The sequence below is a fragment of the Engystomops pustulosus genome, chromosome 1, assembly GCF_040894005.1.
Source record: "Engystomops pustulosus chromosome 1, aEngPut4.maternal, whole genome shotgun sequence".
Lineage (NCBI taxonomy): Eukaryota > Metazoa > Chordata > Amphibia > Anura > Leptodactylidae > Engystomops > Engystomops pustulosus.
Window position 1 is genome coordinate 103,234,518 of NC_092411.1, and position 130,398 is coordinate 103,364,915.

At 39.9% G+C, this 130,398-nt stretch overlaps 3 protein-coding genes across 6 annotated transcripts; 2 read left to right on the forward strand and 1 right to left on the reverse strand.

Annotated features, from left to right (window-relative positions):
- The first annotated feature begins 6,189 nt into the window (after window positions 1-6,189).
- Window positions 6,190-71,340, forward strand: LOC140118565 (uncharacterized). Its single transcript, XM_072136689.1, has 76 exons — window positions 6,190-6,289; window positions 6,386-6,593; window positions 6,704-6,847; window positions 7,271-7,427; window positions 9,029-9,056; window positions 9,288-9,396; window positions 10,395-10,487; window positions 10,827-10,890; window positions 13,068-13,166; window positions 13,715-13,818; window positions 17,616-17,754; window positions 18,417-18,535; window positions 18,647-18,796; window positions 20,157-20,327; window positions 22,065-22,374; window positions 22,729-22,799; window positions 25,843-25,930; window positions 26,159-26,276; window positions 26,359-26,482; window positions 26,554-26,690; window positions 28,628-28,883; window positions 29,159-29,401; window positions 29,480-29,656; window positions 30,317-30,462; window positions 31,154-31,244; window positions 31,326-31,715; window positions 32,138-32,264; window positions 32,701-32,819; window positions 33,599-33,795; window positions 33,891-34,074; window positions 34,158-34,323; window positions 34,727-34,851; window positions 35,257-35,565; window positions 36,190-36,393; window positions 36,655-36,780; window positions 37,257-37,532; window positions 37,755-37,850; window positions 38,489-38,623; window positions 40,906-40,966; window positions 56,724-56,932; window positions 57,053-57,196; window positions 57,341-57,497; window positions 57,661-57,688; window positions 57,770-57,875; window positions 58,082-58,174; window positions 58,383-58,446; window positions 58,861-58,959; window positions 59,081-59,184; window positions 59,398-59,536; window positions 59,738-59,856; window positions 59,938-60,087; window positions 61,912-62,082; window positions 62,227-62,536; window positions 62,620-62,690; window positions 62,841-62,928; window positions 63,161-63,278; window positions 63,359-63,482; window positions 63,597-63,733; window positions 63,854-64,109; window positions 64,202-64,444; window positions 64,532-64,708; window positions 64,801-64,946; window positions 65,044-65,134; window positions 65,351-65,740; window positions 66,010-66,255; window positions 66,396-66,592; window positions 67,057-67,240; window positions 67,317-67,482; window positions 67,919-68,043; window positions 68,150-68,458; window positions 68,556-68,759; window positions 68,898-69,023; window positions 69,135-69,410; window positions 69,524-69,619; window positions 69,705-69,839; window positions 71,228-71,340. The coding sequence occupies exons 2-76, from the start codon at window positions 6,393-6,395 to the stop codon at window positions 71,249-71,251; spliced, it is 11,676 nt and encodes a 3,891-aa protein (XP_071992790.1). The 5' UTR covers window positions 6,190-6,289; window positions 6,386-6,392; the 3' UTR covers window positions 71,252-71,340.
- Window positions 71,341-78,816: 7,476 nt separating this feature from the next.
- Window positions 78,817-93,707, reverse strand: CMTM5 (CKLF like MARVEL transmembrane domain containing 5). Of its 2 annotated transcripts, none has more exons than XR_011849910.1 (5): window positions 93,110-93,707; window positions 86,734-86,886; window positions 86,242-86,340; window positions 80,266-80,381; window positions 78,817-79,371 (listed from the first exon to the last, which is right to left on the reverse strand). XR_011849910.1 is itself a non-coding variant. In XM_072126140.1 (5 exons), exons 1-5 carry the CDS (start codon window positions 93,203-93,205, stop codon window positions 79,355-79,357), a joined length of 459 nt encoding a protein of 152 aa, XP_071982241.1. In that variant the 5' UTR covers window positions 93,206-93,640; the 3' UTR covers window positions 78,817-79,354. The 2 variants fall into 2 exon arrangements, 1 of the variants encoding a protein (XP_071982241.1); XM_072126140.1 differs by having other exon boundaries at window positions 80,266-80,359; window positions 93,110-93,640.
- An 11,497-nt stretch (window positions 93,708-105,204) lies between these two features.
- EFS (embryonal Fyn-associated substrate) lies at window positions 105,205-117,831 on the forward strand. 3 transcript variants are annotated; one of them, XM_072150704.1, is made up of 7 exons: window positions 105,205-105,360; window positions 105,535-105,609; window positions 109,630-109,944; window positions 110,028-110,138; window positions 112,817-113,797; window positions 113,943-114,020; window positions 117,290-117,831. In XM_072150704.1, the coding sequence occupies exons 2-7, from the start codon at window positions 105,604-105,606 to the stop codon at window positions 117,707-117,709; spliced, it is 1,911 nt and encodes a 636-aa protein (XP_072006805.1). In that variant the 5' UTR covers window positions 105,205-105,360; window positions 105,535-105,603; the 3' UTR covers window positions 117,710-117,831. The 3 variants fall into 3 exon arrangements, with proteins under 3 accessions (XP_072006805.1, XP_072006806.1, XP_072006802.1); XM_072150705.1 differs by having other exon boundaries at window positions 105,216-105,457; XM_072150701.1 differs by lacking the exons at window positions 105,205-105,360; window positions 105,535-105,609 and adding an exon at window positions 107,736-108,037.
- The last annotated feature ends 12,567 nt before the right edge of the window (window positions 117,832-130,398 follow it).

Below are 130,398 nucleotides of genomic sequence, written 5' to 3' on the forward strand. Positions count from 1 at the left end.
TAACGCTAACAGACACTGCTGCGCTGTGCAATAGAAATTGTATTCATGAGGGGGTGGGGCTAGGGGCGGTGCCCCATGATGCTCAGCAGTCACCGCCAGCCTATGGAGTGACAGAAGCAGCGCCTCGGACCGCCCCCTCATGAATACAATTTCTATTGTATATCATTATGTCTGTGTTATCAGAGGTTTCCAATAACGCTAGCAGTGTAAAACTGCTGGGTCTGTTGAAGCAGCTCCTTGTGCCGTTTTTACAGGTGACAGGTCCTCTTTAAATGTAACACCTATGAGGAGAAATAAATCCATTGGCAATAAATAATGTACAGGATATTAGCAATAATTTGCCCTAACCATACAATTGTCATTTCATGGCAAATGTTGTAGTCTTGTTGTAGTTGTGCACCTGCCCCTTAGCCAGCAGTCAGGCTGTTGAATAGTAGAGATGCTTCTACTAAACCTCAGTATCTCCAGAGCTGAGCCAGGGATTATACACTGTCCTGGAAAACAGCAGCTGCTAAGGACACAAATACTTTCTTTTTATTTTTATCTCATTCTTCTGTCCTTATTTTGTCTAGTGATCCTTCACATATATTGGATTTTAGACTATTACTTTGTCCTTGTTATTTCTTTGTAATGTTTTTACTCCACTTTATTTCCATGGTTGTAACTCTGATCATGCGATAATGTGTATAGACCTTTCTCCAGTATCTGATCACTTAAGTTATTTCTAGCTAGGCTTTTCCTCATAAGGTATAATGTGTCTGTGACATCCACATATAGAAACTCATTCCTGTAGTCTTCATCACTATGTTAGATGTTACTCATCTAGGAATGTTACTAATTTTGTCCGCTCCATCTGAAGAGTACACGCCTTTACCAGTACAGACTATGTATATTCATTTCCTGATTCAACTGGCTCTCAGGAAATCCCTTACTTTGTCGGAATAAGTTGAGATATAATCGTTATTCATCCTCTGTCTCCAGAGAGCAGTGATTTGCCTTTTTTACTGTGCCTGGATAGAAGAGGTTGTAATCACAGTGATTATAATAAAGCAAGCTCGTAGACCCAAAGTCTGATCGGCATTTCATGCCAGTCATGGTGCCAGCTGCTGACAGCTTTGTTGTGTGTATGTTGCTTTATGCAGGTGATTAGACTTTATAAACTAGCTAATGCCCATTTATCCTGTATGCTTTCCTAGGCGGCTTCACGCCATGCTACAGAATGAGCACTCAGCCTAGGGCAATAAGGGTCTGTTTACCATCTACAATAGCTTCCTTTCAAACTTTTTCAAGTTGTTAGTTAATATAAATGGTACTTTTATGATTTCAAGCTTCTTATATATTGTGATGGTTTTCATACTTGAGTAAGCAAGGCTTCACTTCATGTGGTGAATAGAAAGTGGTGACCATGGAAATATTTTTGGATTTGCTGCCTATAGGATATTTGCTTTCCTACTAAGTACTGTCTTACATACAAACAAATATTTTGTCAATTACAGAAAAAGATACCTTCAAGAGATCTTCAGAGTTACTGGTATCTAATAAACCAGACATCATACATTCAGATTAATTGTATGTCCACTTTATATTGACCAATAATATGGTACCAAAGCTACACAGTTAATGCCATATGCCTCCAGATTCAGGTTTTATGTCAGGATCATGGACTAAGTTTGGGAAGGAAGTTTTCTGGGTCACACTGGACCGTCCTCTGACAGCTCTCCACTCTCCAGAACCTAATCGTCATATAAGATTGATGAGACGCTTTGCATTAGACTATGCCTAAATGCACTATAACACTCACTAGTAACGTCTCTTCTGAGTTCATGGAATTGTTAGAACACAAGAAGGCTCTTATTAAATTGAAGGTTTAATATGGAAAAGGACAGTGCTTACAAATAAATGGTTATCATACAAAAGGGTGACATAATAAAACAGACATATACATACAATGCAAACATAAATGGTTCATTAAAATAAAAGGGGTAAAAACAGAACTTAATACATTACATGACATTATAAGTGTGGTGCCTGAGGAAGCATAGATAAGCTATCAATCTATGAAATAGGGAAAATGACAATTTTATATGGGGAAACTTCCACCTAATAAAAATTCCAAAAACCACCTTCTAAACTCTAGGGCTGTGCTAATGATTCAGCCTACCATGCTTGGCTTTCTGCAGATAGGTTCTGGTTTTGCAGGGGTTAACTCACTCTCAATGTCAGCCTGGCCCTTTTCTAGTGATGAGAAGTCCAGCTTTTTATAGTCAGCTCGATAATTAGGTTCTGCTCACTATAAAGATCCAGCTCTTCTGGCTCTTGAATGGCCCTTTATGTAATTACATAGGGAATTATTTCCATGCAGCCAGCCACTTATTCCAACTCCACTTTTGACCCAAATTTTTTGGGTTAAAGGGGGGCATGTTCACATAATAGGGCTGCAGCTATCTGAATTAAGTGAACTGTCAGTTCTCAGGGAAGAGCCACCTGAAAGTGCCGACTCGTCCACAAACGACCCATCACTACCAGTGGCGGATTAAGTGTCCATGGGCCCAGAGCTGTTTACATGACCAGGGCCCCCAGTGTCCACACCAACCAATATGTGCCCAGATGTTAGGACTTGAGTACTACTCTATATACTCTATATCCTTAATTTTATACTGTTCATAAACGTAATTAAATGATGAACTACAATCATGCTCTTATAACCCATCTATCTAGGAAAGACAATCCCTAACTGCATGAAACCCTCAACCCTACCACCGTCCAGAACAGATCTCACAGACAGTGTAGGAGATGTTTTAATGCTACCGCTGACAGGCCCAGCCTCTGTGCATCCTGCAGCTGACCCCCCCCCCCCCCATACTGTACTTGTGTATATGCCGAGGCTCCTAATGTTACCACAAAAAAACTCTGAAAAGATATTGACTTGAGTAGAAGCTCACGTGTTAAAAATGCTTTAACACATCCGTTAACATAGCGTTTACTATGCTTTTTTAACCCAAGTGTTAACAATAATGTAATTAGGCAAATCACCTCTCCTCAGCTGTTCTAACGCGCTTCAAAACTAAATGAAAACGCAAACAAAACGCACCATGTGAATGCGCCCTTAGGCAGACTTATCATCATGTACATTTTTGACTCTCATTTTCATACCCAGCATTGCCTTGTTAAAACACTGGAACTACTTGTTTTTAAAAGGAGAAAACAGAAGGACAAACTGATAAGTTGTTTTTTGTCCTCTCCGCTAGATATACAGCTGTCTCTGAATTACAATTTAAGGCAGCAATTAACACAGGACATCACAACTACAAATTTAGGACCTGCTCACGAGAGACAGAAGCCAATTGATAAACTGCAGTTCAAGCAGTACTGTAATTCTTACAGTTGGCGAATGGATTAAAAGGGTTGTCCACTTTACCTCATGTTTTTTTGTAATGTGTGGGTAAGTGTTTGGGGGCAGGATATTAGGTAATTTACCAATATACATCTATTAATAGTTCTGCTCCGCTTTCTTGATATGTGAAGTGAAGCCTCCTGTCTTTTAACTCATACAATGGCCACAGTTGGAGGGTCACGTGATCTCTAACAGGCGATTGTTCATGGACAGTTAGAGATCACATGTCCCTCCATCTGCAGCCATTGAATGGATAGGAATGTCTGGCTGATGAGGTAAAAGACAGGAGGCTTCACTTCACATATCAAAAAAGTGGTGCAGAACTTTTAATAGATGTATATTGGTAAGTTACCTAATATCCTGCCCCCACCACTTACCCACACATTACAAAAAACATAAGGTAAAGTGGCTAAACCTTTTAATGAACCCCCATGTCCCCCTTGCTTACCTCACACACAGCTGGTGCCTCCAAGTTGTTCCCTTTCCACAACCTTTTCTGACAGTATACCCCCATTTCCCCCTCCTACTCACACAGCCTGTGACCTATGTCTCTTTTTCACAGCTTACACATCCATTTCCAACTTTTTCTACTGCCTGCACCCCATGACCCCCTATTCTCAAAGCCTGCATTCTATGTCTCTTTTCCCAGCCTATTACCCCATGTTCCCAGCCTGCACTAGTAAATTGCATCTACATATAGATGCTATTTTTCCATATGCTGAGGGACCTTTGATGATGCATAAGTCCTTCAGTTACAGGTATTGCAGATAGGACCCCCAAATGACCGTGAAATGCGGTGACAATATAAATGGATCTTGAAAAAAACTTGGCACTCCTGTGATACTTGATTTGCATATTTTATTATAGTGAATCGGCAATCCAAAATTAATGCAACGTTTCGGTCTTATAACATCAGACCTTCTTCAGGCACGGATTGCTGGGCTTGCGGTGGTGTGAATACGGTTCTATGACCGTTGTGGCGCTTGGGGAGCTGTGGAGCGCGGGAGACCCCGCTGTAGGCGAAGTATAATTAAGTATTGTCATTTATTTCCGTTGTTGCATCTTTTATGTTTTTTGATTATATAACTTACAGGTTTTGTCATTATAGAGCTCAGAATGTGTAAGAGAACAGAGAAGAGAGAACGTCTCTTTAAAAGAGACAGTCCATAGGGGATAAGCATAGCTGGCCAAAATCCAGACAATACTCCCCTCCCTCTTCTTCTACATATCTTGTCTAGAGAAGCAGGGCAGCTGACAACAATTGTTGGATAATAAAGTAGAGGTGACCTCTGCAAACCCACACTGCCTTATAAAGATGTGATATGATGATAAAGGATACTGATACCTCGATATTTATAGAGACCCTCGGCCATCTATTAACCTTTTCACCCACTCTGTCTGATGTACTACCGCAATCTGGCACATGATGACAGCTGTCATTCAACACTTCTGACATACTGCTGGTAATTATACACATCAACAATATCTTACATGGTGAATGCAATGTTGTAAATTATATAGTTCAATTGGCACCCTAAAGCTTGTCTGGAAAAATTTAATTAATCACTTGCGTGGAATACGTTTTTGTGCAGTGGGAATAAGAAGCTTTATCATCTTAGACATCTACAGCATATCAACATAAAGACCTCATCTCCAGGACCACCACTTATTGATAACACTTTATACCCAAACAGGACCTAAGTCTCCATAACCCTAGGAATGCAACCTCATTTAATGGATGGTGCCATAAACTAATTTCCTGTTCATCCTAAAGTATCAATTTCTTTGACCCGAATTTAGGTTTGACATACTTATTGGTCACCATGAGAAGCATGGGGTGAAATGGAAGCATTGGACATGTAGCAGTGTTAAAGTGGTGGGTCACTTTAAATAAGTTGTGGTCTGGGGCTTTGGGGCAGGAAAACAAATAATATTGCAACGTACCTTCCGATGGTACTCTCCACTGTTGTCCTGATCCTCCTGTGAGATCTTGTTGTCTTCTTCATCTTCTGTCTTCTTGTCTTGACACTGAAAAGATGGCACCTGCCAATCCTGCAGATAATTTCTAATTTTTATTGAAGGTGGCCAACCCGTAGTTCAGAGAAATCAACCATTATGTATACCTGGCCCCAAGTGCAGTGCTAAACTAAGACTGAATTTCCTACACATGCCTAACCATCTGATCACGGTTGCATAAATGATTGCGAAAAGAAGGTAACACAAGTAATTAAAGGATCAAAGGTGATTATCTTTCTTACATTGCAGCAATTTTTTTAGGTGTTAAATACAAAACGATTAAAATACTGCATCCTACGTATTAAAATATAATTATGCAATGATGACAGAGTACCTTTGAGTGTGGGATTCTGTTTAGATAGTTAGGAGATGCATATGGATATATCACTAGCAGACCATTAACATGCTAAATAATTTGATCTAATGAATAAACTCTCATTGGTACTACAGGTACCATAGTAGTGGTTACATCGGCATCATGAAGACATTACCCTACAATGTTTCACAAACTAATTCATAATGGATTTTAAACAGACAAGGGTCAATTGTTGCTTAAAAAGAATGTGGTAGGGCATGGGTTAATCGAGTTTTTCTGTCCCCCTGAGATCGGGAAGACACTCTCTGGTATGTACTGCACTGTCTCACATGTCCACCGCTGTTCCCCACCACAATTCCTAAAGTATGACGTGAGACCCTCAATTGTTCTTCCACTATGTGTGAAGGGGCGTGACTCTTAGACAATAGAGGCCAAATCTGGGTTGGAGGCAGGAAAATGGACAGGTGTGCATATATAAATATGACATGTGCATTTGTAAAAACAGAGGTATAATCAGAACTTACTCCAAAATCTGCATCTACTGTCTGCCTGCCTTCTCCTAGGTAAGTACCAGAGCATATTTATATTGCCAAAAAGTGCTACTCCACCAGATGTTTATGCTTTAAAGTGTTTTTTTAATGTTTTTCCATCTCATACAGTGTAGCCATGGGTGACGCTGAAATGGCAGAATTTGGGGCTGCTGCTCCGTTTTTGCGAAAGTCAGACAAGGAACGATTGGAGGCCCAAACCCGTCCCTTCGATATGAAAAAAGATATTTTTGTTCCTGATGATAAAGAGGAATATGTGAAAGCTAAAGTGACCAGCCGTGATGGAGATAAAATAACAGCAGACACTGAAAGTGGTAAGGTAGGTGACCCTTAACCTGCTTACTTCATGCTGACATGCTACAGGTGAGGTCCAATGGGCTGATTTTCAATTTTATGTTTCCTGCATTTACAAATGTGTTTGAATTTCAGACAGTCACAGTGAAGGACAGCCAGGTTATGCAACAAAACCCTCCAAAGTTCGATAAAATTGAGGACATGGCGATGCTGACCTTCTTGAATGAACCTGCCGTGCTCTACAACCTCAAAGAGCGTTATGCAGCCTGGATGATCTATGTGAGTGTTTGTCCTTATACTACTTGAGACTGCAGTTTTACCAGTACTTACTTGAGTTAATTCCACTTGAGCTAACGTCCATTGTTACAATTGCTAATACAATTGGCATCTTTGTTATTAAGGGAGTATTCTGGGTTACTGATATTGATTACTATCCTTACTGTAGCCAATCAACATCAAATTGTTGGGTGTCCGACCACTGAGACTTCATTTGATTAGTTGATTGCAGCCACAACTTCAGATATAGGAGAGTGTACGGAGCCCGAAGGATATATCTGCATATCCTGTGCAGTGGCTGAGCCAGGTTTAGGCTTCTGCATATGAATGAATCAGAAATTGGGTAATGATAGCAATGCCATATATGTACACACAAAATATATAATATTGTGATATATTACTATATTTTATTTTCTGTCCTCCTAGACATACTCTGGACTGTTCTGTGTGACAGTGAACCCCTACAAGTGGCTTCCTGTGTACAATGCAGAGGTTGTCGCTGCTTATCGCGGGAAGAAGAGGAGTGAAGCTCCACCTCACATCTTCTCCATCTCTGACAATGCCTACCAGTACATGCTGACAGGTCAGGTTCTGTTGGACCTTATTTGTTACATATCTCTCAATATGTAGTACTTACACATAGAAATTATCATTTTAACCATCTATATTAGCATTTATGAGCATTGCTATTTTATTTCACTAAGCTTAAGATTCTGGAAATAGAGTAAAAGGGTTAAGTAAATCTTAGACTGCGTTGATCACGTGATGTCGAATGCATTGTGACGTCCATATCCAAGAGATCTCTTTGTAGATGCAGTGTTTAGACCTATAATAGTTTTCTGTTATAGTCTCTGCCGACTCTCAAGCAGAGACCATAGCAAATCCGGTGGCCCGAGTGTACACACCCCTGCCTTGCTGCACGACATGCCCAAAGAGGCGTGGGGGGGGGGGGGCGGAAAAAGCTGAAAACTAGCCAGTTTTGTCTGCCAGTTTTCTGAGAGACAAGGCTTGTAAAAACCAGCATTTCCAATACATTTTCAGGGTTTCCGGCCCTCGTGAACATGAATGTCAGAGACTACTGCTGAAATCTCTAAACTGGTCGCACCTGGCTGGAATTCATTCGGGCCTAAGCCTTTCATTAAACCCAGTGTGCACTACACCGGTGGGGGGGATATTAAGACAGAGAAATTTAACAGAAGTGTCTGAGGTAAAACTATTTTAATTTCCTATTGAATCCAAGCAAAGCTCAGCTTTAATTATTTAAAAAGCTGTGGCAAAATGAAAGCTGAGCTCTGATTGGTTGACATGGGCAACTAGAATAGTTCTGCTCACAGGCACTTCTGATAAATATCCCCTCGGGTGTTTAAAATGCCAGTACAGGTGGTCCCCTACTTAAGGACACCCGACTTACAGACAACCCATAGTTACAGACAGACCCCTCTGACCTCTGGTGAAGCTTTCTGAGTGCTTTACTATAGTCCCAGACTGCAATGGTCAGCTGTAAGGTGTCTGTAATAAAGCTTTATTGATAATCCTTGGTCCCATTACAGCAAAATATGTTTAAACTACAATTGTCACTGGGGCCAAAATTTTTTTGTCTGGATCTACAATTATAAAATATACAGTTTCGACTTGCATACAAATTCAACTTAAGAACAAACCTCCGGACCTTATCTCGTACGTAACCCGGGGACTGCCTGTATTACTAAATTCCCCCAGTGTTCTTTTAAAGAGAAGAATCTTCCCTTTAATATAACGCAAGGATTGTGTTTTCAGTCAGTGTTTGACATTTAGTAAAATAAAAAAAGGGGAGGAAATAATAACAATATTAAACATTTTGGTAAAAAATTACTACCAAGTAATAGAGGGACAAAGACAAATTGTTAAACATTTAGTCAGTGGTACAATTTATTTGTTACAAGATCTTTCAAGGTCTTCTGGCTGAGAATGGCTGAGAATTCTAGTGGTTAATAACTTTAAAGGCAAATACTATTATTCATATACTGTCACAACAATCTACGTGTGCTTTTCTCATGACTCCTGACTGCTTGATTTATGTAACATATTGCAGACATTTTAAGGTCAATTTGTTACATCTCGGAAACTCTGTTATTGTACAAGTTGTCTTTTTTAGTTATTTGCTGTATGTACTGTACAAGGTTGTTAATTTTTCTTTCGTTTCAGATCGGGAGAATCAGTCTATTCTTATCACGTATGTAATTTTAACCATTTAGTATCTAAGTTGATTGGCATTCTAGTTATTAACATAATAACCTAATTCTCTAATGTTATGTTGAATCAATTTTATTGAACATTGTAAAACGAAAACTCACAATACATTAGAAAAATCTTACATTAGTCAACACATAACATACAATGTATGGTAAACATATATCCAGGACATAACCTTCAGTGAGGCCCTAAATTAATTATCTAATTTTAGTGGTGAATCTGGTGCAGGGAAGACTGTAAACACCAAACGTGTCATCCAGTACTTTGCTGTCATTGCTGCAATTGGAGACCGCAAAAAGGATACTGGTCCTACAGGCAAGGTAGGACCAAAATTATACTTGAACCTTTAATGCTTTCATTGAGTGTTTTAAGTTACTAGATGTGACTAGAAATGTATTGTTTTCATAACAATTTGAAAAAAAAAAATCCTCCCTTACTGTTACCTGCTTTAGTTATGGAGGAGTATTCTTTCACATTGTATAGCACTAAGCATCTATTTCTGTATTACTGAGGATTACAATATCAACAAAGGATTAGAGTACTAATGAAAAATCAATAGTGCTATAATTGAAGAATTATCATAGAGATTAGAGAAAAGATTACATTGGTGAAGTCCTTGATCTTGGACTACTACTGATGTACCGTACATTAGGATGGCATTTGGTAAGATTCAAGCATACTGTGAAGATTTTACAAAAACTAGCACAACAATCTTTATCTACTGTGCAATGCAAAACACATGCTTCTTAATAAATTAGGATATCTACATAATGTTAAAGCTATTGTAGGGTTCAGCTACAATATGTCCCTGTTTGTATTTGTCCCTGTTTGTGGCATAACTTTGTCAGGCCAAGAAAAAGTCCTGATGCATTTGGAACATCAGGCAACTCTGTAATCACTTTTTCTACAACATTATAACAACATGTGTGATTTTAGTGGAAAGTTAAATAAATAGTTGGATTTCCTTGTTTATTGGTTTTTGTCCATGGTCAGATCTGACTATTTGATATCTCATAATAACTTGGATATTCCAAGAATATAGAGATATCTTCTTTTATTCCTCATCCTTATAATTGTACTGTCATATACCATAATACTTATATACATTCCATCAAGGATTTTCATACTGAATACCTAGCTGTTGGTGCAGGGTGGAAACTTTTTGTTTTGAAATCATTAGTGGTATTCAAATATTTATAACATATATATTCGTTATGTTATTACAGAACATTAACACAGATTTAGCATTCTCCCCATGACTGTGTGTGTTGAAGGATTTTTTCACGCATTTAACCATTCTCCTTTTCCTAATCCTTAGGGAACTCTGGAGGATCAAATCATCCAAGCCAATCCTGCCTTGGAAGCCTTTGGCAATGCCAAGACTCTACGAAATGACAACTCCTCCAGATTTGTAAGCTACTTCTTTAGGATAGTGATTTTAGTCCTATTTAATGGTCAATAGAAGCCTTTTTAAAGGATTAAAGCCAAACCAGTATATCTATTCCAGAAGGAACAGATGCCCTTACCTCCCTTATGTGGTTTATTGAAAACATATTTGTATATTTACCAGAAACCCCCGGTGGAGCATCAATGGCTATATGTTTCCACACATGTGCAAGACGGCATTAATTGGCAACGTTTCCATAAGGAGAACTTTTACTCTGGCTATTATTAGATATAACAGGGAAATTGCAATCAATGCTTGTGGAAAAGATAAAAATACCATCTTTTTAATTTTTTTCTGCCTTAGGGTAAATTCATCCGGATCCATTTTGGAGCAACTGGGAAATTGGCATCTGCTGACATAGAGACCTGTGAGAATGACAATATTTCCATATCCTATCTTGTATTAACATAGTAGATCATGTACTATACTAGAATATAGTGTTGTTGCCATTTATTACTAGATATGTGATGGCTGCAATTTATCACATATTACTTGTGTAGAGTGGCCACTGTTCCCGTATTGGTAGTGCATTTCCCTGCATATCAGCATGTTATACTTGTTTGGGTACTGGACATGGGAGCTACAAACCAAGACCTGTGAATTTCTATTCCAGAAAGTGTAGATATATGGATGATATATTAGTAAGGAATAGGAATGGCACTCACTATTCTTTACTAATATATTATCACATACTACACAGTTTTTCAACTTTTTTTCCAATGTGACAAACCTGACACTACTTCCATTTTCATTGTTAGTTGATAAAGAAAGCTATAAATACTTGTGCAGATGTAAATATAATTTATCTTGGCTAAGCACATGTGATAACTACTGAATGAGCACTCATGTGGCCACCTATCAGTGTTATTACATCTGACTATACTATATCTGAGCATGCTTCTTCAATGTGAAAAGTGCAATACGCCCCCTTTGACAATTCTGACAAAAGTATATTTCTTTTTTATTCACAAAAAAACAAAGGAGTTCAAGAACTATTAAAAATCAGAAAATTTAATTGCTTCTTTTGTTAATAAAAATACTTCAAAACTCACATCTAGTAAATACAAATTGAGAGTCCCATAATTAAGCCAATTAGGAACTGTAACTAATAATATGGGTGCAGTACAGCATTAGCACAAGGGTAATTGTAAGTATTAAAGAATAATATAAATAGCCCCACTTCAACCCGTACAGGGTCAAATGTATATTGGTATCCCAAACCGATGCACAAGATGAATAACTATAAATAGGTCATAAATAAAAAACAATGTTAGTGCTCTAACTCCTCAATAAAACGTTAGGATTGAGACTTCTACAGAACGGTCTCACCCAGTTCCTTATAGATTGAAGTTTGAAGAAATTCCTCGGTAATTCCTCCTGTCACGATGTTCACCTCTCTATACTGGATCTTGTGAGAGACCACACTACACTCTTGTGCACGCGATCACAGCACCGGTCCTGTATCAGGAAAAAGTGTGGACAGATGGCGCAGATCACCAAGGATAAGACTAAAAATAATTTTATTCTCACAAACAAAATATTAAAAGCGCGCACATCAAAATGGTTAAAAATGCCAGAGGACCTCATGCCCGACCTAGGTTTCGCCCTTTTGGCTTCATAGATCATGCCCGGACTGAAAGAGCTTACCTAAAGTAGTGTGGAGATCACTGGCTCTCACTGTGCATTTCATAATATTATTCTTTCTCACCTCCTTTGTGGAAACAAAGACCAAAAAGGACCTGAAATCAGGGGGTGTGGTCAACATTTATCTAATGTCCTTTGACTTCCATTCATACTGTATTATAACATAATCCATCAGGATGTTGATGTTTTCATAGGGGACAACCACAGTTATCATTTCTCAAATCTAGGTTTTGTAAAAAACAGACAGAATAGGGAGCCTGCCATCAGGAAGGTCATTTTTATGGAATGACAGGTTCCAAAAGCCTCTGGCATGTTGATTTCATAAATTCCTTTGTTATGCATTTGAATAACTAGCTTGATTTAGAATTGTTTCCTAAACATTACCTGTTTCTCTTTGAGCAGTGTGTGGTGAGTACTGGGGCGTCTTGGCAGTTTAATTAGCAAAGGTAATATTCTACTTAATGCTTCCTCCCTCCCCCTCACTAATCGCCCCCCAAGCTTTTCTTCTGCTACCTCCCCCCACTTATGTCAGTTCACCACCGCAATCAATTCTCATTACAACACCCCCACGGTCTCACCACAAACTTCTGGCAGGGAGACAGGTAATGTTATAGCATAGATGCTATAGATGCATAACAAAGGCATTTTTTATATCAACATGTCATAGGCTATTGGAACCTGTCATCAAGTAAAATGACATTCCTGATGACATGTTCTCTTTAAGAAGAAATGAGTGATAATACCTGCATATGTTTATTGAACCTCTACTATGTGTCTTCCTTCTGTTTGTCTACCAATGTTTTTTCAACACTTTAAATCCTTGTTATTTCTATGTTCCCTTTTTCATCTTCAACAAATTTCCACTGTAGTTACCTGCTTCATGCATCTTGTTTTTTCTAGATCTTCTAGAAAAGTCTCGTGTTATCTTCCAGTTAAAGGCTGAGAGGGACTACCACATCTTCTATCAGATCTTGTCCAACAAAAAACCAGAGCTTCTGGGTAAGGGATATTTCTCAATATTAAACATTCTGCTATTACCCTGCAATGTAAGTATGCATGGTGGCTTGGTGGTTAGCATTACAGCCTTGTAGCTCTGGGGACCTGGGTTCCAGTCCCAGGTCAACATCTGAAAAGAGTTTGTATGTTCTCTCCGTGTTTGCGTGGATTTCCTCTGGGTATTACATTACTCATTTGTGAGGCCTTGTGCCCATGAATATTTATTTTGACTGTGAGCTAGCCGTTGTTTTTGCTGGCCACATTGGGCTCTTTTGGGCATGTTTACTTGACCAGGCAGACTGCCTGAGCCACTCATTATAGAGAAGCCCCTATTCCTGCTCAACCACCGATGTCAGACAGCGGAAAACAGGGGACCACATTACTTGCTTGTGGGAAACAAATTGCACAGGGTCGTATGCATGTAGCCTATGTAAGTGCTTTTCCAAGAGTGTTTTACAGAAACCAGTGGAAGAATACAACTTAGACAAAAAATATGTAAATTAAAACAAACCTTTACCTTTTTTGATATTTATTCTTCTTATTGCTTGCAGATATGTTACTAGTAACCAATAACCCATATGACTATGCATATATCTCTCAAGGAGAAACCACTGTTGCTTCTATTGATGATACAGAGGAGCTATTAGCTACTGATGTAAGTAATATATATATCTATTATATCTTTTCCTTATGCTTCCAGAATATGTGATATATACACTCACCGGCCACTTTATTAGGTACACCTGTCCAACTGCTCGTTAACACTTCATTTCTAATCAGCCAATCACATGGCGGCAACTCAGTGCATTTAGGCATGTAGACATGGTCAAGACAATCTCCTGCAGTTCAAACCGAGCATCAGTATGGGGAAGAAAGGTGATTTGAGTGCCTTTGAACGTGGCATGGTTGTTGGTGCCAGAAGGGCTGGTCTGAGTATTTCAGAAACTGCTGATCTACTGGGATTTTCACGCACAACCATCTCTAGGGTTTACAGAGAATGGTCCGAAAAAGAAAAAACATCCAGTGAGCGGCAGTTCTGTGGGCGGAAATGCCTTGTTGATGCCAGAGGTCAGAGGAGAATGGGCAGCCGACAAATCTGCGGCAACTGTGTGATGCCATCATGTCAATATGGACCAAAATCTCTGAGGAATGCTTCCAGCACCTTGTTGAATCTATGGCACGAAGAATTGAGGCAGTTCAGAAGGCAAAAGGGAGTCCAACCCGTTACTAGCATGGTGTACCTAATAAAGTGGCCGGTGAGTGTATACTTGGGTTTTTCATTGATTCTTCATTTCTGAAAAAAAAAAAGAAAAATAAGAGCTACGTTAACCATGGTCATACTCTTGCTATATGGGTTACACAACAGAAAGTTTTTTAAAAAAAATATGAGCAAGTATCTAGGGTAATGACAAACATAATGGCTGTGTTCTATGTGGCTATGAATGCTGTCACTGTTTTCTATTAGACTGTTGAAAATGAATTGTTTATGGCTTGTTCTTTATTAATAGCCAAGCAGTTTTGCTGAATTATACACAGTGTAATAAAGAACAGCAGATGCACTCATGCTATGTACTGTATGTTCTTACCCTTAGCTAAGTCATGATCCTATGGAGAAAGTTTGTTATTTTTACTTAAAACAAAATATTTGCAGTTTATTCCCACATCTCTATATGAGGAACATGCTTTCCATGTTCAACAGATACAACGCGATCTTCCAGTGTCCTTCTAGTGGTTTGTTCATCTGCAATGCCTTTTCACATCTTAATTGCCAAGCCAGTTTAGCAATGTGTGTATGGATCCTTGGCTCTCTCCCCCTCACTAGCCGCTGCAAGTATGGACTCAATAATGATGCTGCAGCTTTAAAGGACATCTACCACCAGGATGAAGGATTGTAAACCATGGACACTTACATGCTGGCATGTACCACCCCTCACAGGATGGTTCCTATGCCCTTGGTTTTTTTTGGAAAAAAAGGTTTAAAATGTATGAAAATAAGCCCGAGGGGCTCCAGGCTACATTAACACCTATGGAGCACAGAGCACCTCAGGCTCATTGGCATAATTTTAAAAGCACTTTTATGCAAAACCCGGGCATATAGAAGATAAAAGAAGAGTAGATCCTGACAGAGGGGGCATACACCAGCATGTAAATGTGCTTGGTTTGCAATCCTTCATCCTGGTGGTAGATGTCCTTTAACTACTGTAGTTTCACTATTTCAGCTATTGCAGTTGAACATCGCTGCTCTCCCCTCCCGCTTACTGGGAGTATTAGCCTTGCGCTCCTTCAAATTCTGCAGATAGCGGGAGGGGTAGGGACAGAAAGAGCAGGGACGTGGGGGAGAGGTGCTACAGGGGCATTAAATAGCCACAAATGCCCCCACCCCGGACCATTTGTGATTCATAATTTTTTTTTTAATAATCAGGAGCAGAGCTAATAATAAACATATATTTCTATTCACACTGCTGGGAGCTACAAAGCAGCATTGAGGGTTAATCTACCACAAACTAAGTGTTAGATTTTCATTAATAAAAGTTAATTAATAAGATATATGGCTTGATAAATGGAAAAAATGGCTTTGTCATTAGGATCCAGACACTTACTAAGGGATAAAATACATTTCTATACTTTCTCTGGTGTATCACAATAGAATCATCACGGAATTTAAATGCAGTCATTGGGCTACACAATTGATAAAAATGGAGCATGCGCATGTGTTTTTATATATGAATGTATAAATCACAAGAATGGATACTCATGCTGGCTGTATCAAAGGTATAGAGCAAATATCTGTAATCTACAGATGTGTGAATAAGCTGCTAGAGTAGAATATACTCAATATAATGAGCCAGCCACTATTGTGGCTATAAATAAAGACTGAAGTGGCATTGAAAGCTTAGGAGAATTTTTTTTATTATATGTGAAAACAGATTTAAAAGAGAATCTGTCACCACTGCAAACCCTCATTACTACTTTATAATAGAAAATAAAATGGCAATCCCCAATGCTCATGAGTGCATTACAATGTGTGCATCAGTACAGTGTTGTCTGCTGGGGCTAAGCTTGTTAGGACCTGCACTGCCCTCTAAAACTGAGAAGTAATGACTGGTCTGGCAGCATCAGAAGCTAGATGAAAGCTAGTTACAACACCCTGTCTAATCTCCCCTCACTGGTATTGACTTGCTACACTTCTAAATATTATCTGATCTTTTATTCGGTTGAGAATTATGGACTCACAATTTTCCTCCATAAATCCATTGTTGCTATATATTGTGAGGAAAATAATTTACTACTACAAGCTTTGCATTTTTTGGACCATGTATATTTTTATATCAATAACATTTCAAAAAATAATAAAATATAATAATTGAAGCAATTGGTCTTGATTAAACATATTTACAGTTTACAGCTTCTATGCAGCCATATACGATGGTTACAAACTACAAAAATTGTGACCTTTCAATAATATATTCATCTGAAATTCTGTCAATTAGTGCAGGACAAAGGAGAGAAAGAAGCATGACTATAAAGTTATGCTACACAGGGACTTTAAGTAACTTGTCATCATGGAGGCACATAGGTCTGTAAAAGAGTAGTAAACCGCTAAAATCTAAGATAGTTTTAAAAGCATTTGCTGCTTACTTTCTGATTGCTGCGGGTCCAACCACAAACAGTTGCTGCAATTACAAAAAAGTGTCTCTAGGTACCCCATGTGCCTTAAGCATTAATACATATAGTTGACCACCCCTCCATTGACTTCTATGGGACCTGTAGTAAATAAAACTCCATCAATTCCATAAAGGTGGAAAGAGAAGCGACCAAAGCACTGAAATAATGGCAATTGCGATTATTCTAACGATTACGCCGCTTACACAACCTTCTGGGCATGATGGGGGTGCGGCCGGGTTGTATGTGCCCCCTGCTTGCGCACTTGTTAAAGCCTGCGAACATTCACCGCACACTAAGCAACAACTACGATATATGTCCCCCATTGTCTATTTTGTAAATAAAAAAAAGGGATTAGTCGATAAACCCCTTCATTTATTTTATTATAATTTTTTTTTGCTTTCCCCATCTAACAGCAAGTACATTCTATAAACATTCTTACTTATTTGTAGGAGGCAGGTGGAGCTTGGGAGAATGTGCTGGGGTCTATATAGGGTAAACCTGTTTATAAAGATGTATTATTATCAGCATTCCTCATGAAAATTGTGTTGGTTTATTTTCTTCTTGCTTTTATTATTATTCGTCATCATTCAAACATTTTTAAACTGCATAATATTTTTAAATGCAACATGTGAATTAGCACAAAATTATCGTGTGTGAAACAAGAGGTTTTTACAATTTAATGAAATAACATGAAAATAACTGCAAATTAAACAAGTATTAATCCAGTATCAGGTAACCCAGAAAGTGTAATTTATTTATAAACATTACTGCTGTTTCTTTCTATAGAATGCATTTGATGTGCTGGGGTTCTCTCAAGATGAGAAAAACTCCATTTACAAGCTCACTGGAGCCATCATGCATTTTGGCAATATGAAATTCAAGCAGAAACAAAGAGAAGAGCAGGCAGAGCCAGATGGAACAGAAGGTAAATGTACTACAAGTGACACTTTCCAAATAGGGATAGCTTTTCCTGGTTTGGTTTATATCCTTACTCATGTTCAGTGGTTGAGTATTGACTGTTTGAGAAGGTATACCACTAGGTGGCGCTAGAGATATTGTTATTCTTCATTCTTGAAAAGTGTTACTTTGCATCCAGTTGTAAAGGTATCAAAATGCCTGATTTTATTATGCTGCACCTCTATGATATTTTCAGTATCATCTAATCATTAATAGGTATGATGAATATATACATAATGACATGTACTAGCATTTTCCCTGATAAATTACCATTCCTAAAAATTTTACATAAAAATAGTGACACTACCATTTATCTCTATGATCAACATGTCTAGCATATCGGAAAATATTTGCAGTATTTCCTACTAAGACAGGCAGAAGTGAGGTGTTAGATTATATAAAAGCTCTATGCAGAGAGGATGGGGAAGGAGTGAGCCACTGCATCAACAATTCTCTCAGCAACATATCTTGTCATCCCCATGATAACAGTTCTTACTAGGGAGCACTGCCTCACTTCTTCATTGTTTCCTGCTACAAAACATAAGCTGTGACAGGTTGCTTGTATAGGAGATGTTCATGTCTCATGGTTTATGCACTTAAAGACTTTCTATATAAATTGTGTATTTCCAGAGGCTGATAAGGCTGCCTATCTAATGGGCCTAAACTCTGCTGACCTCCTGAAGGGCTTGTGTCACCCTAGGGTCAAGGTGGGAAATGAATATGTCACCAAAGGACAAAATGTCCAACAGGTCAGTTCTATCTACATGATCATTAAATACATAGGATAATTATTGAGCATAGGAATATTATATTGTTTTACAATAATGGTACTTGTATTATAACGTTTTAATTTCTTTAAGGTGTATTATTCCACTGGTGCTCTGGCAAAGTCAGTGTATGAGAAGATGTTCTTGTGGATGGTGGTAAGAATTAACACCACTCTGGAGACCAAGCAGCCTAGACAATACTTCATTGGTGTGCTGGACATTGCTGGATTTGAGATTTTTGATGTAAGTTACCATAGAAAACATGACATTTTTGAAATACGAAAAGTTAAAGAAACTGCAAAATGCTGAAGATACCTTGTTCACACTAGCAACATATTATGTTCCTGTTTCATATCATAAACTCCTGGGCAGTTTTCTGAACATAAACATTATAAATTGATTGGATTCCTAAGATCTGCTTTCATAAATCCTTTAAACCAGAATGTATAACTGGTAACCTGAATAGAACCTAACATTTTCCATGTAGAGGGATGAGAATTTCCATGAAATTATGAGCATAGTGTTTTGTATAGGTTGCTTTCTGCTTGCTCCTTTGATAGCAGTGATAACATGAGACTGTGGATTGATGTGACAGTGATTACATTATACTGACGACTGAATGGTCGCTGGCCTAACTGGTGGCAGTGATAATACTAGACTGAAGACTGACTGGTGGTAGTGATAATACTAGACTGATGACTGACTGGTGGCAATGATAATACTAGACTGAGGACTGACTGGTGGCAGTGATAATACTAGACTGAGGACTGACTGGTGGCGGTGATAATACTAGAATGAGGACTGACTGGTGGGAGTGATGATACTAGACTGAGGACTGACTGGTGGCAGTGATAATACTAGACTGAGGACTGACTGGTGGCAGTGATAATACTAGACTGAGGACTGACTGGTGGCAGTGATAATACTAGACTGAGGACTGACTGATGGCAGTGATAATACTAGACAGAGGACTGACTGGTGGCAGTGATAATACTAGTTGAGGACTGACTGGTGGCAGTGATAATACTAGTTGAGGACTGACTGGTGGCAGTGATAATACTAGTTGAGGACTGACTGGTGGCAGTGATTATACTAGCTAGACTGAGGACTAACTGGTGGCATTGATTATACAAGACTGATGACTGACTGGTAGAAGGGATTAGACTACACTGAGGAATGACTGGTGGCAGTGATCAATGAGCACTGTGTATACGCTGCTGGACATAGTGGTAACAAATGTCCCCTGTTACTGTAGAGGTGCACAATGTTTAAAACACATTGTAGAGAACAAACAATTACTAAATTAGAGGAAATATTTTTTAAAATGTCATCATATGTTTATATATGTACTTTGCGATCTATGAAACCCTGCAGAAAATGATGGCACTATATAAAAAAATATTAATTATTATTTATTATTAAATTGATTGTACCCAATAACTTTTAAAGTTAAAATGCCCAAGGCAGGTACTTTCTGATAACTCTCACATAAGCCCTGGCTGGACCCAATATCTAGAGAGCTTAGTAGACTTGAAAACTTGCAATATAAATAACTTACATGATTCTACTCTACATCTTATCCTCCATGTGTTTCTATCTGTAGTTTAACAGCTTTGAGCAGCTCTGCATTAACTTCACGAATGAGAAGTTACAGCAGTTCTTCAACCACCACATGTTCGTGCTGGAGCAGGAGGAGTACAAAAAGGAGGGCATTGAATGGGAGTTTATAGACTTTGGAATGGACCTACAAGCCTGCATTGATCTCATAGAGAAGGTGAGTATTGTAACCATGGATTCATGAAGGTCAAAAGGAACCTATAACCAGTATTCCTAACGGTAAACTAATAGTACCCTATTGTAAGGTATGAAAAATCCTTTTTAGCATACTCTTTTTTATGTTAAAAATTGTCCCATTACCTACAAAATTTTCAGCTAAATAAAATTTGAAAAAAGTTACATTTTACATAAAAATAAGTCACTGCGAGAGGTCTTTTTAACTTCTGCCTCTTGATGTTTCGGGCTGCCAGCGGCGCAGTGTTTAACCTACGCCAGGCAGGGCATGGCGTAGAAAAAACCGCAGCCGGCGACTTTTCACGCTCGGCCGGCCGCGCCCCCCCTTCATGCCCCTTCACGCCCCACTGGCGTGAAGGTGGCGGATTGGGGAAAATAATCGCAAAAGCTAGCAATAAGCTAGCATTTGCGATTGTTTCAGGGCCTCTGCGCCACTGGCGGTGCGCAGAGGTCCTGATAAATATGCCCCACAGTTTCTAATGCAAGCAACAGATAAATGTCCTGTCCTAATTCATGAATAGCTGATATCTCTCATCCTACATCACTGAGAACTGTGTATTTATATCTGAAATTGCCATCTTTAAAATGACACCAAAAGCTGGATGCAAGGTGCTATTATATTGAAGAAAGCAGCTTATGAAGCTTATGAAGCAGCTAACCTCCGAGCCTGACACTTCTCAGTAAGAATGTGACTATTCACATCAATGCTATATAACTTTGAAGGTGATTTATTTGTAAGAAAATTGGTGATTTTTAGTTTACTGTATATACTCGAGTATAAGACGTGGTCCCTAATTACACTTATTGACTCAAAAATAAGCCTGGGGTGGAAAATGCATTGTTCACAGTCTCCCCCAGTAATGTAATGCCCCATCCTGCAGTCTCCCCCAGTAGTGTAATGCCCCATCCTGCAGCCTCCCCCAGTAATGTAATGCCCCATCCTGCAGCCTCCCCCAGTAATGTAATACCCTGTGTTGCAGCCTCCTCCTCTCTAATGAAATGCCCCGTGCTGCAGCCTCCGCCCTGATGAAATGACCTTTGCTGCAACCTCCTCCTCTCTAATGAAATGCCCTGTGCTGCAGCCTCCGCCCTAATGAAATGCCCTGTGCTGCAGCCTCCTCCCTAATGAAATGCTCCCTGCTGCAGTCTCCTCCCTAATGAAATGCCCTGTGCTGCAGTCTCCTCCCTAATGAAATGCTCCCTGCTGCAGCCTCCTCCCTAATGAAATGCCCTGTGCTTCAGCCTCCGCCCTAATGAAATGCCCTGTGCTTCAGCCTCCGCCCTAATGAAATGCCCTGTGCTGCAGCCTCCTCCCTAATGAAATGCTCCGTGCTGCAGCCTCCTCCCTAATGACATGCACTGTGCTGCAGCCTCCTCCCTGATGAAATGCCCCGTGCTGCAGACTCCTCCCTAATAAAATGCCCAGTGCTGCAGCCTCCCGCATTTTTTGGTAAATACAATAAAAGAGAGACCACTGAAAAGGTTATTGCTTACACTACCCGAGGATGTTGTTAAAATGCTGATATATTACCTGTAATATACCTTTATCTTCTTATAAAGATAAAAAATAGTTTTTTTGTCCATTATATTATTCTCAGTTCTATATTAATTAGATTATATTGAAGTCAGTGTAATAAATATACATGTGGCATCTATAAATTGGTTGCATTAAACATCTTTCTTTCTTACTTATTATACTTCATTATCTACTTCTCCACAGCCTATGGGTATCATGTCCATCCTTGAAGAGGAGTGCATGTTTCCCAAAGCCACTGACATGACCTTTAAAGCAAAACTGTATGACAACCACTTGGGAAAATCCAACAACTTCCAGAAACCAAGGAACATCAAGGGGAAACCTGAGGCTCACTTTGCTCTGGTCCACTACGCTGGTACTGTGGACTATAACATTTTAGGCTGGTTGGTGAAGAACAAGGACCCTCTGAATGAGACTGTGGTGGGGCTCTATCAGAAGTCATCTCTCAAGCTGCTGGCACATTTATTTGCCAACTATGCTGGTGCCGAGTCAGGTACAAACATGTTATGCTACAATACTAATAGGGTTATTATTTTTTTTATTATCGGCAACATAGAAGGAACAATTAAAAAAAAATTAAAGTGTACTCACCGCTCCCTATTGTAGTATTCAGTGCCAGCCTTGATCAGCATTGCAGCAATTCTGAGGTCACCACTGAAGCCTTTGATCGGCTGCAATGACCGTCTCTGATCAGGAAAGCAAATAGAGAAGGAGTAGAGGTCAGTGCTGAATATACTGTAACAGAAGAACACACTAGAGAATCTCCTTAATCATCCCATAAAGATCTGACATGTGATGCCAAGTGTAATTGTTTAGCTTGTTGTCCAACTGCTTGTTGTTTTATTAGATCAAGCTACAAAAGGCAAAGGCAGTAAGAAGAAAGGTTCATCCTTCCAGACAGTGTCAGCCCTACACCGGGTATGTGATTGGTTCTTATCTTTGTATAATATGTTCTTTAAATAATACACTCATAACATGGTGTACACCCATAACAATTTCAAAATAAATTCATTTTGGGACATATACATCATGCCTTGCACTAAATGGAAAATGTGACTTTGAAGAGAACAGAGTGGGGGACAAGGCGTACAAGGGTGGGTAAGCTTGGCCCACCAGAGTGATTTAATCTATACTAGGAAACTGCTACACTGGTGATGCACCAGAATTTTTAGGGAGTTTCAAGGGAGCCGATAATCAAGGCCAGCATACAAAGTGCTTGATATGTCTTAGTTTATAACTTAAAGGGGTTGGCCACTCTCTAACATACATTCCCTATGTGCCTTTACAGCCTTAATAATATTCCCTGAATGTTCACCAATTCATGCATCATCCCTGATACTTCCTTTAGTGCTGTCTGGATGTTTGCTTACGTGTCTCTGCACTGATAAATAGGAAGAACCTGTAGCATGAGATGATGACTCATCCTGTATCTCCTTCCCACCTTCCTGTGTGTCAGTGAGATGGACGGAGAGAAAGAAGACACACTGGAGGCTGCCATGACAGACATAGGGGCAGATTTATCAAGCTGTCTGAAAGTCAGAATATTTCTAGCTGCCTATTGCAACCAATCACATCTCAGCTTTCATTTTACCAGTGTTCATGAATATTTTAAAGGGGAGCTGTGATTGGTTGCCATGGGCAACTAGAAATATTCTGACTTTCAGACAGCTTGATAAATCTGCCCCATAGTGAAGATGTGAGAAACAGGAAGTTTGGTAGCAAAGTGCAGCATGTGGATAACAGGGAAAGGCTGAGGCCAGGGGCATATCTAGGAGAGGTTGGGCCTCTTAGCAGATTTCTGCATGCCCCCCTTCCATTTGCCTTAAAAAAATATATATACATATTTGTAAATTCACTTGTTTATACACTCATATACACACATAAAGTTCTACACTCCACATTCCACACATATAGCATATACACATAGTACATACTGCAGTAAAGCATACAGTAAATACACACACACACATATATATATACACACACATACATAAGACACACCATAAATGCACATACAGCATAGATACACATATCTTTATATATATATATATATATATATATATATATATATATACACACATATAACATATACATATAGTACATACTGCATATAGCAACACATACAGTAAATACAAACATATATACAGTACATACAGCATATATACACACATGCAGCATATATACAATATATATAATATATACTATATATATATATATATATATATATATATATATATATAGACACTCACATACATACTTCATATAGTCACGCATACAATAGATACACACATATATACAGCACATACAGCATATACACACACATACATACATACATACATAAGATACACACACATACACACATGCACATACAGCATATACACACAGACACACACAGATATATATAAAAGGCACATTTATTATACTTACCTCATGCACGTCCAAGATATCCTTGTGTCAGTCCGGAATGCAGTTCACTCAATGTCATGTGACCTCACCCAGGAAGAAGAGGGACTGTACAAGGTGGGCGGGCCAGGCTGGGCTGAGCTGCAACACCTAAGACTCAGAAGCACGGATGAGTCATAATTTATTCATACTGTCCCCCCGAGCCCATCCCTCTTTTTCCCTGCTTAGCGCTGAAATAGGAACATAGAGGGACGGGCCTGGGGATACTCCATGAATAAATGATCACTCGCCCGTGCCTCCGGGCCCATTAACATGGCGGGCCCCGGCTGCTATGGCGGTTGTTACGCCACTGGCTGAGGCTCTCACAGAAGGCAAAGACACAGATACATATACATGCAGAGACCTGTCTAATGGAAAAGATTTATTGAAAAGTGGTCAGGCCCCTTTAATATATATACTATCTTAACATATTAGCCCCTTTTTTGGGTGTAATAACATTTTTTTTTTAATTAAACTCTTGTGGCTCTAATCCTGCATCATTTTATTAGGCTTCTTGGAAGCTTGATGTTAAGGGGGCTGCTTTATAAGGTAGCCAAAAGAGACAATGTTTCCCCTATCCCATACTGGAAAATGCATTTGGCATCTATGAATTGGTTACATATATATATTGGTTGAATATTCAATTTTATTGAAAGTGAAAGAATGGTAACAGCTCCCCCGTGTGGATCAGAAGAACCATTTCTATATTAGTATAGTCTGAATTCTAAAAGCTTCAGGGTTATGTAATTGCTTATTTGTAGTATACACATGCTATAAAAATATAATATAATTTAAATAAATAAGTATATATATATATATATATATATATATATATATATATAATAGTGCCTAATCAACTAAAATATTAAAATGATTATCCAGTGAGTGAATGCCACGTTTTCCCCACCCTTAAAAATCGATCAAAATTTTGTACATTTCCTAAAGTGGTAGCAATGAAGAAAATTATTATGATGATTATTCCCTAAAAATACTACCCTTTTCAAAGCACTGTGTCAAACCATTTTTCAGTTATTCAAGAATATAAAGGAAGTGTTTGCAAACCATAGTAAAATATCTAAAAATAAAACCTGTAAGAAAATGCCTCAATTACACTGAATTTGGAATGTGTTTCCAGCTTCTCAGTACATTGCATAGAATAGTAAATTATGCTATTGGGAAGAACAATTTGGTACAATTATTTAATTAAAAAAAATCAAAAGTGGGTCAAGAAGTAGGTAGTGTTTAGACCAGATATTAAATAAACATGCACAGATTTTCTCAATAAAGGGTGGCATAGACAGTGGAGTAGAAAGAGAAATATGCACTATATTTATAAAACAGTTCATAACTTTGAGACAGCTCAAACAGTCAAACAGTCTCCACTAAAGCATACTTCAAAGGGTTGCCTGATAATATGTTCCCCCTGTTACTATGTGTTCTTTGTTCCTGACTCCTGATTTTCTCACTATTATTAACTTCTACTATTAAAATTCCTTTTTATTATTTGTAACCTCCCTAGGAGAATCTGAACAAGTTAATGACCAATCTTCGCTCCACTCATCCGCATTTTGTTCGTTGTATCATCCCTAATGAAACCAAATCTCCAGGTAATTGGCCTGAAATTGTAAGTTCATGTCATTTTGTGCAATCATGTAATTTTCTAATTTCCATGTTGAGAAAACAGTCATAGAACACATTAAGAGCATTTAATATTTGTAGCTAACTGTGAAATATAAAAGGATTTAAAAATGCAAATCTTTCACCATAATACGTGATAAGATTTTCGACTGTTAATAATGCTGATGGCACAATAACAAAATCTGTATTCACTCTAGGTGTAATGGATAACCGTTTAGTGATGCACCAGCTCCGCTGTAATGGCGTTCTGGAGGGTATCCGAATCTGCAGAAAAGGCTTTCCTAACCGTATTCTGTATGGGGACTTTAGACAAAGGTAAAATAATGACCAAACTGATTGTATAAGACACGGTTATAAAATATAATTTCTAACAACATTGCCCTTATATAATTTGCAGATATCGAATCTTGAACCCTGCAGCTATACCAGAAGGACAGTTCATAGATAGTAGGAAAGGTGCAGAAAAACTTCTGGCCTCACTAGAAATTGATCATACTCAGTACAAGTTTGGTCATACTAAGGTAAACTAGTCACCTTTAACAAGTCAGCATTAGATTTCAACAGTAACCTTGCAAAATGATTTTTGTTGCAGGTCTTCTTCAAGGCAGGTTTGCTAGGACAATTGGAAGAGATGCGGGATGAACGCCTTTCTAGAATTATTACTCGAATACAAGCCCAATCCAGAGGCGTCCTCTCCAGGATAGAATTTAAGAAGATTGTGGAGCGCAGGTAACACTTCTAGGATAAATACAGTATATTGGGGTATATTGAAGCAGCCTGGGAGCCTTGGGCAGAAAAGGAAATAATCTCTGCCACCCTGGTTATTATACGGTTAATTATACGGTTAATTTCAGTTACCCTGGTAAAACTTTTATTGTCAATATGATTGGTGGCGTAAATAAGAGAAAGGAATAATAATAAAAGCCCATGTCTTTTGGGTTGCTCATTATTTCACACTCCAGTCCTGTCCCTGTAGCATAATGCCTAAAGCCTTATGAACAGACCTATATCTGTATGTTTTGGCTAGTTTTTGCCTGTCTCTTTTCTGTCTTCTTCTTTGGTAATTTATCAATCTAACTTTTTCCTTGTGTTAAAAGAGGTTTTTTTTTCACATCTCTTTTTTTTTCCAACTTACTTTTTATTGCTTAATAAAGAGTATTTGAACAGACATTTACAATTTGAAGGGAACTGAGACATATCTAGTAATGTACATCAAGCAATCACTTCTGAGCCGTGCAGGGCCCATCAATTTTCCTTTAAGCTAAAAGTCATACATCAGATATATCTATTTTGGAAAGGGGACCCTGTCACCACACAGATGCCTTATGTTATGAAAAGACAACAGGACCCCGTTTTTCAGATTTCTTTTTGAGACATTTGTTACAAGTAATTTCTTTCCATTTTCTAAAGTATGGTTTGGTCTGGAGTTTTTGTGCCAAAAAATGTTGTATATTTTAGACAATTTGAAATGATAAATGTCTTTTGCGATATTTAGCACATCTGGAATAGAAGATAAATGTGTCTTGCTGATGAAAAACAAATGTCCTCTAAAAGGTGCAAAAATTGCAATGCGCCAAAAAATGTCTCATAAAAGACAGAAAAAGCAGGAAGAAAAATTAAGATAAATGACCCCCATAGTCTCACATAAACCCCTATCACCCTTATTTTCTAAATAAATAAATAAATTTTATTTACAACAAATGTTATTATTTCATATGGACGCACATTTGACAGGAAAACTAAAATGAAAAAAAAATATATATAAAGGAGCTCCTGACACACTCAAAAACCTTGGGGGATGTCTCTAAAGAACCATTATTGCACACAGAGGGAAAATTCTGTATACCTAAATGAGGTATCACAGATCAGTATTGAATCTATACCCTATGTTATAGCAACCTCCCTACTACATTCTCCAAGTATAAATTGCTGGATAAAACCTCCTGACGAAGCTTAGGCATAATGTGCGTTGGGACATGAGGGATTTATCTAATGACTCCTCGTCAGTAAGTAACTAGATTTGTGTATAGTCAGCATTGTGCATGCACATATATTCATTCTGTTGATAAGCAATGGTAGATCTGTCTACCACTTTATTTATATATTTTTGTCCAGCATATTATGCTTGGAGAATGTGGTAGGAAGGTTACCATAGCATAGGGAATAGGTGCAATACTGAGCTGTGATACCTAATTTAAGTTGAAAGCATTTTCCCTCTGTTTATAATAATGGATGTTTAGAGACATTTCCCAAGGTCTTTTAGTGTGTCAGGACCTCCTTTATATACATATTTTATCATTTTAGTTTTCATATCAAATGTGCGCCCATATGAAATTATAATTTCTGTTGTAAATAAAATAAATGTATTTATTAAGAAAATAGTGGTGTAGAGCTCCTTTTTGTGATAGGGTTTCATGATTTAAAAGGAGGTATCCTTTTGAAAAATTGTTGTATACAACATTTTTGTAGGTTGAGATAGTCTCACATAGACTTCTCCTCATGTCTCTTTTCTTTTAGAGACTTCTCTTTTTACATTCTACATTCAGAACCTCTTTGCTGTTTCCTGTTTCCTACACTACTCTTAAAGATAAATAAATGAAAATGATAGAGAGGACTGTGCAGCTTCAACTGCAGAGTTCTCTCTGTGATGAGTTGATTTTTTTCAGAGATGCCCTATTAGTGATCCAATGGAACATCCGAGCATTCATGGGTGTCAAAAATTGGCCATGGATGAAGCTATACTTCAAGATAAAGCCTCTTCTTAAGAGTGCAGAGACAGAGAAAGAAATGCAAACAATGAAAGAAGAGTTCCAGAAACTCAAAGAAGCCCTGGAAAAGTCAGAGGCTCGACGCAAGGAGCTAGAAGAGAAAATGGTCTCTTTGCTACAGGAGAAGAATGACCTGCAGCTTCAAGTTCAAGCTGTGAGTGCCAATTTTAATCTTGAAGCAAACATTTAAAACTGGTACTTTATAGGCCATCATTTTAATGGCCTGAGGAGATTCTGCACTCTTGGATTATAGCTAACTTGCATAAATACCTGGGTCACTGACCACCTCTCAGTGTCTAGTTGAAAAAAAAACAAAATATATCACAATGGACCACAATTTTAGGAGATAGATAACAACTTAAAGAATTTTGTTTTCAATCTTCAATAAATGCATTGTATATGAAAATACACTTATCCTCTTAAATGTAGGAGCAAGATAACTTGGCAGATGCAGAGGAGAGATGTGAACAACTTATTAAAAACAAGATTCAACTGGAAGCTAAACTAAAAGAGCAGACAGAAAGGTTGGAAGATGAAGAGGAGAGTAATGCTGAACTAACAGCCAAGAAGAGGAAGCTGGAGGATGAGTGTTCTGAGCTCAAGAAGGATATTGACGACTTAGAACTTACTTTAGCCAAAGTAGAGAAGGAGAAACATGCCACAGAGAACAAGGTAAGACATTTTTATTGTATATGTATATATCTTTATAAATAGTGTAGGATATCTTTGTCTGAAGTTATTATTTGACAGGTTAAGAATCTAACTGAAGAGATGGCTGGCCTGGATGAGATAATTGCCAAGTTAACCAAAGAGAAAAAGGCTCTCCAAGAGGCTCACCAACAAGCACTGGATGACCTTCAGGCTGAGGAGGATAAAGTTAATGTTCTGACTAAAGCTAAGGCAAAACTTGAGCAGCAGGTTGACGATGTAAGTTATATTTAGGCTTTTAAATCAATACTTTTAATATTTTTGTTTCATCATGTCCCTATTTCCCAATAAGGTAAATATTACATTATTTAGTTGTTCATATGTATCTGAAAACTCATTAGATCCTTCTTTGGGTTCTTTCAGTTGTGTCCTGTGATCTTGTGGTGACATGTTTGTTCTATTTTGAAGTCAAACCCCCATTTACTATGTGACAACACTGAATGCACACAAGTTCTCCACAGATTGGGACATAAATCAGCATTATTGAAGATAATACATATTGCTTCTTTTACATTGATAAACTTATGCATCCTGTCTTCATCCTACATGTATACTTTACAATATGTAAGAGAATATAGATAGAAGACTAATTACACTGTCCTTCTAGCAAGCAGAAATGCTATTTTATCTGACTGCCCATGTGATACTGTGCTGAAGTATCATTCAACTGATAGCAGAGCACAGAGATGAAGAAATGTAAATATCAGGATGATGTCACTACAGGAAAAAAAGTGCAATCTTCATAAAAAAAGTGAATAATATGAAACACAATCAGGAAGTAGGGGCAATGGTGAAAAAGACATGCTTACCTAGGAGTGCTGCTTTTTGTTGACATGATTATGTTGATTTATATAACTTAATATATTCCAAACTGTGCAGTTGGAAGGGTCTTTAGAGCAGGAAAAGAAAATTCGAATGGACCTAGAAAGAGTGAAGAGAAAACTTGAAGGAGATTTCAAATTGTCACAAGAAAGCTTGATGGATCTTGAAAATGATAAACAGCAACTTGAAGAAAAGTTGAAGAAGTAAGTAGCTAAACAAGGTCTTAAAGGAAACCTACCATTTTATTTCATGCATTATAAACCAAACATACCTTGAGAATGCTGAAGCTACACTGATGCAGAAACATATCTTGTTTAATCCCTGAGTTGAGTGGCTCTGCTGAAAAAAACAATTATAACATTCAGGTCCTTGGGAAAGCTGGATGGCATTCAGCCTGTCATTATTAACACATTACACAGTGCTTCCTGACCTGTCCAGACAGGACTAATGAACCTGAGCTGGATCACTCATACACAGCAGCTGGGGAATGGTGCAACGATTGATTACTTTTGCCTGTCTGGCACAAGACAATCATTACACCATTCTCTCGAGCAGTGCATACTGAATGTAAGAGGAAAAGTGCCGAGCCAGGCACAGAAGCATCAGAGCCTCATTATCATAATTTTATAATAGTTTTTTCAGCAAAACCACTCAGCTCAGGGATTAAACAAGATATGTTTCTGCATCAGTGTAGCTACAGAATTTTCAAGGTATGCTTGGTTCATAATACATGAACTCAAGTAGTAGATTTCCTTTAAACATCAATGGTATGGAAACAGATTCATTAGCTTGTAGTATGTAAACAAAATATTTATTGTTTTATACTATAGACTTTCTTTTGAACTATTTCGACTTTATGTCCATTGGTAAAAAATGCATTTCTACTTCTACCAGGAAAGACTTTGAAATGAGCCAAATCAATGCAAAAATTGAAGATGAGCAGAATATTTGTGCTCAGCTCCAGAAAAAGATGAAGGAACTTCAGGTATCTATAAAATTGACTTACGTTGTAGTTTTCATAAGCTATGCCAAAATTAATACCAATCTCTATTTAAATCACTTAAAGGCACGGATTGAAGAGCTAGAGGAGGAATTGGAAGCAGAGAGAACAGCAAGGGCTAAGGTAGAAAAGCTTCGCTCAGACCTTTCCAGAGAGTTAGAGGAAATCAGTGAGCGTTTGGAAGAGGCTGGAGGAGCCACATCAGTGCAACTGGAACTCAACAAGAAGAGGGAAGCAGAGTTCCTAAAACTTAGGAGAGATCTAGAAGAGTCCACTCTGCAGTCAGAGGCCACCACAGCTACACTAAGAAAGAAGCATGCCGACTCTGTGGCTGAACTCAGCGAGCAGATTGACAACCTTCAGAGGGTCAAACAAAAACTGGAAAAAGAGAAGAGTGAAGTCAAACTGGAGCTAGATGATGTGGCATCCAACATGGAACAGATGGTGAAAGCCAAGGTAAGGGAAGTAATGATCTCTCTGATCATCTTTTTAAGGGTAGTTCACACCTGTTGTGCTTTCAGTTTTTTGATCTTTAATAAGAATACAAACCAGAAAGCATGTTAGGAGAAACGGAGAGATCTAGATGGACCCTTTTCATTATAATGAAGTTTCCATAGAGCGTGTCAACACAATAATGCAGTTTCATCTGTGATTTTTGCAATCTAGGCTTCTAACAGACTTCTATATTATCCTGACAAACTCAGTACATATATTGCACGTAAAGAAGCCTAGAAACAAGTCACAAAATGGAGGTTTCACCATAAGAATAACAAGCATCTATGTAGCCCCACAGGATGTTTTTATACTATTTCATTTTCTTTATGATGTAAACCTTTTACTGTTTTAAAACTCCTGAAAACACTTCTTTTTATCTATAGGCTAATTTAGAGAAGTTATGCCGTACATTAGAAGATCAAGTAAATGAACATCGTACAAAGTCTGAGGAGACTCAGAGAAATGTCAATGAGCTATCAAGCCAGCGTGCCAAACTGCAGACTGAGAATGGTAGGTACCGCATTAGGGTCGTGGAAGTTTTTATTATGTATCTTCTTAATTTACCATTTTTATTGTAAATTTCTAATTTGATTATTTTGTATAGATTAGTCAATGTGAACTATGAAAAGTTTATCACTTCTACTTACTTTCACATTACTGAGCTTGTGAGCTATTAATTGCCATATAAGTTATGATAAGTTTAAAATGTTTTCATTAAAACTGTCATCTAAAGAAGAAAGAAAAAAAGGTAGAAAGCAGCCATACTATTGATACTGGATTGCACATTCCATCTTCGCGATATGGAACAGTTTTTCCATATTTACAAATGATTTATTTTCATTTTTCATTTTCATTTCATTATTTTATTAAATCAAACCAATGGATCCAATAGAATAGTATATTATAATAGGTGACTAAAACCAGCAATTGACTTTTGCTTTCACAGGGGAGCTATCTCGCCGATTAGATGAAAAGGAGTCATTGGTTGCACAGTTAACTCGTGGTAAACAGACCTACACTCAACAATTAGAGGATTTAAAGAGACAACTAGAAGAAGAAAACAAGGTATAATGATATTGTACATAAACAATCTTGGCTACATTCACACGACCGTATGATTTCTCCAGTCCCGTATTTACAGGCCGTATGAGCCCGTATATACGTGACGTTTTTCATCCGTATGCAGCCCGTATGTAACCCGTATTTTATACGTCCCCATAGACTTCTAGGGCATACAGAACTGAAATACGTGAGAAAATAGGACATGCTCTATATTTTTATACGGCTAGTATACAGTACGGTACGCTCCAGTGTCAAAAACGGCAATATAAATGGTTGGACGTATTGTCCATTGAAATGAGTGTGGCCGTATGTAACCCGTAAAAAAACGGTACGCATACGGCCGTTTTTATACGTCCGTGTGAATGTAGCCTAAGGCTATATTCACACTGTCGTTGCCCGCCCGTACCGTACCGTAGCGGGCAACGGCAGTGTACGGGGAGAGGAGGAGGGGGTGAGCTGCAACCTATGGCGCACGGCGCCGTATTACGGGAAAAGATAGGACAGGTCCTATCTTTTTCCCGGGTACGGAACGGTACGGTGCCGCATGTGTGCGGCACCGTACCGCTCCCGTAGGGTGCCGTGCACCCATAGAAGTGTGTGGGGGACGTATATCGGCCGTATATACGTCGGCCGTATATATGTCCCCCATACGTTGGTGGGAATGTAGCCTTACACTGTCGTTACACTGTATTTGTATAGTAATAGAACAATACAAAAATGGTCAAAGGAAGTTGGATTTTTTTTTGCTTTAACTTCTTAATTAAAATTCACATCTTCTATAGGCAAAAAATGCTCTAGCCCATGCTCTGCAATCGGCTCGTCATGACTCTGACCTCCTGCGAGAACAGTATGAAGAGGAGCAAGAGGCAAAGGCAGAGTTGCAGCGAAATCTTTCAAAAGCCAATTCAGAAGTGGCCCAGTGGAGAACTAAATATGAGACAGATGCTATCCAAAGGACAGAGGAATTAGAGGAGGCCAAGTATGATATGATTCAAAATGGTTTTCTTTAGAGCAATTGCTTTTATGTCCTGAAAAGGGTAGCTAAAAAACTTTGTGTCAACTAATTTTCTGCAGGAAAAAGTTGGCACAAAGGCTACAAGAGTCAGAGGAGGCAGTAGAAGCTGTGAACGCCAAATGTTCTTCATTGGAAAAGACCAAGCATCGTCTACAAAATGAAATTGAAGACCTGATGGTAGACCTGGAGAGGTCAAATGCTGCAGCTGCTGCGCTGGACAAGAAGCAGAGAAACTTTGATAAAGTAAACTTATTAAGGAGTGGGGATACATTCTGACTAGAGAAGAGGGGAATTATTTCCAGAGTAACCATTTATTCTCCATGTAGATCCTTACTGAATGGAAACAGAAATTTGAAGAATCTCAGACAGAACTAGAGTCCTCACAGAAAGAAGCACGATCACTTAGCACAGAATTATTCAAATTAAAGAATGCCTATGAAGAATCTCTAGAACATTTGGAGACCTTTAAAAGGGAGAATAAAAATCTGCAAGGTAGGAAAAACATGAGCCATATGCCCCCTACACACAGGCGCTTTTGCTGGACATATGCTAGCCTCAGTTTTTGTGGCTTGCATACTCCCCTATGTTGTTTTATAGTATCATACACATAGCTTTGATTAACACAGCCCCAGGTATGCGCCCAGTGTCGAGATTCCAAACTAAGAGTAGGTCCTATTCCTGCCCAAGTGTGGGCAGACTTTTTTCCGGTCTGCATGGTGTGAATGGAGCTCACACTTCTATGAGACATATTCTGCAAACAAGAGACTTTGCATTTAAACAAGAGTTTGTGTGCAACAGGCCTTAATCATGTATATTTAGCACCCAAGATATACAAATGTTCATATGTTTGATATAATATGAAAGCAGCAAAAAATGTTATGCTTTTGAAACGCAGAGGAAATCTCAGACCTCACAGAACAGCTAGGTGAGAGTGGGAAAAGCATCCATGAGTTGGAGAAGGTACGGAAACAACTGGAACAAGAGAAGGTGGAAATACAGTCTGCACTGGAAGAAGCTGAGGTAAGATTATAATAATAATAATTTAACACTTACAAAATATGATGAAAGATTGTCTGCTTGGGTTACTATCTGTGTGGCTCCGCACTGCCACCAGGTTGCAATAGGTGTCTATGGGAAGTATATCCAATAAATGTCCCCATACGTGCAGTGTGAATGGGGCCTTAGGGCCATACTTTCATGTGCATAGAGGCTCATCTCTAATACTACCTGAACATGAGATGTGATTTGAAGTTTGTCATAGATTTATGTACATTCAGCTGTTCATTGTCCGCAACATGATTGGTATATTTTTTGCAATTAACAGTTATAAACAAAATTTTATGAGGGGTTAATATTGATTCATAATATTTTCCTGAATAACAAAATGAAATCGGATTCTCTGTTTTCTGTTCTGGTCCCTCACAGGCTTCCCTAGAGCATGAGGAGGGTAAGATACTGCGTATCCAGTTGGAACTGCATCAAGTTAAGGCTGACTTTGAGCGTAAGTTGGCTGAAAAGGATGAGGAGATGGAACAGGCTAAAAGAAATCATCAAAGAGTAGTAGATTCACTGCAGACTTCATTGGAAGCCGAAACAAGAAGCCGAAATGAGGCTTTGAGAATAAAGAAGAAAATGGAAGGAGATCTGAATGAGATGGAGATTCACCTTAGCCAAGCTAATCGTGCAGCAATTGAAGCGCAGAAACAAGTAAAGAATTTACACGGCTACCTGAAGGTTTGTGACCATTCTCTTTCTACTTGCTTTCAAATATTGTGCTGTTTTACACAAATCACATTTTGTTCTATATCCAAATTCAGAAATCTTCAAATTAAAAATGCATAGGGGCACATTTACTAAGAACAGTACAAACTGCACTACATTCAGTTTGCCTGTGTAGTGTGCAGAGTTCGCCAGATTCATTATTTCTGGCGAACGTTCTTCATCTGGCGCCCTCTGTACCACCCTTGTTTGGTGCACCTCTAACATTGGGCGTGCAATGCACTTCTGTCGGACTTTGCATGTTAAATCTGGCGCACGGTCCGACTGAGCACCGGAACACCCCCTTCAGTGCAGAAATTTTTGTTGCATGAAGAATAGTGCAGCTGCACAAAACAGTTGCATGCAACACAAATGTTGCGCAGACACTTCTTAAATACCTGTGCAAGAAGTTTGCACTAGAAAGAACTTGCAAAGTCTGACAGAAAACTGGCACACGACCCTTAGTAAATGTGCCCCATAATGTCACATTTTTTACTTTAAAAATATTATAACATTTACACTTTTAACTCAATAATTATAAGCTGCTTATGAATATGCATTTGTTCTTCTTGAAATAAATAACCTTTTTTAACATCACAGGACACTCAAATCCAACTAGATGATGCCTTGAGAGCAGGTGAAGACTTAAAGGAAAACATTGCACTTGTGGAGAGGAGAAACACACTACTCCAAGCTGAGCTGGAGGAGCTACGATCTCTTCTAGAGCAGACCGAGCGGGGACGCAAGCTTGCAGAGCAGGAGCTGATAGAAACCAGTGAAAGAGTCCAACTTCTACACTCTCAGGTCAGAAGATGAATGTTCTTTAATCAGGTTCATCTTCTCTTCAGTTCCCAGAATAGGATCTCCTACAACACTTATTTCAGTTCCAAATATAGTTGCCTGGTTACTTCTATAAATGGATCGTTCCATTGCCTTTTGTCTTTCTAACAATAGTCTTACCCTCTGCTCTACCAACATTTAGAAAATGATTGGTCAGTGAGATCTCATTTCATTTCTCCAATGTGACCTTCAAATGTCTAATGCAACAGTTAATGTCTCAAACAGAACACAAGTCTAATCAACCAGAAGAAGAAGATGGAGTCAGATCTTTCACAGTTGCAGACAGAAGTTGAGGAAGCAGTACAGGAATGTCGTAACGCAGAGGAGAAGGCCAAGAAAGCTATTACAGATGTATGTAATAATAAACAATGATTCCTGTTTAGACCTTCATGTAATAGGTGGATAAACATGGACAAGGATATTTTCAAGGATCTTTATAATCGGTGTAGAATACAGTCACTACATAAATATTCTGCTTTTTGTCATCTTAAAGTCTAAATGTATTTTTTAGTATTAGCTGCACACTCAATGTATAAATACACCAGGTTTGCCTGAGCATGCATGTCTTCTCAAAGGTGCCCTCTGCCAGTGGCCTTTTTTTACGTTGAAATGTTATTTTTGAGGACTTTCAATATACAGCGTGCGTGCACTACCACGGGCCTACATAGTTTTCTAAAGTGTCGGCCAAAGTGCAGCCGAAACACAAAAGTGGCGCAAACACTTTATAAATACATGTGCATACTGCAAAGACATTCTTTTTAGTGCACAATTAGACAGAAAACTGTTGCAAGCGCCTTAATATATCTTGGCCAATATGTCTCCAACAGGCTGCCATGATGGCAGAGGAACTGAAGAAAGAGCAAGACACCAGTGCTCACCTAGAAAGGATGAAGAAGAACATGGAGCAAACAATCAAGGATCTTCAGCAGCGTCTTGATGAGGCTGAGCAGATTGCCATGAAAGGTGGTAAGAAGCAGCTGCAGAAGCTGGAGGCCCGAGTCCGGGAACTGGACAATGAGCTGGAAGCTGAGCAGAAGCGCAATGCTGAATCAGTGAAGGGCATGAGAAAGTATGAGAGACGCATTAAAGAACTCACTTACCAGGTATGGTATATGTTAGAATCTGGTATTAAAATAAAATTTTTTAAAAATGTCACAGCTGATAATTGTAAGATTTTAAATAGATAATGGTATTGAAAGAAATTGATTTTGACACAGTAAATAAATGTATTTTGGCAATTTGACTTGATGTACCTTATTATTTTTCTACCGATCTGTTTTATTACCCATTTACATACATGGAGTTTTAAATACTTTTATCTATAGACTGAAGAGGACAGAAAGAACTTGGCTCGCTTGCAGGACCTTGTAGATAAGCTACAACTAAAAGTGAAGGCTTATAAGAGACAAGCGGAAGAATCTGTGAGTCCCTGTTATAATTAGCTTGCTTCTAATTGATCTATGCTAGTCTAAAGCAAATAACTTAATTATAACAATCTTAGACTATGGATATTTATGTAGATACAGGAACCTCATATAACATTAGTAACATGTATGTCATGTATGTATTAGTACATTTGGTACATGTCAATGATACATGCAGGGCCGGATTATAGTTGTGGCTCCTGGGGGGCTCACCCCTGGGCCCCCACCTCTTGCTCCCTCTTGTAGATTAATGTAGATGTATTACTGGGGGGTTAGTGGCTGTAAATGGATGTATTACTTGGGGTGAGGCGGCTGTATATAGATGTATTGCTGGGGAGGTAGGCATCTGTAAATAGATGTATTACTGGGGGTGAGGAGGCTGTATATAAATGTATTACTAAGGTTGAGGTGGCTATATGTAGATGTATTACTGGGGAGATAGTGAATAGTAAGCAAGAGGAGGTGTACCTATGCTACATTCGGTGGGGGTCTCAACCATATTTTGCGCCCAGGAGCCCCCACCAACCTTAATCCGGCCCTGGTTACATGTATTCTTACATGAGAACACATGAAATGAGGGAGCATGTGTTTGTGCTGTGGTCTCTGACTTACCCACATGTTGTTATCCTTTCCAGGAGGAACAAGCAAACTCAAACCTGTCCAAGTTTCGGAAGGTGCAACATGAACTGGATGAAGCTGAGGAAAGAGCAGACATTGCAGAATCTCAAGTCAATAAACTGAGAGCAAAGAGCCGAGACATTAGCACAAAGGTTAGTATGGATGTTAATGGCTAAGGATAAAGTATGATATTTCAGCATAGTTTATTACATTTTTCTGTTTCTTTTCTTTCCAGAAGCAACTAAATGAGGAGTAATTCAAGATGGTTTACTTCAGCCTATTACAGTGTCCAAGATGCTGTATTTTATAAACTATTCCTCACTGTAGAATAAATATTTCAAGATGCCTTTGTCTCTTCCTTCATTTTACAAAAAACAAGAGCGACATTGATTTAAGACGTTTGCTATAGTATATGTATGATCACCATCTTCTCTTAATAAGGTCATATATTCAGAAAACAAGGTTAGGAATATACTTAAATCTGCTTGTTCTATGCTGTGAAGTCATGGGAGTCCTTCAAAATGACACCCCCCATGACTTCTCCACATAGATATAGCAGATGTTTTATTGTATAAAATACCATTAAAACTTTTTCTATAAATACATAGAGAAACTTCCCCAGCTCCTCCACATAACAATATACTTTCCTGATGACAGGTTTACTTTAAGGCAACATATATTCACTGTAGAGTTTGGTCCACGCTGATTCTGTAGAATGTGTTCCATTTTAAGAGTGCACCAACTGTATACTAATGTATACAGTAATTCTATAGTGCATATGACTGCTATATTACTATATCTGACCTATAATCTTACACTAAAAATGGGTTCTGCCTGTACTGGAGCACCTTATGAAATACATTGTTGGAGGTTGTGTGGTCCTTAACATAAATTTCTACTAGTCATCCTAAAGCTTAATTTATCAAAATAAGCTAAAACAAATCAATTAAACAACAAAAATCCTGACATAAAATGCATTTGTTGACATACATTTGACTAGTGGCACTTTCTACCATAGACTTGACGCCTACTGATAGATATATGGATATTCAATATTTGTGCTTCTCATACTAGCTGTTAAAATCATTGAAATACTGTGCACTAGATATATTATATTGGACCTGGTTGCAAGCATTTCTATTTTAGAAATGTTGTTATTTTGGTATTAAAGGGATTCTTTCATATGGAGGTCTCATCTACAATATAAATTCCCTTCCAGAGAGAGGGGGTCTCATTTCTGGCAGCATTGCAACTTTTTAAAAGGGTTTGAAACAGTATAGAACACATCTTTCAACGTGCACTTGTAGGCTATATTAAAAGAAGCTGTTTAAGCATCACCTTTAAATCATAATTTATATGTCCAGATTGGTTGAGATTAACATACTCATAGGTTTCATGGAGTTGTCCAACTCATAGTACTGTGAGTTGCAAATTACAAAAAGCTAACTCGATATTTACAAGAACTCTGCACCAGCGCCAGAAGCCCAGTCAGCACTGTGCTGATCCTCGATTACATCTTCTGGTGATGTCCCATTTATTCAGCCAATCACTGGCCTCAATGGTGATCTACACAACAAAAACTTGTCTGCTGCGGGCAGTCAGTAATGGGCCATTTTGGACATGTCACCACTAAGGCCATTGATTGGCTGCAAGGGTGACCTGAACAACATAGGAATGGAACGAGAAGACATCACTAAGGGCCAGCAGCATTACTGACTGGACATCCAGCACAATGGATTTTCATTTATGTTATTTGCAGTATACAGTAACATGTTTGAGTAGGTCCATCCCTTTGAGATAAATTAGACCCTATAGTAGATATGTGACACAAGTTACTACTATGTGTCTTATGATTGTGGAAACAAAGCAGTAACATCCATGGGGAATAAAATGCTTTTATTGAAAATGGAGTCATAAAATATGTAACAAAACAACAATTGACATTTAATAGCAATTTCACCATAAGGAGTTTAGTTTCTCCCCTGTTCTATGTCTACACCTTCTACTGAAACAAGCAAGTTCCCTACACTGTGCTGACAAACACATCAAAACAGCGCTCTCCACAGTTAAGAGTTTGAAACAGCTACGCGCTATCCCACATCATGTCATTAAACTTCTTGAAAAAGTCTTGTGTGATGTAAATGGGGCTACTTTACATGGTAGCTTAGAGGCAAAGCTTTCCTTATCCCTCCCCTGGAAAACATATTTACATATTTCTATCCATGGCCTCTAAGCTTCAACACACTTGAAAAAAAAAAGCAGTTAAAGGCAAATTTTACCTTAAAGGTGTTGGCCACTTTTTAATAAATCTGTTCCGTTAGACATGTCTTTGCGTGTATATATACCTGTGTTTTTGCCTCCTGTGAGAGCGTCAGTCTTTCACTGTTATCCACATGCTGCCCTCTACACAACTTCCTGTTTCTCACTCCTTCAGTCGGCCCCTAATGGCAGAGAGTCTGCACACAGCAATAAAGGAAGCATCAGGGAATCAATTGGTGAGAATTCAGGGATTATTATTAAGGCAGTAAAAGCACACGGGCAATTTAGAGTGGTCAACCCCTTTAAAGAGTTAAGCTTCATTCTCAACCAAGAAAAGTCAAGCACACTTAATAATCATGCCAGGGAAAAGTTGTTCCCATTTTTCAAATAATCAGTAGTTATATGACAGGGCAGATACTGTTTCGGTATTGGATTGCTGCAATTCCCTTAATTACTTTGGTCATTCTCCTCTTCATCCACTATAAATCAGCTCTATGTTTCCTATTATTCTTATTATATACAAATACTAGGATGTATGTTTTATTCCCAGTCATGCATGTCAAACTCCAAAAAAAGTATAATTGGGGCATTATTGGGCACACAGGAGTTGGACTTTTAACCCAGCTACAATATAATATTTGGGATATGACCTATATGGCCTTAGTTTTCAAGTCTATAGTAGTCCCTATTCCTGCTTTTCTCGTACAATGTGTTATCTACGTCTGCACCAGTACGGATATATGCATCAGAATTTTCTATATTTCAACTGCCAAAAATTTGTAATAAGAAAACCAATAACACATGCCACCAGCAGAGGGTGACACTGAATCATTCCTTTCACCCCGTTTGCTTGGGCTAGATTATGGATTCCAGGGTAGGCTGGGATGGTTTATACTACTCATTGTGTGACTCTTTTCTGCAGGCTATGAATATGAATATAAATAGCTGTGGCTTATGCTATTTGCTTATGAGGGTTTCTTAACAAGTAAATATACATCTGGCTGTTAACTTATGGCTAACATACACAGCATTGTGCTGGAAAGGTTTTCATCATGTCTTTGTGTGGGTTCATTTGCAAAAATATGTTGTTGTCAAATGCAGTCTGACGTGAAATATAAAACGCACTACGTAAGCAGGGGCAGATTTAACAAAAATGCCATGCACTAGACAGCCTTTGTTGCACCAAATGAATCACTGAATGATAAATATGACTTAGTCTTACTTTTTACCACCTATAAATTGGCTTAGTTTATGCCAGAAAGCTGCAACTAATTTTAGGCACATTTGCATAATTTTTGTTCTACACTTTTCTAAGGTCACGGCCCTTTTGTCATGCGAGTCGAAAAGTGTCTAAAACTGTGTAAAACCCTTGATAAATGTGGCGCAGATAGTTTTTTTATGCAAACTATGACAGAATTCTATCATAAACAGATTGATAGGGGGCAAATGGATTGCCCCACATTGTTTTGGTGTGTTACTGTTTGCAGTGCTTTTGATTCGGATGTATTATTATCAAAATGCAGTATGCTCTGGGTATGGCATTCTAAATGAATTTTAAGCCTACACGTCTCTATATGACACATTAACTGCAAGAAAATAAAGATACAACAAGCAAGAAGCCCAAACTGTTTCCTTTTTATCAGTCCTATGATATTTGACAGAAATTAATTTAATACTCATTGGGGAAATGTATAATGTATAATTCTGCTATTGTTGGAGAATGTCACAGCTGTTTTGAGCCATTTTGCTCCTTTTCTGCAACTTTTGCTTGCCGACTCTACTATACAATTCCTAAGGCAATCCAAATGTGCAAGTGAAATTTAGGATGATTAAAAATTAGCAAATTTAGGTGCAAGTCCCCTCCTGGTGTAAGTAAAGGTTTAGAATTTGTTACGCCTGCGGGAAGTATCTGCGGCTTTGGTGTGACTTTTCTACTAAGAAGTTGCAAATACACTGTAGACCTTAACTACAGCAAGTATAATAAATCTGATATGCAACACAGTCTAAAACCTCATGCATGATGTCTAATAAAACCCTCCCCCCCCACATCCATTAAAGAGTTTAACATTTTTTGTCAAAAAAGATACACATTTTACATAAGTCTGGCTGATGTTAGTCCACAGGCAAATCAAACATAAATATCAGGTTTCCCTTGTATGTATGTTTACCGTTAACCCCGAAATGAACATAAACTTTAGTTCTTAAAAAGACTTTAACACTGACCACAATTTGACATCAGGAGAAGATAATGCCGATGAATACAAATGTGTGTTCTAGAACTTGACTAGGATTTGAAAGTAAGATTCATTTTAACAACAAATTATTATTATCCTTTATGTTTTGTTATTTGTACAGGCGGTCCCCTACTTAAGAACACCCGACTTACAGACAACCCCTAGTTACAAACAGACCTCTGGATTTTGGTAATTTACTGTACTTTAGTCCTAGGCTACAATAAACAGCTCTAACAGTTATAAATGACGTCTGCAATGAAGCTTTATTGTTAATCCTGGTTCTTATGACAATCCAACATTTTTAAAATACAATTGTGACAGAGACACAAAAAATTCTGGCTGGGGCTACAATTATAAAGTATACAGTTCCGACTTACATACAAATTCAACTTAAGAACAAACCTACAGACCCTATCTTGTATGTAACCCGGGGACTGCCTGTACTATCATTTTCTATTTTATTATATAATTTTGTATATTTCAGCCACAAAGAACCTTACTATAGAACCTTTCACTTGTTGCAGATTTACTGCAGGAACTTCCTCTGTCAGACATCTGCTATCTATAGTTCTTTTTGCAGCAGTTACATTGACATTTACAGACTTAGTTCATACAAACGTTCCTGCAGACAAATTTTCAACAAATCTGATGCTTTTCTGCTATTAGTGGAGTTTTACTTGGCAGCGATTCTTATATACATAGTTGCACATTAATTGATAGATAAATATAGTACGTGGTTACTATTTGCATTTGGTTTCAGGAATAAACCTGGTTTACAGAAATCCCTGATTCAGTCTAAAAAAACTAATAAAATGACTAATTTAGAATATGAGGCTTCCACCGAAAAACAAATGTAACAAGCGAATAGGCAATGACCAATAGCCCTGTATACCCTACAGAGCTAGAATTTAATGCAAGTTCAGTGTCACACGCAGTACATTCACTTACCCCTGCTCTATTATATGCCCATGGGAGCAAGATCTAGGCTGGCAATGCAGATAGATAGAAGGGCGTTCTGACAACATTATTGGAGCTGGTTTAAAGCTTGAACAAAGATCAGATTAATCAATCAATTACAGAATGTACAGGGAGGGGTACACATATGATCTTATTACACTGTCCTGTAAGAAGCTGTCACAGCTCAGAGGCATCATGTGTCTCAAAGGCTCGACCCAAGAATGTCTCATCACATGCTGAAGAAGTATAATGCCACATATTTTACCAGGACAGGACAAACATAACTAGAATTAACAATAGACTATGCATACATATAACAAATTCTAATAATCCAACAGTGCTCAAATAGATATTGGTAGTATGTGACGTGGTTTGCTGAAAACATTCAATATGTTTATTTTGGTCAGTCTTCAACCTGTTCCTAAAGTAATGACTTATATAAATTTGAATTAATAACTGATATATTATATGTATGAATAAAATAGATTTCCATAATTATGTCAATGCTAATCACAGTCAGCAACACTAAAATAATCAGTGTTCTCTGCTTCTTTTGCTTTAAATCTTTTACATGGGTCCCCTCATATACTTACCTATGCAACACTTGTCCCACCTTCGCTCTCCATACCTGTTATGCCCTTGTGGGTTTAGTATTAGTCCAAAGTCATGGACGTAAAAGATGATATGACCACTCGCACACAACTTTATCCCTCCCTTGAGATACTCATTACCAGCTACAGTGAGATAGTAAAGGGAAACTTAGGCCCCCTGGCATGTTAGAGATGTCAAGTATTTAATGCCAAGGGAGTGCTAATCCAGCATGTGTGAAATGTCTGTGCGTGACATGTGTCTCCCAAACTATGCATATCTGTGTGCCCTTCTGCTACTATTAAGTTACGGATATATTTTAAACGTTTGCATGTCACAATATATACTGTCGTTTTAAAAAAATCACCCTTTGTGTGATATCTTCTTATCTAAACATATACGACACCAGGTTTAGCAGGAATTATTCTTTGAGCCGAAGCAAGCACAAGGAAAGTGTGAAACGTCAGTCAGGAGAGGCATTTATCAACACCTTTTCAGTGGGGGAAAAAGAGCAAGCCACTAATTTGTGTGTCTTTTTCTACTGCATTTCCACAAAACATTTAGTGCAGATTGGGTTTTTAGCCAACCCGTTAGGGGGGAAAGGAAAAGGCTGAGCCCTCTGGCTTTGTGGAATTTACTAACTTTTACCCTGGCTGACTACAGTCCCCCACAGGAGTCCATTGACTCAGGGCCGTGCACTGAATTTAGGACTAGGACTGCACCTCATCACCTCATTTTCGTCGGGGATTGTGTCCCACGTGATCGTTTTGTGTCACAATCGCCCTGGCTTTCACTGGACACAAATCGGGGGACGGGCCATCCAACGGATTCGGACTACGCAAGGGATTTAACATTTAAATTTGTGTCACAAGCCATGCGCTTACATGCACCAGTAAGAAAAAGGTGAACTCCGGCGGACCTGATCGGGGAAGCAACACATCCAGGATATCAGGCGCACGATCTTCATGAATCGCGGCAGAGTTCATCCTTGTTGGACAGTCCGGATTGGGGATCGCACAGGGACCCGGCAAGTAAATCTGCCCCAGTGTCTTCTGTTCTCATAAGACTACATATATGGTGAGAAGAACCATCCTTTATACCACGCCCTCTAAGTTGTGTCAACGTATTTGTCACTATCTATGATGCATGGAGTCCCTATCCTAGGGCAGTATTCAGTCTGTAAAACACATGGTCCATATTTTACTGACCTAATAAAGCAATATAAAAATTAATTTACTCTTTAGGGATTATGTATTTTTTTCATATCATTTAAACCAATCTATGCTCCAATTTTATTGGCACATGATAATTTGCAAATATTTATTAACATCTATATCGGTACGATGGATGTTGCTTATTGATCCCCTTGGACACATCACAACATTTAATATGGAAAAACAATACAAAGCTGCCTTAAAAAGCTGCCTAGCTCGTGATTCTATTCAGAAGCGGTTGTAATATAGGTGGTTTGGGCAGAAGCTAGGTGCCCATGGTCACCCAAACCACCTATGAAATTTGATACTTAGAAGGGCCTTCAACAATGAAATTCTTGTATATCTGTTCCTTCTCTCAATACACATGGACACAAGAGCCATTTCAGGACCTTTGAAAGTCCTCCAAAGGTCCTGAAAGCAGGCAGAAGGGACACACCCTCCATTCCCCATTCTAATATCATATGTAGGAAGTGAATTCCAGACATGTAGGGGCTATAATATCCATATAGCGCAGGGCCCACGGCAGTCTTAATCTGTCGCTTTTATATCCTTCCTCCTACAATTTTGCACCCTCCCATATGTAAGCAAACTTTAGCAATAGTTTTAGCAAAATGTGCCACTTGTAACACATGCCTCAAGTTATGTGGATCCCTTTTATCTCTAAACACCTAGAGATTGGAAGTAGGATTAGTAGCAGTTGCATATGTTATGTGGGAGTATTGTATTCTTTGTATTCTTATGTAATGACCTTGTTATAACATGATTTACTGTATTGTATTGAGAAAAGGAAATCCACTGGCTTAGAAGTGCAAACTAAGTTTCGAAACAGACATGGCTGAAGGTGATAATGACCTTGTATTCTTTTGCATTGGCAAAAAGCCATATCTGACTGGCTTGGCTTTGAACAGACTGCTTTGGCCTAGCTGTTAAGCAGAGGTGTAGCTAGAAGTCTATTAGCACGGCGGAAGGCAAATCCTGGTTGGGCCCCAACCTAGAAATACCTATATTACTACCATACAGTGACCATTTAATGGTATACACACACCAATGTTGCCCCTTTGTATGATGATATCATTTATATAAATAGCCCACATTAACATAACACCCCATTAACATATATATTCCCCATAGTATAATAATTGTCATCTTACTCCTATATACATTGATGCAGCTGAAAGTGATGGCTAGCAGTGTTTCTGCGGTGGTCATGAGAAAGTCCCACTCCACATTTAGCTACACCACTGCTGTAAACACATATTAACCATTTGAAAAATCTTTTGACCAGTTTAATTTCTTACAATGGGTCCTATCACCTTAATATATAAAGTAAATGGAGGTTGATATGAAGAGTCATGACAGCTAAGACCCTGGGACAGTGTCATATAATAATAATCTTTATATAGCGCCATCATATTCCATAGCACATTAAAAAAATCATAGGGGACATATATAGATAAAATAAGATATTACAGAGTACAAACAGTCATATGGAACAATAGGAGTGGGTGCCCTGCTCACACGAGATTACCGTCTATAAGGATGAGGGGGGGCACAAGAGGTATAAGAGCTTGTATATTGGCCTAGTTATTCTTTATAAGGGAACATAATAAAATAATTTAATAAATAAAAATGCTGCTGCTTAAACCAGCCATCAGCCACCATCTTGTATACATATCCAAGAGGAGTGCAAGAGAAGAATGGAACTTGGTATCTGATGTTTGCTGGATAACAGACAGGAGGCGTACATAGGATGGGTTAGTAAAGAGAGAGTTGAAATTTAATGCAGTTAGCGAATGCGATAGGCATGTCTAAAGAGATGGGTGTACAGAGAACGTTTGAAACTTTGGAGGTTGGGTATAAGTCTTATAGTCCAGAGAAGGTCATTCCAGATAATTGTTGCAGCTCGGAAGCAGTCTTGGAGATGGTTTGAACTAGGCATGTCTAAAATCACTGGCAGATTGAAGAGCACAGGTTGGGTGATAGACTGAGGTGAGAGAGGAGAGGTAGGGAGGTGCAGCATCATGCAGAGCTTTGGGGATCAGGGTGATTATTTTAAACTGATGGACAACCAGTTCAGTGACTGGCACAAACTGGAGCAATGCATGTAGCATTTGGTCTGAAAGACAAGCCTGATCTGCTGCATTAAAAATAGATTAGAAAGGAGAGAGTTTAGTGAGTGGAAGGCCAAATAGTATGGAATTACAGTAGTCTAGGCGAGAGTAAATCACTGCAACATTTAGCATTTTAGAGGTTTCAATTTGTGAGAAATGGGCGGATTCTAGAGATGTCATTGAGATGCAGGCGGCAAGAGCGAGCAAGAGTTCAAATATACGGTGCAAAAGAGGGGTCGCAGTCCAGCACAACCCCAAGACAGCAGGCTTATCCCACAGAGATGGAGAGGTCAGGGTTGGTTAGTAGATGGTGGAAAGACAAGAAGTTCAGTCTTAGAAAGATTAACTTTGAAGAAAAGAGAGTAAATTATGTTAGAGACAGCAAAGAGACAATCACTGGTGTTCTGGAGTAAGGCAGGGGTGATGTTACGTGCAGAAGTATATAGCTGGGTATCATCAGCACAGAGATGATAGTAGAAGCCAAATCTGCTGTTGTTTTGTCCAAAGCCGTCAATAATGAAAAAGGAAGAGTACCTAAGACTAAATTAAAACAAACTTTGCAAACATAAATTTTAACAAAAATTTAATAAATATAAAGGGGCTGGGGACAGGATCAGGGGGGACATATTTGGTGGGGGTATTTTTGGGGGTGACAAGTCCTCTTTAAGTTGAATTTATATGTAAGTTGGAACTTTATCATTGTATCCCCAGCCAGAATTTTTTTGGTCTCAGTGACAATTGGATTTTAAAAATGTTGGATTGCCATAAGAACCAGGACTAATAATACATCTTAATTGCAGACACCTGTGATAACTGTTATAACTGTTTATTGGAGCCTTAGGATAAAGTACAGTACATTACCAACATCCATTTGTAACTAGTAGTCGTCTAAAAGTTGGGTGTTCTTAAGTAGGGGACCGCCTGTACCTCAAAAATAGTGCAACCTAGTTTTACTGCAAAGTGCCATCCATTTTAGCCTTCACACTGTAAAATTTCCTCTTTGTGTTTAATGCCCCTTATTCTGGGATCCACAATTTATAATATCAAATGTTGGGGGCCTACATAATATTACCCCTCATTGTGTGGCCCCCACACTTTTATAAACACCCCTTTTCATAGCTTCCACATTATAAACGATCTAGCTCAATCATTTATTTATAGACTTTTTGACGCTCCAATAGATGTGAATAGAGAGTGGCTGCAGATGTGGGACCTGCACCTATCATGTATGGAAAATATAACCTGTGACTATGTCTAATTTTAGTCCCCACATCTTAAAATATCTAAAAGTGTCCCCATTTTTTATCTCCTCTCACTGTGCCCCCTTTCAACCTAATATTTTTGTAACTGGAATTGTTAATTTATTTTTTCCAATTTTCCTGAAATAAACAAGAAAAATACAACACATGGATTATATAGCAATGAATGACAAATGTAGAAGGACCCTCTGTACACAAGGTCTATACACAAGATTCTTTGAAAATTCAAACATCAACATGAAAAGTTAAACTGTTAGAAATCTGAGAGGAGACAGAATGAGTTCCTCTAGATAACCAATACACAGAAGACTGAAAAGGGGGAGACATAGAAGTTAAAGTGGGAGATCTAGGGCATTGGTGGCACATATGGATCGAGTTACTCTGCTTCACTTGCTCTACTTCCAGGTGGTGGACCAAAAAGAATCCCATGGAGCCCAGACAAGATCAAATTTGTCAACTTTAATTCTAGTAGAGTGGTCTGCCTGGGACGGGGGAGCAATTTGCTTCCATTTAGCAGAAGTGGGGCACTATGCTGCTGTCAAAATGTGAAATGGGAGTTTTGAGCTATGCTTCACTAGACCAGCTGGGAAAACATTGACCAGGTATGCTACGGGCTTTATAGGTATTGAGTGGCCCAGCACACCCCTAATGGTCTTTTCTACCATTCACCAATAAGAAAATATTGAGGCACAGGTCCAAAATATATTAGGTACATTCGCCTCCCCCCAAAGCCGCATTGCCAGATAATAATAATAAAAATTGAAAAGGCAGGGGGAGGGATAGATGCTGTGGCCCCTAGGAAAAAATTGGGGTGTATTGGGGCACTCCACAGTTTCTTCATCCATTTAGTGTAAGATGAGAGGGTAGACCACGCAGGGAATTTGGGTAGATGTGACACCCAGTAGTATTTCATGAGTGCCCGTAATACTTTTAAAGGTATGGGGACAGGTAAAGTTTCAAAACAGTATAAGAGCTTCAGCAGAATTGTCATCTTGATTGCCACAATTCAAAAAGTGTAGTAATCTGGCCACCTATTTAATAACTGTCTCATGGGGCCCAGTGAGGGTTAACAGGACGTTATATGCAAAAAGAGACAATTCAAATTGTCTCCCCCTGATCTGGACTTCACTTATATCAGATATGGGGGAAGTAGGGATTGATACGTCTGGCAATAGAGGTAAGTCAAGCCATCAGGTCTCCCTGTTAGGAGGTCCTTTAGGGTTTCATATAGCTCCTCTCCAATATTAGGGGCGTTGAGGGTCGCTAAAGCTTCTGTCAGCAGTTCAAAAAGGCATATAAACGTGCATGTCTCAGGACTGCAAGTTTACAATTGGAAGTAGTATGCACTAAACAATTTGGAGATTTCCATTGGGTCCCCTCTCCACCTAATAATGGCCCCTGATTGTAGCCCCCACACTAAATAATAACTCCTAATGTCCCTACTGATTTGTTTGCAGTTTGATCTATGAGAGTGTCTGGAGTCAGAAATCACAAGATTAAAGCCCTGGAAAAGCCCTTTGACCCCTTAATGACCACCGTATTGTGTTTTTGCTAGTTACATTACATACTGCATGGATGAACACTTGTTCAAGGCCAAGTTTAGAAAAATTTTAATTTATTTGTAATAATAATTAATTAAATAAATAAAATAAAAGTCCCCTAATCACAACATTTACATATAAAAACCAAATAAAGTATATAAAACACAAAATTTTTTAACATATTTGGTATCACCATGTCCGTATTAATCTGTAAAATAAATCTCAATCAATATTGAACCTGCAAGGTGAACGACGTAAAAAAACACAAAAAACTTCCTGTACTATATCATTTTTCATCAAATACCCTCACAAAAAATATTCCAAAAAAGTTATAAAATGAAAAGAACTGAAAAAAACAAACCTTTTTGCAAAAAAATGGCCCCCAACCAGATCTGTCAACAGAAAAATACAGAAGTTATTGAGTTATTGCCCTGAAAAGTTGTTGATACTAAAAAAATGTGATTTTCTCCAATATTTCTTTTGCTCAGTAAAATTGAGATAAGAAAAACTATATAAATGAGGTATCACCGTAGTCGTAGTGAACTAGAGAATAAAGATAAAATATTATTTTTATGTTATGGTGAGGGGGCAAAAAAGTGCTAAAAATCCAAAATAAAAATTGATGATTTTATTTGTGAATAAGCTATACACCCCCCCCCCCAAATGAATATCTATACATTGTATCTCACCCAGCAAATAATAAGCCCTCATATGTTCACATTACCAAAACAATTTCAATTTTATAGCTTGTACAATGTGACAATACAAATATGAATGGTGCTGCTTTCATTCTATGCCCGGGTGTGCGCCCATACAGCACATATGAGGTATCAGTACACATGGGAGATATTGGGCATCAAACTTTGCAGAGCATCTCATCATTTAATTCATTTTGAAAGTGTAATTTGGGCCTAAATGAATGTGTTTTCCAAAAAATGTTTTAAAGTTTCTAAATCGCACTTCCATTTTGTTTTAACCCATGTGAAACACTTAAAGGGCTAATAGACTTGATTGGGGTTGGTGGGGTTGGGAGGGGGCTGATTTAAAAAAATTACCAACATTTACTTACCTTTGCAGTCCCTCCCAGCATCCTGCACTGCTATCAATCCAGTCCATGCACCATGTAAACAAACAAACTGTTGAACTCAAGATGGTCTTGAGAGTTCAAATCTACTGGACTAGCACTGGCATATAAATCTAAAATTGTGGCTGAGTCTGTGACAGTGGCTCTTACCTTGGAACAAAAGGATATTGCACTCCAACAACCTGCCTTTAATCTAATATTTTTGGACACTTTACAACAGTGTTCCACAACCATTCCCTTGAAGGTCATGTGTGGTTTTCATTCCAGCATGTGGTTGTCCAGCTGATGACAAATATAAATAGTGTTGCACCAACATTACTGTAACTTTGCATCAAAACAAAAGCATGTAATGTACAGTAAAACCATTTGAAACACTACCTGTTTGTAAAGGCCAGATTCCATCCAAATATGCCCGGTCCGGTCTTTTTATACTTTATAAGCATGTGGATCTCTGTGCCGTCTTACAATAGCCATGTGTGTAGAAGAATGGATTTCTATACATTTCCATTAATATTTCTTTTGAAAATACAATACCCATTACTTATACATAGGGTCTATTTTGTCTTGAAATGTGAATGACATAATCACACAGATTTTTTTCTCTAATAGTAAAAAATGAGTGTCTTTGTTTTTTATGGAGCAAAATGCAGATCATTGTACAGCTACTGAGTCAAACAATGATGGCCTTTTTTTCCAGCCAAACACTTGGTTTACTGTATATTACTGAAAATCAAGATATCTCAATCTCTATGATCTTCTATTGGGGCTAGAAGTAGATTTGCACTTATTTATTGCTCCATGAGTTATTCAGTGCAACCCCTTTGAGCAACCCCTTTGCACAAAAAAATTGTATTTTAAAGGGGTGGTCCCTGAAGGGAAAGCTTCTTTAAAGTATAGTGTAATTGGAAAAAATCGGACAAAGGTTTTTAGGGAGCAGGTCTTCTCAAAGGGGTCATCATACAGAAAGGTTTCACTTCTCATAAATTTGACTTTACTGTTTGTCCACAGTAATTAATTGTGAACTGTATTTAAAACATGTACAGCATATTTGAACCCCAAAAACCCTATACGATCAGTACCAATTAACAGGGTCTATTGACACCCAAAACAATCCATTGCAGCCTGCTTTCCCCCAAGAGACTGTCACTGCACTTCTCCTAACATTTGTAGACTTTGTCCATGCACTCTTTATTAAAGGGGTTGTCCACTTTCAGGAAATAATTGATATTGTTTGTGTAGTAAAAAGTTATACAATTTTCTAATATACTTTTTGTATCAATTCCTCACTGCCCTGTAGATCTCTGCTTGCTGTCATTCAACAGGAAGCTTAAATGTTTACGTCCTGTGCCTTGATTCTAAATGACAGCAGGCAGAGATCTAGAAACAGTGAGGAATTGATACTAAAAGTACTGGAAGTCCTCAACTTAAAGGGGTTGTACACTTCCAGCAAATAATTGATATGGTTTGTGTAAGGAAAAGTGATACAGTTTTCCAATATACTTTCTGTATCAATTCCTCACTGTTTTCAAGATCTTTGCTTGCTGTCCTGCTATAGAAAGCTCCTATGGTTACTTCTAGTGGATTGAAATCTGTCCATGGTCATACAGGTGCATGGCTCATTAGTATAACACAAAGTTATCAAAATTGTGTGATACTAATGAGCTGTGCACCTATGGGACCATGGACAGATTTTTATCCACTGGAAGTAAACATAAAAGCTTCCAATAGAAGGACAGAAAGCAGAGCTTTCGGAAACCGCAAGGAATTCATGCAGAGAGTATATTGGAAAATTGTATAACTTTTCTTAACACAAATCATATCAAATATTTGCTAAAAGTGGACAACACCTTTAAGAACGCCCAACTTACATGAATCTATACTGAAAGTATATTTCAAAATTGAATTTTCATTGCAAACAATATAAATTATTTGCTAAAAGTGGACAACCCCTTTAACAGACAGCACTGACATTACTTTTTCTACGAACAAGTAGCATCATGTCAGTTAAAAAATGTATGGGGTCTTTGACATTACAGGATCTGGCTATCCACTGACTGGTGTCACCTGTGATGTATGTTGCTTTTAAACACATATAGCTATTATTTTAGGGAAACCAATGTTCATCTTTTTGAGTCAAAGTTCTCATGAAATTCAGATTGAATTCCAGTTTATCCACTTTGATTAATTCAAATCCTCAGCAACAAATGATGTTGAGAACACATGGCCACTAAGAACAGTTATTGGCTATAGTGATCGGGCGATGTTTCATGACAGCCAAGAAAATAAATCCCAAGCAGTGGGAAAGGAACAAAGGATTTACAATGCATGAGTATCATTTTTATTTCTATTTTTCCAACATACTGATCACTTAAATACAGTCTAAAATTCAGCTGAACTAGTTTAAAAGCCTTTAAAATGTTACTGGATTACATTCATTAAATTCATATTTGGGAAAAAAAAATCTCTCTTCAATAAACAAGATACAATTTAGAGGACATTCATCTTCCCTTATGATGCAGGAATATAATAGTTAACACAATGCGTATTGTGTCCAGCTGCATCTTAAAATAACTTTCAGAAACAAAAGGTTGTGAAGACAGAATATTGCAGTGAGGAGTGAGTTCTCTGTGTAGACAGCTCAAGGCCGCCTCATTTCCTGAAATAGCTCCTCACTCTCTCTCTCTGCCCATTGTCCTGGCCTCAGGAATGCACACAAGTGGATCCTAAATCCAGCTCTAGCAAAGGGCAGTGGGGTCAAGGAGTGACGAGAGGGGGTAAGGGTGTGAAATTTTAAGAGGTACCATCCTGTCCTTACATGGCAAACCTTCTTTTTTTGTGTCACTGTCAGCCCCACACAATCTACTCCATGTCATTGAGGAGTTGTGTTACACAGACGCACACACTTACGCACACACCCCCACCCTGAATGAAGAAACAATGGTCCATAGGTGAATGGAGCTGGGCTGGACAATAGATTTAGGAAAAGGAGGGGGGCATCCCACAATAGAATTAGAAAGATTACATGCTCCTAATAAGGCATGAAGATGAGAGTATAAGAGAACAAAAGGGACCACATGTGCTATTGTCACCAAGGCAGAGGGAGCAGCCAGGTCTGGGGTAAGTCCATTGGGCATACACATAGAGGGACCCATCTCCATTCTTTATTTCACCAATGACTACTCATGACTACTCAAAGGGGTGCACTCTGTCGTGGCAGTGTAGAGGGCGCCAGATTCATGAGGAACGGGTTCCAGAAATCCTGAATCTGACGCCCTCTGTACACTACACAGGCAAAGTGCATATAGTGAAGTTAGCAGTGTTCTTAGTAAATGTGCCCCATTGTTTCTCAAATTGAAAACCTCCCACATAATAGTGGCTTAAAACTGGGGCCCTGTCCAAGATTTTGCAATTATGTCCCCACACACAATACACTTCATTATGCCTATTTAGAAAGTTATTTTCAGTATGGGGTCATAGGGGGAGATGAACAGGTTAAACAGCAACAAGTTGCAGAATTATAGTCATTAGCAAAGATTAGCTTGCTGTTATGGCTTTTTTAGAAAGTCTATATTATATTTTAATAATACCAATTGATAGGATCATCTTTTTATTTCTAAACAATCGTTTAATTTAGAGGGGTTTTCCATATCTAACAAGTCAAGATTTAATGTCTATATGTAGAATTTCATGTGTTCTATATCTGAGAATCTATAACAAAATGTAAGGGTGTTTGTACTCTCTGCTTGTCTGAAATAATTGGTTATGGACCACAAGTCATTTTATTACATGATAGCTAGAGATGTAACATGCAGAACTGAAGCAGACTTTTTTATCAGTCATTTTTTCCTTGCAGTCTTATAAAGATATTTTGAATAGTGGAAACATATGGGGAGTCTGTAACATCAATATAGAATATATTTCCCTTTCTACAGAAATAAGTCTGATAAATGTAATATAACGTTATATACTGTTCTTGTTATCAGAAGATGTTATATTGTTAGTAATATGTATTGGTCATTTGTTATATATAACTATATTAGTAAATGCAGAGAAGCAGCACTCCTGGAAACGTCACTGATTTTATACACTTAAGGTACAGGTGCCAAGTTTCAGCTCCTCAATGGAACTATTTTCAAGCATGGGTGAATAAAATAACTTATATTTCCAGGAGAGTTGCTTTTCTGCATTTATTTGACGTGAGAGTTGGGTGTACCTGAGACCTGTACCCTAATTGGGACCCATGATGCTAATTGTGCTGCTTGAGGTTTTTTTGGCTTCTCTTGAATAGTAGATATGATAGTACTTTACTCATCTCCACCACCTAGGTTATCTAACTGACACTCATCTCATGGACTTCTTCCATCTATAAATAGCTATGTGCCCGTTGTCTGCATCGTTTTATCACTGGGCCCTTATCACTTCTTCCTTAAATATGTTCACTGTTCTGTCCCAGTCTCATCCTCGCGAGCTGCTATTTCAAACTTATTCCTCTTTATTTTACAGAACAAGTCTTTTCTCTGGTCTGTTAACAAGGTGAGAGAAAGTAACCATTATAACACTGTATCTTTAATACTTGCATCTTCCTTGCCCTTCTTCACATACATTGGGGGTACAGTTACATTTCCATACTGTGGATAGCCATAATTAAATGGATAAAGCTAAGTGAACAGACAATATTCAGACATTTTAAAGCCTTAAGAAAGCCGTCATGGTCATACACCAAGAATGGATTTTATCTATCCTCTTCTATACTCTCCAAAATTTGTCAAGCAGTTGTTATACTGCGAATCCCAACATAGCATAGCAACCATAGGCTACTATGCCATGCATGGATTTTGTAATTCTGCATAATTTGAGAGACACATGATGGAGACCATTGGCCTGAATAATATTCACTTCAAAAAGGTTGAGGACCTTATTGTATAAATGTTATAGAAGCAGTGATAAATCTTCCCCAATGCATATATCTACATATCTATCATAACCATATATTTCACTCCTGCAGACTTCACAATGGGTGATGCAGCTATGGCAGATTTTGGGGCTGCTGCTCCCTACCTCCGAAAGTCTGACAAGGAACGACTAGAGGCCCAGACCCGTCCTTTTGACATAAAGACTGAATGTTTCATCCCAGACCCTCAAGAAGAATATGTAAAAGCTAAAATCACTAGCCGTGAAGGAGGGAAGGTGACAGCAGAAACTGAAAAAGGAAAGGTATGAAATAATGTGAAGTTAATAATGTAAAGAGTACAGCTGGTAATAGTTTGTGTTGCGGTATCTTGCACAGTTATAAAATATATAAATTTTGTCTCTTTCTATTTTTTTTTATTCTAGACAGTGACTGTAAAGGAAGGGGATGTTCACCAACAAAACCCTCCAAAGTTTGATAAAATTGAGGACATGGCGATGTTGACCTTCTTGCATGAGCCTGCTGTTCTGTACAACCTCAAAGAGCGTTATGCAGCCTGGATGATCTATGTAAGATATTAGACACGTGTTTCTGATTATGCTACATTGTAGAATCTGGAATTATCTGGAATTTGTATTCATGCAATTTATGCAAAACTATAAGACTAGGTAATAAATACAATTGTAGATTAATTTTATTTTCTGTCCTCCTAGACATACTCTGGACTGTTCTGTGTGACAGTGAACCCCTACAAGTGGCTTCCTGTGTACAATGCAGAGGTTGTCGCTGCTTATCGGGGGAAGAAGAGGAGTGAAGCTCCACCTCACATCTTCTCCATCTCTGACAATGCCTACCAGTACATGCTGACAGGTTTGACACATTCATACTTATTTTCTTTGTAGCATGTCTCGTGGTTCTGTATCATTTAGATTCTTACCATTACCTTGAATTAGTCCATTTCAATAAATGCATCACATATAAGATGTACTTACAAAAAGAGATACTCAGTAGGTTTTCTTCCTTTTTTTCACAGATCGTGAGAATCAGTCCATCCTTATCACGTGAGTTTATCCTTTGTATTGTCTTGTTTATATCATTCAGAGTTTATTTCCTGCATTGCTTATTACTTTTATGCTCCTTAGTGGAGAATCTGGTGCAGGAAAGACTGTAAACACCAAACGTGTCATCCAGTACTTTGCTAGTATTGCTGCCATTGGAGGGAAAAAGGATGCAGCCAGTGCCAACAAGGTAATTGACAATACAGTTAACTGGTTTGTGAACTGGAAGTACAAAATGATGGAAGGTTACAGTAAAAGGGGCAATTGGCTGACCAATATTCTTAGTAGGAATATACTTAGCAGAGAATAAATGTCATGAATGAGAGAATAACTGGCACATAAGGTATAACATCAGGTGAATGCTTCTTTCCAATAACCTGTTTTACTTCATTCTAGGGAACTCTGGAGGATCAAATCATCCAGGCCAACCCTGCACTGGAGGCTTTTGGCAATGCCAAGACTCTGAGGAATGACAACTCCTCACGATTTGTAAGAATTATTTTTTCGATTCCTTTGTTTTCTATGCTCTCTCATATTTTTTGTGTTTCTCTATACACGTCATCTATAGTTTATGCTCTTCTTAGATTTTATGCATGTTGTCTTGTCTTGGCTTCCTTTCTGTATGCTTACTTCTGCCAATATCAGTGGGGTTTACTTCTTCTGTCTCTGTCTTTCTTCCTGTCTCCACACTCTTCAGGGTAAATTTATCCGAATCCACTTTGGTGCCTCGGGAAAGCTGGCTTCTGCTGACATAGAAACATGTGAGTTCGTGCCCTGTCATCTTTCCGGAGCCAGTAGATCAAAAAGAACTTTTGCTTATAAAAGTGACTCAAAAAAAAAATAGCAACACATTTCATTTTCATACCTATGTTACTGAATATCATTGGGCCACTTCAGAAATCTTTGGTTTTTAATGAGTTGAATATCAACATACTATTCTCTAAGTATAATGTGGAACCGTCTTCCAGGGAAGCTGTAGAAAGGAGTCAATGGATTCCTTTTGGCCTATAAAGATCAGAATAGTTAAAATGTCTCCTTTAGCAAAGTCAACGTGACAATTTAATAAAAAGAGATGATCTCATTTGAGATGAAAGTCCTTTTTAACCTGCCAGTTTCATCCATGTTGTATGTCCACATTATTCTTTTCATTCAGTCAAATTCTCCCTTCTCCCCAGATCTCCTGGAAAAATCACGTGTCATCTTCCAGCTGAAGTCTGAAAGAAACTATCACATCTTCTACCAGATATTGTCCAACAAAAAGCCAGAACTTCTGGGTGGGTATTTTCATTGTAAAACATTTATTGTTTTTTATCCAAATGTTTTATATAAAATCATAAAGAATAGGTAACTCTTATTAAGCTATTTCCTAATATTATTTGTGGTTCTTAATTTTAGACATGCTTCTGGTCACTAACAACCCATATGACTATGCCTACATCTCCCAAGGAGAAGTCACAGTTGCCTCTATTGATGACGCTGATGAACTCATGGCAACAGATGTAAGAAATATTATATAACATGAAATAAATAAATTGCACTTTCCATAGTAATGGGGGTTTTACAGTGGAAAACGCAAGTTTTAGGATTGTGATTTACAAAGCTTACAATCTTTTCTTTTCTATCCTATCAATTTTATTATCACTTTATGCATTCTTTAAAAATGTTCTGCCTGGTTAATATTTTTGCTTTGTGTTTAATCTTCCTGAAAACAGAATGCCTTTGATGTTCTGGGCTTTACAGCTGAAGAAAAAGTTGGGGTCTACAAGCTCACTGGAGCCATTATGCATTCTGGAAACATGAGGTTCAAGCAGAAGCAAAGGGAAGAGCAGGCAGAACCTGACGGAACAGAGGGTAAGATGTGTAGATATATGTTTGAAGACTCAATGCATTAAGTTTGCTATGTACTTATGCTATTTCTATCTCAGATACAGTGCAACAAAAATATATTTGCTAAGCACAAATATATAAGTATATACAAATATATAGGTATATGTTGTAGATGATAAATAACCCACGTTAAGGCACTGTTACATTAAGTTTTTTGTAATTCAGAGGCTGACAAAGCTGCTTATCTTATGGGCCTAAACTCTGCTGACCTCCTGAAGGGCTTGTGTCATCCTCGTGTCAAGGTTGGAAATGAATATGTCACAAAGGGACAAAATGTCCAACAGGTTAGGAATCACTTTTTGTAAACCATTTGTTCCTCTTTCTTTCCCAGCCCTTTTAATTCTATAAAATGTTTCTATATTCAGGTGTACTACTCCATCGGTGCTCTGGCCAAGTCAGTGTATGAGAAGATGTTCTTATGGATGGTGGTAAGAATTAACACCACTCTGGAGACCAAGCAGCCCAGACAATACTTCATTGGTGTGCTGGACATTGCTGGATTTGAGATCTTTGATGTAAGTGTTTGGTAAGCCTCTTGAAGAGGATACTATACATGGAATCATGAAATGTTCGGATTATAAACCTTGCAAAAAATGTCAAAGAGCAAAGTTACTCATGTAAAATATATATATATATATATATATATATATATATATATACACACACTAAGTGTGATAGTAATAGATATGGAATCTCGTAAAAGTGACTTCAAGTGAGCCTGTCACTCTCCAAACAGGACTGTCTATGAGTCAATCACTAATGTCTGCCAGCCCCAGTATATTGCCAGCCCCCTGTCCCCAGTATAAAGCCAGCCAGACCCCTATATGTAGTCAGCCACTGCCTGTATATAGCCAGTCAGTCCCCTATATATAGCAAACTATCCCCCAGTATATAGCCAGCCACTCAGACCCTATATATAGCCAACCAACCCCGTTTATAGCCATCTTGCCCACAGTATAAAGCCAGGCAGTCAGCCCCTGTGTATAGCCAGCCAGTCCCCTGTATATAGCCAGCCCGTGTGCATAGACAGCCAGTCCCCTGTATATAGCCATCCAGTCCTTTGTAGATAGCCAGCCAGCTCCTGTATATAGCCAGGCCTCTTTATATAGCCAGCCAGTCCCCTATGACTAGACAGCCAGTTCTCTGTATATAGCCAGCCAGTCCCCTATATGTAACTAGTCAGCCCCTGTATATAGCCAGCCAATCCCATGTATATAGCCATCTTCCCCTGTATAAAGCCAGCCAGTCCCCTATATATAGCCAGCCAACACCTGTATATAGCCAGCCAGTCCCCTTTTTATAGCCAGCCAACCTCCAGTATATAACCAGCCAGTTCCCTGTATATTACCAGCGAGTGCCCTGTATATAGCCAGCCCCCTGCTCAGCACATAAACTCTGTACTCACCTTTTCCGCTGCCCCAACTCCCCCACCCCTCCCCGCAGGTCCACTAATTGATCCAGTACCGCCGAGATTGACAGGTCCGTCCTCACTGGCAGTGCACTGGCAGTGCTCAGATCCTGGGGCTTATTTACTAAAGGTTCCGTGGCCGCATTTTCGTCGGGTTTGCGACTTTTCTGGGATCGCGCCGGGAAATGTGTCACACACGATCGGATTTTAGCGCATCGGCGCCGGCTTTCATGAGACAGAAATTGGGGGGGCGGCCACCCCCATTTCTGTCACATGAAAGCCGGCGCCGATGTGCCAAAATGTTGGACTGTCCGACGGATTCGGACAAACCGCAGGATTTAACTTTGAATTTGTGATGCAAGATCAAGCACTTACATGTACCGGGAAGAAGAAGGTGAACTCCGGCGGACCTGATCGGGGAAGCGACAGATACAGGGCACACTATCTTAGTGAATCACGGCAACTGTGCATTGGAGTCAGGGAACACACCTCGGGGATCGCACAGGGACAGGTAAGGAAATCTACCCCAATGCGTCAGCCCCAGGTTGGGAGGGATCAAGAAGAGGACCTTTGGGGTGTTGGAAAGGTGAGCACAGAGTATATTTTTTTATATACCCGAGTATAAGCTGGGTGGTGCTTTTTCTGCCCAAAAATTGTGCTAAAAAAACTTGGCTTATACTCCAGTATCTATGTATTATCTATTCTTTAAAAATGAGCCCTACATCTCTTTTAAGAGATGACTGCTGAGGTCAGAATATGGACATTACTTGTAAGAAAATATTTAGCCACCATTTGGCATAAGATGTTCTTTATTCAGTGAAATATTTTGAAACTTTTAACATTTTGAACTTCTTTATTTTATTTGTATATTTGCAACTGATATGTGTTTCTCATTGACCTTCATTTATTCACCATGTGTTTCTATATGTAGTTTAACAGCTTTGAGCAGCTCTGCATTAACTTCACTAATGAGAAGTTACAGCAGTTCTTCAACCACCACATGTTCGTGCTGGAGCAGGAGGAGTACAAAAAGGAGGGCATTGAATGGGAGTTTATAGACTTTGGCATGGACCTACAAGCCTGCATTGATCTCATAGAGAAGGTGAGAATAGTTAATCAATGGAGCTGAGAAGCTCAATGCTAAGACTAGATTACCATGTGGAAATGTAGCCGTGAAAGCATTCATTTGACCAGTTTCTACTTAGATTAATTGCAAGGCATATCTGACAGAAATCTCTTTTCACAGCCTATGGGTATCATGTCCATCCTTGAAGAGGAGTGCATGTTTCCCAAAGCCTCTGACACGACCTTTAAAGCAAAACTGTATGATAACCACTTGGGAAAATCCAACAACTTCCAGAAACCAAGGAACATCAAGGGGAAACCTGAGGCTCACTTTGCTCTGGTCCACTACGCTGGTACTGTGGACTATAACATTTCAGGCTGGCTGGAGAAGAACAAGGACCCCCTGAATGAGACTGTAGTGGGGCTTTATCAGAAGTCATCTCTCAAGCTGCTGGCACATTTATTTGCCAACTATGCTGGTTCTGATTCAGGTATGATCTCTTTCAAATATTTCATCTCATTTTGTTTATTGAAAAGTGAAGGTCAATGGTACAAGTAACCTTTATTCCTACAGACAGTGGTGGCAAAGGAAAAGGAGCAAAGAAGAAGGGTTCTTCTTTCCAGACAGTGTCTGCTCTGCATAGGGTGAGTCTAAACTAGATGTCTATAAAAGCAAAGTCAAGTTACTATTTGAACTTTAATGATGGTGACAAATTTAATGTATATTAAGTTTGTCGCTTATATGTGTTTTATAAGACCATATGATTTGGTGAAAATTATTTTGTATTTCAACAGGAAAACCTTAACAAACTAATGGCCAACCTGAAAACCACTCACCCACATTTTGTGCGCTGCATCATCCCAAATGAAAGGAAGGCTCCAGGTAATGTAGTATGAGTACTTGCCTGGCCACCGTCTAACACTTTTTCAGGACATGTCAGGATGGTGGCCTGCACAGTACAAATGTACTGGAGCTACTCAGATCCTTTCATGATTGGGGATACCAGAGGTTGTCTCTCACCAACCCAACATTTAGAACCCAGAATACCACTTTACATACAATCTACCGCTTATATCCACTTACATTGTATTCTCATATTGTGTTTTTCTGTCAGGCGAGATGGACAATCCATTGGTAATGCACCAGCTCCGTTGTAATGGTGTACTGGAAGGCATCAGAATCTGTAGAAAGGGATTCCCCAACCGAATCCTTTATGGTGACTTCAGACAGCGGTAGGTTGTTATTCCTAATAAGATTTGCATTATATGTCAAATATAATTGAACCCTGTACTTAGCATTTTATTTTCCATAGTTACCGAATCTTGAATCCTGCAGCCATACCTGAAGGGCAGTTTATAGATAGCAGAAAAGGAGCAGAAAAACTTCTTGGATCATTAGAGATTGATCACACTCAGTACAAGTTTGGGCATACAAAGGTGATACTACAGTAACATTACAATTCCGTTCATGATCTAAGATGATAGCATAGATAATAGCTATTTTTTTATTTTATTCAAATATCAACTACTAGATATTAAATTCCCTCCTAGGTATTCTTCAAAGCTGGTCTTTTGGGTCTGCTGGAGGAAATGAGAGACGAAAGACTCTCACGAATTATTACTCGAATTCAAGCACAGTCTCGGGGATTATTGATGAGAAGGGAATTTAAGAAGATTTTGGAGCGAAGGTAAATTTGACAAAATTAATGGCTTTATGGCTCTATATTTCTTTAAATGTAGAACACGAGATGCAGTTATATTATAGTGTTACTGGTTTTCTAAATGTACTTTGCATTGTTTTTCCCCAGAGATGCTCTTCTGGTAATTCAATGGAATATCCGTGCTTTCATGGGAGTAAAGAATTGGCCATGGATGAAGCTGTATTTTAAGATCAAACCTCTACTGAAGAGTGCAGAGACAGAAAAGGAAATGGCAAACATGAAGGAAGAATTCCTGAGGTTGAAAGAAGCCCTTGAAAAATCTGATGCAAGGCGCAAGGAGTTGGAGGAAAAGATGGTCTCTTTGCTGCAAGAGAAAAATGATCTGCAGCTACAAGTTCAAGCGGTAAATATGAAATATGACATTATAAAACAATATTTTTGTTCCAAGGTACAAAATAAAATTACCTGGTATATTGTTTCTACATTAAATTATAGGAGCAAGATAACTTAAATGATGCTGAGGAGAGATGTGACCAACTAATCAAAAACAAGATCCAGCTAGAAGCCAAACTTAAAGAGCAAACAGAAAGGTTGGAAGATGAGGAGGAGATGAATGCAGAACTGACTGCTAAGAAGAGGAAGCTGGAGGATGAGTGTTCTGAGCTCAAAAAGGATATTGATGATTTAGAGCTCACCTTAGCCAAAGTGGAAAAGGAGAAGCATGCCACAGAAAATAAGGTGATCATTCTTTGGGTCCACATTAAAAGAAATCATGCTTCTCTTTTTCTATTAGCTTTTATTTGATACACATATTTGATATTGTAGGTAAAGAATCTGACTGAAGAAATGGCAGGTTTAGATGACATTATTGCCAAACTTACCAAAGAGAAAAAGGCTCTCCAAGAGGCTCATCAGCAAACCCTTGATGACCTTCAAGCAGAAGAAGATAAAGTCAATGTTCTCACCAAATCAAAAGCCAAGCTTGAGCAGCAGGTTGATGATGTAAGTGACACAAATCTGTTAACCTGAGCATTTAGTATAAAGCAAAAGAGTTGGATGTGTTCATCTAAATGCTGACCGCTTGTTCGTCACAGCTTGAGGGATCCTTGGAGCAGGAGAAAAAAATAAGAATGGATCTAGAAAGAGTCAAGCGTAAACTTGAAGGTGATTTGAAATTGACACAAGAGAATGTCATGGATCTTGAAAATGACAAACAACAGCTGGAAGAGAAGTTAAAGAAGTCAGTAGAATGCACTTAATCAATAACATTTAGTTAAATATAGACTTTTGTATGTTTCCTACATTGTATGCATTCTATTATTATATTCCTGTTACAGGAAAGAATTTGAGATAAGCCAGCAAAACAGCAAAATTGAAGATGAGCAATTACTTGGCATGCAACTGCAAAAGAAACTGAAAGAGCACCAGGTATACACAAGTATACACACATATTTTACCAGTATCATCATATTGCCTGTCAACTGACTGGCTTAATGGTTTAATATACACATTACCAAGTTACACTAGGGCCTTTTAAGATACATTGTGGTTGACCAGTTTTCACACTTTTAAAAAAAAAAATAACTGAATTTGCATTCATTGTGATAAACTCATAATTGATGCATGTATTTTACTTCACTTAAGGCACGGATTGAAGAGCTAGAGGAGGAATTGGAAGCAGAGAGAACAGCAAGGGCTAAGGTAGAAAAGCTTCGCTCTGATCTTTCCAGAGAGTTAGAGGAAATCAGTGAGCGTTTGGAAGAGGCTGGAGGAGCCACATCAGTGCAACTGGAACTCAACAAGAAGAGGGAAGCAGAGTTCCTGAAACTCAGAAGAGATCTAGAAGAGTCCACTCTGCAGTCAGAGGCCACTGCCGCAGCTCTAAGAAAGAAGCATGCCGACTCTGTGGCTGAACTCAGCGAGCAGATTGACAACCTTCAGAGGGTCAAACAAAAACTGGAAAAAGAGAAGAGTGAACTCAAACTGGAGCTAGATGATGTAGCATCCAACATGGAACAAGTAGTCAAGGCCAAGGTGAGAAAGGGAGATTAAATCTTCTACAATATATATATTGTGTTCTCTTTAGAGCCCTTACTGATATTCACTTATTTGGCTAAAACATGTATTTCTTAAGTGGAGCTTGGAATTTTATTTTAATACTATTTAGAATGTAAATGTGGATGGAAGGCTAAATTATATCACAATACAATATATTTAGTGTAGTACATGTGTATTTGCGCTGACTGAAGATATCAGGAACTATGTTTTCATTATTTTAATTCATCGCCATTTTCTCTGCACAGGCTAACTTAGAGAAGATGTGCCGTACTTTAGAAGACCAAATGAATGAACACCGCACCAAATATGAAGAGACTCAAAGATCACTAAGTGACTTTGTCTCACAAAAGGCAAAGCTGCAAACAGAAAATGGGGAGTTGTCCCGCAGACTAGATGAGAAAGAAGCATTAGTATCTCAACTTACGCGAGGAAAACAAACTTATACTCAACAGTTGGAGGACCTTAAGAGACAACTTGAGGAAGAATCTAAGGTAAAGTAATAAATGTTGCAAACTGTCCATGACAGGTGTCATGGATATATAGATGTTGTAGACAAATTCAGTTTGTAACATGAAAACACATTTACCGTTTCAATCTAGTAAAGTAGTTTTATATTATTTTTTGTCTAAAGGCTAAAAACGCCCTAGCTCATGCTCTACAGTCTGCACGCCACGACTGTGATCTGCTTCGAGAGCAGTTTGAAGAAGAACAAGAAGCCAAAGCAGAGTTGCAAAGAGTTTTGTCTAAAGCCAATTCTGAAGTGGCCCAATGGAGAAACAAATATGAGACTGATGCCATTCAAAGGACTGAGGAACTAGAGGAGGCCAAGTAAGTGAGGTTCTTTAAACACCTTAATATTTACCTTGCTTTCTATATGGAATTAACATATATTAAATGTATTTATCTGAGGCCATGCATCATATTTGTTTCTTTGGTTTGGTTGATGTTTTTTTTTATTTTTTGTTGAAATTTGCTTGGCTCCATCCCTTCATTGCTCTAGTAATCCACTGCTTCTCTAACAAAGGCAAGTGCCTGAATGCATCCCAGCTTCCTTTCAACAGAGAAGCTTTTTGCTTGGATTATGTTTCATGCTTCTGTATAAGACGAGCATAAAGCTTGTTTGTTCAAAGGCTCTACTTCATTTTGGGCGACTAAGGTGGGTAAAACGATTTAGAAAAAACGCATGTTTGTATTTGCATGTGTGAGGTTTGCTCATTTATCCATGGCTGCTAGACACTGGTTCGACTTCAAAATCTGGAAACATGTAAACTGCAATCCATATTTTCTGGTAGGAAGAAACTGGCACAACGGCTTCAGGAGGCAGAAGAGGCTGTAGAGGCTGTGAATGCAAAATGCTCATCTCTCGAGAAGACTAAACACCGTTTGCAGAATGAAATTGAGGATTTAATGGTTGATCTGGAGAGGTCAAATGCTGCATCTGCTGCTCTCGACAAAAAGCAAAGGAATTTCGATAAGGTCATTATTAGTATATAATGAAAACAGATATGGGTTATGTCTTATGGTCCATTTGTAACAAACCTTTATTATTCAGATCTTAGCAGAATGGAAACAGAAATTTGAAGAATCACAGGCTGAGCTAGAGTCCTCTCAAAAAGAGGCCCGTACACTAAGCACTGAGCTCTTCAAGTTAAAGAATGCCTATGAGGAATCCCTGGAGCATCTGGAGACTTTAAAGAGGGAAAACAAAAACCTCCAAGGTATGCTTTTTAAGCAGTTCCTTATGCGGTGGGTGTCTTACATAGCTGACACCTGCCGACCACTACCGAGGTTGGTGCAGTGGCAGTTAACCAGTTAGACCTAATTAAATTGGCATCACTGTGTTTGTACCGACCCACTGAATAAAGGTGAGGTGTTTGGACCATACAGGAAAATATGTAAAAACAAAGCCCATAGCAATATGGTGAATCTGCAATTTTTTTGGCAATTCTAACACATTTTTTCCAGCTGAACAAAATATAAAATGAAATTAAATGAAAAGTAAAAAAAAAAACTTTTTGCAACTTTTATATGCCAAAAAATCCCAAGCTCTGGATATCTGCAGAATACTGTGAAATGTTATCCTGGCAACGGAAATAGGGTAAAAATTTTTACGTTTTAAGTGTGGATTTACTTCAAGTAATTTTTTTTTCATAGAGGAAATCTCAGACCTAACAGAGCAACTTGGAGAGAGTGGAAAAAGCATACATGAACTCGAAAAAGTTAGAAAACAACTAGAGCAGGAAAAGATGGAAATCCAGTCTGCTTTGGAAGAAGCAGAGGTAAGAACATGGCAGTGCAGTATTTGAGCAAAGTTCTTTCAGACATTGAGATGTAATCGTCATTTTTCATGATTATAGCCTAGTAAAGTCAGGTTTTTATTTTTAGGCCTCTTTGGAGCATGAAGAAGGGAAGATTTTGCGCACCCAACTTGAGTTCACTCAGGTTAAGTCTGAGATTGAACGTAAATTGTCAGAGAAGGATGAAGAAATGGAACAAATCAAGAGGAACCACCAGCGATTAGTAGAGTCACTTCAAACCTCACTAGAAGCAGAGACTAGGAGTCGTAATGAGGCCCTCAGGATTAAAAAGAAAATGGAAGGAGACCTCAATGAAATGGAGATTCAGCTTAGTCAGGCAAATCGTGCTGCAGCTGAGGCCCACAAACATTTGAAGGTGGCACAAAGCAGTCTTAAAGTAAGTTATCATGTTGAGATTTATGCATGCTCATGTGGGGCAAAATGTTATCAGATCTTAGAATGTATTCTTAACAAACGCATATTACTTTTCATAGGACACTCAAATTCAGTTAGATGATTCCTTGAGAGCTAGTGAAGACTTAAAAGAAAATATTGCAATTGTGGAAAGGAGAAACATGCTGCTCCAAGCTGAACTTGAGGAATTACGGTCCCTGGTGGAGCAGACAGAGCGGGGGCGCAAGCTTGCCGAGCAAGAGCTGATAGAAACCAGTGAGAGAGTCCAACTTCTGCATTCTCAGGTCCATTTTTGATATAACTCCAAACTCCTCAAATAATCATACCCCAAAGTTTTGTTTCCCAGACCCCTTTTTAACAGAATTAACCTGCTACATTTCTGCATTTTTATTTATTAACTTCATCAAATTTGTACCACACAGAACACAAGCCTGATCAATCAGAAAAAGAAAATGGAATCTGATATTTCCCAACTGCAGTCAGAGGTGGAAGAGGCAGTTCAGGAATGTCGCAATGCAGAAGAAAAGGCCAAAAAAGCTATTACTGATGTATGTATCTTGTAAACCAGAAATTCAAAGTATTCAGCTCTTTGCCATCCGTAAGCTAAAATGAAATAGATTTAGATATAATGTACTTTTTACATGTTCTTCCCATGACAGGCTGCCATGATGGCAGAGGAATTAAAGAAGGAGCAAGACACCAGTGCTCATTTGGAGAGAATGAAGAAAAATATGGAGCAAACGATTAAGGATCTTCAGCAGCGTCTTGATGAGGCTGAGCAGATTGCCATGAAAGGTGGTAAGAAGCAACTGCAGAAGCTGGAGGCCCGAGTCCGGGAACTGGACAATGAGCTGGAAGCTGAGCAGAAGCGCAATGCTGAATCAGTGAAGGGTGTGAGGAAGTATGAGAGACGCATTAAAGAACTCACTTACCAGGTACGGCATAAAGATGAAGGGTTCTTGAGTAAGCAAACTTGTGTTGAGTTCATGTAAAAGGTAAATAATTACAGTCGTATGGGCTTATGTATATCTATCCTTTTCCTCTGTAGACCGAAGAGGACAAAAAGAACATGGCTCGCTTGCAGGACCTTGTAGATAAGCTACAACTTAAAGTGAAAGCTTATAAGAGACAGGCAGAAGAAGCTGTAAGTAAATTACATTACCCATCAGATCCTGTCTTTTTTGTACTTTTGCTTATTATAACCAAATTTTCTTTGAATTTACTAATAGGAAGAACAAGCCAACACAAACTTGGCCAAATTCCGTAAAGTGCAGCATGAGCTTGATGAAGCAGAGGAACGTGCAGATATTGCAGAGTCGCAAGTCAACAAGTTGAGAGCCAAGAGCAGAGATGTGGGTGGCAAGGTCAGTGTTCTCAGTTTTCATGCACTTTTTAGCATCACATTAGTAAGTTCGAAATAATGACTCAAACTAATTAAAACAACACGATTCTGTTATGTTAAAACTTATTGCACTGATTACAATGCGCCTGATTCCCCAGCTACTATTGCTTCCTATATATGCTACGACCAGTGGTGTTTCATCACTCTATAAACAAAGGCACGCATCCCTTTGTTGACCAAATGAAGTAATTCATCAGTTTTAGTGTAAGAGAGTAACAGAACATCTATTATGTATTCATAAAGTAAAATGTAAGCAAGCAAAGGAAAGTCCTTGCAAAGTATCATTTTAGGACCACAGAAATCCATAGTAGTGATAGAGTAGCTTGGAGTTTGCAATATGCTAAATTATTTAAATAATGAATAAAAGGGCATCTTCCACCAGGATGAAGGACTGTATGCAAATTAGCCTGAGGCGCTCCAGGTTCCATAGTTGTTAATGGGGCCTGGAGCCCCTGAGGCATATTTGCATACAGTCTTTCATCCTGGCGGTAGATGTCCTTTAAAGCAAACCTCTCACCAAGAATGTAATTTTTGCATGGTGACTTGTCCCAAAGCCTTTATTTCTTGTTGTCTGACTTTCTGCCAGCAGCGGGTGGCAGCATTCTACCTATCCTCTACACTCATCCAGCTCTCTCTGCCCCTCCCTTTTTCCTGTCATGTTCATTGAGCAGACAGGGGAGGAGGATGGTGTGGAGACTGTGACACATTGCAGCAAACACCCACTGCTAACCCCCCCCCCCCCCCCCCATCGCAAGTGTTCACTAATGGTTTGCCGACGACACCAGTCAAAATACGGTGGTATGTGCCATCGTGTTTTTGATTGTAACTCCCTGGGACTCCATTGTGGAGCGACGATCAGCATCGGGTCTTTCAGCCTTGGGTCGATCAGCCTCGGGTCTTTAAAACAAAATTAAACCTATATAAATTTAGTATCACTGTGATTGCACTGAACCAAAGAATAAAGAAGACATATCATTTGGAGCCCAAAGTGAAAGCTGTAATAACTGAGGTGACCGAATGCATTTTTTTTTTTGCCAATTTCCCCAGATTTTAGTTTTTTTTCAGCTTCCCAGTACATGAAATGAAATAATAAATACTGAGAAGTACAATTTGTTACACAGAAAATAAGCCCTCACAAAGTTATAGATTTTTGAAGGTCGGAAGAGAAAAATGAACCAAAGAAAAGCCTGCGCCACAAAGGGGTTAAAGTAGTGCCAGCATTCAGAATATAGGTTATTAAAACCTGTCACCAGCTAAAAATTACATTGCTGGTAATAGATTCACTTTAAAATATATACATTTCATCATTGTCTAATAATATAGTAAATATTCTTCATTCTTTCTCCACAGCAAAAACTCCATGATGAAGAGTGAATCTGTTCCTAGAAGCTATCTTATGAAACTACTGTACATACAATGTAAACATAACCCAAATAAAGAGTGTCTGCAAAATGCAACCCTCACTGAATGTTTAGAATATCTTCTTTACACATTCATGCCTATAATGTACTTTGTATGCAATAGCTTCTTCTTCTTTAAACAGAGAATTGCAAAGTTTACACTCACCACTCAGGCAAGTCTTGATAACTTTGAGCTCACATTGTTCTTAGCACACCTCGATAGTTGTGTCTCTCCTTTACTTGTTGAATGTACTCCAATTTCTGTATGTACGTGTGTGTGTGTGTTTGTATCCATCTAGTAACATACAAAATGAATTGAAGAAAAACATTTTCCTGGCACCTCTTGATATCTCAAACTTTAGGGAGAATATAAGCAAACTAAACCCACAGGCAAAGGATATGCGTGTAACAAGTATTTGCTTATTTGTTGGCTGATTGGGTGATAATTAGAGCTTTTGTGAAGGTTCTGCATCATAGAGCCTATATAGGCTATACACATTTCCTTATTCCATGCCAACTATCTAATATGGTTGTGTTCTGACTCTTACTTAAAGGCAGATGGGAGATAGTAGGATTAGAATTTTAAAGGAATTCTACCATCAAAATTAAGCATGTTATTCATGGCCTCTTTCCTTCTAAAATCAACATTTAAAGGAAACCTACCACCACAAATCTACCTATAAAGGTAGATCGGGTGGTAGGTGAATCAATGGGACGTGAGGAGAGCCCTTTTAAGGGCTAATCCTCACGTCCCCGCACTGTTTTATAAACTTTTATTACCCTAATATGTTAATTTACTTATGCGGCTACTGGGGTGTGGAGTAGCCGCATCTGAGGTTACACGAGGCGGCTACTCCACGCCACGGTAGCCACATTACCCCTCCTACTCACCATGTTCGGCGCGCAGCTGCTCGTAGCTGCGCGCCCTCGTCCGCCGATCCTGCCGCCTGCGCATGCGCAGAACAGCAGGCCCGCGCCTGCGCAGCCCCGGCTTCAGAGCAGTGACCGCGCAGGCGCGGGCCTGCTGTTCTGCGCATGCGCAGACGGCAGGATCGGCGGACGAGGGCGCGCAGCTACGAGCAGCTGCGCGCCGAACATGGTGAGTAGGAGAGGTAATGTGGCTACCGGGGCGTGGAGTAGCCGCCTCGTGTAACCTCAGATGCGGCTACTCCACGCCCCAGTAGCCGCATAAGTAAATTAACATATTAGGGTAATAAAAGTTTATAAAACAGTGCGGGGACGTGAGGATTAGCCCTTAAAAGGGCTCTCCTCACGTCCCATTGATTCACCTACCACCCGATCTACCTTTATAGGTAGATTTGTGGTGGTAGGTGCCCTTTAAAATGATGCTAATAAGCCAGAAGGGCTCTTGGAGTGTTAACAGACCCCTCTGTGCTGTAGCTTCACATGCTGTTAAAGTGTGCAGGGCACACTTCCCCCCTCCCACTGCATGAGATTACAATAGGCAGAGGAGGAGGGAAGTGCTGAGGGAACAAGGAGGAGGGGAGACATGCTCCTGAACAATGTAACAGCCTGGGAAGTTACAGCACGGAGGGGCTGTGGGAACGCCCCAAGAGCCCTTCAGCTCAACTGATTTGATAAAAAAAACTATATACAATTCCACCTCTAAATGTAATATATATCATACTTGCCCCTTGAATTGCTTTAAACACAGCGACTTCTCATATTAATTGTATTCTATACAGTGCCCTGAATCATATGATATATAGAGAGACTCCATTTTAGTGCATACACAGTCCCTCAAATAATATTCTACAAGCCTTAATTACATTATATAATAATATTATGTATTATATAATGTGAATATATATGTACATATATTAATACTTTTATTGTATATGTTGCTCCATAATTAAAATTACCGTATATACTCGAGTATAAGCCGACCCAAGTATAAGCCGAGGCACCTAATTTTACCTCAAAAAACTGGGAAAACCTATTGACTCGAGTATAAGCCGAGGGTGGAAAATGCATTGGTCACAGCCTCCCCAGTATTTAGCCTGCCAGCCCCTTGCCCCAGTATACAGCTTGCCAGCCCCCTGCCCCAGTATACAGCCTGCCAGCCCCTTGCACCAGTATACAGCTTGCCAGCCCCCTGTCCCAGTATATAGCCTGCCAGCCCCTTGCCCCAGTATATAGCCTGCCAGCCCCTTGCCCCAGTATACAGTCTGCCAGCCCCCTGCCCCAGTATACAGCCTGCCAGCCCCCTGCCCCAGTATACAGCCTGCCAGCCCCCTTCCCCAGTATACAGCCTGCCAGCGGCTCCTGCCCCAGTAGATAGCCGGCAGCCCCTGCCCCAGTAAATAGCTGCCCCCCCTTCCCCGTGATAGAGATAGTTGATTAAAAAAATAAATAAATCTAAACTCACCTTTCCGGCGGCCCCCTCAGGTCTTCTGTGCGATCCACCCGGCAGCCGCAGCGGCGGCAGCTCCGTGCGACGCACAGCTCTGATGTCAACATCAGAGCTGTTTACACAATGGGGCTGTTTACACAATGGGGCCGTTTACACAATGGGGCCTATTTACTAAGGGTCCACGGATGGCATTTCCATCGGACTGTTCATGGTTTTTGGGATTTGAGCCGTTGGGATTTAGCAGGGGATTGTGTCCCACGCGATGGATTTTGGCACAGCGGCCCTGGCTTTTATGTGACAGAAAAAATGGGGGGGGGGGGCGTTGGACGATCCGACTGATTGGCACTGAGCGCGGGATCGTCAGACCGGGAACTCCGAGGGACTGGGTAAGTAAATGTGTCTCATTGTGTTCATGTGTCACATTTATCAAGCGTTCTAGACAGTTTTTAAACACTCGCAAGACTAGTAAGTGGAATGTTCTAATAAAATACTGATGCGTAATAAATTATGAAAATGCAATAAAATGTAGGCACATTTTTAGGAATAAACTTAGACAAAAAATAGGAGGTGAAAATTTTGAGTAAATAGTCCTAAACCACACCAGGTTTATCATTCAGTATAAGGCACTTATACTGGTGGTGTAAAAGACTGTCCATCATACTTTTAGATAATTTTGATAAATTTGCCCCATAATATATTATGTTCCTCTGTTACTTCACCTGGAAATATTTGAATAAATTATTATTATTTAAACCTGAACTGGTAACATCGATCAATATGTCCACGGAAGAATTTTATGAGGAATACAAATACAGTGAACAAGGTACACAAGGTACATGTAGCATGATGGTTTTTGGTCTGACCAATGATGCGTAAAAGGGCCACATCAAAAGAGTTTTCTAAGCTTTACGGGTAGCTGTAACAAGTACCTAAATGCCACAATAAACTTGTTGCTACCATGTTACTCATTTGTCATGGAACTCCCTCTTTATGCATAATTTCATGGAATTCCCTCTTTATGCATAATTTCATGGAATTCCCTCTTTATGCATAATTTACTTAGGCAGAGACTGAGCACATTTGTGATGCTATTTTATTTTGACATAATTTGAACAGCATAAATGAACAGTGTGTCACATTTTGGTCAATGGGCCTTCATCAAACAGAAACACACTATATAAGGTATGTGTATATGTAGTATGTATTGTGTGGCCGCACTACTATAGTATATGTGCATACTGTAAGAGAGAAGCCGCATGATACCCATCTCTGAACTTCATATAAACTTACTTTATTCAGCCTTGTTTATTGATGACGGCCCATCGGACGAAAAGTCAACTGTGACACAATGTTTATATGAGTTTTGCCAAAATAAAATAGCATCACGAACATTGTGCAAAGTCTTGATTTTACCTGAATACAAGGGTTTGGATCACTAGTCTGAAGCACATCAATAATCTGCTTGTGTACACCATACATTATTCTCTTATATGCATCTTTTACTGTCAGTAATGGTGGGAGCATTTTCTATATACACTGGACGTCAAGATTAGAGAACAATGTATGATGATTTGATTTTTTCAGAAATAATGTAATCTCTATTTGAAGGATTTTTTGTAAGGGGTACATAATGCCACTAGAACAATGTTTTACAAAATAACCAAAGTATATCAACATAAAAACCTTCACTTTGCAAAAAAAAGTGATGAGAAGAGCAATAACTGAAGCACAGGGAAAGGTTATAACTTTCTGAAGGTTTCAACAGTCTCCAGTCAGTAGCAAGTGCACAGGTCTTTGCTTTGAATGACTTCAGCACATCTGCAGCCATAGGACATCACTAGTCTCTTACACTGCTCTCGTGTGATTTTTGGTCCACTCTTCTTCCAGTCTCTTCCACAGTTCTATGACTGTTGTGGGTTTCATGGCCTAAACTTTGTCACCTAAGATTTTTCAGAGGTTTTCGAATAGGTTTAGATCAGGACTCTGAGCTGCCATTTCATTGTTTCAAAGCTTTATGTTTCAAGGAATTGATTTACCCGTTTTGCTGTGTGACGGGGACATTATCCTGCATGAAAATTGCTGGCTGATTAAGTGAAGAACGCAAGAAGGGAACCATGTGTTGTTGAAGAAGGTTCTGATACCACTTGCATGCACTCTACTTCCTCCACCACCTTTCACTGACTTCTTTACACACTATTGGGCACATTTACTGAAAAGGTCACTGGAGTTCACTGAGTGCATTGTCCGTGTATAATGCAGCATGCAGCAATTCACTAAGATCATGTGCCTGAAATCATGAATGTATCGCTTCCCCGCTCAGGTCCGGCAGAGTTCACCATCTTTTTTGTGGTGCATGTTAAACATAGGGCGTGCGACACAAGTTGAAAGTTAAATATGGCGCTCAGTCCAAATCAGTCAGACCGTCCCACAGCACGCCCCACAAAAAGGGTCCCATGCACCACAATCCAAGCGCACACACTTCTTAAATACATGTTCAAGCCATTTTAGCCCCGAAAAAGGTGTACAGTCCGACAAAAGTGCGCTGCGCGACCCTTAGTAAATGAGCTCCTATTGCTTAATTCTATCCTCAGTGGAAATAATGTTTCCCATCAGACCCAGTTAAATTAAAATTTCTTTCATAACTAAAATGAACTGTGAATCACTTTTTTTCTGTCCAAACAACATGCACCTCAGCAAAAGCTGAGTATAGCCCATTTGATTATTTCTGCTAATAAGAGTTTTAATCACTGCAGAGTGGGATTAAACATTGAGACACTGAGGTTTATTTACTACGGGTCCCGTGGGCCGCACTTTAGTCGGATATTCCGGCATTTTCGGATTTGCGGCGCTGGTACAGGCATATAGAAGGGGATTTTGGCGCAGCGGCACCGGCTTTCATGGGACACAAATCGGGGGGCGGACCGTCAGATGATCCAACTGATTTGAACAAACCGTGGGATTTAACTTTAAAATTGTGTTGCACACAATGCACTTACATACACCGGGAGGAAGATGATGAACTCCGGCGGACCTGAGCGGGGAAGAGACACATTCAAGAAATCGGGCGCACAATCTTATTGAATCGCGGTACAGTGCATTGTGTGGGATAATGCACTTTCGGGAAATCCTCCGGACCGGGTAAGTAAATGTGCCCCACTGTGTGATGAGACAGTTACTTACCCTGTTCAGTGTTGAATTGGAGAGCAACTCCAGCTGCAGTGTTGAAACAATTACCCATGGAGATTCTCATTATCTTGTCCTCTCTTGCATTTTCTCTTTTGAGAAGTCCCCAGCTTTCTTGGGGGACTTGAATAAGTTTGTGAAGTTGTAAAGATGCAATATAGAAATTATAATATAGAAATCACAGACTTGTTCATGCTATGGCTGATAGGGTCACCCCTTTGACCTCCATCTGTACAACCTGATGGTTTTAATTACTTTGCAATGGCACAACATTTTTGCAAAGTCAGTGAAAACTGCAAAGTTAGGCTACCAGTTAAGTAAATTAGCACCAGGTGCCATATTAACACCAATAACTTGCAGGTATGAGAAATTGTTCTCTATTTATGATCAGTGTTCTTTTACAATTATCACATTAGCATTTTTATTCTGTGCTTTAGGGTATATTCAATTTATGAAATAAGCTAAAATACTGCAACTTTCTTCATGTTGGGATATATTCACATAGGACTACACAATGACCTTTACATTTAAGAAATTGTGCATTGTTTTGATCTTCAGTGTAAACCCCTATGTTGCATATTAGAGCACAGCTCAATTATCATTTTGCTATGTTTTAATTACTATATCAGTTATTAACAGTTATTACATCATGCGTGGATCATGACTTAAAGGGATTGTCAGGTAATTGATATGTTTTGTGTAATGAAAAGTTATCCCATTTTCCAATATACTTTCTGTATAATTTCCTAATGGTTTTCTAGATCTTTGCTTGCTGTCCTGAAAGAGTCTATGGGGCAGATTTACTTACCTGGTCCATTCGCGATCCATTGGTGCATTCTCTGCGGTGGATTCGGGTCCGCCCGGGATTCACTAAGGTAGTTCCTCCGACGTCCACCAGGCGGCGCTGTGGTGCTGAAGTTCCCCGATGCCCTCAGGAATGCCCTGAAGTTCACCGGCCTATTCCTAGTGAAGGTAAAGGCATGTCCCGCAACACTTTTTTTTTTTAAATGCAGCAGTTTTTCCGAATCCGTCGGGTTTTCGTTTGGCCACGCCCCCGATTTCCGTCGCGTGCATGCCAGCGGCGATGCGCCACAATCCTATTGTGTGCGCCAAAAATCCCGGGGCAATACAGGGAAAATCTGCGCAAATCGGAAATATTCGGGTAACACGTCGGGAAAATGCGAATCGGGCCCTTAGTAAATGACCCACTATGTTTTCTTCCAGTGGATAGAAATCTGTCCATGGTATGTGATGGACATGCAGGTGCACGAGCCGTTATTTTCTTGTCGCTCTGATTACTCAGATAATAACGGCTCGTTCACCTGCCTTCCATCACTGGAAGAAAACATAGAAGCTTCCTATAGCAGGAGAACAAGCAGAGATCTAGAAAACTGTGAGGAATTGATACAGATAGTATATTGGAAAATGTTATTTTGTCATTATACTATCAATATCAATTGCTGACCAAAGTGCTGAGGATGAGACTCCTTGCATCAAAGTGATATATGATACAAGTTTACCTTCTTCACCACACATCAGCAGCATCCAAGTGTAATCAATCAGTTCTGTGCTGCTTTTTAGTGGGGAAGATGGGACTCCTTGCATCATATATCCCTATAATACTTGGAGTCTCATCCTCAAACTGTGGTCGATTCATGAAATCTGGCCAGCACATGGTGATTCAGTGTGAATCTATCTTAAAAGTGAGTATTAATTAAAACATATTTTTCAAGATTGCATCATAATAATCATCAAATCAATGGATGGCTGATCACAAGGAATACCAATGATTATTAGTATGGTGGCCATTTGACACCTGTGTGAACAGAGCAGTGGTTGATCATTAAACTGTCTTTCCAGTAGTGCAGTGCTTGGCAATCTCCACCAGTCACATAGCAAGACAGCATCTATGTCCAACTACCCCATTATCCATAACAGGGGCATCTCAACCTTCAGATGAAGCATTTATCATCAATCCTGTGCATAGGTAATCATTTTTAATCTTGGTAAAGGAAAACACGCTATACAATAAACATCCTCCACTTTATCATTCATCATACATTTTTGTAAACATTGATCAATAGCTGTTTTACATTTACATTTACTTTAGTAAGTCTATTGAAGTTAGTTGTAATGATAAATGCAGAGTAACAAATACAACATCACTGGACAATAGGCACATCTGCCTGATTTACCATCATATGACCAACTGGGTTGTAAAATAGTTGATGTAATCAAACAGACGGCCTTCTCCTGCATTTTGGCAGAACAAGAAGTTACATATACTCATTCTATTCAATCGTAAATCTTCTGTGAAGCATAAACACATATTTAATAAGGCACAGATTTAGGACAATCTTCACATTGCATATCTCTTATGGCGTCATTGATGTGTTGGCTCAGGTCAGGTATGTTGATAAATACTGAGAATCCAGAACAAATTGAGTTTTGAGCAGATTATTAACCTTATGATGTCAGAATATGTCCATGTTATTCCCATGAGTTAATTTCTAGTCGTGATTATGGAGTACCAGCACCTAAAAGAAAAACAAATTGGGACACATGGAATTGCAGAAGCACTTTAAAACTTCTGTTGAAAAATCCATACTATTAATTTGAAAATAATTCATGAAATAACATGCTCCAGAATTGTGAAGTGTTCCCCGTTCAGGTTTCAAATGTTTTCTCACATTATGTATCTATTTGGATGGAAACTGCACACTAGACAAAAATAAATTTATTTGGTAAACTGTTAAACCTGCAGTGGAAAATGTATCATGTACCACATTTTAAAAGTCACAGCTGAGAACTCTCCATACAGTGGGGGTGTCTATCATTTTTAAAGTGAATCAGACATCAGGAATTAACTTTTTAGCTGCAACAGGCTCCAATAGTCTATGCTATGCTGATGTTAAAAATGTCTTTGTCAGCATTCTGAATCATTTCAGTACTTTATATAAGTTCAGATTCAGATTACCTGGCTCCCTACCAGCAGTGTATGGTTAGTCCCACAGGAGGGGCAGCTGCAGCCTGTGTGTGCCTGTATCAGTCTCCTCAGTCTCCTTCACACTCATGCAGCTCTCTCACCTCTCCCCATTTCATGTCATGTTCATTGAACAGGCAGTGGAGGCTGGGGGACACAGGCACACACAGATGCAGCTGCCCCTCCCCTAGACTCACCACATGCTAATGGTGTGGAGCCAGGTAATTTGATTAAACTTATATAAACTACTGAAATGTTTCAAAATACTGACAAAGAATTTTTTTTAAAAAACCAGCATAGCATAGACTAATGGAACCTGTCATCAGCTAAAAATAACATTCTTGGTGACAGTTGCGCTTTAAGGTCAGTATTGTTCTTTATAAAAGTGCAAATAAAAATGTGTGTATATAGTGGGTTCAGACAATTCATGTTGAAAGAGTTTGCTCACCATCTCCCATCTCAGCTGCCTGGTCTGTGATTTCTGTCTTGTAAGTAATGTAAGCATCATAACAGAACACTCCAACCAGTAGGAACCCAAAGAGCTGTAAATGAGAACCCAAAGAGCTGTAAATGACCAAACCAAAATGACTTGAGTTAGAAATGCCAATGAACAATGTCTCCCATCATGCTGACTTCTATAATATTTATAGAAACCTAACATAGCCAAAGGACTGGGGAGTTGCTGTTTCTAGGGAAATGTAGAAATATTTTTTTAGTTCTGGACAACCAGAACTAGATAAATGGTGTAACTATTTCTTAACCCCGGCGAGCGCTTCCGCTATTAGAGCTCAGCGCAGTACTAGTATGGCACTGATGCCGGTTTGGATCTGCACCTTAGCCGAATCGGCATGCCAGGGCTCTCTGCCCCACAATAACCCCCCTGTGTCTTCTTCGGGGGGTGCGCCGATTTTTCCTTTGACTGCCCTGAGGTCTGATCAGGACCCCAGGACTGTCTGCAGGCAGTGCCTGTAAGATGGTGTCTATGATATCATCTTAAAGGAAACCTACCACGTGAAATAGTAGTTGTAAGCTTCAAAAAGCATTTTTTTGTTATTGTCATAAACCACTGTATCGCAGTTTAAACACTTTTTAATGTTTATATGTGAAGCAGCTTTTTGAAACTTTTTACATACTTATGGATTTTTTCCGTGCACTCATTGTAATGCATGTAAAACTTAAAAAAATAAAGGGATAACTAAAACCTTTGGACCCAGTACATGTCCAGAGAAATATAAGATAAAGAACCATATGAATTGCTCCACTAAGGGGGTCATATACTGCATTAGATGCCCCTGTAATAAACTCTATGTGGGTCGGACCAAGAGAAAATTAAAAAATTGCATCAATGAACACAGACGAAACATCATAAAAGGATCGGAAGAACACCCCCTATCAAAACATTATAAATTATTCCATCAAAAACAATTTGCGGGTTCAAAGTTTTTCGCTATAGAAAAAGTGAATCCAAGCTGGAAGGGAGGAAACTACATTGCCCAGATGTCAAGGACAGAAACTAAATGGATCCTCCTACTTGACTCTTTAGCACCCGAAGGACTAAATCAGGAGATAGAACTATTTGCTTTTCTGTAATGAGTGTCTCAACATAGATTTTAACTCTTAGATACACCATGTTTTTTAGGTACATCATGTATGATATTATAAATAAGCAGTTGTAGTGCCTTACAAAGAACACTTATATTTTTAATGTACACCCAGGTACTATTTTAACTTTTAGTGTTGAATAAAACAGTTTTTAACAAAACATGTAGAAAGATAGATTTTATTACTTAGGAGGTTTTGGTTCAGTATACTTGGACATGTTATCGCTATAAAAGCACACCATATGCACAGTGACACAAATTCCCTGACGAAGAAGGCAGCAGCCTTCGAAACGCGTAGGAACAAGTTTGTCTCTCTGGACTTACCGCTTTTGGTGACGTCACCACGCGGATTGCAAACGGAACTGTGTATGGAGCAGTAGCCGCCGGCCGGGGCTCTACTCCACGTGCAAACAGCGATCCTCAAGTCTAAGAAAGCTATGTTGGATTACCTGCGGAAATCGTTCTGGAAAATCTTATTTGTGGATTCATCTACACCTCCACATTCCAGCACTGAGAAGGACCGGCTCCACATCCGATTGGGAAGTCTGTTGTCCTCCCCCACCAGGTATCCACATAGTTATTTACTGTCCACACTCCACTATATCTGATATAATATAGAGCTCCTCCACATATATATATATATATATATATATATATATATATATATATATATATATATATTATGAGTTTCATTTTATGGTTATGATGGTATAGAGGAGGTTGTCCTATTGACAGACCGATTGGCGCAGGTACTCCGTTTTTGTTTTGTTTTCAGTAGTTCCATTATTGGATCTATATTGATCTGGTAACACCACTTTTGTTACCAGCAACATCGATAAACTTCTTAGAGTTGCGCCAACTCAACGTGTTTAGTTTTAATACTAAAAAAAAGTGAGTTTACACAGCACTGCAATGCTCCATTGTATATCTTTCTAATAATGTTCTGTACAGAGCTCCCTGGTCCAGATCTACAATATGCTTGAGATCATACATGGAACTTATACTATACAATGGGGGTCATTTATCATTAGTCAGAATATTTGTTTGTTTCTTTTTTTGTTTTTGTTGGATTTATCTGAGAGGGTGATACATTTGGCATTTTCAGTTTGATGACTTCAACTTTGCAGAATCTTGAGCTACCTATAACAAAAAGACTGTAAATTTTTACAGAAATTGTGCAACTGTTTCATACGTCCACATTCATAGATAGGTTTTAAAGATATGTTAGGTACAGCACTGAAAAAAAAGTCACAGCAAACTTTGCTGGGCCGGTAAAAAGTTGCAAATTTTTGTGCAAATATTCAAATGCGCCAAAAAAAAGGCACAAATATAAGAGAAAAAAAATAAGAAAAAGCTAAGATAAATGACCGCCCAATGTACTTGCAGTCTGATTAACACTTTGTGATTAAATTAATTTTAATTGGGAAAATTGCTGCCATTGAAAAAAACATTAATCTGGTATGTTAAATATTTCTGCCACCAAACTAGGCTGATGCATGTTTTTTGGTTGTATTGTAATGACTTTACAGGCGCATTGGGGTATTTGCACCAAGTTTGCTGTATAGCAGTAAACCTGGTTTGCGCCTAATTTGTCTTTGCTTTTCTTCTGCCTCCAGATGTTTGCACCTGATTTAATGTTAATTTGCAGCTCAAGAGGCACAAATAATTGCACATAAAACACTCCAGTCATGACCATGCGTAGGAAAGTATCAGTTAATGGTATCAGTTGCACAAAATTTTGTGCCTAAAACATCTAAAAAAACTGGAATATGTGATAAATGAGCCCAAATGCGTATTAAGGGAAACCTACAATCAGAAATCTACCTCTTATGGTAGGTTCCCAGTGACTTTCTAAACCCTAATCTATCTTTAGCTAAGCCTAGAATACTTTCTACACTAAATTACGGTTTATCTAACTAATATGCTAAATTCTGGCGGAGGCTACTGGGGCATGGAGTAACCTCTCTCCGGGCGGCAAGAGCAAAGCCTACTCCACACCCCAGTAAAGTCTGTAATCCCTCCCACCTGCTCGTTCCCGGCGCTCTGCTGTCCTGTATCCGCATTATCGGCTCCTACTGAGCTTTCTGTCTTCAGAGCCGACAGGGCGCCGCTATGCACAGATATGAGTCTGTGCACGCACATAGGTCACCCGATGGAGCCAAGGACAGGGAGCACGGCAGCAGCGCGCCGGGGATGAGCAGGTGGGAAGGCTTGCAGAGGCTACTGGGGCTGGAGTAGCCTTTGCTCCCGATGCTTGGAGAGGCTACTCCACTCCCCGGAGAGGCTACTCCAAGCCTCTTATAGAAATTAGCATATTAGTTAGATAAACTGTAGTTTAGTGTAAAATGTATTTTAGAAATAGCCATCAAAATAGATTAGGGTTAAGAAGGTCACTGGAAACCTACCATCAATCTACCATTAAAGGAAGTCTACCATTTTTTTAACATGCATTTTGAACAAAAGATACCTTGAGAATGCTGTAGCTACACTGATGCATAAAAATATCTTGTTGAATCCCTGAGCTGAGCGGTTTTACTGAAAAAACAATTACCGGCATAAAATTCCGGACCTTGGCAAAGCTGGGTGCCTACATTAAAAACATTAAACATAGAGCTTCCTGAACTGTCCAGACAGAACTAATCAACCTTAGCTGGATGACTACTACGCAGCAGCTGGGGGATGGTACAGCAATTGATTGCGTCTGCCTGTCAGGGACAACACAGTGATGACTATTCTCGGCTTATGCTGTGCCGGACAAGGCTGAAGCAGTGGATAATTAGGGTGAGAAGAAGCGCTGAGCAACCAAAGGAGTGAGAGAGCCTCATTGTTATAATTTTAGAATAGTTTTTTTCAGCAAAACCACTCAGCTCAGGGGTTAAACAAGATATGTTTCTGCATCAGTGTAGCTACAGCATTCTCAAGGTATGTTTGGTTCATAATGCATCAACGCTTACGGTAGATTTTCTATAATAGGTATATTAGGAGAACATCCAGAAAAGTGTTCTCCTGTTGTAAAAGGGGAAAGTGAGGACCTTGTTGTGGGTATATGGCAAGGGGGCAGGCACTGGACAAACAACTGTGAAAAACAGAGCCCTTCTGTGATGAGATGAAGAGAGTCTGCCCATAAAACTCTTTGAAAGCGAGCATGTCACTTCCAGGAACAGGATGTAGTGGCTGAGATACTGGAAGGCTGTGTACATGTCAAAAAATGTCTTATCAATGAGCACTGTGTGTGTGTATTTTAGTATTCTAGTATTTTAGAATTATACACAATGATTACTTTTCATCCTCTGTCATTTCTGAAACTCCCTTAGTACTGTATTGAGCATAGGATGCATGCTCAATCTGCCGCTCCATCAAATAGTGAGAATGGGAACCCCATTTTCTTGTGACCAGTGGGGGTCCAAACAGTCGAACCCTCACCAATAAGTCTATGTAATATCCTATCCTGTGGATAAAGGATAAACTTGGTGCAAACTACAATGCTTTAAGGGTGTCTTTTGCAAATGGAAAATTTTTATCACCATCCATATGGACCGACAGGAAATATCAGACCTGGTCAGACTATTTTAACCTACACCATGGTAAATTTTGGAAAAGAAAATGCGAGATTCTTACAAGGTGCATCACAAAGGACACAGAAATTGCTGACTCAGCAGCCAGTCTAATGGGTTGCTGGTGACACAAGTCTGACAGTTGAGACCATACTTCATGGGCTGGAGACCCATTATTATGTGTCAGAACCTGGATCCAAGGCAGACTTTGTATATAGGTTAGACCAACACTGGAAAAAACTGTCACCATCTTGTATTGTGTTGTGAAGAATAAAATGGGGCACATTTACTTCGGTCCATGGAGTTCAGAAAAAGTGCATTGTCCAACGAGAAAGCATTCTGCCGCGATTCACTAAGATTGTGCGCCTAATATTGTGCATGTATCGCTTCCCCGCTCAGGTCCGACAGAGTTTACCTTCTTCTTCCTGGTGCATGTAAGTGCATTGTCTTGTGACACATTTTGAAAGTTAAATCCCACACTCAGTCCGAATCAGTCGAAACATCCGATTGCCAGCCCCATTTTCTGTCACATGAAAGCCAGCGCAGCTGCGCCACAATCCGATCGCGTGCGACACAATCCACTGCTAAATACCTGTCATAGCCATGCAAAACCTGAAGATGAAAATTCGGGCGCGGACCCTTAGTAAATAAGCCTCAATGGGGGTCATTTATTAGGGGCCCGATTCGCGTTTTCCCGACGTGTTACCCAAATATTTCCGATTTGCGCCGATTGTACCTGAATTGCCCTGGGATTTTGGCGCACGCGATCAAATTGTGGCGCATCGGCACCGGCATGCACGCGACGGAAATCGGGGGACGTGGCCGAACGAAAACCCGACGGATTCGGAAAAAACGCCGCATTTAGAAAAGGAAATTGTGTCACGGAGCTTGCACTCACCTTCATCCAGGATAGGATCGTGAACTTCAGTGCATTTCAGGGAACTTCAGCGCAGCAGCGCCACCTGGTGGACGTCGGAGGAACTACCTTGATGAATCCCGGCCGGACCCGAATCCACCGCAGAGAACACGCCGCTGGATCGCGAACGGACCGGGTAAGTAAATTTTGGATGATTTATGATTGCATGGCAACAAAACAGAAGAACATCTATGCCTCCTGACCAAAGGAAGACCACCCTGAGCTTGCATCTACATGAAGGATTTGCTGGAAGATATCTATCCGTATAAGCATATATCAGTTTCCTGTCATTATAGCTATAACATATTTCTAATGCCCTATTTGTAGAGAAGAAGGTGGATTGAAATACTTACAGCTGCAGTAATTGCACCTCCTTCTCCTGAACTCCTAGCAGCGGCCACAATTGAGACTACTACAAAAATGACAGCCGCAGAGACACATCGCAGGAAGTCCTAAATGTAACAGAATAGAGTATTAGTGCTAATGGAGAAATGTTACCTAATTCTCTTGCAGGCAGAGTAATAACAGGTTGCATTATATCAGTATAATAGGCCAAACATAATTAGCCGGTAAGGAAATGAGGCTTGGTTCCCATAGTATTTATCACACATAGAAGAACTACTTAATAATTAACCAGAGTTTGCTAATGTGATTCAGATGACTACTCACACTTTCTCTGAGTAGTTATGTACCTGTCCGTCTCATTGAATTCTATAGCAAATTACTCCGGATAAACGTAATGTGCAATCTGTAATTGCTGCTCAATTCTGTCATTACAATAATAATACTGTATGGGTGTGGGAATGTAAATCCAAATCCAATAATTTTTCTAGTGATCTACACACCGTACAAGGCCAGTTGAGAGCAGCAAGGCGCAGATGATAGTGACTTGAGTAAACGATGAGGAATAAAAGAGTGATGATAAGCTCAATCAGAGGTGCTGCCAAATAGGAAGATATGGAGGCTGCAAAGCAGATAAATATCACAAAGCAGAGGACCTGTGGTGAACAAAAAAAAAACATAGGTGGGGGGAAATAAGGATCATATTGCATTTGACAATATAGGTAAGTGCACTTGTAAACTGAGCAACAATCAACCAGTTGGTCTTAGAGAAAAGTGAGAAAAGCAACTGCATAGATTTACATTTGATTCTCCCGCTTATACCCCTTTAACATGTAGATGTATGAGGAAACTACAGATTCCCCTTCCAAGCACTCTATAGTATGTAAATGAACCCCAAATAACAGGAAGTAATCCTGGAACTTAATTGCCATGCATGGTCGGCTAAAAACATTTATAATGAAAACACTTTTAGGTACTCTAATGAACTAACAGTTTAAAAAAAGTTCTTTAAAAGTTCTCAGGAAGGGTCACGCATGATCTGAGCGGTGGAGGTGCAGTATTAGAAATTTGGGTAACACAGGTTTATAAAATCTCATTCCATCAGATAAGAACAAATATGGATGCTGCATCTCAAACATGGCATGAAAAGGGATGTGGTTGTGCACCTCTCCATTAAAGTCTACAGGCATTATGGAAACAGCAGACAAAGCTGTTTATCTTTATAGACACATTTTCATGTACTAATCTAGTAAATGCACTCTCGCAAGTCTCCAAATATTTATAAAAGTTGGCTGATGTATTATGACCAGCACCTGCTGCTCCAGTTTTAATTTTCTTCCTCACTGACACCAAAGACTCAGGCACCAGTCATGAATTGGTGAAGATTGCAGCTATAACCCATACCTCCCAACCGTCCCAGATTTGGCATGACAGTCCAGTTTTTTGGGCTCTGTCCCGCAGTCACAGGTGGCTGGGAGAATGTCATGGGTTCCCCCCCTCTCCTCCGGTTTGTCCCGACTCCTGCTTGTCCCTTACATTAGAGCTACAGAGCAGCAGAGGCATAGGGTCCAGGAGGAGGCGGGATCATCCCCTGCTACCTCCTCACATGATGTCTGCACGAGTCATGTGAGGAGTTACCTTGGCTGGCCACGCCCCCTCCGCGAGTCAGTCAGAGGTTTTTTTACAGGGGGCCACAGGAAGAGGATAGAGGACATGATGCTGCTGGAGGACAGGAGGAAGATAGAGGACAGGGTGCTGCTGGAGGACAGGAGGAAGATAGAGGACAGGGTGCTGCAGGAGGACAGGAGGAGGATAGAGGATAGGGTGCTGCTGGAGGACAGGAGGAGGATAGAGGACAGGGTGCTGCTGGAGGACAGGAGGAGGATAGAGGACATGATGCTGCTGGAGGACAGGAGGAAGATAGAGGACAGGGTGCTGCTGGAGGACAGGAGGAAGATAGAGGACAGGGTGCTGCAGGAGGACAGGAGGAGGATAGAGGATAGGGTGCTGCTGGAGGACAGGAGGAGGATAGAGGACAGGGTGCTGGTGGAGGACAGGAGGAGGATAGAGAACAGGGTGCTGCTGGAGGACAGGAGGAGGATAGAGGACAGGGTGCTGGTGGAGGACAGGAGGAGGATAAAGGATAGGGTGCTGCTGGAGGACAGTAGGAGGCTGGAGGACAGGAGGAGGCTGGATGAGGACAGGAGATAGAGGCTGGAGGACAGGAGGAGGCTGGATGAGGACAGGAGAAGGAGGCTGGATGAGGACAGGAGAAGGAGGCTGGAGGACAGGAGAAGGAGGCTGGAAGACAGGAGGAGGCTGCTGGAGGAGGACAGGGGGAGGAGGCTGGAGGACAGGAGGAGGCTGCTGGAGGAAGACAGGAGGAGGCTGCTGGAGGAGAACAGGGTGAGGAGGCTGGAGGACAGGAGGAGGCTGCTGGAGGAAGACAGGAGAAGGCGACTGGAGGACAGGAGGAGGCTGAAGGAGGAGGCTGGAGGAGGACAGTAGAAGGAGGCTGGAGGAAAGGAGGAGGCTGCTGGAGGAGGACAGGGGGCAGAGCCTGGAGGACAGGAGAAGCAGACTGGAGGACAGGAGGAGGAGGCTGGAGGAGGACAGGAGAAGGAGGCTGGTGGACAGGAGGAGGCTGATGGAGGAGGACATCAGGAGGAGGCTGCTGTCGGACAGGAGGCTGCTGGAGGAGGACATCAGGAGGAGGCTGCTGTAAGACAGAAGGCTTCTGGAGGAGGACATCAGCAGAATGTGGGAGGACATCAGGAGGCGGCTGGAGGAGGACAGAAGGAGGCTGGACAACAGGAAGAGGCTGGAGGACAGGAAGAGGCTGGAAGACAGAAGGCTGCAGGAGGAGAACAGGAGGAGGCTGGAAGACAGGAAGAGGCTGGAGGAGACTGGAGGACTGGAAGAAGCTGGAGGACAGGAGGATGAGGCTGGAGGAGGACAGAAGGACGAGACTGGAGGGCGGGAAGAAGCTGGAGGACAGGAGGAATACAGGAGGAGGCTGGGGTACAGGAGGCTGCTGGAGGACAGGACGAGGATTGAGGACAGGAGGAGGCTGGAGGACAGGAGGCCACAGGAAGAAGCTGGTGGACAGGAGGCTGCAGTATGAAGAGGATGGAGGAGAGGAGATCACACGTAGAGGAGGATAGAGGACAGAAGGCCACACCATGTAAGGAAGGATAGGGGTAGGAGTACATATAGTATTATGTGTAAGTTGGGGAGGGGAGGGACTTTTTGTCCCTATTTCTCTTGCTCGAAAGTTGGGAGCTACGGTAACCTGTTCTGGCACAATTTACAGTAAATTTGAGGGACTGAGGTTCCCATCCTGCTCAACTCAGTGGAAGATTCAAGCAGTAAGTTATAAATACAAAACATCTATAAATCACTATTTAAATGCATGAAAGATGATAGTCATCAGTTGGTCATCAACTGAGGTCTCTCATCTTTCATCTTTTTACCACTGGCTAACACGGTACAAAGAATATTTTAGATGCTTCTATATGGTGAAAGCTTTGCTCAGCAGAAAACTGGTATTAAAGACAAAATACACTAGGGTTCTGATAGCTGATGCCATATACTACAAAAAGGGCTCGCCCGGAATACAGTTTGGGCAAGCACATGGCAGTGGAAATGAAGCCTTATACTTTATTGAAGAATATGGGCACACAGCAGATCTGGCTATGGAAGCCTCCGACAGGTACTGAGCCTTGCCTGTAATAAAAATAGATTGATGCCCCCTGATGACGTCATGGTGTTGGGGGTAAGAGGGTGCAATCCCATCCAACATGACTGTACAGTATTTGAGTACTGTGATTTTGACACTGGAACTTAAACAGTTAGCACCCATTCGGGCACCAATCAAAGGTGTTACCGATAGGTGTCTGCTGCAGATGCCCACTGGTATGGAAAACGCTCATCCCTCTCCATACATCCTGAACATCATTGTACTGAAACTTGTACAAGAAAACATTAATATTATATGGAAAAATGAAAATAAGGCAGAAACCCTGGTCTAGAGAGGAATGTGGTGTTTACAACTAGGTTGTCTTTCATTGTAGATAGACAGAAAGACAGATAGATATCCAAATATATCGAGATATCCAAACACACCAATTGAGTAAACAATCAATTGATGCAATAACTGTGGCTTAAAGCAAGTCAAAACATCAGCTGTTTTGGGGCCACAGTGAAAGCATCACTTGGCAATTTACTCAATTGGAGTGCTTGGATTTCCTCAGTTGGGTAGGATTCCCTTCCTGAGGGTCTGCTACTTATAGTAGTATAACTTGGAATGATACATAGATTATAGTTACATGCAGTGAAGAACAAAAAGTATGTGATACACCGTCAGTTTTTAAATTTGCAGAAGTCTGCAAGTCAACTTTGAGACATAATCTAAAAAAAAAAGAAAATCACATTGTATGATTATTAAATAGTGACTTTTCATTTTATTGCATGAAATACATATTTGATTACCTATCAAATATCAATAAACCTCTCTGAGACCTGTTAGTTTTTCTTTAAGAAGCTCCTCCTACTCTGCACTCATTACCTGTATTAATTGCACCAATTTGAACTAGTTGTCCCTAAAAAACACCTGTCCACACACTTAATCAATCACACTCCAACCTCTACTCTATGGGCAAGACCAAAGAGCTGTCTAAGAACACCAGGGACAAAACTGTAGACCTGCACAAGGCTGGAGAGGTCATGTGGTCAGATGAGACCGAAATAGAAATTTTTGGTACCAACTCCACTTGCCGTGTTTGGATGAAGAAGAAGGATGAGTACAACCTTAAAGAGGACCTGTCACCCGGGAAAAACACCCCCAACAAATTAGCTCCCCCTCATCCTATCACCAGCCCCTTTATATCTACAGAATTTTTATTAAGATTTGTGTTTTTATACTTAGTTTAAAACGATCTGACCTCTTATCAAATAAGAGGTCGGATCGTCGTACAAGTCTCTTAACTGTCGGCCGTATTCATGAGGGGGCCGGCCGACACACCCCCTCCATGCCCCTGTCAGCAATACATGCGCTGCTGCCGGCTCTATTCAATGCAGCGTGCTGATAGCGGCTGCAGAGGGGCTTATTCACAGCGCTGGTTAAATGTTTGGCCAGCACTGTGAATAAGCCCCTCTGCGGCTGCATCGCATAGAGCCGGCAGCGATTGCGCAATACGTGTGCTGCTGCCGGCGAGTCTTACAGGCTGCTGACTGACAGGAGCGTGGAGGGGGTGTGGCGGCCGGCCCCCTCATGAATACGGCCGACTGTTAGGATATATCACACATAAACCCAACTGGGTCCTGGTGTTATAGAGCCTGAGAAATGATTTTGATAAAAAATACAATTTTTATTGGTATACATTAAAAACAATTAAAATACAGCAAATCCCCATCAAGCAGATGGGAACGACCAGATGCCTCCAATTTGGGCTAACTGGTATACTCAATCCCCCCTTGAGTCAAAGTGCAGACAGTTTGGATGACCCACAGGTAATATCTAATAAGACATAGGGAAACATTCAATACATGAGTAGTTGAGCCATATAACCATACCTAGTGCGGTCTGTTCGGGGGGAAGAGGCTGGCTGCCCCACGCGTATCGCCACCTCACTGTGGCTTCGTCAGGGGTAAATTAGTATACCTGTTGGCGGGGTTAAATACCTTTAAACTTGATCCGGATGCACCCTTTGGTTGGACCGCGAAATATCGCGAGATCCCGGGTGCCGCGTCATACCCGCGCATGCGCAGTGCCGCACTCCTCCTTCCTCCATGTGCGTGCACCGCGCATGCGCGGGAAGGCGCCGACGCCCGCGGGTCTCCATAGTAACCCGGTGGGTAAGTATAAATGTGGTAGACAGTATCATGTGAAAAGTTCAATGGCTATGGGATCATGCTGATTGTCCATTGTATTGTAAACATCCCATTTTAAGGAGTCTGTTTAGGGCATTTTCGGCCGACTGTTAGGAGACTTGTACGAAGATCCAACCTCTCATTTGATAAGAGGTTGGTTCGTTTTAAAGTAAGTATAAAAACACAAATTTTAATAAAAATTCAATAAATATAAAGGGGCTGGGGATAGGATGAGGGGGAGCTAATTTGTTGGGGGTGTTTTTCCAAGGTGACAGGTCCTCTTTAAGAATGCCTTCCCAAATGTAAAGCATGGAAACATCCTACTCTCTGGGTGATTTTTTTGCAAAAGGGACAGGACAATTATAGTGTTTTGAAGGGAAGATTGATAGTGACATGGATATCATGACATTTTGGCCAACATCCTTCTTGCAGTAAGAGCATCGAAGATGGGTCTTGGCTGGTCTTCCATTATGACAATGACCTGATACACACAGGCAACTAAGGGGTAGCTCCATAAAAAAGTTTTCAAGGTTCTGGAGTGGCCTAGCCAGCCACCAGACCTGAACCAAATCAAATATTTTTGGAAGGAGTTGAAATTCAATGTTGCCCAGTAGCACGATAAAGAAGATCGTATGAAGGACCGGACCAAAATTCCTTCTGCAATATTTGTAAACATGGTCAAGAACTACAGGAAATCTTTGACCTCGGTAATTGCAAACAAATTTTTCTGTACCAAATGTTACCAAATTTTGTTTTTCTATTGTATCAAATACTTATTTCATAAGATAAAATGCAAATTATTTTTTTAATTCATATATATCAAATGTGATTTTCTGTATTGTTTAAAATTCTGTCTCTCACAGTTGAAGTGTAACTATGCAAAAAAGTACAGACCTTCTTATTCTTTGTAGGTGGGGAAACTTGCAAAATAGGCAGTAGATAGAAAATAGTCACATGAATGTAATAGATAGATAGATAGATAGTCAGCTTTAAATGATGATTTCTTACCAGCTCTGCCAGAAGAAGTCGACCCTTGAATGAGTTGAGAAATTCTTTATCCAGAGAAAAGCCACGGGGACTTTCGGCATCTTCCTGTTCACTCATCCCCAGTCAAGGAGATGTAGCAAAAGTACAGAAAATTGAAAAGAAAATAACAAGAAGAAAATGTAAAAGTTTTAGTCTTTCTTAGTAGATGCTGTGAAATGTAATGGACACTTATAAAGAGATAAACATAGGAGACTAAAATATAAAGAGTATGTAAAAGAATGTGTATTGTTAAGAATACGCAGGCAGGGTTTTAAGGAGGTAGTATGTGATACTGAGGGGTTAATATATAGACATTATCTGTTAGGAAATGTAGAATAGTCAGATAACTGAAAAAGAGGCTGGGGATTGGGGAAAGTGAAGCTTCTTCCTGTGTGTCTCCTGATGTGTGCATGGATGACGAGGATACACTGTGTCTGAAGGCAAGTTGCAAATGATCCAGATTTCTGTTACAGGAAGAGGGGGAGGGAAAGGGACCCAGGGAGGAAAAAGAAGGAAAAGGACTGGCAAAAAAAGTAAAGGGGGATTTGTGTTAAACTATAGAATTTACATATATGGTGTGAAAGCCCTTACATCAAAACTTTTGGTGTCTATAAAGATAGAAAACAAACACTATCAAACACCACAGCTTTGATGTGACTGCCACCTCTGCCACAATGAATTCTACAATTCTTCAGGGGTCTGAAAAGCACAGAAACTATCACCCAGGAACCCCTGAGGTCAAATGAGCAGATAACAAGGTTATCTACTCCTGTGATTGAATCTCAGCTGAAGACTTCATGGTTGCACAAACAGTGATAGAAATATGCTTCCTAAGCTGGAAAATCAGCAGACAAAGCTTTCTCTATTGGCCACAGTATCCACAAACTTTGCTATACACATTAGGTCTTTGTTGGTGATTCCTGATTTCTACCTTATAAACTATGTAACTACATAACTGGTGCGATTTTTCAATAGTAATGACTTTGAAACTATCAATTTTTTCCCCAGAAAAAACTGATTTGTTAATTTCAATCAGGGCTCAAATTTTGACTTCTAGTAGTCAATGCCTGTTAAAAGGTGCCCATTGCACATTCTGCACATGCACATTCTGGGGCAGATTTACTTACCCGTCCCTGCGTGAGGTGCATTCCCCGACGAGAATGCACGGCTGCGGCGGTTCACTACCAGCGTGTGCCCAATATCCTGCATCTGTCGCTTCCCTGATCAGGTCCGCCGGAGTTCACCTTCTTCTTCCCAGTGCATGTAAGTGTTTGGGCTTGCTACACAATTTAAATGTTAAATCCTGCAGTTTGTCCGAATCCGTGGGATCATCCGGCGGTCCCCGTCCCCCCCTAATTCTGTGGCATGAAAGCCAGCGCCAATGCAGCAAAATCTGATCGCGTGCATTACAATCCCCGCCACGATCCCTGAAAAGTTGGGAAACCCGACGAAAATGCGACCGCGGGAGCCTTAGTAAATAAGCCTCTCTGTCTTTGGCTACTAAATGACCTTTCGGTTTCAAGAGGTTGCCTTTGCATGGATGTAATGGATGTAATATACAGTGGTCACCATATCCATTAGCCAAAGCTTAGATTTTTTCCTAGTGGAATCTTGTCCATGCTTTACACAGAGATCCCATCGATTTAAAAAAAGATTGCATTTTGCCATATTTCCTTGCAACATACACTCACCGGCCACTTTATTAGGTACACCATGCGAGTAACAGGTTGGACCCCCTTTTGCCTTCAGAACTGCCTCAATTCTTCGTGGCATAGATTCAACAAGGTGCTGGAAGAATTCCTCAGAGATTTTGGTCCATATTGACATGATGGCATCACACAGTTGCCGCAGATTTGTCGGCTGCACATCCATGATGCAAATCTCCCGTTCCACCACATCCCAAAGATGCTCTATTGGATTGAGATCTGGTGACTGTGGAGGCCATTTGAGTACAGTGAACTCATTGTCATGTTCAAGAAACCAGTCTGAGATGATTCCAGCTTTATGACATAGCGCATTATCCTGCTGAAAGTAGCCATCAGATGTTGGGTACATTGTGGTCATAAAGGGATGGACATGGTCAGCAACAATACTCAGGTAGGCTGTGGCATTGCAATTGGTACCAAGGGGCCCAAAGAGTGCCAAGAAAATATTCCCCACACCATGACACCACCACCACCAGCCTGAACCGTTGATACAAGGCAGGATGGATCCATGCTTTTATGTTGTTGACGCCAGATTCTGACCCTACCATGTCGCAGCAGAAATCGAGACTCATCAGACCAGGCAACGTTTTTCCAATCTTCTACTGTCCAATTTCGATGAGCTTGTGCAAATTGTAGCCTCAGTTTCCTGTTCTTAGCTGAAGGGAGTGGCACCCGGTGTGGTCTTCTGCTGCTGTAGCCCATCTGCCTCAAAGTTCGACGTACTGTGCGTTCAGAGATGCTCTTCTGCCTTCCTTGGTTGTAACGGGTGGCGATTTGAGTCACTGTTGCCTTTCTATCAGCTCGAACCAGTCTGCCCATTCTCCTCTGACCTCTGGCATGAACAAGGCATTTCCGCCCACAGAACTGCCGCTCACTGGATGTTTTTTCTTTTTCAGACCATTCTCTGTAAACCCTAGAGATGGTTGTGCGTGAAAATCCCAGTAGATCAGCAGTTTCTGAAATACTCAGACCGGCCCTTCTGGCACTACCAACCATGCCACGTTCAAAGGCACTCAAATCACCTTTCTTCCCCATACTGATGCTCAGTTTAAACTGCAGGAGATTGTCTTGACCATGTCTACATGCCTAAATGCACTGAGTTGCCGCCATGTGATTGGCTGATTAGAATTTAAGTGTTAACGAGCAGTTGGCCAGGTGTACCTAATAAAGTGGCCGGTGAGTATATATATACATGTAAGTTGTACTGAACAAGTTTATTTCTATATTCACTTTTGTTTCACCAGTTGGCGACAGTTTAGAACACATGCGTTCCTCACAAGATGTAAGCAGAATTGACCATAAGAAGACCAGGAATAACAGGAATATCAACATCAGAAAACAGTAGGAGGGCCTAACATACAGCATATTTCAGTTTAATCCTAAAGAGCACACACCCTAGTAGTAGTGGTAACATGTTTTACTAGTTGCGCTAGTCACATGTAAGAAAACATATTTGGAAGTACAGTGTTTCCTATGTAACGTAATACACTGACAACTGTGAGAAACATATAGAAAGGAATTCAATGGCATACCTCTCATTTCACCGAGTTCATGCCACCTTGTACTACACCTTGGCAACATACATCAGGGGCCATACTAAGTCTAAAGTCTATGGTAAACATGAAAGTGTATATGTGTAATTAAATGTTTGGACACATCAGAAAATGTTTACATATAATTTTAATGAAGTTTGCTTACAATGTGGATTTTGACGACATTAGTCGGTGCAGTTTATTACTACATGGATCTGAAATATTAGCAGGCTTACCCAATTTATGGGGATTTATCATTTTTCACATCTACAACCAGAACCTGCGCCTGTAAACTGCCGACTGTGGAAGAAAGATGAGGCCCAACTAATTCTATGCTTATATTTTGTGTATCTGTTCCTGCTGAGAATGCTTTGTGTCCCCTCATGACCTGCATAGCAGGAAATGCTTTTAGTATATTTAAATTAAGATTATGGCATATCAATCAGTGCCTTTGTTGTACAGCATGGTGATGTATATAGCTATATATTGATATTTGGTGTTTTAAACGTATGTTCTATGGCCACTAATCGCATGTGGATATCTCAGGGGAATACCAAGGAATTTGAGAATACTACAGAGTTGTCCTTTAGGGTGATAAATAATAATAATAAATCTTTATTTATATAGAGCTATCATATCCTGCAGCGCTTTACAAATCATGGTGTTCATATACAAACAAAATAAGACAGTACAGATTAATAACATGGTCTTAAGGAACAAAAGGAGTGAGATATATCATGGTTTTTATGTCAGTCCTGTGTATGATTCCTGTGTAACCCATTGCATGGTACTGAAGGAGTGGCTTAATATATCACTGCATTTAATCTGATAATAAAGTAAACCTCACAACCTACAATTTTTTGTGCATTTTCATTTCAGTAAATTTAAAGATTTAAAAGCAGTTAATATTTTAAGATTTATCTATTTATTGATAAATTGATTTAATGCTGATCACTAGATACTTCAGTAAATTGTCAATGAATCCCGAAACAGTAAACAGAAATGTCTTCTACATCCCTTGTTTTATATCCTGTCTCTGTGTGGCTTTAACATAAAACACAGTTAAGTGTGAAGAGTTTAAAGATAGTTATTATCCAATAAGACTAGCCATTCAAACACATTGGGGGACATGCATTATTGTATCTGCGCCTAAAAAATGCCGGGATCTTTCGTTTTTTTGGGGGCACAGAATTGTTGCAGGTTTTTTGGGGTTTGCGCCAGAAAGAACAGATATTTCCGACTATCCTGACTCCTCCATCTTTTTTTTTGCGTAAGTGGGGGTGGCCTACCTTTTCCACATTATCCGTCACATTTATGTTCATTTTGTCTGCATTTTTAGTCGAAATTTGTGGCGCACAATAGAACAGGAAAAAAATGGTCAGAGAGCAAAATTAAGGTGCAGTCCATGTATGATTTTGGCACACATCTCATTGATGTCTGCATTTTTATGGCGCACCTTGAAAACATCGGGCTGTGCTTTCCAGAGACTGATCTCCTATGCCGACAGTCCTGCTTGCGCCACAATTAGTAAACCCCCCCCCCCCCTTTATTGTAGGAATAATAAAATCCCCCTATATATTGTGGATCACCTAAACAGCATTTATCTTTTCCTCCATTGGCTGAAGAAGTTTAATCATAGAATTTCTAGTAGGGTCTCTTCAGCAAAACTCTACTACAGTGAAAACCATTCTAATGGTTTAGCATATGGCATATAAGGTCAGATTAACATCTGATTAAACATAAGAGTATTAAATACATATCTAAACTATGAGAGATTTTGAGTTTACTTATTAGTTTCTTGGCATATATCTTTTACTTTACTAATTCATTGTGGTCAATAGAATAAAAATTGTATGGAAGCATCATGTATGAAAGGTTATCTAAATTCAAGGAAGGGGAACAGAGGTCAAGTCTGGACAGATTAGATTTTAGGTGTCATGTAGAAGAGAAAAGTAAAGGTAGAGACAGCTGATAGACAATGGACACAGTTGTGATACAGAATAGACTTCATGGAAATAAACATATTGATGCACAGTCTTTTCAGTGAACATAAGCAGCAGATGGTCTTCACCAGAGGTCTCCAATCTTGTTTAGCTCCAGGGCCATTTTAAAAGATAACAGGTGGTGTAGAGCCACTGTGAAAAGTGAATGAGATAACGTGGTTATACCACAATGTAGTCAACAGTTTGCAACCAATATCAATTACATCCCAATTTCATGCTGTAACAATTGATTTTGGTGTGCTAATGTAATGTGCACAGTGGATTTGAAGTACTGTGCAATATATCTATGTTATACACACATATATATATATATCACACATATATGCACACACGTATTTTTAACCCCTTACTGCAAAATCACAAGAGGAAATGCTGTGGTCAGCAGCATGTGTATGTTTTATAATGTTTGCCAGGTATTTTAAATTGTAGCTCTGATGTTGTAGTTATTTTTAACAGAGGGGTCTACGATACAGCATAAGGTGCAGAGAAAGTTCTGCAGAATTACAAACTGGAGTGGAATGGCTGATAGGGAACAGCAGGACCAGATTATAGGGATGGCTCCAGGGGTGCGCTTCCTTAGGCCCTGCCTCTTTACTCATAATGGGGCCCAAACCAGCAATGCCTCACAGTAAGTTCACAGCTGTAAGCTGTCTCTGAGAGTGATCAGACAATAACAGGTGAGAGCATGTGCGCCCATACTTCAGGAGCTGCGCTGCATACAGAGAGACACTTGATTTCCCCCTTAGAACCTAACACTGGTTGGCTGAACTGGTTGCCAGCCAAGGCATAGCCAATCAGTGTCAGGCTTACTTCCTTACAAATAAATCAGCCAGATCTGTGAGAGGAAGGGAGAGAGCTTTCACGGAAGCATCAGTGTATGGGACTGGCATGGCGACTAGTAGTCAGTACTACTACCCTCGATTGTGCCAGCTAGGCCAGCAGGTAGGCTAACATGTAAGAAGGAGAAACTTTAGAATATTAATTATAATTTATAAGTGTACCACTCTGTGGACTACATTAAATGAGGGCCCCACCAGATTTTGCACCCAGGGGCCTCCACCTATCTTAATCTGTCCCTGGAGTACAGGGAAGATCTTGTACCTTACTTTTCCATTTAGGAAACATCTATATCCACAGCGCAATACACAAACAAAAGCAGTTCAGCACATCACAGCACATGACATCCCACTTTTTCCTGAGCAAGGAACAGCATTCTCTTTCTCTGCGAAACAACTTTAGGGAATCATAAGAGAAAACAGCAAAGCCAAGAGAAAAAGCTACCAAAGAGCCAGGCTAAACTGAGGAGGATAGCAAAGAAACTGCTGCACATAAGTAATCAAGATAATAAGCAAAGTTGTTCTACATCCCAAGAGCCATGGTTTGTGGAAAAAAAATGTTGGATCTGCTCTTTAAAACCATCTCACAATTATATCGATTAATTTGTAATTCCAGTTAGACCCTAATGGAAATAAACATCCTTCATTAAAAGTTTGGAGTTGTCACAAACAAAACAAAATAAAACTACACATATTTGGCATAATACACATGTCCATAATGACCTGAAATATTAAATGATCACAATCTTTTAAATAATGAAATTAAATGTTAGGAATATTCATAAACAATACCACTGAAAGCATCAAACACCCAATAAAAAGTCCAATCCAATAATAAATCCATTATACATTTTGCCCTTTGAAACAACAACAACAAAATAAAATATGTTTTAGACTAACTTAATTGCCACAACATTTTTGTATTTTTCTATTTGCTGTTGTTTCCAGCTATTAAAAGTTAATCTAGCTATTATTTGTTCACTAAAGGATGAAGAAAGAAAGGATGAAGTTTGAGATACGTCAATAAAGTTAAAAAATGGTTCTGCAATGGGTTTGGTGGGGGTTTGTTACCCTTCCCCATATTTGCAGCTGCCTCCAGAGCCAGTAGTATCAGAACTAACAAAGAGAATGGTGCAGAGCTCCATTCATTTATTAGTGGCTAGCTGGGTTTCTACAGCTCAGCTAGCAGTCACACATACAGAGAACAAAGTGCCACGTCATACTGGATTCTGAATGTCATTTGTAATTAGGTTTTTACGTAGATTGGATTGTAAAATGTACCAGTAATTGCGTTTAATGTTTTGTCCCTCTCACCATCAGAAGCATCAGCAAAGGCAGTCTATGCTCAGTGGGTGGGATTGAGTTATCTTTGCCTTGGTCTAACTCATTTGCATTGTAAGAAGCCACCATGGGGTAAATGAGCCTATCTGAACATAGAGGTACTTTGATAAAGCTCTGTGGGAGAAGTAGAAGGATGGAGGATCTCCATCATGCTGCGGTGACAACTTTAAGCAGCATGAGCTCACAGCGTCTTCATTACAGGAGGGTTTGTAGGGGAATGGCCAGCTATTTTGTAGGGGGTGGATAAGTAAGCAGCTAGGATTAATATCTGTGTGCAAATTGTCTGCATAAGCTCTCTTTTTTCAATGTATTAAGGTATTTTGTTATTAAAAAATATTATGTAATATGTTCAATATTTCAACTGTAAATATCGTAAAATGCTATGGAAAATTCCAGAATAATTTGAGAAATTTCTAAAATTTGAACCATTAGCTTAAGGGCTTTCACTCCCAGCAGTATTTATGTATTATGTATATACTGTATAGCTGGCCACAGAGTAGTGTAGAATATGCCACATGCCAGGTCAAATTAAAGAAGATATGTCAGCTTTTCTTAGTTTTCTATTTGACTTAGTATCCCAAAAAACATTCATAACAGGATATTTTCCATTCTTAGTCTTAGTTAGTTTACAAACCAGAACAGTGCACAGTTAGACTAGACAGTTCTCCGATGAACCAGATTTATCACTGCGTCTGATGCTGGATGATAAATTTGGTATAGTATAAGACTGTCTAGTCATACTTTGCACCATCTATTATTTGGTCTAATTAACTCCCCCAAAAAATAGCAAAATTTGGCGTAACGTTTGTGACACAGACTTTTTCCTGTGAAGTCCCTTCCTTTTTCAAAGACCATGACCCCTTTGTCATACTATACTACCAAAGAACACAAGAGTTACAACGTTCTTTATATTAAAATATATAGAAACATCAAGCTTTATTAATTATTAAAAAAAAACATAACAGGTACAATTGATGCAATGAGAGAACCCAATACTATGGTCCAGCTGGGCTAGATCACATAAACAACATCGGGTGTATCCCCTAACTACAATAAATCTCACATAGTAATCTAACATCAGATGTTCCATCATATTTAACAGTAACCATTATACTCAATAGTTCTGCATATATACATCATCGACAAGTGTCTTACCCATATTGGTGCTATGTGATTGCCCGCAAACTGCCCTTTGTCATTCTAGTTGGAAAAGTGGCAAAAAAATGGATAAATCTCAATAAATCTCCTCCATTGGGGCATATTTATCAAGCTGTCTGAAAGGCAGAATATTTAATTTAATTCAAATAATAACCAGCCCTGTCCAAACCTCCTCGCTTATCCTGCATAATGTTTTGTGGTTGGGAGTGCAGGGGGATACCATGAGTCTTGTCTGTTCAACTCTGTGCTGGGGCAATGGCCACAGAGAGTGCTCCAAGTGCCACCTCTGGCAACTGTGCCATTGGTTCACCACCACTATTACATGTGTTACATGTATTACAATGAATACATGTAATTTACTATAGTTTCGCTGTTTTGTTGGTGAGGTCTACTTATTTTTCTGGCAATTCTAGAAAATGTTCTCAAATTAGCCTTTGGCAATCTTAACTGTATGTAAAGAATGTGTTTTTTACATATTTACATGTAGGTTTATCAGCTGCATTTTCCTCTAGAGGCAATGACCTCCCCACACAAAACACATTCATAAAATTGTTATTGTGGCAGCAAACTCTTTGATTGACTACATGAGGCAGATTTTTAAAAGATAGTTCAGTGTCCACGGCCATTATTTTACCATACCACTGGGATCCGTTAAAATATTGAGCAAATCCTATTCAGTACATACTTTCATGAATCACTCATAGACTATAGTTTATGGGGTCTGTGAAAAACAGATGCAAATCGTCAATGAAAAATTGAAGAAACATACGTTTCAGGCTGGCTGCACACAATCTGTTACAGTACCAGTACTACATTTCAGCCGGAAAACAGGGAGTCCTTGCATGATATTTCTGAACGATGCAACTATCCTGTCCTGTACCACGTGTGCAGTCCATGGGATCAAACCAACATACGGGTGCATTTTCTCTGGCTGCATGCATGCGCCTGCAGTGAGCCTTGCAAAGCCAAGACTTGGCATGTCCTTCTGCAGGTGGCCTTAAGTTTATGATTTTATTAATAGGAATTATTTGGGTGGAAACGTTTAAACATTACATTTATTAATGGATTAGAAAAATTCTGAAAAAGTTCTGACCTTCTATGTTATATGTTAAGATCTAACTCGCGAGTGTGATGTGATGAACTCGTATCACACTCGCAACACGTGCTGCCTGGATCGTGCGGCCCGAACGCTGCAAACCGGAACTGAACTCAGCATGTCAGTTCAGTTCCGGTTTGCAGTGTTCGTGCCGGGAGATCCGGGCAGCACGCATTGTGAGTGTGATACGAGTTCATCGCATCATACTCACGAGTGTAGACAACCTTGCAATGTGGTATTAATAAATCTCCCCCTCTGTATCAAAATATCTTCTGTGAAAACCAAGCATGAGCCATGTTCAATTTCATCACATGTGATCCAACTTTCCCCCAGCATCTGCTGTTGGAAAGTTGTATGCCCTGTTACAACCTACGGATTTATCAGACTTATGTGTATGGCAACCAAAAGATATATTCGTTTTACTCGTTGTAAAAACCTTAGGGGTATTTTGGCAGTGGAAGTTGCTAATAGCCTATTTACTAGAGTCAGTACTATTACCCAGTTAAAGCTTTGTGTGCAAACAAAGCTCCATTCAATGAAGTTTACCTGCATACAGCCTCTCAACATGGTTTCTGTGCTGTTTCCAAATTCTTGCATGGGAAATTAACTCTTGCCATGTGTACACTTGATGAAGTTGATAAATTGGACAGTTCAAATTACCCCCAAGGTTTCTATGCTGGAGAGTCAGAAGGTCCCAATACACATTAGATAGTCGGCTACAATGCCTAGCACATCAAGTGTGGATTTTGCCACATATTTGGTGGCAGACATCACTAAAAATGTGACAAAGTTATCATCCAACATCAGATACGGTGATAAATCTGGTGTCTTTCCAGTTTGTCTGGGCTAACTTTAAGGCAGATTTGGTGTATGAGTGTGAAAAGTTTATGAAACCAATTAGCTTGTCTGGGATGGATAGTGTCGCACAGAATCTGCACACTGAAAACGCCACGGTTTAATATTTTAAAGTACAATCGGAGTATGATGCTGAGGTTTCTAGAGAGATTGAAGACAAAAAGAAAGAAAATTTAGCAGGAAATGTCCTGTGGGCTTAATCATACATACAAGTACAGACCCAGAACAGAATTGCACTACCATCATGTCCTGCCATACAGGATCTGTAGGACTATGTATGGAGGATACCTCTGTACATACAGTCGGATAAAACATGCTACATAGTTTCACTTAGATCCTGAAAAATAAAATCATCTTAATGAAATTAGACTCATAGTGGGTTATTTATTATTTGATGTATGCCAGTTTTTTGGCTGACACTTTTTCTTTTTCTTTTCTCCTGCTGCACCATAATAAATTATGTTCTTTTCCGAACACTTACATAGGCTACGCTATGTTTCCTTCTATGATTTTCCTGTACAGATGTATGATTGTACAATCATAGCGAAGGAGTCTGAATGGTGAACTACATTATGGAAATTGATCCCCGGTATTAACAGAAGAACCAGAATCCATATCTTTTTCTTGACTGTGTTTTTATAAATTTGAATATTGAGCCACAGTCCAAAAAAATGTGAAATTGTTGAAAATTGGAATGTTGGTGATTTTTTTTTTTGGTTGCTCAGTTTAGGACACTTTTCCCGCTCTTCTTGTTTCTCCAACAGTTTTTTTGGTGCAATTTGTGTCACACACGTAGACCCATAAAAAGCAAATCAACCTACGGTAGTTGTATTTCTCCTTCATGAATGTGGAGTCATTTTAGGCAGTTTTGGTTGTATTAAGCCCATGTGAAACAATTATCACAGTCTATTACAACACACAGTTTATGTGCCTAAATAGAAGAAACATGCCACAAAAATTATAAATGACTCCCATAGAGGGGGAAGACAAATAATACATAGAAGGATTATACAAATCCAAATAATGTTCCTTTTGTGAGCTTGACATATATATATATATATATATATTATATGTATGATATGTAAGTGATACACCTGAAAATGTGAATACATGTATAAACTGTATATCCATAAACTGTAACTACAGTATATAGCCATGATGTCCTTCCATGCTGGTGGGGTTGACATCATGGAGTGGGGGATGGAGCCCAGAACAGAGGACCCCTGTGTGAGGAGTGTGGGCAGGAGGCTGGTGCTGACAGTCCCTTCACACAAGAAGCCCTCTGTTCTCATGAAGACCAAAATTCACAGCAGCCTTTTCATAGAAAGCTGCCTCTTCCAAGCGCGACAAAGGTGTGGCCCTCGCAGTACTTCTGTATGAATGGTCTTCCTGCTGGCACGCAGGTGGTTAACTCTCCAGCACATCTGCCGCCGGGCACTAAGGGTTAATGGCGGAGTCTTCAGTGATGAAGGTGTTAATGATTGCTCCCCCTCCCCCGTCCTGGTGCCGGTACAATTGGTCAGATAGGGGCTCCTCTCGTATTTCAGCTCCCTCCCTCCGCCATGTCTCCTCCTCCAGGTCCCAGGCTCCTGCCTCCTATGTCTTCCCCCACCTTTGTGCTGTGTCCTTCCCTCCCCCTGCTTCTCCTCCCGTGCACTGTGCTGTAGGACGAGACCCGGGACTTCTCATGAACTCTCACTTGTGAGGTGAGTCCCCCCTCATTTGCTCCCCATTTCCTGCCCCCCACTATTGTGTGCACCTCCGGGGACTTCCTTACAGGAGGCTATCCTCCCCTAACCTCAGGTAGGTGCCCCTGCCAGCCATGACCAGGAATGGTTCCAGCCTGAGCTGCACTCACTGTGTCACTGTTTGTGTTACAGGTGCCAGGCTGTGTGAGGACATCTATGGTAATCTCCATTGGCATGTGAGTGATTGGCACAGAGGACGCAATGCCAGTAAGTGATTTGTCCCTTGTTTGTTTTCTTCTTGGGTGTGGGGAGCTGCTGTGTATGTGGAGAAAGTCCCACAAGGTGACATCATTGGGTGTAATGTACAGTATCGCGCTGGCTCTGTCACCGCACTTTATTTTTAATGTTAATTTTGTCTTAAAATGTTTCTTTTGCTAAATGTCATCTATATTCTGATGGATTAATTGTGTAACTAAAAGATTGTGGTGCAACAAAAAGTTTATACTCCTTTATTTACAGGAGTCTGTATCCGTTTCTTATTAATTTGAGGAATCTATCCCCCCCCCCTCCCGCATTCAACAAATTTACAGCAAGGGTGGATTTTCACATTGATGGTTAAAATTATGATGAAATTCGGCATCCAAAACCACAATAAATAGAAACATCATAGGAGAACTTGGATTAAATGTTCACAGCAAGTTTTTCTCCTAAAGAAATATTCCACATGATTCCAGCCCAGGATACATGCTGGATACGCTAAGGATTATGTTATGGAGTTCATCTTGGCTTCCACTGCTTGTATCCTGTTAGCACCTACACCAGGAACCTCACATGACTTCTACACATTTAACATGCTAATAGACTCCCATTATCCACATGTATGCCAAAGGGAACCATTTGGCATAAACCTGGCCGGGTACTAATGTCTCAGTTACTGACCATGGCTGGATAAAGGGTAATATGGCGCCAATGTAAACCATAAAGTACATCAGTATTATGACCTTTAGGCTGCGCATGTTCATCCATATGTTGTCCACAATACTTGGACATTCTGCTGTATCTTCTATGGTGATCTAAGGCCGGTTGAGAAGGTCCTGGTTAATTGTCCTAATACTGATACTAATGTGTCCCCATTACTTTACCATGTTAAAGATAATTATTCTGATTAAATTATTGGTATGAAAAATGGACCTAAGTGCATTGGGCACAGTGGACATCAGGGGAGCACTATAGTGGTGGAGGGAAATACATCAATTTTGTGGTCAATATATTAGTGATTATGAGGGCTTCGACGCACATAGCGGCAAATCCAGTAGGGGTGTAGTGTAAAGGGTGAATATCCCATACACACATTGTGGAAAATGTTTTTGTGTGCAGATCTACCATTACAATTCAAAGGTTGGGCTTCAAACCCTTCGGCTGTCAAATCCCAGGATAAAACCTCATCAGATACCATATGATTTTGGTTGGCTGCAGAATTACCATTGTGGTAAGTTGTGCAGCCATTACGCTATGTCTGCAGTAAGCCTAGTGATGCTAATGATAACCAAGAGATAGATACAATCTGTATCTGACATGCATTGTATTCAAGAGCGATGAGGGTGTCTTTTTTTGCTTACAGTTTTTGCAGTTTTTCCTGTGCATCAAGTAGAAAACTCCCAACTTTACTTTTGGTGTTGGGTTAGGAATAGACCAGTTTTTATCTATCTATAAAGACTTCCAAGACCATTCTGCATGGATTCCATAACCAATGAAATTGGCAACCGTACAGTGCATATCATATTTGTTGGCAGATGCCAGAAAGGGGTCCTGTGTGCAGTGATGAATTTCCTGCTCTTCTGCCGCTGCGTAACTAGTTGGTACCCAATGACGCTGGATGACAAGCTCTGTTGGAGCATAAATAGTGGCCATGTTGTTTGTTGTCCGGCCTTCCAAGATGCCCATAACTCAGTGAAGCCTATTGTTTTTCACAACTCTTATCAGAAGATTACTGAAGGACTCTTATTTATAGGTGACCTTTGGATGCTTTGTTACAGACCTCAGCAGTTCTGACTGTTGGCTCAGGCTTGGAATGATGTGCACTTCCCTCTAAGTGCTTCCAGCCAGATTATTCTGGGAAGACGTTGCATTATCCTAGTAATTGTGGTTTTTCTCTGCCATATAGTTAATGGTGTAATGTAAGAGTACACGATTATCCACAACATACAAAGACCAAGGCATCCTAAAAGAAGGATCCTCCCAATAGCCACAGCTATAGTTTCCCATTCTAAAGGCAGCCAGCTGTCTATACTGTGAGCAACTGGGGGATTGAGAGGGGGTTGGGGGTTAGTAATGGGAGAGCAGGACTTGTGCGCACACATTTTCCACAAGGATGTCAGTGTGAGATTTGGTATTATGTTGCAGGAGCTGTCGCTGTTAGGACACGACTGGTTAGCTGAAGGGCAGATTAAGTGCACAAGCCACAAACTCAGAATGGTGACGCATAAGAATCAAATTGGATGTCCTGTTCATCTCATTTTCATCAGTATGAGCGATGCCTGTATAGGAGCAGCTTGTGATCTGGCTTTTACTGGGCACTCTCTTGGACACAGTGCGCTCTTTCTTTCTTCTGTATCAAGAATGATGTCACCGCCACATGTTCTGTTCTCTTAAAGGGACAAGAACCTTCTGCATAATGGTTGAAAGACATGGCAGGGTAAGCAGGGGGAATCTCATGAAATCCTGACTGTATTAACCTTCTGAAACAATATATGTAGGGGTAGCCAGGGCTGCACAGTTGTAGTGTTTATCCGGTGCTTCAATGAGCTTTTTCCTTGAATAACCATTTGGATTGTGGAATTGGCATCTCTGGACTAATACTGATGTTCACCTTGAGGATTGCAACTGCGCGTGTTTCTAGTTATTAATTTATCAAAATGGTTTAGTCAGTATCTGATGGATTATGTAAACTGAAAAATCATTTCTGGGTTTTATTGAAATGTAGCATCTTCCTTTATGTCTCAAGGCAGCTGACTGAAGGGTTGTATTCTATTAGCAGCCGGATGGATGACTGCTTTACGGTGATGAACACTGTGTCTGTAAAAGATAAATATCTCTATCTATTTCATTTTAGGAAGGCACAAGGTATTCAAATAGTCTCTATAAATCTGTATGTGTTATTCTGTCTTCTACAAATGTTATACTGCTTTTTGCGAAGGTCTTGGTGCTCCTATTAGTGTGTGTATGCATATATGTAAGCAAGTGCAGATGTATTATAACCAAAAAAAAGCTATTTAAGGGAAACACAAGAAATCGGTAATCCCTATAACGTATCACTAGGTGGCAATATTACAACATCAATCTTGGACATGTCCTATCTTTTCTCGCCATACAGCACCGTGCGCCCCTCCTGCTCTCCCCCCGTGCCACAGTGGGAAAGCCGTGCTACAGTACGGCGGGCAACGGCGATGTGAATGCGGCCTAACCCCCACAACAATTCATGCCATATATCAAAGTTTAAGAATCAATTTTTATTTAATTCATCAATTTTATTAACTGGCAAGATAAGGAGTTGTTAAAATATAATACATAAGGGAAAAAATACAGGGACAATTTCATAGGTTTTATTTATAAATAAATGGTGTAATACACAATTAGTATTACTCTAATTGTATTTATTTTTTGCCTTAAAGGGAACCTACCACCCGATTCTACCTAGGTAGAAGGGGTGGTAGGTGGATGGATGGGACGTGAGGATAGCCCTTTTTTCTGCTAATCCTCACGTCCCGGGTGTCTTTTACAAAACTTTATTACATGTATATGCTAATTTTTTTTTATGCGGCTACTGGGGCCGGAACTACTGCGCATGCGCAGTAGCTGGGGGACTCGGACGAGGGCGCGCAGCTACCAGGAGCTGCACGCCGAAGATTACCTGGTAGGCAGAGTAACGCGGCTACTGGGGCGTGGAGTAGCCGCGACTAGTAGCCGCATGTCCGGCTACTCCACGCCCCAGTAGCCGCATAAAAAAATTTGCATATACATGTAATAAAGTTTTGTAAAAGACACCCGGGACGTGAGGATTAGCCCAAAAAAGGGCTATCCTCACGTCCCATCCATCCACCTACCACCCCTTCTACCTTTATAGGTAGAATCGGGGTAGTAGGTGCCCTTTAAATGGAGGACCGTGGTTTTTGTCTTGTAGTGTGCGTGATATCCCACAGGAAGTGTGCACCAAGTTGCTGCGTATATATGAAATGCATAATGTATCAGACTGATATGAAGTTTCTTCACGTTTTTATTTCCACTTAGGCCCAGCTGGCGCAGGCCTTATACGATAATGCTGCCGAGAGTCCTGAAGAACTTAGCTTTCGTCGAGGTGACGTGATGTTGGTTCTAGATCAAGATCCTCCCGCCCTTAGTGGATGGTGGCGTTGCTCACTTGGTGGGAAGCAAGGAATTGCACCTGGAAATCGATTACGGCTACTTCCGGAGACAGAGGCACAGGAAAGTGAATACCAAGCTCCTCGCCTTCTTGCAGCTAATGTTGTGAACTCAAATCTACAAAACTCTGAAGAAAAGTTAAAAATTAACAAAGATGAACAACAGTCGCCATCGTGCGCAGAGGTGAGATAAAGACAAAGATCTCAGTACATGGGTTAGATGGCAGATGGAGTGATGTGGGGCTAAGTTTTTACTTTTTTAAATAGGTTTATCAAGTACCACCAATCGCTCGCCTTTGTATTTCACCACCTACATCTGAAGATGACATCTACAACTCGCCACGACAGGTTGAGGTGCCTCGAAAATGCCCACAAGAGGTGAGCAGGATGTCAAAATGTTTAGGCCAAGTTTACACATATAAACACAATTCAAATGCAATAGGGAGGAGCTACTCCCAATCTTGTATGCATTCACCTAAACGCATGCGATCAGGAAGGAGCTTTGCATCGGCCCTGAGGGTGCATCCACATGTGCAGTTTTTCAGATGCAGTTTTTTTTTTTTTTTTGTTTAACTCGTTTATTGAAAAAATGTACCCCCAGACGCATGTCAAACAGTGTTAACATTAGCAGTATAAACAATGGTCTCCAGTTTAAAGTGATACAAAAGGATTCGGGCAGCATTTGCACAAACCTGGAGATGTACGTATCGCTGCCCCAGATATTATATTTCAAATTGTCTCAGATGCAGTTTTTGATGCCCCATCCAGGAGTGGAATAAAAATAGAGTAGCACTTCTTAATGATAAGTCCTCACCCATTATGATCCACATCTGTTTTTGGCTTCAAAAACCGCATCTGAAAAACTATGTGTGGCTGCACCCTTAACCACTTTCTGCACATTTACCATATAAGCCTCATTGTGAATCTATCAGCAATCTTTGAACACACTGAACATGTGTTAATCTTCCAATTACTACATATGTGTAGTTGCCTTGACTGGTTTTGGCTCATAACTGTGCTGTGAACTGGGCCTAAGGTAGCATGCCTGAAGATCTCCTCCTTATCTATACCTTTTGTTTGACTTAGTAGCAGCAGGACTGTGAAAAATAAATAATTATTCAGGCATTTGGCTATTCCAGGTGCAATGTGGGTTCTTTGCTCTCTGCAGATTCTTGATTTTTATTTTAATTCCTATTTTATAGGCAGCATAGATTATATTATTAAAGGGTAACTATTAAGGTTTTTTTTCCACAAATCAATAGCTCATGGGATGTAAAACAACTCTGCCTATTATGTTTGTTCCCTATATCCAGCAGTTTCTTTGCTATACCCCTCAGATTATCTCAGAGCTGCAATAGCGGATTCCTCTCCCTCTGCTGATAAACAAATCTACGGACTGCAGGGCTTATCAGACAGTTTCATGGGTGGGAAGCTGCTTCTCCTTGCTCACAGGGGAGGAGGTCATGTGACACCGCTTGCTGTGTATGTAGCAGAGCTGAATGTGTGAATCTCCTGCACAGAATAGTGTGGTCAAGACCTCCCCTGTTGCCTATCTGTACCTCCAGCAAATGAATAGTGTCCAAAAGCAAAACTGACCACACAAGTTTTCTGAATAAAATCTTCCTTTTACTTCATAATTTCTCATAAAACATTCACATTTTTTGATAAATTGACCATATATTCACTATGATAAAGTTCAAAGAGCTTGCATTCTCAGGCCACGAGGTAACGTGAGTATGTTAACATACTTGTAAACTTGCATAATCACAGTCCATCCTTTGAATGTCCTTTAAAACAACTCACATATCCTGGTGCATGGACGGAGACCCTAACTCAAACAGACGCCTCCCAAAAGTGCTGTGAGCACTGTGCTGTGACGTTTCGGGGGGTCACGCCCCCTTCCTCAGACTGAGGAAGCTCTTTGAACATTATCATAGTGAATATATGGTCAGCATCAGGATACGTGAGTTGTTTAAAAGGACATTCAAAGGATGGACTGTGATTATGCTTATGCAAGTTTACAAACATGTTAACATACTCTCGTTACCTCGTGGCCTGAGAATGCAAGTTCTTTGAACTTTACCATAGTGAATATATGGTCAATTTATCAAAAAATTTGAATGTTTTATGAGAAATTATGAAGTAAAAGGAAGATTTTATTCAGAAAACTTGTGTGGTCAGTTTTGCTGTTGGACACTATTCATTTGATGCGTTTGGGGAGTGAAGGAGAGCTCCTAGTCCTAGACCACATCACAGATTAATATTAGCTCCACCGTTTACGTATTTGTTGTGTTATCTGTACCTCCATCCCAGTCTGTGATTCTACAGAACTTTCTCTCTCTGCACCTCATGCTGTCCCCTTCCTTGTCATCAGCAGTATCAGCTCTGTGCAGAGATACTATTAACCCTTAGTGCTCACAGAGCACACGCTATAGACTTCATGTAAGTGATGTACTTGGATTTCTTCCACTTATTCATGTTCCCTGCTCCTCCATGTGATGGAAGCTGCCAGGGTGGTCTCACCATATACATCCTGTATGTGAAGTGTTCAGTGGATTTACTTGTGGGAAACTAAATGGATTTAATGCTAAATTACTTTGAGAGAGAACACAAGGCATCATGGGATCCATGGGCAAGCTAACACCTTCAGAACAGAAAATGCCATAACCTTGAAAAGAAAAGGGGGAGCAGCACAAAGTAGAGATCATTCTGTTTGTTTTTTAAAGGGGGAATCCCATAAAATAATTTGGTAAATTACTATAACTTTACAGTTACGCTTTAAAACAGTCAATCCCTGGTCTAACAGATTATAAATTGGGTATAAACATGTTATGTCCAGTCAAATTAATGAAAATAAACCTTTTAACTTAGAATTGCTCATAAATGTGCACCAAAAACGAGACCTGCGCCTCCACAGTGCATTGTGTATATAAAACTACAAAAATAGTCTTGTGAAAACATAGTTGTCAATCCATGCTTTAATTCAGCAAACATTTGCTACAATCAATCCCTTTCTTACAGTTTGTATATGATCTTATTCTAACAATGTTCTGCAGATTTACGATATGCCGTCATCATTGCTGAAAGATGCACAGTCTATGTATGATAGCCCTGTGTTACGACTAAAAGAAGTAAAAGATGAGTCCGTGATACCCCCTGAAGAGATTCCAGAAGATATTTATGATGTGCCACCGACTTTTCAAAATGTGCCACTAGATGATGAGGAAGATGAGGGGATTTATTCTATGCCCTCTAACCTCAAACGAGTGTCTGGTCTTCAAAATCTTTATGAGGCACCTGAAGATATTCTTAGTTGTGGTAACTTGCCAGAACCCATTGACCCACCACCTCAGACCCATCGCCTGTCAGTTTCTAGTAGTGGGAGTGCCCGTTCACTAGATTCAAGTGGAAGTAGGGAGTCTGGTCTACCATCCCTTTTGACCAGAGATCATCGTACTGATGGACTTAGTACAGTGGAGGCACTAAGAGTGCAGTATCAGGAGATACAAAGGACAATGATACTTTTAAGAGATGGCGCTCAAGAAGGTACACGGCGAGGATGTATAGAAAATCAATTGACAATTCAGGGTGCTGAAGTCCTTAAAGACTTTGTTGGCTTGGCACAAGTTGTTCTTCTCTACTCATGCCAAGCTTCAGACCCCTCCCTTCATCGAGAACTTTCTGGACATTTGGAGAAACTGGAACATGCATTGAAGGCACTGCAGGAGGGTGGGACTGAGTTACTACCATTGACTCATTTAGTTCAGGAACAAAGTGGCTATTTAATGTCACTGGTGAATGCAAATGCAGCCCTTCTCTTTCCAAGACCAAGACTGTCATCTAGTGAAAGCCTTTCACGACGACCACTTCCTGCAATACCCACCGCTTCTCCTGCATCACATCGAAAGGGCAGCATTCAAGATCGACCTCTGCCACCACCACCTATTCTACATCGAAGTCCTAGTGATCCAGAGGAGGATGCGGACAGCGAATATGAGAGAATTCAATGCAGAGACAATCACTATGTTCATTTACAGGTAAGTGAAGACTAATTCATCAGTATTCTGCTGTCTGTGTCATAGATTACAGGAATCAAATGCCTATTGTTTATAACCATATTATCTAACACTCTTTATAAACTGGATTTACCTGGATGGATTTTTTTTCTTCTCTTTCTACTAGGGTACAAATGTGCAAGCCACATTGAAATCCAAAGATCAACCGAAGACTGTGGAACAGAAGCCTTTACAGGAAAGGAAGGTAAGAGTGACTCTCAAACGTCAGTTATTTGACTGGCAAAAGGCAGTTGTCCTCTAAAAAAAAAAAAAATCTACCCTTTTATTTCATGCATTATGAACCAAACCTACTTTGTTGAGAAAAAAAAAACGATGATAAATTCAGGACCTTGGGAAAGTTGGATCACATTACACACAAGCTTTCTGAACAGCCAAGACAGGACTAATCAACCAAAGCTGGATCACCCATACACAGCAGCTGGGGGATGGTGCAGCAATTGATTATTCTGCCTGGCAGGGAGAACAATGATTACATCATCTTCTGGTGCAGTGCATAATTAATGTGAAAGGAAAAGAGCGCTTCTGACAGAATAATTTCACAATAGTTTTTTCGGCAAAACCACTCAGCACAGGGATTAAACAGGATATGATTCTGCATCCGTGTAGCTACAGCATTCTCAAGGTTAGCTTGGTTCATAATGCATCAAATCAAATGGTAGGTTTCCTCAAGGATGCAGCCTTTTGCGATCATTATTCGCTCTCCACCTTCAAAAATCAATAACGTTTTCATTTTTCTGTGTACTGTGCTACATGAGGGCTTTCATTTTTCTGCATAACCAATTGTAATTCTTAGTGATCATATTTATTATACCAAGCTTAAATTCCAGATTCAGTGAAATTGCTGAAAAATCACATTTGCAGCATTTTCTTGTGGGCTTTTTACAGCTTTCTTTTGGGCTTCTACGGCTTTCACTTTGTGCTCCAAATTATGTCTTCTTTATTTTTTGGCTCACTGGGATACCAAATTTTATACATTTTTTATTTTATGTTTTAATACATTTTATAAAATGTAAAGCATGTGTACGAAAAAATTTTTGCCATCTTCTGGCGCAAATAATTTTTTTATACTTCGACATACAAAGCTGTCTTTGCAAGAGGAGCTGACTTTTACATGGCTACCATTTTGGGGACTGTATGACCTTTTCATTTATTTATATATAACTTTTTTTTTTTTTGTGATACAAAACGGTGAAATAGTGGTGTGTTCCATTAAGAGGTTCACTGCTGGGAACAACTGTTATTATATTTCAATCGGACATTTTGGGATGCTATGTTACCCAACATGTTTATGATTTTTACTATTTATTTTTATATCCACTCTAGGGAATGGGGTTGATTTGAACTTTTTTTTTTTTTTAGTTTTATTGTCATTTTAACCCTAGAGAGTCTGATTGCTCCTTCCATGTACTGTATTGTTGTATATGGAGAATTTGCAATAGATATTTTAAGAGTGCACCAGGGGCACAATGTTACACATATTCAGCAATGCCAGATCCTGTAGTCTTTTAAACACCCCAGGCTGTCATGGCAACTGATTATCGCTTCCTGATGTCATTAGGGAGCGACAATCAAAACCAATACCTCACACCCAAAAATGTTAACACTCACACAATGGGTTCTAGCACTAATTGCGGTTGTTGCAATTTGCTGCAAACACCAGGTCTGTCAATGAGCCCTTTTCATGCATCCTTAACCGCTCCATGACGTACCGTTATGGAGCATTAAGAGGTTAAAGGGGATGTTCACTTTCAGCAAATAACTTTTTTTGTTGGCTTAATGAAAAGTTATACAATTTTGCAATATAATTTCGTATTAATGCTTCACTGATTTCTAGATTTATGTTTGGTGTAATTCAACAGGACACTTCAGTGTCTACTTCCAGTGGATTAACACTGGTCCATGGTCACACAGATGCACAGCTTGTTATGCTCCGATTACTTTGTTGCATCACATGACTATGGACTGTTATATAATTATATAAAATTGTATAACTTAATATTACACAAGGAAAATCAATAATATTATATAATATAACTGCAGTTTTTTTTTTTTTATTTCGTACAGCCGCAAAAAACACGTGAGGGCAGTTTTTTTAGGACTGTGTATACAGTATTTTTTTTCCCTGTGTCATAGCAAAGTGGGCTTGTGTGTATTCCTTGTGTCATCCTTTTTGCAGACCGCATAAAAAAAAAAAAAAGTGAGCGGTTGTTTCCCAGCATCCCAATGCAAATATGGATGACACACTGGAAATACATGGAGCATGAGGCAGCCACAAAAACTTCAGCCTTATCACATGAGACAATGATTGTGTGTATGTGGCCTTACTTACATCATTATCTATGAGGACATACAGGTAAATATTTTCCTACCCAAAGCTCAACTCCTTAACCCTCTGTGCGGTACTATTATGGCGCAGAGATAAGAGAATTGTGCTCCACACCATACAAGTATGCGGTGAATTCGATGCTGGTTCAGCTCTTCAGAACCAGCATTGGGAAACACAGGGTGTCAGCGGTAATCTACCCAACATCTCCATGTAACACCTGCTGCCAGAACGAGCTCTGAGTGCGGGTGTTAACTCTTTAAATGCTGTTGTCCTTGCGCGTAGGGAGATTCCTTGCACTTAGCTATGCCATCAGCTATGGCAAACCTTGGGTTCTGAGTTAGAACCTTACAGGAATTTACTACGGACAGCTCTGGGGTCTGTGCCAGGATCTTACAGGCAGACAGTGATAATACCCTAAAATACATCAGTATTGCAGGGTATTATAATGAACGGGACAAGTAAAAAAACAAAAAAAAAATAATAATAATAATAATTAATGAAAAGCCCTGTTACATATAACACTTATATAAAATTTAAAAAAAGTGAAAATCTCCATATAGAAGATACCACCGTGTCTGTAATGACCTGTACAATAAAACAAAATCACTATTAAATCTGCACAATGAACATTGTAAAACATTTTTTGAAATATCCATCATTTGACCTCAAATTATGACTTTTGCCTATCTTGACCCACATCAAATGCAATAAAAAGCGATGAGAGAAGGTATCAATACAAAAGTGGTACCGTTATAAAGTACAACATGTCCCGCAAAGACAAGCTTAAAAAAACTGCTATAGAGACCATTAATTTAAAATAATTTTATATATATTTTATAATTCCAATGTAAGATTTTATTCTACAAAATTAGTAAAATGTAAGCAAACATAATTTGGTATCACAGTAATCCTACTGACCTGTAGAATAAATTTTACACGTTGGTTAGAGTATACGATGAACGCAAAAAAAATCAATTACAGAATTGAACAGTGCAGCCACTTCAGGAGTTGAAGATAACATATATTTATCAGATGTTTAGAATGTACTCAATGGAACTGTTCTATGAAAGGTTGGAGTACCTTTAAAAAGTGTTAAGCACATTTTCTTTTATTCCATTCTTCCCAAGGTTGATGCATATCCAGAACCTTCAGAAGAAGATTGCCATTTGCTTCGTTTTTATGCATCTCAAAGCCATGGACATCTACAGACTCTTCAATCTTGTGTGAATACCTTCTTAGGAAGTGCAAGTTCTCACCCACCACGCGTCTTTGTAGGCCATGGAAAGCAGTTAGTGATCGCTGCACACAAGCTGGTGTTTATCGGGGACACTCTTGGTCGATTACTTAGTTGTAACCAACTTCAGGTGAAGCTTGCAGCTGAAGGAGGTGCCTTGTGCCAAGCACTGAAGGAAGTAGTTCTAGCAACAAAGGAGGCTGCTGCACTGTATCCATCTCCTGCAGCAATGAAAGCTATGGCCGTCAGTGTGTCTGTGCTCTGCACCTGTGCACACAGCTTCACTGACCTCCTACAGAAAATGGCCAGCTGAGACAGACAATGGATTGTTACATAGCATTCTGGGATAATAGCTCAAGCAATACAAGCTTTAGCATCAATGGACATTTGTGTTTTATTCCCCCGTTTTAAATATTTATTTTGTAATAAGACAAACTGTCTCTAGTGTTTTACTCAAATACAGCAGACTAAGCTTCTGTTTTGCTCAGGTGAGCCATTCTCGGTCTTTTCAGCTTTGTATTATGGGCAGGCCCTATTGTCAACAATAAGAAGCAATTCTGAAACTCCTAGTACAATTTTCTATGTCTGCACATACATTTTTACACAGTGCTGTTCAATTCATAGCTGCCTTCACAGACCAATACTTTCTCAAAATGCAACTGAATGTTTAACAAAAAAAAAATGTTTTTTCTTTCCAATCAAATTAGGCTGGTTATTAGAGAAAGGAACTCTAAAATGTCATTATCATGCAGAGATAATAATGGAACCCCTCAGATTTGGTGGAATTCAACTAGATTAACAAATATCTGTTGTGCAACACATCCAACATTGTGTTAAGGCACAACTGTACACATAACATATTGCATCAAGATTTGTTGTGAGACATTTCCACGCAGTAAATCCGCAGGGTAATAAATTAGCATTTTACTGTATGGGATTTATGACCGTTCCATACTCACACATACACGTTAAAGGAAAAATAACAGCAGCACACACACTTATTGCTGCTTATCCCAGTGTGGAAATCAAGTTTTACAATGCATAGAATTGGCCCTACACCCAACGGTGGCATGATCACTTTGCATCGTACACATCAGAAATCAGCTGATTGCAGCTTTTATCTGATGCTGGTTTGCAATCAGAAAGGGAAGTGGCGTGTGCAATTGCATCTACATTTCCCCTGAAACACATGTGATCAGTAACAAGCAGCACATGTTTTTCATATAAACAATGTACAACACGCTGCAACTGTATATAAAGCAGGTGTGGGTACTATAGAGAATGGCAAAATGTCAGTAAAATATAGTTATTTCATGTACATAATAACAATTTTAAACATAATTCACACCATGCACATAATTATTTAAAACATAATTCATACCAAAAATTCCTCCAGTTTCAGTGGAACCACAGATGCTATCGGCACTTGCCCCTCATTGTTCATGTTGCATTGTGACGACCCCTTCCTCAAGCCCACATTCACAAGTTGTGTTAGTGTAAATGTGATGTTAGCTCAATGTGAATGCCTTATGGCTTTCAATTGAGAAGCCCCAAAATAGATCAAAGCAGCATGGATATATGAGAAGACCGCAGCTTGTTGTGGATTTCAGCAACCTAACACAGGAGTACTGTTTCCCCATCATGAATGGAGCAGGTCAAACATACCCAGAGCTGCTCCTTTCAGTAGAGGCGACTGACAGAAGCTGAAATGTATCTCCTATAAGGTATAACATGCATCCCAATGCAACACTTCATTAATGTCTACATTCAAATGTGGTTGAGAAGCAGGCAATGTTCTGGAACTAAGGGAATCATTTATCTTATCTCTGTTTGTTTTGGGTAGTTACTGTATTTTTCGGACTATAAAGCGCACTGGATTATAAAGTGCACCATCAATAAATGTCTGCTGAAATGGTTAGGTTCATGTATAAGGCGCACCAGATTATATGGATGAATGACCAGCAGGTGGCAGACCTGTGCACAGTGCAAGGCAGCTGTTGTCTGTAAGTATGGTTCATATATAAGGTGCACTGAACTATAAGGTGCACCTTTGATTTCTGAGAAACTCCTAACGATGACAATATACAAAGCCCTGCCCAAAGACAGTACCTAACATCCATGTGATACTGCTAAAGCATGGGTGTAGTTAAATCTGCATCTGGTTCCCAAAAGTGTCGGCAGAAAAAAAAATGACCATTTTTACCATTTTATTTTTTTTATAAATGGACACTGTCGCCAGCTTTTACCCCATTACACTTCCCAAAGGAAGGGATGTATGAAATGTCTCCGTCTGACTCTTAGCCATATAACTGCAGCTATAGTGGCCAATAGCAACCTCAGAATCCTAGATATGAGCCCCTTTACTTTGCACCTAAAAGTCTCTAATTAGCTCACAAAATAGAGAGTGGAGAAGGTACAAATCAAAGAAAACTTTTGTCACAGATACATCAGAAACCCTGCAACAGACACAATCACCCTGGTATAGGAGCAAAAGAAATGTGCATATACTCCCAAAAAGGTGAAAATGCCCAAAGAGAAAGAAAAAAAAGGCAAAATAAAGATGTATGTCCCCCCGTGTGTTCAAAGGTATCCTGTCATCAGAAATTGACCTAATTAACCATTACCGGTATGCTGTGAAGCAGATTAACACCTCCCAGATTATGTTTCTTTCATGGCATCATTCAGAAAATTAACTTTGTAGTGAGATGTAAATTGGATGTATAAGGTGACGGAGGTGGAAAGCTCAGCATCAAAGTCAAGCTCTCCATGTTTCAGAATGAAGGAGATCTGGTTAGTGATGTGTCTGGATGCAGGACCATCAATTACAGTGAAGAGGGCATTCTGAATTGAGGAGAGCTTGACTTCAGTGTTAAACTCTCCTTGACTAAATGGAACCAAATTACACGTCACTTCAAAATTGATTTGTGGACGTTGCTAATGTGGTGGGCCGTGAAATAGACATGATCTAGAAGCTGTTCAGCTGCTTGATGACATATTGGTAGTGGTTTATTAGGTCAGTTTCTGCTGACAGGTGCCCTTTAAGTATTTCTATAGCTTCTGAGCTGTATGTCTGCAAAAATGATCTGTGAGCCACCTGTATGTCATCCATTTTATTAAATCCCCAAGAAAACAGAAGGCAGACGAATAATGTCAGTAGCTTGTACCAATCCCTTAGAGTGTTGCATGAATGTGTTAGCTAGCCACTGATCGGCAAATTCACATTTCAATAGATCTCTAAGAGATAGCAGAGCAACAAACACAAGCAGAAATAAACTGCAGCTTGGGCAGTCAGCTCATACATGGGACCATGCATGAGCATCTAGAAGTAAATGGGGATCTGTTCTAGCTGTGGAAATGTTAACAGGAAGATGCTGCATGCATAACCAAGGTTGTGTGGTGCTGTTTTTAGATTAAAACAGCCATGTTTTTCAGCTGATACCACCCCCTTTTTGGCACCGCATAATGTAAATTCCATTTTTACTCCCACCTTCCAAAAAGCTGTAACTTTTCAATTTTCGATTGACAGAACAGTATGAGGACTTGTCATGTGCAGTCTAAAGTCTACTTCCTAGGGGAACTATTCAATATTTTATGCTATCTGCTGGGAAGCTGGAAAAAAATCCAAATGCAATTAAATAAAAAAAACTGTCATTTTCTTGCATGCTTTTTTACAGCTTCCACAGTGTGGTGCCACAGGAGTTGGTTTTGGCCACCTTCTTTTAAATATTTTTTATTAATGTCCTCATTCTTCTTTACACAGAAGGTAAAGAAAGGTACCGTATATACTTGAGTATAAGCCGAGACCCATACTGCGAAAAACTATTGACTCGAGTATAAGCCGAGGGTGGGAAATGCATTGGTCACAGCCCCCCCCCCAGTATATAGCCAGCAAGCTCCCAGTAGTATATAGTCAGCCAGCTCCCAGTAGTATACAACCTGTGCCAACCCCTAGTAGTATACAGCCACCAGCCCCCTGTAGTATACAGCTAGCCAGCCCCTAGCAGCATACAGCCAGCCCCCAGTAAGATACAGCTAGCCTGCCCCCATGTAGTATACAGCCAGCCTGCCCCCAGTAGTATACAGCCAGCCTTCCCCCATGGAGTATACAGCCAGCCAGCCCCCATGGAGTATACAGCCAGCCAGCCCCTAGTAGTATACAGCCAACCAGCCCCCATGTAGTATATAGCCAGCCCCTATTCGTATACAGCCAGCCAGCCCCCAGTAGTATACAACCATGTAGGCCCTAGTAGTATACAGCCAGCTCCCATGTAGTATACAGCCAGCCCCTAGTAGTATACAGCCTGCCCTCAAGTAGTATACAGCCATCCACTAGTAGCATACAGCCAGCCCCTAGTAGTATACAGCCTGCCCCCCTCCCAGCACTTAAAAAATAAACTTATATAATCACCCTCCGATGTCGGCACGGCTCCCTGATGTCCCCGATATCCGCGCGTCTTCTTTCTTCTCAGCGGCTATGCTTTTTTCCAGCAGGTGCATCTATGATGCGGCCGCTGATGATGTCATAGAATGAGCCGGCCTGGAAGAAAACATGGCCGCGTCCATGAGAGAAGAAAGAAGAGGAGGCCCGGAGAAGAAAGAAGGCGGGACGCACCGACATCGGGGACATCAGGTAGCCGCGCCGACATCGGAGGGTGAGTATACAAGTTTATTTTTTAAGTGCTGGGAGGGGGGGCAGGCTGTATACTACTAGGGGCTGGCTGTATGCTACTAGTGGATGGCTGTATACTACATGAGGGCAGGCTGTATACTACTAGGGGCTGGCTGTATACTACATGGGAGCTGGCTGTATACTACTAGGGCCTACATGGTTGTATACTACTGGGGGCTGGCTGTATACTACATGGGGGCTGGCTGTATACTACATGGGGGCTGGTTGGCTGTATACTACTAGGGGCTGGCTGGCTGTATACTCCATGGGGGCTGGCTGGCTGGCTGTATACTCCATGGGGGAAGGCTGGCTGTATACTACATGGGGGCAGGCTAGCTGTATCCTACTGGGGGCTGGCTGTATGCTGCTAGGGGCTGGCTAGCTGTATACTACAGGGGGCTGGTGGCTGTGACCAATGCATTTCCCACCCTCGGCTTATACTGGAGTCAATAGGTTTTTCCAGTTTTTGTGTTAAAATTAGGGTTCTCGGCTTATACTCGAGTAAATACAGTAATTTATCTTAGAGGGTGATATATTTAGCATTTGAGCTTGTTGCAATAAATTCACACAAAACGTACAGTCTTGAACTACCCATACCATTCGATTCCCTACGTCTACTCAGGACTGGTAAAAAAATGTAGGGGGAGGTGTATTAATGTGTCGCTCTTTAGAGCAGTTCAGAGTAGAACTAGACCAGTGGTGGCTAACCTATGGCACTGGTGCCAGAAGTGGCACTCGGAGCCCTTTCTGTGGGCACTCAGGCCATCACCAGAGAGGACTCCAGGTATCTTCCTGCAGTCCCAGACAGCCCAGGACTTGCTGTGCACAGAGCTATTTTAAGGTGACAGTGATACCTGGGACCACTGGAGAAGTGGGAAGGTGTGGACAGTCCTGGATTATCATTGTAGCTCCTGCTCCGGCCCTGACAATTCTTGTTTATGGGACCCTGGAGCAAAGCTACAAGGATCATCCAAATTTCTTCTATTTTATGCTTTATTAAATTTCTGTGTTGGCACTTTGCGATAAATAAGTGGGTCTTGGTTGTAGTTTTGGCACTCGTTCTCTATCACTTCGCCATCACTGAACTAGACAGTTATCTGCTGCACCAGATAAATCACAGTATCTGATGCCGGATGAGTAATCTGGTGCAGTATAACACTGGTGAATTGTACTTTGACCTTCTATTAGTTGGACTAGTTTGAATTTTCTGGCCCACAGGGTACTTTCTGTCTGGTCATGCCCTGACATCTGATACATCTCCCGCATAGTTTGTGATATCTGTGTTACTGGGGTTAGGCCTCTTTCACGCTTTCCATGTGGGGACATATAACTGGCCACAAACTTGCAGTTGAATAATGTGCCCATACATGGCTACGGTGCCAGGCGGCTGTACGTACTGTGCACAGGGAAACGTAATAATGATAACGGAATAATGTAAAACCAGCCAAAGGGTGGTGCCACATGTTCCCATTTTGATTCTGGGATGAAAGCGCACCGGGGTGGCCCGCGGACTATTTACGCAATACAAGACACTGGGCCCTGATTGCCGATCATGTGCATTTGCATACAAACGCATATGCGATCGTCCAGTGCGTTTTGATTCCATTTCAAAATTATGCCGGCCCGCTGCTGATCACATATGCGTTTGTATGCAAACAGCAATCAGCTCCCCGTGTCTAAATGCAAGAAAAAATGTGAACGTGTGAAAGCACCCTTAGGGTGCTGTCACACAGTGCTTTCTTGGACCGTTTTTGAACGGACTGAAAACACATGCATTTTTTTCTGTTTACCATGCGTTTGGCTGGTTTGAATCTGTTTATCTTCATTGTTTTCATTTGCATGTCGTGTTAACGTTGAGTTCCAGAAGTACTCCTGGAGCACGAACAAGGATGGAGGAGAGCTGTTGAAAAACTCTCTTTTTTCTTGTGTTTGGCAGATTTGAATCCTCTGTTTTTTTTTTTAATTTTTAAGGCGTTCACCATACGGATTTAGTAATGATTTTATTTTATAGTACGGATTGTTACAGATGTGGCAATACCCTATATGTGCTGTTTGTGTGGTGATTTTCAAATTTTATTGCGTTTTGGAGTTTTACACTAAATGGGGCATTTAGGGGACTTTTATTTTGTATTAAACTTTTTTAGTACCCCTCTAGGACTTGAACAAGTGATCATCTGATTTATATAATACTGATATACTGATGTAAGGCAGTGTATTTGAAAAGTCAGCCAATGCAAATGCATAGGCTGGCAGCTTCACTGCCGGGTCTAACCCAGCAGGCAGTCATGTAAGGCAGCCATGGGGTCCTTCATCGGACCCTGGGCTGCCATGGAGACTATCAGCACCCCCATACTCGTCGTGGTGGGGGGGCTTAGCGAGCGCCGGTAGGAGAGATGGGTAACCCCTTCAGATGCTGCTGTCATGTTTGACCACGGCGCCTAAAAGGTTAAACAGGCGGCATCGCAACTATCACTCACTTCTCGGTCAGCTTGCGACTTCTTGGTCAGGGTACAGCTGGTGTTAAAAAGTAAAGTAGCAAGGGAATCAATAATACAGGTAGACTTAAGAAATATATACGCACCGTATTATAGATTTTCTGGCAAATGTAAAAATGTAACAGGGAGTGGAGAAATTTTGTTTCTTGGAAGCCAAAGGAATGAGGATAGGGAAAAAAATATAAAGTGCATGTACATGATGCCAGTCTCACAAAAAAGATGGAAGAAGTAGTCTTAATGTAGGAGGGAAAATATGCTGTTGTGGGGATCAGTGAAACATGGCTGGACAGTAGCTATGACTGGGTTGTTCATATAGATGCAAGACCCAACAGGAGAGGGGGCACTCCTGGACCTTATCTTGACCAATAGACATTACGGGGTATCAAAATTACAGGTTGAGAGTTACATAAGTAACAGTGACCACAACATCATTCACTTTGAATTATTCTTCAATGTGACTTTTTAAAGAAAGGAACTCAAAAGCTAAGGAAGGACCTTGAGGGCATAAACTGGGAGAATGTTCTTAAAAATAAAAGCACAAAAAATAATAAATGGGATGTTTTCATAAATATTCCAATAAGGTCCTGTGAAATACACAAACAATATGGAAATAAGTCCAATAGAAACCTGACAAAAATGTGGTTAATTAGTAATGTAAGGTGGATAATAAGCAGGAAAGATAAGGCATTTTAAGTTGCTAAAGCAATAAGGAAGCGATGAGATGATTAGAGAGAAAAAACAATCCTGTAAAATGCATATAAAGGCAGCAAAAAAAAGAAATGTTGCCAAGTAAAAATAATTATTGGACAAATATATAAATAGTTAAAAACTGAAAGGGACAATCTATTGCTGGTCTTTTTACCCTGGAAAATCCCATGGGAAATGACATGATCAGGAATAATGTAAATCCTCCATTACATGTCAGCTGCTTACACCCCCAGGTGCATCTGTAATAGACATTCTATTGTTTGAAGATTCCTCAAAGATGGGTTCTGTTCCACAGAACTGGCACATAGCAAATGTGGTGGCAAAATTAAAAAAAATGAGAATTATTCTTACCGTTAATATTATTATTAGTCCACCATGACAGCCCCACCTGGAGGGTGACCGCTTGACCTCTGCAGGTACAGGAAGATGAGAGGTTAAAACATCCCTCCCAAGCATTTACAATATATTTCCAGTGGGAAAAAATGGGCTACCATGGTGGACTAATGGAAACTGAATTAACGGTAAGAATAATTATCATTTTCATCCCCATGACGGCCCCACCTGTAGATGTACCAGATGGACGTTTTTTTGAGTGAGGGACAACTTCTTTTTTGGGATCTATCAGTGGCGTAACAAGCGCCGTAGCAGCCATAGCAGGTTCTATGGGGCCCGGGGAGCCCACAATGGACGGGGAAAGTATACTTTATTAAGAACGCTGATTTAATGAGTGGCAGAATTATACTATGTTAATTATGTACCTCCAGGCCCGTCCCACTACCGCCCCTGACTACAGGCCTCATACAAGTTGGTAGGAGAGGTAGTGGGGGGGAAACATTATTAGCAAATTATAATTCCCGCTGGTTCCTGTACCTCCCCTGATTCAGAAGCTCGGCCGGCCTCGCCCACCTCACATGCTGCCTGGCCCGCGCGCTCACCTCACATGCGGCCCGGCCCGAATGCTGCCAGGTCCGGCCCTGCCCGCGAGTGGCTCAATATGGTATGGCCCCTTGAATGCCGCACATGCTGCCTAGTCCACCCCGCACGTCTCACAGGGCTGTCAATCCCTGACTGAGTGACATCCGAGCTGAGCTGAAGGTGGGTGAGTAAAATTACTACATGTGTAAATGCATGCATGTGTGTGTGTATGTTGTGTATATACTGGATGAGTTTGTGTATATTGTATAACTGTGTATGCTGTTATATACTGGATGCATGTGTATATATGCTGTTTATCTGTGTATATGCTGTATGCGTGTATATATGCTGTATATCTGTGCGTATGTGTTGTATATATGCTGTATATTTGTGTATATACTGGATGCGTGTGTATATATACTGTATATCTATATATCTGTGTATATACTGGATGCGTGTGTATATATGCTGTATATGTGTTTCTATGTTGTATATACTAGATGTGTGTCTATATGCTGTATATCTGTGCGGATGTGCTGTATATACTTGATGTGTGTATATATATGCTGTATATGTGTGTGTATGCTGTATATACTGGATGCGTTTGATGTGTATATACTTATGTATGTATAAATGTATGAATGCGCAGACAGGTGTTTGAGTGTAAAAATGATTGATTGTGTAAATACGATGACTTCCTTACTATTGGCGCGCACCAAGTGAATTGTGGGAGTGACGCACATCCGGTTTTTGGGTAACTGGCATCATGAATATGCTCTTATGAGATACACAGGGCAGTTTAGTCCTGTTTACCTAGGCATGATGACAGGGAATCAGAAAGAGCATTAATTTGTTATCAATATGAATTGTTTTACATGGAATGTATGTTTTGCTGTTGCGCATGTTTGGTGGGCGTGGCCAACATCTGGAGTAATTTCACTTCCGGTCTGACTCTCCACACAAGCTGCTCTTCTTATATAAAGCACATTCTGACTAGACATAGGTATCCCCTGTGTGGGGTTCCTTCCTTCCCTCTCAGACTGGTCGCCCTTATCCACATCATCATGGTAATGTAACCAAATATTATGTTCTTATTGCACTTTATTTGCTGTTGATTACTTATACCTTACAATATCTTGCTCCACTATATTACTTTGGCTTTTCAGGATATACCATTATGTATATAGTGTTCATTGGAGCTTAATGGTTAATGGTCGCTGAATTGTTGAGTCCTGTTCTTTCTGGCTTTTTAGATGTTGTTTCTTGTTGAATATTTGGGGAAGACATATTTGATAGATTAGGTGCACAAAAAGACACAAATATTTTACAGATGTTTAAGTAGATTGCTGATGTAGAAGGCTTTTGATTTGCCTTAAGGGTAGCTATTACTTCTGAAAGACCCTTTGCTCTTAACATTGACCCCTCAGGATCCATGCTGAAAGCTGGTATATTTCTAGATGGGAATGGAGGAGAGGACCCTGATGTAGAAGGTCTTTCCTCTGTGGTAAGAAAATAGATTCTTCTATAGACATTTCCTTCAGAGATGGGAAACAGTTTTTGATCCAGAAGGGGACTATTAGAATTAGTGACGTCTTTTCTTGTTTTAGTTTCTGAAGAATTCTAGAGATTAGACGAAAGGGGGGGAAGGCGTATGCTAGATCTACTTCCCAACGGTGGCTGAAAGCATCCAGTCTGTCTGGGGTGAAATCTTTTTGGATGGAATAAAAGATTGGTACTTTTGAATTTTTCTTTGTGGCAAACAGATCCACCTGTGGTTGATCCCCATCTTGATGTTGGTTAAGAAAAAACTTTGTTGTTTAGGCCCCACTCGTGGGGTTCCATCGTGTTCCTATTTAGATAGTCTGCTGCTACTTTATCTACCCCCCTTAGGTGGACAGCTGTTAGAGACTGCACATTGTCCTCTGCCCATCTGAAGATCTTTTTTGACAAGTGCAGAAGACTCTGGGACCAAGTGCCTCCCTGGCGTCTGATAGAAGTTTTATATTTTGTTTCTTTAGTAAGTGGGCACAATTTTTCTCACACACTGCTCCTAGTTCTCTGTAGTTTGATTAGCTGTTCTGTATTTCCTGTGACCCTGAACATACCCTGAAGGAAGTCATGCCCCCAAGCCCGAGAGGCTTGCATCTTTCTGGATTGAAGTGACAGGCCATATGTTCCATTTTATGCCCCTTTGTCCCCCAATTTAGGGAGACTTTTGTGTAGGATGGAATGCTCACCTTTTTGTCTAAGTGTATGGGATTCTTGTCCAATGATCTGAGTATCCATATTTGTAGGTGCCTTGAGTGATTTTGACACAATTGTACACTATTGTATGCAAGAAGTGCCAGGAATTTCATCGCTCCTTGGAGGGTACAGGACTTTTTTTTGCCTAAAGGAGAAAACCTGATTGATTATTTTCAGCTTTTTGTCTGTAGGCAGAAAAGAGCTTTGTGGGCTTTATGGTGCCCAGGAATTTCTCCCATTTGCTTGGTAGCATGTCTAACATCTCTGTTTACAATCTAAACAAGATCTTGAAAGGTTGTCAGTGTGTGTTCTCTGTTCCTTATAAGTTCTGTTTCTGAGTTTGCAATTAACAGGAGATCGTATGGGATGATTAGAATGTTCTTGACTCTTAGGTGTGCCACCATTTCTGTTATTAATTTTGTGAACAGTCTTGGGGCTGACGATATTACGAACAGGAGGGCCCGAAATTGTAATTATGTTAGGTCGCCTTCTGGAGATAAGACCGCAAACCTTCGATATCTCTGTGATGAGGGATGGATGGGGACGTGGTAATACGCATCCTTTAGGTGGATTCTACAGAGAAAAGCATCCTGTTGAATTAGAGGTGTTGTTGATTTGATTGATTCCATCTTCAATTTCCTGAATATTATGTACTTGTTCAGATTCTTCAATTTTATTATTATTCTGTAGGAGCCATCTGTTTTTTTTTTTTTTTACCAGGAATAGAAAGGAGTAGAACCCTTCTTTTGACTCCTGAAATGGGACCAAAATTACCACATTTTTCTTTAGAAGTTGTTGAACTTCTTGCCGTAACTAAAAATTCAGTGTCTGATATTGTAGTCTTGTTATTATAAAGTTCTGAGGGGAAGAAGAGAAGAGCTCGATCTTGTAGCCCTTCTCTATTACGGAGAGAATCCAGGCTTTTTTCATTTTCTGGACCCACTGAAGGTGGAATTGCAATAGCTTACCCCCCGACCCTGGCGTCATTGTGTTTTAAAGGAGGAAGATGAGGTGTGTGTGGTAAATTTAGTGCGTCTCTCAGAGCCTTTAGCTCGAGGTCTAGAACAACTGGTAGCTCAAAGGAGCTTTGTTTCTTTTGAGGAAGTCCTCCTGTCTAAGTGTGGAGCCTATCTTTTGAACTTTGGCCTGGAACATGGTGTGACGTTCATCTGAGAACAAAGTTTTCTCCTCTCTTAGTACTTTACCAATGCAGTCCTTAGTGACTTTTTATATGACTCAGACAGCTTAGTATAACAAGAAATACATTTCCTATGAGGAGGATTTTTAGCTTTTTCTTTGTCATTTCTCTCTTTTCTTTATGCTCCTATTTTTGCAATAAGGAAAAGGTCTATTGTTAGGAGAGTGTATATTTGTGTGTGTTATATATGTAATCCCCCCAGGACTTATTGTAGCCTGGAGGTTATGATCAATATCCATTCTTAGCACAGGACAAAGAAAGATGCTCTTTAGAGAAGTAAAAAAAGAGTTACAGTCAGGTTGATATCTCTAATCTGTCTGGGCAAAAGACTGTCTTTGGTACCTTCTGTACGAGTAGGCCGCGACCCTCTGCAGGGATTAGGACAGAGCTCATGCTCTTTTGAGTTTTACCACCCAATTGAGCTCCGAAGGGTACGCCAACCGGAAGTGATCATCACGGCCTTTGGAACGCATGTGTGTTCCACCATCGGAGCTGGGTGAATGGACACGCCATAGGCCCCAGAGAATCCGCATGTCATGCCTAAAGGAGACCTCTCAGCCAGAAGGGAAAACTGGAGATTTAGATTGACAAATGGCAGATGGAGTTTAAATGTGGAGAAATGTAAAGTACTGCACTTGGGTTTAAGAAATTAAAATTACATTTGTTTTAAATGATAAATTTCTTACTGAATCTGACTAAAAAACTTGGGGTATTGGTGGATGGTAAACTTACTTTTAGTGATCAGTGGTAGGAACCTGCTTGTAAACCAAAAA

What these genes read in the sequence shown, in the direction of transcription:
- LOC140118565 (XM_072136689.1), top strand. Translation starts at nt 6,393, where the DNA reads ATGGGTGACGCTGAAATGGCAGAATTTGGGGCTGCTGCTCCGTTTTTG. An exon ending in AGCAGAGAAACTTTGATAAA is followed by an intron (nt 34,075 to 34,157) that starts GTAAACTTATTA and finishes TTCTCCATGTAG; the next exon opens with ATCCTTACTGAATGGAAACA. An exon ending in GGAGAATAAAAATCTGCAAG is followed by an intron (nt 34,324 to 34,726) that starts GTAGGAAAAACA and finishes TTTGAAACGCAG; the next exon opens with AGGAAATCTCAGACCTCACA.
- CMTM5 (XM_072126140.1), bottom strand. Translation starts at nt 93,205, where the DNA reads ATGAGTGAACAGGAAGATGCCGAAAGTCCCCGTGGCTTTTCTCTGGAT. An exon ending in CTCTCAACTGGCCTTGTACG is followed by an intron (nt 86,341 to 86,733) that starts GTGTGTAGATCA and finishes TGTTACATTTAG; the next exon opens with GACTTCCTGCGATGTGTCTC. An exon ending in GAGGTGCAATTACTGCAGCT is followed by an intron (nt 80,360 to 86,241) that starts GTAAGTATTTCA and finishes TCTCATTTACAG; the next exon opens with CTCTTTGGGTTCCTACTGGT.
- EFS (XM_072150701.1), top strand. Translation starts at nt 107,978, where the DNA reads ATGTTCTGTTCTCTTAAAGGGACAAGAACCTTCTGCATAATGGTTGAA. An exon ending in TGGTTGAAAGACATGGCAGG is followed by an intron (nt 108,038 to 109,629) that starts GTAAGCAGGGGG and finishes ATTTCCACTTAG; the next exon opens with GCCCAGCTGGCGCAGGCCTT. An exon ending in AGCCTTTACAGGAAAGGAAG is followed by an intron (nt 114,021 to 117,289) that starts GTAAGAGTGACT and finishes ATTCTTCCCAAG; the next exon opens with GTTGATGCATATCCAGAACC.